This window comes from Motacilla alba, chromosome 22 (assembly GCF_015832195.1).
Source record: "Motacilla alba alba isolate MOTALB_02 chromosome 22, Motacilla_alba_V1.0_pri, whole genome shotgun sequence".
Classification (NCBI taxonomy): domain Eukaryota; kingdom Metazoa; phylum Chordata; class Aves; order Passeriformes; family Motacillidae; genus Motacilla; species Motacilla alba.
In genome coordinates this window covers 3,658,761-3,795,627 of record NC_052037.1, presented here as the reverse complement: position 1 = coordinate 3,795,627, position 136,867 = coordinate 3,658,761, and the positions used below count along the sequence as shown (strand labels likewise).

General features: G+C 52.0%; 8 protein-coding genes across 26 annotated transcripts in view; 6 read left to right on the top strand and 2 right to left on the bottom strand.

The window, feature by feature from the left end:
* Positions 1 to 1,949, top strand: part of TACC1 (transforming acidic coiled-coil containing protein 1) — a 34,445-nt gene extending 32,496 nt beyond the window's left edge. For all 10 annotated transcript variants that reach the window (XM_038160193.1, XM_038160195.1, XM_038160194.1 and 7 more), the window contains one exon: positions 1 to 1,949. This exon is cut by the window's left edge and continues 826 nt beyond it. The gene's annotated coding sequence lies outside the window, so the exon portion shown is untranslated.
* Positions 1,950 to 2,399: 450 nt separating this feature from the next.
* On the top strand, positions 2,400 to 20,830 carry PLEKHA2 (pleckstrin homology domain containing A2). 5 transcript variants are annotated; one of them, XM_038160197.1, is made up of 15 exons: positions 2,400 to 2,794; positions 4,617 to 4,730; positions 4,971 to 5,880; positions 9,989 to 10,152; positions 10,495 to 10,551; positions 11,969 to 12,017; positions 12,141 to 12,238; positions 12,335 to 12,370; positions 14,035 to 14,181; positions 16,290 to 16,424; positions 16,512 to 16,580; positions 16,712 to 16,782; positions 17,751 to 17,814; positions 18,058 to 18,135; positions 18,223 to 20,830. In XM_038160197.1, exons 4-15 carry the CDS (start codon positions 10,012 to 10,014, stop codon positions 18,550 to 18,552), a joined length of 1,275 nt encoding a protein of 424 aa, XP_038016125.1. In that variant the 5' UTR covers positions 2,400 to 2,794; positions 4,617 to 4,730; positions 4,971 to 5,880; positions 9,989 to 10,011; the 3' UTR covers positions 18,553 to 20,830. The 5 variants fall into 5 exon arrangements, with proteins under 5 accessions (XP_038016125.1, XP_038016129.1, XP_038016126.1 ...); XM_038160201.1 differs by lacking the exon at positions 12,335 to 12,370 and having other exon boundaries at positions 2,420 to 2,794; XM_038160198.1 differs by lacking the exons at positions 2,400 to 2,794; positions 4,617 to 4,730; positions 4,971 to 5,880 and adding an exon at positions 5,931 to 7,202.
* An 847-nt stretch (positions 20,831 to 21,677) lies between these two features.
* Positions 21,678 to 22,873, bottom strand: TM2D2 (TM2 domain containing 2). Its single transcript, XM_038160202.1, has 4 exons — positions 22,638 to 22,873; positions 22,479 to 22,566; positions 22,289 to 22,404; positions 21,678 to 22,177 (listed from the first exon to the last, which is right to left on the bottom strand). The coding sequence occupies exons 1-4, from the start codon at positions 22,823 to 22,825 to the stop codon at positions 21,964 to 21,966; spliced, it is 606 nt and encodes a 201-aa protein (XP_038016130.1). The 5' UTR covers positions 22,826 to 22,873; the 3' UTR covers positions 21,678 to 21,963.
* LOC119710787 (disintegrin and metalloproteinase domain-containing protein 9-like) lies at positions 22,479 to 51,801 on the top strand. 2 transcript variants are annotated; one of them, XM_038160186.1, is made up of 22 exons: positions 22,479 to 22,639; positions 32,545 to 32,642; positions 33,136 to 33,200; positions 34,249 to 34,327; positions 36,190 to 36,266; positions 36,960 to 37,149; positions 37,909 to 37,974; positions 38,397 to 38,468; positions 39,429 to 39,598; positions 40,457 to 40,538; positions 41,282 to 41,415; positions 41,624 to 41,795; positions 41,918 to 42,010; positions 42,775 to 42,970; positions 43,925 to 44,030; positions 44,462 to 44,645; positions 45,275 to 45,355; positions 45,851 to 45,956; positions 46,932 to 47,070; positions 47,831 to 47,933; positions 48,499 to 48,626; positions 49,759 to 51,801. In XM_038160186.1, exons 6-22 carry the CDS (start codon positions 37,003 to 37,005, stop codon positions 49,871 to 49,873), a joined length of 2,094 nt encoding a protein of 697 aa, XP_038016114.1. In that variant the 5' UTR covers positions 22,479 to 22,639; positions 32,545 to 32,642; positions 33,136 to 33,200; positions 34,249 to 34,327; positions 36,190 to 36,266; positions 36,960 to 37,002; the 3' UTR covers positions 49,874 to 51,801. The 2 variants fall into 2 exon arrangements, with proteins under 2 accessions (XP_038016114.1, XP_038016113.1); XM_038160185.1 differs by lacking the exon at positions 22,479 to 22,639 and adding an exon at positions 24,605 to 24,798.
* On the top strand, positions 51,671 to 61,057 carry LOC119710778 (disintegrin and metalloproteinase domain-containing protein 32-like). The gene is made up of 20 exons (XM_038160177.1): positions 51,671 to 51,760; positions 52,077 to 52,115; positions 52,371 to 52,432; positions 52,569 to 52,647; positions 52,777 to 52,853; positions 52,959 to 53,151; positions 53,335 to 53,400; positions 53,667 to 53,738; positions 54,366 to 54,532; positions 54,894 to 54,975; positions 55,127 to 55,263; positions 55,823 to 56,004; positions 56,891 to 57,003; positions 58,045 to 58,243; positions 58,641 to 58,749; positions 59,050 to 59,233; positions 59,558 to 59,638; positions 59,722 to 59,839; positions 60,378 to 60,418; positions 60,734 to 61,057. The coding sequence occupies exons 1-20, from the start codon at positions 51,671 to 51,673 to the stop codon at positions 61,055 to 61,057; spliced, it is 2,415 nt and encodes an 804-aa protein (XP_038016105.1).
* Positions 61,058 to 62,481: 1,424 nt separating this feature from the next.
* IDO2 (indoleamine 2,3-dioxygenase 2) lies at positions 62,482 to 69,211 on the top strand. Of its 4 annotated transcripts, none has more exons than XM_038160518.1 (10): positions 62,482 to 62,637; positions 63,137 to 63,232; positions 63,757 to 63,876; positions 64,081 to 64,199; positions 64,512 to 64,526; positions 64,926 to 65,025; positions 65,202 to 65,319; positions 65,411 to 65,462; positions 67,195 to 67,343; positions 68,468 to 69,211. In XM_038160518.1, exons 1-10 carry the CDS (start codon positions 62,539 to 62,541, stop codon positions 68,824 to 68,826), a joined length of 1,227 nt encoding a protein of 408 aa, XP_038016446.1. In that variant the 5' UTR covers positions 62,482 to 62,538; the 3' UTR covers positions 68,827 to 69,211. The 4 variants fall into 4 exon arrangements, with proteins under 4 accessions (XP_038016446.1, XP_038016448.1, XP_038016447.1 ...); XM_038160520.1 differs by having other exon boundaries at positions 62,537 to 62,698; positions 63,141 to 63,232; XM_038160519.1 differs by having other exon boundaries at positions 62,537 to 62,698.
* A 15,564-nt stretch (positions 69,212 to 84,775) lies between these two features.
* On the top strand, positions 84,776 to 85,574 carry TCIM (transcriptional and immune response regulator). Its single transcript, XM_038160514.1, has one exon. It carries the CDS (start codon positions 85,020 to 85,022, stop codon positions 85,338 to 85,340), a length of 321 nt encoding a protein of 106 aa, XP_038016442.1. The 5' UTR covers positions 84,776 to 85,019; the 3' UTR covers positions 85,341 to 85,574.
* A 40,672-nt stretch (positions 85,575 to 126,246) lies between these two features.
* ZMAT4 (zinc finger matrin-type 4) overlaps positions 126,247 to 136,867 on the bottom strand; it is a 55,005-nt gene continuing 44,384 nt past the window's right edge. For both annotated transcript variants that reach the window (XM_038160372.1, XM_038160371.1), the window contains 2 exons: positions 132,928 to 133,024; positions 126,247 to 126,829 (listed from right to left, as the gene is read on the bottom strand). In XM_038160372.1, the coding sequence (XP_038016300.1) occupies positions 126,814 to 126,829; positions 132,928 to 133,024 (113 nt within the window). In that variant the 3' untranslated portion in view covers positions 126,247 to 126,813. The remainder of the gene's footprint in view (positions 126,830 to 132,927; positions 133,025 to 136,867) is intronic.

Genomic DNA, 136,867 nt, shown 5'->3' with positions numbered 1-136,867 from the left:
GAAGCAGGGGAGATGGCTCTGGAGAGCTGGGACTGCCTGTCCATCCTCCCGTAGCCACCTCGCCTGTGGCCCTGGCCCCTGCAGGGCTGGGTCACCTGGTATTGGACACATGCAAAGCCAGGGCTGTGTCTGTGACTCCCTGTGCCATGGTGAGATCAGGGCTCCGTTTCAGAGGCTGCAGGAGGAAGGAAAGGAACCCTGATGTGCCTCGTGGGTACTGCAGTAGCTGCAGTGGTGGAGGATTCTCTGCCTTGAATGGATAGATGTGAAATAAGGGAAATATTTGCAGTTTGGACTGTTTCCTGCCCAGCCTGTTGAACACTTTCGCAAACCTTTTTGCTGCTACCTTTTTGTAACAAAATTGAGCTCTTTTCCTTGGATTTTCTAATTCCCTGTGTCGAGCATGCCGAGCAAACACCTGTTTAAGCCAGAGCCATACACTTGATTATATTTTATTAGTTATATAATATATAGAGAGTTTATTCTACACTTAATCAAAGGTGTCAGCAGCCTGCCCCAGCACACAGCTTCCCAGCCTGTTCTCCATGTCCCCAATTATCCCAGTGACAGACTGGGACACGGAAGCCAGTGGCTGACACCACTCAAAGCGGTACACCTGTTGCTTGTGCTGGATATTCACCCTTTGCACAGTTGGCAGAAGAGAAAAACCCTTTTTCCCCCTTTATTTTAACCCCCGTGACCTCCCCACATGTCCCCTCCTGGGCTGGTGAAAAAGCTTCAATGATACGATCAACAGTGCTATTTCTGTTCATCTTTGGGGGTCTGTTCAGGTAAAGCAAACCCCTGAGACCCTGCGATTTCTGGGGCACTTGGCTTTTTCTCTTGAGGAAGCAGAGTGCAGCATTGCATAACCCCTCAGAGCTGGTGACAGGCTGCTTCAGGGCTGCTTTCTGGTTGGGGCCCTGGGGCACTGCCCTGCCCTGCCCTGCCCGCAGCAGCACCCACGGTGCTGGTGTGAGGCTGCTGGAGCCCTCAGCCTTCTGCTTTGCTCAGGGCTGTGCTACTCATGTGCTGTCCTGGCTCAAGGTGAGGCAGCCCAAGGTCAGTCTCTCCTTGGGGCGTGCCTCTGGCCCTTGGAGCTGATGGATAAATGCAGAAGTTTCGATTTCACCACTTCCCCAGAGCCCTGACCTGCACACAGCAGCCACTGCTGCAGCTCTCCCCTGTGGGCTGTCTGCAAAGCAGGGCTGCACTGTGGTGCCCCACGGGACACAGTCCTGCATCTCTCCTGTCCCTGCTCCCTGGTGCCACCCGGTCCTGCCGTGCCACCTCCCCTCAGCCGGTGCTGCCACGCTCCTGTGCCTGTCTTTGTGCACCCAGCCTGGGCAAAGAAGATTCCTACGGAATGATTTATTAACTATAATATGGTTATAGTTCCATATATATATATAAATACATGCACAATGGGTATAAAACAGAGGGTGTGTTTGCCAGCGGGCAGCATGGCTGCACCTCGAGGTGGTGGTGTCCCCGTGAGTGGCACAGGGAACGGCAGGTCCCTGTGTGTGGTGTCACAGCTGGGTGCGTTTGTCATCTGTTCCTTGCAGTAGACTTTAAATGCCCTTCTGGCAGCAGCAGGCCCTGCCCCTGCTGCTGTGTTGCTGTTTGCAGTGTGTGTTTGCCAGCAGATCTGTCTGTAACCAAGTGCCAACCAGTAACCCCCAACTACTGATGTCCCCCCCCGTCCCTCCAGTGTGGCCTCCCCCAGGCAGGAACTTCCTCTGCATTGGCTCCTACCCCTCTGCTTCCAGCCATGTGTGTAACTGCCATCGCCATCGGTTTTCTAGGTATGATAATTTCCCTTTTATATGTCAGGTAAATATTTGTAAGAGTTATACCCACACAAATGAGATTATTATAATGATTACTAATATATTTTTTTCCATGTTTCATTGCCTGAGTAAAAACTGTGTTTATCACTCTTGAAAGCTTTCGTGGTGTTTGTGAGGTTGGTGAAGAGTTTTGGGAGGAGTTGGCTTTACCTTCCAGTGTGGGCTGTGTTCTGCCTTGTCTTTATTGATGTGATTTACCTGGTTATTATTTGGTTTCAAATAAGTACAGTTATCACCTGTTCCTGAAATCTGCATTTCTGAGCTCTGAAATTCGGACCTGGGGTGACTTTTCTAGCCCTGTGACTCCCAGCACGCTGGGATGGTGCTGAGCCATGGCAGTGAGCTCAGGCAGCAGGAAGAGCTGAGGCAGCAGCGGGATGCCAGGCAGGAGAATCCTTGGCCTAATCCCTGCCCTGACCCTGACAACCCTCTGTGGCCTTGGCTAAATCCTGCTGGAGGCTGGGGGGATGCAGGAATGGTTCCACCGGGCTCCCAGCCCTGGAGGGGTTTTCAGTTGTTCTCTTGCACTTCTCCTTTGGTGGGTTGGAAAACCTGGAGGGGTTTTCCCCAACTTGGCTGCTACTCGTGACAAGAAAGGAGCTGTTCTCTGCATGCAGCAGGTGGGCTTGATCAAGACCTTTGAAAGCCACCACAAAGTTCTGTGTCCAGAGATGTTTTCCAAAGCAGGATGTGGAGCAGAGCCCAGCCCATCCAGCAGCACCAGCGTGGTGCCATTGCCCACCCATGTCCTTGGGGAGCTGTGTCCTGTCCCCCCAGCTAAGATGGCATTAGCCCAGCCCCCGATGCACTCACCCAAGCAGATTAGCTGTAAGACCTTAAGACAAAACAGCAGCTACACACCCCACACTTCACACTGCTGAGGATGCCTGCCCTGAAGACCCTGCTGGCCCTGGCCCTCGTCACGTCCCTGGCTGGACAAAGTAAGTGTCCCTTGGCTCTGGGCAGCACAAGGTGAGGTAAATCACTGTAGCTGCTCCTGCGCTTGCTGCTGCCCTGTCCCTGTCCCCTGCCTCGGGCTGGCCTGTGCCCCTGCCCCGCGCTGCTCCCATCCCTGCAGGAAAATGATGTTTTGGGGGGGAGGGTGGCTTTTTCTGAGTGGCACCAAGAGAAGCCCCCTGTCCCTTGCCTCTCTGCCACTGGCACAGAGCCCAGGCAGGCTCCAGCTCTGATGGAGACTCCTGAGCCAAAACCCTACAGCTTCCCTGGGCCAGAGCTGTGTTTGCCTGCTAACACTTGGTTCCTCCGAGGCAGAATCAGAAAAAGCTGTTGTAAAAGGGGGGGTGGTTGCGCTGCTCAGAGGAATGCCACGGAGCTGGAGCAGCTCTGGACTGTTTCGGGGTCTTTGGACCAAGGCAAGATGAATGCTATTGTATTCAGGATGCCCCTGATGAAGGCGAGGAAGGAATGATGAATCTGACTCCGTGTTCTCAGAAGGCTGATTTATTATTTTATGATCTATATTATATTAAAGAATGCTACACTAAACTATACTAAAGAATACAGAAAGGATACAGACAGAAGGCTGAAAGATAATAATGCAAATTTGTGACTCTTTCCACACAGATTGACCCTGATTGGCCAATAAGTCAAAATAATTCACATGAAACCAATAAAACAAACACGTGTTGGATAAACAATCTCCAAACACATTCCACAGCAGCAAAACACAGGAGAAGCAAATCAGATAACATTGTTTTCTTTTTTTCTCTGAGGCTTCTCAGCTTCCCAGGAGCGAAATCCTGGCAAAGGGGATTTTTCAGAAAATATGAGTGTGACAGAACACGGCTGAACTTCCAGCTCAGGGCAGATGAAAGGCTGTGCTGTGCTGTGAGGAGCAGCAAAGGAGACACAACACAGCCCAGCAGCGGAAGCAGGGTCATTGCGGGCTACTGGAAGGCGCTAACTGGCCTCTGAGCCCGTGAATTCCCAATTTTGCCCTTTCACGGGTTTTGTCTCCCTGAGATGGAGGTGGAAGCTCCGCTGCCACGAGAGGGCTCTGCTCCGTCAGCAAGGCAGAGCCGAGTTTCACCTCCAGCCCCATCAAAATCCAGGATTCGTCATTTCAGGCAGGAGCAGGATCTTCAGGTCTGGGTTTTTCTGGCGTGTGTGTATGCTTTGAGGGGTCACACAGCTCTTGCACCACTATCGGCTCTGGCTGCTATCTGACCTGCCTGTGGACGATCCGGAGATGGCTCTCTCCTGCATCTGCCTGTCACTTTACTGCCTGTCACCCTACTTGTCCCCAGGCAGTCCCTCGGGCTGAGCTTCCTGAGCACAGGGTAGAATGTGGGAGCTGCTCCCACAGGTTGGAGGGATTCTTCCTTCTCCTCCCCAAAATACTTATTAAAATGAAATCTGGCACAAGAAGACAAAGATCTAGGATGGTTTTTAAATATTATGTCTACTTATTTTTACTGTAAAAGGAATTCCAGGACTCAGGGAGTCTCTGCAGGGCAAGGACTCGGCAGAGCTCACCTGCCAGGTTTAGCTCTCATCATTTTGAGTCACACATGGAAGAGTTTTGCGTTCATTTTGTGGACAGGTGAGGCCCCATCCTGCATCCTGCTGCATGCCGTGGCTCATGGCTTGACTCTGTCTGGTGCCAACCCTCACCTGTGACCCCCCCTGTCCCTGGGCTGGGGGTCACCAGTGTCTGTGGAGACCCGCAGACCGTCGAGGCACTGGAGGCTCTGGGACAGTGCCTTGCTGTCACTCTCACTCCTTCTCCTCATCTTCACCCAGGCAAAGCTCTGAAATGCCACAAATGTGTTGCGTCCAACGAGAACGATTGCAACCAGCAGGGATCGCACAGCTGCCCCCAGTACGCCGATGCCTGCTCCACCATCACTGCACCCAGTAAGTGCCTTGGCTGGGGAGCCTGGGGGCTTCAGGGGGAACGGGGGGAGGACCAGAGGGTCTTGGAGGGAACCAGAGGGTGAGAAGAAACAGGGGACCTAAGGCGGAGCAGGAGATGGCTTCTACTGGTGGGAGATGCTTTAATTCCACCCCCGTGCGCACTGAGCTGTTCTTTCTCCTGCGCCAGTGAAAGCCGCGGCTCCCGTGCCTGACCCCCTGTCTCCCCGCCTTTCCTTGCAGACAGCGTCATTAAATCCTGCTCCTACAAGTCCTTCTGTGACCAGGCGCGCCGCGGCGGCTCCGGCGGGGCCACCGTGCGCTGCTGCTTCAGCGACGACTGCAACGGGCCCGCGAGGGGCTCCCGGAGCGCCGCGGGGGCCACCCCGCCGCCCCCGGCCGGCCTGCTGGCCACGGCGCTGGCCGGGACGCTGCTGCTGGGCTGGCTCTGAGCCGCCGGCCCGGCTGCTCGCTGCTCTAGCCTAGGGACGCGGATGCTCCGTGCGAGGGGTCCCACCGCCGCCAGTCCAATAAACGCTGCCGCTCAGACCCGCGTCCGCAGCCTCTCCTTGACAGGGAAACCGAAACAGCGAGAGAACGCACAGAATCGAAGCGGTTCGGCTTCTGGTGCCACCCCCGAGGGCTTTGCTAGGCAGAGCTCGGGATCCCAGAGCAGATTCTCTCCCCGCTGGTCCGACAGAGACGCTTTGGGGCTGCTTTCTGCACCCTGAGGCTCGGCTGTGGAGAGAGGTTTTGGTGGTTGCTAAGACATGGGGGAGATGGGGGCTGCTCTGAGGTCCCACAGCTCAAAGCTCTGCTAGAAAGACCCCCAGGAGTGGTCGGTGAGGCTTGCTTTCGTGAGGGAGAATGGTAAAAGTGAGTGAACAGAGTGAGGAGAACAGAAAGGGGAATGATGAAGGGAGTGAAGGATGGCTGGGACCATGAGAATTTGACTGCAAGAGCACTAGTGCAGGGCAAGCAGCAAACAGCAGCTGTCTGCTGGAGTCTGCTCCAGTCAGCACACGAGGAAAAAGGGGAACAGGTACTGAAACTGAAAAGAGCAAGTTTGAATGGAAGGAAAGAAGTAATTCAGCACGTGCGGATCCAGCCGTGGAACTCACAGCTGGAGGATGCTGCTGGAGCAGAGACCTCGGTGAGTGCTGGAGGGTGAGGGGGTCAGAAGTCCTGCAGAACATGGGCATAGCCTTGTGAAGGTCAGCATATGCCTGGAGGGTCGCTGCCGCTGGAGGGGAGCATCTGGAAAGCAGATTATTCCCTGTCTGCTGTGGATCCTGCTCCTTCCCCGGGGCACACGAAGGGTGCTCTGCGCAGGGCTCTGGCTGCTGGTGGAATCTCCAAAGGTCCTGCGGCAGAGATGTACCCTACCCCGGGCTTCCCTCACGCCCCTTCATCTGCTGATGGGCTATCTCAGTGAGTGCCAGGGGCTGCTTGCACCCCCACACAGGTGACACAGAAAAACGCCATCGGAAAGTCCGGGAGAGCGGCCAGGCTCTGGGAGTGAAGGGAGAGCGGCGCTGGGAGTCGCTGCCGTGTGACCGTGCCGGGAACCCAGCGCTGCCCCCGGCTCCGGCGGGTCACAAGGGCTGCAAGAGGAGCCTCGGCATGAAAAGCCTCCGTGGAACAGTTTAGTCTTTGCAAAGGGAGGGAAGGGGAGAGGGGGAGGCAGCGGTGGCGGGGCAGGCTCGAGAGCCCCGGGATGCCGGGGAGCAGGCAGCAGCGGGAAGGAGCGGGCTGGCGTGGCACGGACAGGGGCTGCGGGTGCCCCTGAGCGACATCCCTGCGCGGGCGGCACCAGGATCGGTTTCACCCGCGCCGGGGGAAAGTGCACCGGGGCCAGACGGAGTTTCGGAGAGAAAGTGGGGCTTCCCCGGGGCGGCCCGGGTGAGGCAGCGGGTGTTTCCTGCTCCCAAATCCACCCTGAGCTCACTCCAGCAGCAGTTTCCCCAAGAGATGCTCTTGCAGGAATCGCGAACTGGGCGGCTCATCTCTATCAGCGCCAGCCCCGAGCACCGCCCGAGCGGTTTTGTGCCGGGTCTGGGGGGATTCACCGGGAAGGTCCCGAGCCCGGGGGGACGCAGAAAACCCGCAACAGGCTGGCACTGGGAGCGCACCGGGCTGCCCCTACCCCTCCCGCCGGCTTAGCCCCCGGGGCGGCGGCAGGTGCGCGGGAGGGACGCGGACAGACGGCGATGGGACGGAGAGACGGACACCGACCCCCCGCCCCGCGGAGCCGCCCCGCGCCCCGCACTCACATCCGGGGCCGGGTTTGCTAATGACAGACGTAATTAACCCGGAAAGAAGCGACGGCGGAGCCAGGGGCACACCCCCTCCGCCGCCCGCCCGTCCGTCCGTCCGTCCGTCCGTCCTCCTCGCAGCGCTGCCCGGCGTGCGCAGCCCCGGCCGGCCCCGCCGCCCCCCGCCCGCCCGGGGCGCGCAGCCCAGGGACGCCGCGGGGTAAGTGCCACCGCGGGGACACGCGTGGCCGCAGAGCCGCCCGCAGGCAGCGGCTGGCAGCCCTCGCTGTCCCGTGCCCGTCCTCCGCCCGCTCCCGAGCCCCCGCGCCTCCTCCCGGGCTGCGGCGCCGGAGCGGCTGGAGGCGTCCGGGGGCCGGGGGGGAGGCGGCCGCAGGGCCGGTCCCTCTGTCCCTGGCGGAGACTCCGGTTCCTGCAGCTGCATCATCCGTGCCGGGGCCGGAGCGGAGCCCTCCCGGTGCGAGCGGCTTCTGCTCGACGGCTCGGCGGGGGCAGGGGAGCGGGGGGCAGCGAGGGGGGCTCTGCCGGGAGCGGAGGGGTCCCCGTGGGAGCTCCGGAAATGCTGCGGGCAGCGTCCCCCCGAAAGTCTGCGGGGTTGGAGGCAAGCGTGCGGCGGGGTTTGTAGCTGCTCTGTGTATTCTCCGACTCTTTGTGGCAGACGAAGAGCTGTATGCAGCCTCCTCCCGACAGGCTGGTAGTTTCATTAAGGCAAAGATGTGCAATTAGTAGGAGCGAGTTGCTGGGCGCTGTCTGTCTCGTGGGTCGGGACAGACGTTGCAGCGTGGGCTCCCGGAGCTCCTCCGCAACCGCAGGTGAGAGGAAGCGGTGCCGCAGCCGCTGCGGGGCACCGGGCAGCGCAGGTCCCGGTGCTCCTGGAACGGAGGGAGGCTCACCCTGCACCCCAGGAGGCACCAGCACAGCTCGGGAGGACAGGTGTGAGAGAGGAGGAGGAGGAGGAGGAAGAGCAGAGCTGTGGCTGCCCATAGGTGCGATGGGAGATGCCGAGGAGATGCTCCCGGCAGCACAGCTGTGATGCTCTGAATGCCGGGTCTCCCATCGCCTCGCGTTTTTCTGCTGCAGCGCTCCTGGGTTGCTGCTGTGGGACAGAGCAGGGCACAGGCGGCCGGGATGGTGCAGGGGCATCCCGAGGTGCTTCCTGGAAAGTCTGACTGTGTGGCTGCACACGAGGCCTCTGAGCCACCCGTGGCTGCAGGACAGTGCCCTGCACCTCCTGCCTCCCCCTGGGGAGCACTTCCCTTTGGCTCAGGCATGCAAGGTAGGGGGGGTTGGCTGTAAATCTTCTTCTGTAGCCCAATTGCTTGCCATGTCATTCACTGAGTCAGGAAAGAGGTGTATTTTTTTGGTGGGATATTGTGATTGAAGAAGCTGGCAAGTCAGTTGCTTCAGAGGTAGGAAAGAGTCCTGGAAGTCTCTGATATGCTTCAGTAGGAAATTGAGCATTTTCTGGCCCTCCTGGATTTCCTGAGCAGGCTGCCCCACATCAGCACAGCTGGAGATGCCACTTTTATCATTTTCTTATGGAAAAGTGCAGTTCTTGGTGGCTCCAGAGAGACCATTTGTGTTCTGTGGGCAGTGGGATGTGAGGAGACAGGAACCTGGCTGACCTGGTGCAGAGCGTGGGACAACCCCAATCTCCTCTGCCCACAGGTTTGGGCATCTCCAAGTGCAGCCTGAGGTCAGTGTGGACAGAAGGGCTGAGCTGGTTTGTGCTCTCCCAGATGAACCCATTGTGATGAAGGATGGTGGTGGGGGGACATGGAGACTCCAAGAGGTGTCCCATGGGGCTGGGGGCTCATCTCTGAGCTGCCTGTTGCACATTCTGCTCCTTCCTCACCCGTCCCCTAAGCAGAAATCTCTAGACCTTTGTTGTCAGCAGAAGGAAGGGTTTATGAGGTTTAATCTGTTGGTATGGTTGAAGGTACCTAGGGATTGGCTTTCCATGTGCTTCCTCACCACAAAAATAACCCCACAAAAAAGCAGTGAGACTTGAAGTACCCACAGAAACCCTTGTCCCAGGGCACAGTCATTGGTCTAAAACGATCTCTCCCCCTGCAGCAGCATGGTCCCTGTGAGCCAAGATACCCATCTCTGAAATGTTGGTGGTAGACTGAGATCCTGACAGCAGGCTGACTTGTTTTCTGCCTCCTCTACCTTTGCAGCTGCACCCCAGCTCTTGCACAACCCTCACCTCCCCGGGCCCCACTCCACTGCAGCTCAAAAATAGTATTTCCTCCTTTTCTGCATGAGTTCTTTTATTTGTGTAGCTCTGCTTCTGGCACCTGCGCGATCACCGCTCTCCTGCCAGACAAACCACACTGGGTTCACTCACATCCTTTGGGTAACGGCTGCTCTCATCCCTGCCCTCCACCCTGTGCCATGGGGACAGGGCTCTGCCCGGGCACTGGGACATGTCCTGCCTCCCCTCGGTGCTGGTTCTGCTCCCCACACAGGGCTGGAGGTGATGATGGTGTTCCCACTGCAGCCCAGGAGCCTTGAAGGATTCCTCCTGGCTGGGGGGCAGTGCTGGGAAGGGTCCATGCCTGTGGCAGTCCTGGGGACACCGCGTGGCCCCGCTGGGATGGGTCATTGTTTTCCCTGCTGACTCGACATCCTGGCTGCACAGATTTTCTGCTGGAGCTGCAGATTGTTCCCCGTTTCCTGGGAGTGTGCTCATGCTCTCTCCAGCACGCTGCTTTGGGATTATTTTTCGCCACAGTTCTCATGGATCTGTCAGATCCTTTGTGGCTGCTCTGTCCTTGCTCGTGGGGTTTGGTGGCTCTGGGGGCTGGGAGTGGTGGCTTGGTTGTTGTCCCTCCCGTCTCCCTCTAGAGAGCTGGGCTGTGGCTCAGTGACTGTGCTGGCATCCTGGAACACCTGGCTGGGACAGGTCGGGTGCCACGGATGCAGGGGCAGCTCCCTGGGGAGCAGAGCACCCACCCTCCCCTGCCTGCCCCCATTCCATCACAGGGTGATGCCAGAAGGAGCCCGGCATGCCGTACCTGGACCGGCAGAACCGTATCTGCGGCTTCCTGGACATCGAAGAAAATGAGACCTGTGGCAAGTTCCTGCGGAGGTATTTCATCCTGGACACCCAGGCCAACCACCTCCTGTGGTACATGGACAACCCTCAGGTGGGCACGTCTGTAAAGCTGGCAGGGAGTCTGTGGGCACATCCCACCTCCCTGGAGCAGGCACCTCCTCTGGGTCTCCCCAGGCTGTGTCAGAGTGTCTCGTGGCTGAGTGTGACCAGGCTCCAGCCCTTCTGTGACCTCTGTGGTTCCCACCACCGTCCTAAGGAGCACAGCAGGGCTGGTCCCACTGCTGAGGGGTCTGGGCTGAACCAGGTGCAGGACGGGGAAGTGGCTGAGGATGGCAGCTGCTGCCTGACCCCAAGGGCACAAGCGACAGGCTGAATTGCCCCTGCCACCTTCTCCCTGTCATTTACCTCCCACTGCTCCTCCCGTGTGTTGCAGAACCTGGCCATCGGAGCAGGTGCTGTCGGATCTCTGCAGCTGACCTATATCTCCAAGGTAATGTTGGGGTGGGGCAGAGGGAAGGTGAGTGCTCCCTGTTTTCCCCTTATCTCCTGTGGCATTCCCAGGAGAGGTGATGGCTTGCCCTGGGAGCACCCAAGGCCAGCTCGTGGTCCTGCCTGGGCTCGTGACCATCTCCCTGGGATGGAGCCTGAGCAGGGCTGTGGGAAGCAGGGAGGGACCCCACAGTACAAAGATCCTGGTGCTGGGACCGTGCTCATCGTCACCCTGGAGTGGCACGGGACAGGCTGCACGAGGAAGAGGAACTGCTCTGCTGTGAGGAAGGACACAGGGTGGCCAGGACTGAGTGGGGACAGGAGCGTGGTGTTGGTGTGAGCTGGCAGTTGGCTGAGCAGTGCTGCAGGAGCTTTCTCCTGTGCTCAGAGGGCAGTGCCCTGAAGGATGAGACCTGGAAAGTCACTTGGGTGTCTCGAGGGTGTTTTCCAGTCTCCTCAGGAAGGCAGGAACAGTGCAATGAGCAACAGGGCCGGTGCCTGAGACTGCAGAGCTGTGGCTGTGTGTGGGGAGTGGAGCTGCCACCATCCTCCTCCTGCGAGTGGCCCCTCAGCTGCTGGGGGGGAGTGGGGGGCTGGTGGCTGCCACGCCAGGCGCAGCTCAGCTTTATCCTGGAGCTGGATATAGCCTTGGACAGATCTTCCTGTTCCTGCTGAATCATGATTTATAAATTAAGCGCAGATGAAGCAATGCTGGGAGGCTGAGCCTTCCCCATTTTGGAAAGAGCCTCACAAATTACATAGGTTTTAGTTTAAATGAAAATTGCTGCAGGACAGCATTTGGTCGCAAACTGCGGGGTTGGGTTCTGTCAGTGGCTGGGACTACCAACAGTAAATATACCAGAAAAATGGAGGTTTGCTTGAGAAAACATATTTAAAGCATTATGGACTGGCTTTGAAGGAGGAGGACTGTCAGAATAAATACTCCACGAATGTTGTTTGTGGAGCCTCAAGGAATATTATTCTTATATAAATGATTCCTACTCTTCAGGGAAAAACCACCACTGTTTTCCCTCAATTCTCTTAACTGCCGATGAGAGTGACTGTGTTAATCCAGGAGAATGGATGTTTTCAGGTCCTTTGAAAGCTTTCTGTCCTCTGCTGTGCAGCTCAGCCAGTGCCTGAGGGGATGAAAATCGTGGCTCTGTGCTGACCTTCCCCTGGGACCCAGCACCCTGTGCTGCATGTGCTGTGACACGGGCCAGTTCCCTTCAGCTGGCACAGCTGTGCTGCAGCTCCAGCTGCCCTCATACGTGTGGGGTCCTGCTCAGGGGTCCTGGCCGGGGTGGCAGAGCCCAGGCAGGGAGCAGGGTGGGTGGGTGGAAGCTTCCAGCTCTTCTGCCCACTATTGGCACGTGCTGTTATCTCTCATTTTTCTCCCCTGATTTGCTCTCTCACAGGTTAGCATTGCCACCCCAAAACAGAAGCCTAAAACTCCGTTCTGCTTTGGTGAGTGGGATCTTGGGGGGCTCAGTGGGGGGACACCCTCCCGCAGGAAGCTGCAGTGTGGCCGCCTGCCCCAGGAATCCTCCTGGCTGCTGCCAACTCTCCCTGTCCTTCCTCCTCTGGCAGTCATCAATGCGCTCTCCCAGCGCTATTTCTTGCAAGCCAGTGACCAAAAGGACCTGCAGGACTGGGTGGAGGCACTGAACAGGGCCAGTAAGATCACGGTAGGTTACTTAATGCTCTTCTCAGTTGTTCCCTCCACCATCCCCAGGGATCCTTATGGTTGAGGTTTACTTGTGTCTCTTCCTTCACCCTCCCAGCCCAGCTGTGGGGGACAGCGGCTGTGCTCCAGGAAGGTCCTGTGGGAGCCATCTACATCCCCTCCTGCTCCAGGCCCTCCTCCTCCTCCCGTTGCTCCTGCTGCCTGGGATCTGGCCCAGCCAGCTCCTCCCTGTGCCTGTCAAAGGCTGGCTTTATTGTGCTTCAGTAACTCATTTATTCAGTTTTTATTCTTCCCGCAATGCCGGCTCTTGTGACGAGGCAGTGAATGCCCTGCGCTGTGGGGCACAGCCAGGCGGGCTGTGCCTGCATCCAGAGGGTTCATCTGCCATCTCCTGTGCCGTGCTGCTGTGCTCACGGGGCCGTGAGCTGATGGGCACTGACCCGGTGCCGCGCTCCCGGCGGCGCGGGATGCGCCCTGCTCCCTCCTGGCAGCACCAGGGCCTGGGCTGGGAGCTCCAGGACAGCTTCTGCCTGCATGGGGGTCCCTGGGGAAGGGCTGGGGGCTTCTGCTGACCCGCAGTGAGCAGCAGGGCCAATGCATAATGTGAGCAGTTTTATTAGGTCACGTACTGATGCGTGTTGTTTATGGTATGTGAACTAAATGTAAGGAAAAGCCATGTAAACAGTTTGATTGGGGCCTATCCATGAGATTTTTCTTTAAAACCCCTGGAGTGCCATGGTGTAGTCTCTGTGGGAAACTCATCTGCAAGATCAGACTCAGCTTGTATTTTCTTTCTTTCTCTGCAAATGCATTAAGTGTGACAACCTTTGCACCTGCAGCTGCCACACTGCTCTGGCTCATGCCTTCTCCTTCTGGGTCCAGCTCATCTTGGCCACAGACCATCTCCAGAGCTGGCCAGAGCCTGCCTGGGCTCTGTGTCTGGGTGTACTGTCAGCAGTGTCCTCCAGGGTGGCTGCCCCTGGGGCAGGGGGATTCTGGCAGAGCTGGGAGCTGGGCTGACAGGAGAACGAGATGCATCTTCTGCTTCTGCAAGGAGCTGTGGTGGTTTCCATGGCCTGATTTCGGCCAGCCCTTCCCGACTCTGGCTGCGTCCCAGCTGGCCAACCGGCTCGTCCAGCCCTTCAGGGAGGAGCTGTCCTGGGCCGGCTGGGAAAGCCAGGGCTCCCGGGATGTGGAGATGCTGCCACTCTGCCCTGCTCCGGGGGAAGGCACTGGGGGGTGGCATTAGGGCAGCTGAAGTGCAGGGCTGGGAAGGGAAACTTGGAAAGTGCCCTTTCTGTGCAGAGGGAAGGAGCTGGGAAGGGAGAGGGGGGATGGCAGTGCTGGGAGTGCAGGGAGCCGTGTTGCTGCAGGCCAGCCTCTGCCCAGGGGTGTGGGGCCGCTCACGGGGGGCACAGCCGGCGCTGGGGTCACAGCAGTGCCTGGCTGTCCCTGCAGCTCAGCCTCGTTAGCCAGACCCAGCTCCTCATTAAGCCTGGCTGTAAGTGGAGCGGGGACAATTAAAGGAGCAAGTGTCCCACAAACTCACTGAGCTGCAGAGGCGAATCACAGGCGCCTGTGAAGGGAGGATGCTTAATCACTGAGCTCCTCTCATCTCTCCTCTGGGTGTCTCCTGCTGCCCAGGGGGTTCCACACCCTCCCTAACTGGGGTGCTTGGTCAGGAGTTGTTTTCTAAAGGGATGTGGCTGCGTTAGACAGAGATGGGCTGCCCAGTGCAGGCGTGGGGATGCCCAGCACGGTCACCCTGTGCCCCTCATCCCTTCCTTTCTCCTACAGGTGCCAAAGGGAGGCAGCGTCCCGCCGGCCACAGAGATCACGAAGCCTCCGGTGGTGCCCCAGGCCCAGGAGAGGAAGCCCCAGGTGGCCTACAAAACCGAGATTGTTGGGGGGGTAGTTGTCCACACGCCCATCTCCATCAACCAGGTGAGCTGGTTTGCACTTTCATTCCTGGAAACAGTGTGCCTTCAAACCCTTTCCCCTGCAGGTATGAATGGCTGCTCTGAGCACTCTGATCACCTCTGCTTTTTCTCACTCTGAACTGTGATGAGATGAGGGGGTGTTGTGAGGAGGAGGAGGTCATGAATCTGCTCGGCTTCCTGGCCATCACCATCCACCCACGTGTCTTGGGTGCAAATCCTCTTTAGGTACCCAGGGCAGAGGAGCCCTGTGTCTGTGCCCCCACCACAGCAGCCACAGGGACTGTCCCAGGGCTGGTGGCACCGCTTGCTGTGGCTCTGCACCCCCTTCCCTGGCACGCAGCTGGGTGTGCACGTGGCCATCAGCGCCTCCCGTGTTTGGGCACTTGTCCAGCTCTGGGTCTCACTTCAGCTCTTATCAGTGGCAGCACTAAAAATAGAGTAGAGAATTAGATCATTGCAGCAGTTTCTGCTGGCAGATGCTTTTAACACTTCCCTGGCCACAGGGCTCGGCAGGATGCAGAGGTGTACGGAGGGCTGTGGCGTGCAGAGGGGTTTTTTGGAGGTGGTGCATCAGCTGCCAGAAGATTTCCGTGCTCTTGCTGCTTCCCCCGTGTGAAATGGCCATTCCCCTGCTGCAGCTTCCTGGGCGTGTCCGTGGTTTCCTGGCTGTGCCCCAGCCGGTGCTGCTCCAGGTCTGCAGCGGGGAGTCCCACGCTCTGGCTGCACCCCGGGAGCATCACCCAGCCCCGGTGCGTGTGACACTCCCGGCTGCAGGAGTGGCCTCCCCTGTGCGCTGCCCGGCAGGGCTGGCACAGCCCCAGCCCGGGGTGTGGGTGGCATCCCCATCGTGGTGCTGCAGCTGCTCTCCCCAGGGGCTGGGCAGCATTTTGAGGCCAGGCAAAAAGCTGCTTGTGTGTCCTGGGGGCACGGAAGCAGCTGTGGAAGGTGCTGGGTGGGCAGGTTCACCCAAACCGCAGTCCCCTGCTGCAGGGCCATATAAGGCTGGCAGTGGCCAGGGCCACCCCGCTGCCATGGCAATGCTCAACCCTCAGCGCAGGGAGGAAGGGCTCCGAGGCATGGGGAACAAGCTGAGTGCAGAAGATGTTTCATCTCAACCATCCTCTGCGCGGCTGGGGGGAAGGGGTTGGCCCTTGGGGTGCACTGGGATGTGCTCAGGGGAGCCAGGGCTGGGTGCTGGGTCGTGACCACAGCCCCTTTGTGCTCACAGCACTGAGCACTGTACTTGGGAGGCACAGCTTGGGGCCAGAGGAGGCACAGCTTCCTTTCCTGAACTCCGAACACCCAAGTATCTTTGGGAGAACTTGGCTTTGAAAATGAGAATCAGAGACTCAATGGCTTTTCTGAGCAATTTCTTGCCGTGGTATTTTGCCTTCTCCCATTGGAAAGCATGTCTTGTGTTTGGCTGGTGGTTCTTGTTCTCCTCATACCTTCAGTGGTGCAGCTGAGTCACCTCTTCGTGCAGGACAAGCCAGGCAGGTGGGCTCTGTTAACTCCCCTGCTGCAGGGGATTATCTTCAGCCCTCAAATTGCTTCTCTGCAGCCCTTCTGATTTCTTGTTTTTAACACATGGTTGCAAAAGGGGGAATAGTACCAGGGCAGCAGCCCAGGGAGCTGCACACAATGAGAGAACATCAGCTCTGGGCTCTGGCTCATTCCCTGCCCCTGTTCAGCACTGCCATGAGCACACACTTCACTCGGGGCTTGTGTCAGGTGGCTTTTCCCTGCAGCTGGCTGTCCTGCCTTCCAGCAGGGATGCCTCTGTTACCTTGATTTTTTAAAATTCTTCTAAGCCTTCTGATATTTACATTCTCGTTACAAACTTTCTCGCACACTTTCTGTAAATAACTCATTGTTTTGCATTCTTCTATGGAGGAGGAGAGATTTGATGGGCTGTTGGTTTGTCCAGTGTCATTGCAGAGGTGGCACTGTCACCCTCCAACCCACTGTCACTTTTGGAAATCTATAAGAGTTGGAGTCAGAAATGAAAAGTGCCCTTTTTACCTTGGGAGCGCCGCGTGTCCACGTTGCGTTTCGTGCCCCGTAGCGGTGACACGGCTCCCTGCTGACGTGGCTGTGCTCTCTGTGCTGCAGGACGGGGAGGGCAGCGAGGTGGGCGCTCACCCTCTGCTGCGGCGCTCGCAGAGCTACATCCCCCCCTCGGCCAGCAAGCCTCCCGCCGGGCCAGCCCCGCTCAAGAGCGGCTTCTGCGTCAAGCAGGGCAACGTGGTGAGTGCCAGGGGCTGCTCCAGGGGTGCTCTGGCTGCAGGACCTCTGCAGAGAGGGCTGAGCACTGAATCTCCTGCTCTTTTCCAGAGGAAGAGCTGGAAGCGGCGCTACTTTGTTCTGGATGAGTTTTCCATCAGTTACTACAAGTGTGAGCAGGTCAGCAGCTCCCCCGGGACCCCAAGCAGGGCTCTGGCACCCTCTGGCACCTCCTCCTCCTCCTCTGGGGGGTGGCACATGCCAGCTCCAGGGCCAGCCAAGCCCAGCACTGTCTCCTCTCGCCTCTGCAGGACAAGGAGCCTTTGCGTTCGATTCTCTTGAAAGATGTTTGCAAGACCCACGAGTGCCTGGTCAAGTCTGGGTAATGATCCCACCCGTGTTTCCCTGCTGTGGCCCCAGGCTGGCTCAGGCCAGAGCAGCCAGAGGGAGCTTGGGATGCTCCAGCTGCTCGTGTGTGGTATTTTCAGGGTCCCCCGCTGGAGGAGGAATGATGAATCTGACTCCATGTTCTTAGAAGGCTGATTTATTATTTTATGATATTATATTATATTATATTAAAGAATGCTAAACTAAACTATACTAAAGAATAGAGAAAGGATACAGACAGAAGGCTAAAAGATAATAATGAAAAACTTGTGACTCCTTCCAGAGTGCGACACAGCCTGGCCCTGATTGGTCATTAAGTCAAAACAATTCCCATGTTGGATAAACAATCTCCAACCACATTCCAAAGCAGCAAAACACAGGAGAAGCAAATCAGATAATATTGTTTTCCTTTTTCTCTGAGGCTTCTCAGCTTCCCAGGAGCGAAATACTGGCAAAGGGGATTTCAGAAAATATGACAGTGAACTTGTGGGAAGTGGTGCTCCAGGTGTTTGCCTTAAACTAGCCCAGGTGGCTGCAGTGTCTTGGGAACAAGTTATTGCAGCAAACATTGATAAAATCAAAATAACGTAAAGGCTTGCAATGAAAAATAACTAAAGAAAACCATCCTCTTCAGCTAAAGTAAAAATATTGTGTGTTAATGTATCTCTGAATTGTTTATTCCTAATAAGTAATAGCAAGCTGATATTTACAATGAGTTGGGAATGCAGTGGATTGTGGTGAGGGGGGGCAGGGGTTTGTTGGCTGATGGTAGAGCTGGGGGTTTCTGGCTGAAGTTCTCTGGGGATCTGGACTCTTCTCAAAATCCCAATGAGATCCAAAGTTTGCCTTCAATATGTTCCTGCCTGGCACACTCCAGAGGTAAAGATAAATACAGGGTTTCACAGGTTTTTTTCTGTCCACGATGGCTGCTGGGGTGTGACTGTCTCTTTCTCACTGTTTTAGTGACCTCCTGATGCGAGACAACCTTTTTGAAATCATAACGAGCTCCAGGACCTTTTACATCCAGGTGAGCAGCTGAGGCCAGGATAACTTTTGGGGCAGAAAGTTCAGCTCTTGAGAAATGGGCTGTGAACCAGTGAACACGAGCAGATGGGGCTGTAACACACGAGTGTGAGGGAGAACTGTGGGGGATTCCCTTCTCCCTTGGGACTGTTTATAACAGGGGCTGTTTGTGGCAGCAGGAGAAGGCAGAGCTGTGCCTTGGCAATGCCAGGACAGCTGAGCCTCACTGGAGCTGCTGTGTTTGCAGGCAGACAGCCCCGAGGAGATGCACAGCTGGATCCGGGCAATCACAGGGGCAGTGCAGGCCTTGAAAACCCGCCCCAGGGTAGGTCACGGACTTTCTTTTTCACATTCAGTGTCAGATGGAGACACAAGATATTTATTTAGCTGATTCTCTGCCCTATCCCTGCAGGAGATGTCCTTTATGAGATCCACCTCCGTGGCCAGGCCCGGGGGCTCCTCGGGCCCCTCGCAGCCGCGGCCGTCGGCGGAGGAGCGGCGAGCCTCGTGCAAGGCGCCCTCCACGAGCTCCTGGCAGCCCTGGACGCCGGTGCCGCAGGCCGAGGGGCAGCGGCCGGCGCTGGGGGGGCTGCCGGCCCCGCTCAGGGACTCGGTGTTCGTGCCGGCGCTGACGGAGCGCTCGGGCGCGCGCCTGCGGCACCGCTCTGAGCCGCAGCACCTCAAGGAGAAGCCGTTCGCCTTCGACCTGGACGATGAAAGTATCCGGACCTCCGACGTCTGAGCGGGCACCGAGCCACCCCCGGCTCCACGCGCCGCCTCCCCGGGAGGTTTGGGGCACGCCAGGCGGTCCCTTCCCTCCAGCACAGCCCTTCCCCGCGGCGCAGGATCCGTCTGCACCCGCTCTGCAGGGCGCGGGGTCCCTGGCTGCTCCTGCCCAGGCCTGGCCCCAGTGGTTCCATGTCTTGGAAGGTACTGCCGGCGCTCACTGTGCAGGGCAGGAGATGCTGGGGACCTGGACGAGGGGACATCTTCTGCAATTGCATCGTTTCCCCCGCAAACCAGGTCTGGAGGAAGTGGCAGGAGGTCTTGAAGGCATGACGGGGAGTGTGGCCTTTCTTGTGTTTGTAAAATGTTTCTCTCCCCTTTTCTGCTGCTCAGATTCCCCAGGGCAGAGCTGGGAGCCAGCAGCTTGCAGCTGCCCGCACAGGGGACTCACTGCAGCTTCCCCTTAGAGTGACTTATTCCCTCAGAGACCGGATCTTCCCACTGCCCACACAAGGGTTTATCAGCAATCTGCTGGCTTTTAATTATGTCTTTTTATACCTGTGGCTCCTGTTGAACCCCAGCCTGGGCAGGTGCTCAGTCCTTCCAAAGGCTTTTGGTACTTCCTGAGCATGAGCCACAGCAGGCAGCCAGGGTGACAGTGGCTCCCAGGTGGGAGCACCCTCAGGTGTGATGGCGGTTTTGCACTATGCACACCTGGGCACACATAGCTGTGCCAGATGGTGAAGGGCTTTTACTAAAAAACAATGAAAACCAGCCCTGATGGAGCTGGGCAGACCTGCCCAGCCAACTCACCCACCGCCTGCCCGAGATGGAAAGCAGGAGTTTCTAGAGCAATGTGAATTGTCATCTCCATAATCAAATGAGCTCCTGTAGGTGTGATAAATAGCGTGTAGAAAATCCAGGTGTTCCCTCGGCAGAGATTGTCTGATACCTTCACCCTGCAAGCGTGTGCAATCCCCGTGTGCCGAGCGAGAGCTCAGCTCCCCTTTCACTTCCCTGGCTGTGGCACGTCCTCTGCTCTGCAAGCTCAGCCCAGTGTGTTCCCCAGGAGCAGAACATCTGGTTTGTCCCAGCCCTTTTGGCGCCTCCAGCTGTTTGACAGCTGTGCCTGAGCCTTGATTAGCCTGACCGACCTTAATGTGATGCCAGTTGTACCTTTCTGCCTCAGTCCCCATGGGGCTGCTGCGGGATGGGCACAGTTCAGGTACATCTGTGCTGCTGGGGGAGGCAGGAATGGGGTCCTCCAAGTTCAGGGGGAAGAGTCTCAAAGGGGATTGTGTGCTGAAGAACACAGACACCATGAAAATGAGTGGGAATCGATGCAAACGGTACAGGGCGAGTGTTAATATTATTTAATTGTAGCTACCCAGATCCTGCTGTTCCTTTTTCTGCTCCTTTTTGCTTTATTTGCACTAGAGTTTGAAACTTTCATTTTTTTAGGCTGACTTGCTGTTTGGCTCCTAACACTGTTTCAAGAATGTTTTAGTAGTTTGGCAAGCCCTTCCATCAGACAGTTGCAGCGTTCTGATCTCAGTTTTGGAGAGCAGGGAATGCAGAGGGCTGATGCTTCTTTTGTGCAAGGCCTTGGAACCACAGACTCCTGAGTATTCCTGGTGCTTGATAATTGCACAGTTTCCTCAGGCCTGGGAAGGTAAAGCAGAGGCTTGTTGCACAATTAAGGTAATTATCCAGGAGCAGAAACTACCAGTGGCTCCAGCACTATTGCAACATTCCTCGGGCTCGTTCCCACCCTCCCGCATCCCCAGGACAGCAGAGAGGCTGAAGGTGAGGTTCAAACAAGTGTGGAGCTCAGCTGGGCTCCAGAGCCGTCCGCAAGGCAGGTGGTGTTGGGAGGGAGGGATTTCCCTCTCGTTCCAGAGGGCTGGGTGGATGCAGCCAGACCTCGATGGAGCTTTGTGGTTATTTTAAAGCACTCTGGTTTCCCCTCAGCTCTGCGTTCACTCCTGGCTCAGGTGTGGATGGACGCATCCCCCCGGAGCTGCTCCCTCCTGGACCGTGTGCCGTGGGTGCTGCAGATTCGGGGTGCTTTGTGGGGGCAGAGCGGTGGGAGAGAGGGGTTTGCTATTCCCACGTGGTTCCAGATGCTTCTGGAAGTGCTGGCTGGGGATTCCAAGTGCTCTTAGGGCTGGGGGCCTGGTGCAGGCAGTGCTCTGTGACCCCTGGGGTAGGGGGCTCCCTGCCTCCCACCCCTCGCCTGTACATGCTGCGATGCCCTTTCTCCCCCGTGTTTTTAAATAAAGAAGGAAATCCCAGTTCCTGTCCCAAGCTGTGCACTTGCACTGTGTGTTTTGGCTGAGGGCTGCCGTGGGGGGTGAATGCTGTCCCCAGCAGGGTGGGGGGACAGGGTGCAGCAGCTGGGGAGAGCCCAGGAGCACTGCTGGCTGCTCCCCACGCTCACGCTGCTGCTGCCCTGCACAAGGGAGGGAACAGGGCATGGTGAGGGCAGGGACATCACAATTCCTTCTGGAGCAAGGTCCCAGATGTTTCTTGGGGAAGAGGGAAGCTGCTGGACAAAGGTCCTGCTGTGAGCTGGCAGCAGGGGGCTGGAGACACGGGAGCTGTTAATGATAGTGGGCTTTTGCACATGGCATTGTTTTTTGTTTTTCTTTCTGGGTCACTGCAGAACTTTTTCCCCTCCATGGACTTTCCAGCCCTGTTGTTCTGCTGAGGAATGGCATTTTCAGGACAAAGCTGCCCCCTGCTCCCCAGGTGAATCTGCCAAACTGGAAGTGTATGTTTGCTGTTTTATCTCAAATATGACTGGGCATTTGCATACACAGATTTTTGTGTCTGGGTCTGGCTCTGGCTGGGACTTGTTGCAGCTTCCTTTTCCCATTTTATTCAGCTTGGTAAGTTTTAAACCTGCAGCTGGTGGGGCTTCCTCTTTCGGGTGTGAGGTTCTTGCACCCTTTGGGTGCTGCAGGTGCCCTGTGCTGGGGCTGGAGCCAGAGGGGTGCCTGGCAGACACACAAGAGCTGCACCATGGCACCTCCGTCTCTTTCCCAGCTCCCTGACTGCTCCCAGATGTCAGGTGGCCCATGACCCCATGGCCTTCATGTCTGTGTAGCTGTGATCTACTATTCCCCAAAGTACGTGGAGTCAGCTTCTTCCAGATTTTATTATTTGTTTGACCCCCTGTATTTGCAAGCTCTGATTTCTGAAGCTGTCGCTATTTGCAGTGGGAAGCCAGATTATTTTAAACAAGCAAAATATATCCTGAACAACTTTGTGTCCGAGGCTGGTACAGAGTCATTATCAAGAGTAACTGCTGGGCACCCTGAGTTACAGTTCTGGAAGTCCACCTTGTGCCAGGCAGAGCCTGGGCTGGAGCTGGGAGCGAGCAGAGGCACCCAGGGGCTGCAGCTGGGGCCAGCCCTGCCCCTCCTCAGTACACGGTGCACCAGTTGCTGCCATCGCTGGGCATCAGCCCGCCGGTGATGAGCAGAATCAGATCCACAAACCACCAGATGCCCAGGCCCCCCAGCGTCAGCAGCTTCCCCACGGCGGTGCCGGTGTGGCCCAGGCAGAACCGATCTACTCCGAAGCAGCCCAGGAAGAAGGAGTAGAGCAGAGTGGTGATGAAGTAGTGTCCCGTGTACCTGCGAGAGAAGATGCGGTGGGGTCAGGGAGCGCCAGCGCTCCCCGCCGGACCGGCCCTGCTCCCGGGGGAGCTCGATCCGGTGGCTGCGGGGGGACAGGGACTCTCCTACTTGACGCAGGGCCGGCTGCCCCGCAGGAAGCTCCGCGGCTCGGCGCACTCGATGCCGTCCAGCGCCCGGCACTGCACCCGCGTGTGATCCACCTCGCCGTGGGCCTGGCCGCCGAACTGGGGCGGGGGGGGCAGCGCTCAGCGCTCGCCGGGGCCCGGGGGCACCGGGGCCGCCCCCGCCCCGCCCTCACCTTCACGCAGCCGTGGCCCAGCTCCTGCTGCGCCGTGGCGTTCCCGCCGTGGTCCACCGGCTCCTCGCACTCCACGAACTCATCGGGGCTGCGGGGAAGGAGCGGCCGGTGAGGGCGGCCGGGAGGCCGCGCTCCCCCGCGCCCCGGCCCGGCGCTCACAGGTAGGTGCAGAGGACGAGCGGCGCCCGCGGATCGCTGTAAGCCCAGGCGGCGGCGGGCGGCCCCGGCGGTAGCTCCCGGGGCTCGGTGTCGTTGCCCGGGAGGCCGCGGCCGTGCAGCAGCAGCAGGTTCCCGAGCAGGAGCGCGGCCTGCCCGCACAGCAGCGCGTACCCCACGGGCGGCGCCATGGCGGCACCGCCGCCCCGCTCGGCCTCGGGCCGCACCGCCCGCAGCCAATGGGCGCCCGTCGCCGCACCGCCCGGCCGCCCGCAGCCAATGGGCGCTCGTCGCCGCGCCGCCCGGCCGCCCGCAGCCAATGGGCGCTCGCCGCCGCGCCGCCCGCGGCCAATGGGCGCCCGCCGCTCGCAGCCGGTCAGAGCCGAGCGGAAAAAGCTGCGGAAGCGGCAGCGGAGGGAGTGCGCCCCAGACGAGGAGGTGATTGGCTGCCGAGGGGGGCTGGCGGCCAATGGGCGAAGGCGAGGGGCGGGGCGCTGGTGCGGCGCGTGTCGCCTGCCGCGCGCGCGGCGCTCGGGACCGAACCCCGGGGCCGAACCCCGGGACCGAACCGGCTCTAACGGGGCCCGGCCGGGGCCGAACCGCCTCAAACGGGGCCCGGCCGGGGCCGAACCGGCTCTAACGGGGCCCGGCCGGGGCCGAACCGCCTCAAACGGGGCCCGGCCGGGGCCGAACCGGCTCCAACGGGGCCCGGCCGGGACTCAGGGACCCCGCGACCCCTCCTTCGGGGGATGCCCGCCGCGCTCACCCCAAGAACGGACACCCTTAGCGCCGGAGAAGGGCTCTCTGGGGTCTGTGTTGCCGGTAACGGGCAGCACGGGGGCTCAGCGACTGATTCCGTCCGAGCTGGCCGTTGTGCTGCGCGGCTCTCCCCAGTGCCACCTCGCCCTGTGGGAATGGGTGGCAGCCCAGGTTCGGGTGCATTTGTGCTCTTTTCCCCAGTAAATTGACTCCCCTTTGCCATCACTTGCTCCTAATGCGATGGGTTTGTCAGGTGTTTGTTCCTGATTTTCCTGGAGGATGGTGCAGAGCTCCGAAGTTGCCTTGGCAGGTTGTCCACGGGTGATTGGTGGAGCAGGGCAGTATGCCTGGTGCTTGTAGAGGAGGGCAAAGCCTGTGATGCCTTCTCATTCTGGGGAGTTTCTCGTGCTCACCTGTACCTGTGGTATTGCCCAGGCAGCACCTGACATAGCGTGCTGTCATGTGCTTCCAACACATTATGAAAAGGTTCTTTCCCTAGAGGGTTGGTGGGGCACTGAACAGGCTCCCGAGGGAAGGGTCACAGCCCCGAGGCTGCCAGAGCTCCAGGAGGGTTTGGAAAACGCTCCCGAGGATGCACAGGGTGGGATTGCAGGGCCGGCAGTCGGATTGGACGATCCCTGGCCCTTTCCAGCTCAGGATATTCTACGGTTCTGTGCTTCCAGTGTGCAGTGCAGCTTTTTGGCAGGAAAGGCCGGCAGAGCCGTGGTGGCCGCAGTCTGCGCTGACACCAGCTCCCTTTGCGGGCGTTTCCTTCGGGACCCCGGCGCTTTGGGTTGAGGCTCTTCCCGCCCCCGTCCGGGCCGTGCCCGGGTGGTGTCGATGCCCGGGGACGTGCCCGGGTGGTGTTGATGCCCAGGCCCGTGCTGGGTCCCGGGGCCGTGCTGGGCCATGCCGGGCCGTGCCCGGGCGGTGCCGATGCCCAGGCCCGTGCTGGGTCCCGGGGCCGTGCCGGGCCGTGCCGATGCCCGGGTCCGTGCTGGGTCCCGGGGCCGTGCCCGGGTGGTGCCGATGCCCGGGCCCGTGCTGGGTCCCGGGGCCGTGCCGATGCCCAGGCCCGTGCTGGGTCCCTGGCCGTGCCCGGGCGGTGCCGATGCCCAGGCCCGTGCTGGGTCCCTGGCCGTGCCCGGGCGGTGCCGAGCCGTGGGGAGGGCGGTCGGTCGGGCCCGGGGCGGGCGGGCGGCACACGGCTCCGCCCGGGGGCGGCGCAGCGCAGGCCCCGGCCCGGCTCCATAAGGCCGCGGGGCCGCCGGCCGGACCCAGCGCCCCACGGGAGGGGCGATGTGGGCAGGGGGTGTCATGGCCCGGGCCTGGAGCTGCCTCTGTCGCCTCCTCCTCTTCCTCATCTTTCTCCTGCCGCCGCCTGCCGCGCCCGGGCAGCCCGCGGGTGAGTGCGCGGGGCCGGGCCGGGCCTGCCGCCCGCACCCCGCTCGGCCCCCATTCCCTTTCCCGCACAGCGCCGTTCCCCCTTCCCCGTCTCCTCCGGAGGGCCGAGCCCCCCCTTATCATCCCTCCCCGGGGCAGCCGCTTCCCCTCCCCTGCCCTCGAAGGGGTCCGGTGGGGCAGAGCCCCCCACAGCCTGGCCGGAGCGGGGGTCCCGCCCGCTGGCCCCGTGTGCTCCCGGGGGTTGCCGCTGCCCGCAGGCGGCTCTGTGGGTGCCAGCACCGCCAGTGCCAGCGTGCTCCCGCTCAGGGATGCTGCGGAGGGCCCGGCGGGACAGCGGGGCTCCGGTGAGGGGCCCATGGAGCTCCAGGCGGGGAGCTGATCCCGGGACAGCGGGGCTCCGGTGAGGGGCCCGTGGAGCTCCAGGCGGGGAGCTGATCCCGGGACAGCGGGGCTCCGGTGAGGGGCCCGTGGAGCTCCAGGCGGGGAGCTGATCCTGGGACAGCGGGGCTCCGGTGAGGGGCCCGTGGAGCTCCAGGCGGGGAGCTGATCCCGGGACAGCGGGGCTCCGGTGAGGGGCCCGTGGAGCTCCAGGCGGGGAGCTGATCCCGGGACAGCGGGGCTCTGGTGAGGGGCCCGTGGAGCTCCAGACGGGGAGCTGATCCCGGGACAGCGGGGCTCCGGTGAGGGGCCCGTGGAGCTCCAGGCGGGGAGCTGATCCCGGCAGTGGCCTCGGGTCCCGGCACACCTTCCCGAGCTCGCAGGTGTCCCCGGCTCTTTGCTCCTCCATCCTCCGGGAGCTCCGGCCGGCTCTTGCGGAGCAGGAGGGGAAGCACCCCGGCAAAGCCCCAGGGATGCGGGGCTGCCCGGGCAGCTCAGGTGGCCTTGGCCATACCGACAGTCCCTCGGGTATGGGGCAGAGCTGCGCAGGCTGCTGTCCCCAAGGAGGGAGGGCAGGACTCAGTGCCATCGTTCTGCGTGGTTCTTAAGGACTTGGTGCCGTGCTGTCCTTAGGGACTGTTTATGAATTGAGATGGTTCTGTTTATGGGCTCTTATGGTGCCGATTCAAGGCTGTACATACATGACAGGCAGAAATGTCTCTTCTGTCATTGTTTCTCCCTCCTGAAGGGACACATGCACAGTGTAAAACTTTTGTGTTTGTCATTAATGCATGTTTTTATAGTCAGGTCTTCCCAGCTGAGGAATATGCAACTTGATACTGGTGCTTTGTGCTGAGGACAGTGCTTATGTGGTGTGTGCCTCTCCCTGAGGGATTCTGTGCTGGAATCTCTTCCTCTCACTGGCTGCGTTGTTGCTGGAGGCTGTGTGAGCTGTGTGAGGTGAAAGTCAGCTTTGAGAGGTGGTGCAGCACGTTGGGAGCTGCCTGACTGGAGGCCGAGGAGTGATGTCTGGAATTATGCATCTCTGAGATGTCAGGTGCTTGGTGTTTTGAGGAATAAGATTTTAGTTCCTGCCTGTAGGAAAGAAACACCGGTGCCAGTTCCTGATGGTGGATGGTAGTGTTCCTCTTTGCCTTTAGAACTCTCTGTCCCAGCTATTAATGCCAAACCTTCCATGAAATAAAATGAACCTCTCTTGCCTGAGTATAAGCATGAAGGAGAGGGTAGAAACCTCCAACTCTTGCCTTATAATGTAAGTGCTTTTGACACACATAGGGGTGTAAGACAGAAGTGGAGTGTTACCAGAAACTCTTATCTGAAAATTCCTGAATGACCATAATCACATAGTGGTGTGCAGCCTTAAGGGATCTGTGTGTATGGCTTTCCCTCTCCTGTTTGTGTCCATAGGAGCCTTCAAGATTTGACTACATGGATTCAAAAAAATTCCCAGGCAGAGACTGCTGTGGGCTGCTCCATCTCTTTCTTGATACTTGGTGTCCTACACACACCAGGATGTTCCTGCCAGGCTTGACCACAATTCTTGAAGCGTCTAAACGCTTGGGTTTAAATTTCTGGGGAGATAGGGTGTTTGGTTAAGATAATTCTTTTGTTCAGATCACTGAAAATACAGCACTGCCTCACCCATATTGCTACAAATCTGGGTCAATCATTCAGCGAAGAGCGGGTTTGTGGTTATTTCCTCCATGTGAAAAGGAAAGAGAGGAAAGACATTCCAGTGTAGCTAACGTTGCCTCTTGTAATGCCTTGCTTTTGGAGAAGGGAAGTTAGGATCATGACTTTAGAGTTTCTGCATGTCTTGATCATTATTATTTCACAAGCTAAATATAAAAAAAAAAAAAAAAAAAAAAAGGTAAGAATGTGCATTTCACAGTTCCCTTTGGTGGCCAGATGTCAAGCCAGTGATGTCTCCAAAGAGAAGCTTCCCACAGAGTCAGCTGAGAAAGCAGAGCTGGCGTTCACAGCTGGTAAGATGGGGAGGAAGTCAGTGGGCTCAGCGTGCTCAGCCCTGTCCGTGGGCACGCTGTTGTGGGTGGAAGGGAGTGACTGAGGGCCAGTGACCCCCAGGAGGGTTCACCTTGCTGCAGACAGCACAGCTTTACCCTGCTTCTCCTTGGGAGAAGGCTCCGAGGTGCAGAGGATGTTGTGACAGTTCCAGTGGACACGTGTGACAGTCCTTTTTGTAGAACAAGGGGAGCTGTTGTCTTGCAGACAAGTTAGGCTTTAGGAAGGGCAGAAGGAATGGGGAGAGTCTAGACAGGAAACACTTACAGCATAGGTCTGGATTTCAGCAAGGGGTGTAAGAATTTTCTAGGAAATATTTCTGTGGAAGAGCTCCGTAACCTGATCAACATCCAACATCCCCAGTGAAATACCAAAAGAAACTTCTTGAACTGCTCTGGGCAGGTTTAATGTTATACAGATATTCCAGGTGAGCAATACATCCAGAGGAATTTGCTTCTCTTGCCACGATAATTGGTCATCTCTTCCTGCCTTCTAAGAAGCACCAGCACAGCAGGAGACCCAGCAGGGCTGAAGACTGAGAGCAGGGGAGGGAGAGGTGGAAAGAGAAGTCCCAAGGAGTGGTGCCTGTAGAAGAACAGCTGGCCAGATGTTCCCAGGTGTTTTGAAGATGAAGCACCACTGAGGTACTCTTTGGTGTTTGAGGTTTGGGAGGAGCTGGAACTGCTGGCTCTACAGAAAACATTCCTACATTTAGAAGAAGGCTTGTTATGTTTGTGCTTTGTATAAACCTCTAAACATTTTTAAGTGGACTTGGATAATATTTGCATAGTGAAAGTGAAGGAGGGTTTTGCTTGCAGTAGTCCAAAGAGTAAATCCTGCTTCAGCTGTGACCTTAGTTCAGAAGTCAAGTGCACCAAAAAATGCTTTTCCTGGTGTGTCATTGCCTGGAGAAATCCACCAGCAGTGGTTCTGTTGTTTTGAAGGACATATGTAAGTAAGCCAGGTCATGGAAGTTTCTCCTCAGACACTGCTTGGCAAACTCCTGTATGATTCTGAAAATAGGATATGGAGAATGCAGACTGAGCTGGCAGCTGGTACCTCCCAGTCAGATGGGATTCAGGCTCCATAAAGACTGGGATAGCAATCCCAGTGATCTGAGCACGGGAGAAGTATCTGTCAGAAATAAAGGGCTTTGAAAGGATGGTGCAAAGTGTTTTTGCTGATGTGGAAATAATTTCTGTACATGTATGAGAGGGTGAAAAATGGGGAGCGGGAGCATGTTGGCAGGAAAAGAAATGAGTGTCAGAGTATGTTAAATGACAAGTGAATCAGATGTGTGCCGTTCTGAAGGTGAGTTTAACCTGTGGAGATCCATAAACACACACAGCATGTGTGCCTTGGTATGTGTGAGGCCTCACTGAGCTGTTGTGTCCTGTTGTGGGCTTTTTGGGATAGGTTTATCTGACTGGAGAGTGGAGCCAGAGCAGCCTGATATAAACAGGCAGAGGTGTAAGGAAATCCTGCATGTTGATGCTCTTTAGTCGCAGGAAAGGAGAGGCAAGTATGACAGCAGGAAATCTAAAGATGTGGAGCTAGAGGGAAGGGGGTGAATGGCTGCCCTGCTCTGGGGCTCAGAGGTGCAGCTCGAAGCACAAGGAGCTGCTCAGGGGTCAGGAATGCTCGGTGGAGATGCTCCATGTGGAACTGTCCTGGTGGGTTGGATGGCTGGGTAATGCCTTTGGCACTTCTGGTGAGCAATCCCCTGCCAGAGTGTGGAATGACTCGTGCAGCTGACCTCAGCTATTAATTGTAATCAATCGATGGTAACCACAGTTACCTTAATGAGTTTGGCTGTTTTAGCAGCTGACCTGCTCACATGCTGATGAGTTGTTTTTATGAAATTAGCTTGTTTTGTGGTGTAACAGGCCACAGTATGAACTTTCCTCTTTTTAATTTTTTTTCTTCTGTTGAGTGTATCTTTGACCTTCCGCTGCGAGGCTTGGGAAGGAGTCACAGCTCAGGAAGGATGGTAATTGAGGGGAAGTGTGAGTTAGTAGGTGGGCGTAGCTGTGTGCTCTGATTCTGTAACTCAGCCAATGACCCACGGGCATGCCAAGGTCTGGCAAGGCAAGGGATGCAGTCTGAGCTGTTGCTGAATGCAGCTCTTACCTGTCAGGCACCCCCAGAACACCTGAACACCCCCAGAGGTTCCCTCAGTGGCTGGAGAGTCCTTATGGCTGTGATGTGTTCTGGTGCTTTTCAAGCTCCCACATGCCGTGGAGCATGCATGGAATTCCTATGGTGGATTTGGGGTGGGGAGGGGAAGATGAATCACGTCTTCCTAGTTGTCTCCAATGCTTAGTAATTAATGGCAGCCTTTAATGAGATGAGATAACTATGGTCATGGATGCAGTTGTGTTCTTCTGATCAGAAACAAAGTCTCAGTGCGGAAATGGGTCATCAGCATGTCCTGTCCTCAGCAGTGACAGCTCCAGCAGCTGCCAGAAAGCACCTGACGATTAGGAGTCCTGTAACTTGCTGAAAAATTGATTCCAAACTCTACCTGGCCTTTGCAGAAGGGAAATGTGGGAGCGGGGTTGGCTTTCTGCTCGGCTGCACTTGTCCCTTGGGTTGGATTTTTGATGAACTGCTCCGTGCCCTCTCTGAGGGTTGCTGGTGATGTGTGGAATGCTGCCCAGGGCACTCAACATGGAAACTGCTGCTTTGGGAAGTGAGGGGCAGTGCCAGGGACATCCCTGCTGGAGACTCCCACCCCTACCACCTCCCAAACTGGAGCGGTGAAGGATGGGAAGGAGGGCAGAAAGTGGGGAGAGAAGTGTCAGAGCATTCAGAGACTCAAAAGTTGGCCTCTTTTAGTGCTGTTGCTCTAAGAGGATCCTCTTGGAGTTGTACTCTTCCCAGAAATCCCTCCCAGTTCTGCTTCATGTGATGATTCACTTACTTGTTTTCTGCGTCCAAGCTGCTCTCGGGCAAACGTGTCTGTGTCAGGCACTGCCAAGGCTGGCTGTGCCCTGCTGTTTGTGTAACCTGTGCCTGGAGAGCCTGCAGAGCCTGGCCCGAGTGTCCCACCCCTCTGCTGCGGGCAGGAAGGGCCCTGGGGATGGGACAAGGGCAGAGCAGCGCCCTGCAGGAGCTCGGGGAGCGTGTGCTTGGGAATGACAGATGGGCAGAAGTGATTGCTGCAGTGTGTGCTTTTGGTGGTTCATTCCAGGGAAGGAAGCAGCCCTTCCCTCCCTTGTTTTCAGGCCAGGGAGGTGCTGACGCTGTATTCTGTAGCCAGTGAACGTCAGGGGCTGTTTTCAGGAATTTTATCTCTGCTTTTTTAATACCTTTTTGTCTACAAACACCATAGTAATGGAAGTCCTGCTGCAGTCTGTGCCCCGTGTGAGTTCCTGAGAAGCAGTGGGGCTGTGCCCGTGCTCGGGTGACAGAAATGCTGTGTGGCAGAGCAGGACAGCACGGTGGCCTGAGGCCTCCTGCCATGGCCACGTGTGCTGGGACAGGAGGGAAGCTGGCAGCGATGTGATGGCTTGTTCTTCGGGGGTAGTGGTGGGAAGAGTGTGCAAGGGACTTGCTTTTCCCTTGGGATGCCTTTTTGAGTGCTCCCTCAAGGAGATGATGTGTGTCAGCTTGCCAGGGAGGGGAAGGCATCTGAAGGAGCCTGAATGCCACTGCAGCCTGGTGCTTTTTGGGGAACCCCTGGCATTTAAAGCCCGCCTGTTTTCCAAAGGATGGAGCAGGCCTCTCATGGAGGCTTTGAGCTCACGGTGCTGTCCTGCAGCTTAGAGAAGCCAAAGGCCCTTTGGACACGGAGTGTGAGTGTTGGTGTGCTCAGAGGGGCTGGTTTGAGCTGGATGCAGCATCTCAGTCCCACTTGAGAGGTTTTGGAGGGTCTTGGACACCAAACACTCTCACACCCCAGACTTGGTGATGATTTCTGGAGACAGTGAGGATAGCTGTTCCCTTCCCCCTGCCTTTGTTGGGGAGCTCAGACTCCTCTGATGAGCTCATTGATTCCCTTGCCATGAGCCAGGAAAACTATTTCTCTGGATGCTGCCTGTGATCTGGCTTGGCCAACCTCCTGCTTCCTGGGAGAGCAGCTGCGAGCCAGGCACCAGCAGATGCCACCACTGGTGGGAGAAGTAATTTGCATGCACAATTTATTGTTGTTTACATAGTTAATATAAAACAGCTTGCAAAAAATGATAAAGGGAGCTTGGACTGTGGACTTGTTTGGTTCAGGGGATCTGTCTGATGCACATGCAAATAATATATAAAGGGATCTGTGACAGCTTCTTTGTTGCAGGGATTTGTCTCACCTCAGTTGTTTTGATGAGGCCCTTGGGAGCTCTCTAAAAGCATAATAAATAGTAGCACCAGCCTCAGGGCAGGAGTTTGTGCTGTGCAGGACCAGGGTGTGAGGCTGAGCTGTGCCGTGGCAAGAGCAGGAGCTGCTGGAGCTCCTTGAGAGGGGCTGCACGGGGCAGTTCTGCAGCTGTGCAGCACGGGACACTTGGTTTGACACTGGGTGTCCCTGAGCCAGTCCTCATACTTTCATGAATTATAGGGGAAAAGAGTTTGATGTATCAATAACATTCTTCTCCATAGACTTAAAAAAAGGATTTCAGCCCCAAGACCAAGGTATCTCCTCATCCCTTACATCTGGGACTTGACTTTTTCTTCACTGAGCTTGGGCTCTTCATGTTGTTCTTCTACGTGTTCTCACTCTGTCCTTTTCTCTCACCTGAGGGGGTATTGAAGGTCTGCAAGTCTATCTGTGCACTTAAAGAATTAATATCTCGCCCAGGCCTGCAGATGGTCATGTGATTTCTGCTGGGCAGTGGTGGAGCTGTTTGCAGTAGAAGATTTCTTTCCCAGCTCCTCAGGGCAGGAGTTTGTGCTGTGCAGGACCAGGGTGTGAGGCTGAGCTGTGCCGTGGCAAGAGCAGGAGCTGCTGGAGCTCCTTGAGAGGGGCTGCACGGGGCAGTTCTGCAGCTGTGCAGCACGGGACACTTGGTTTGACACTGGGTGTCCCTGAGCCAGTCCTTGCTGTGCTGAGCTGCCTTAAGTGCTGATTCTGCTGCTGAGGAGTGGTGGTCCTGGTACCATGAGATGGGTGCTGCTAAGAAAGTATTTGGAATGTGAAGATTTCAGTTTGAAACTTTCTGGAAAAATTGGTGTCTCCTCTGCTGTTTGTGTGCTGTTTTCTCTGGCCCCTTACCAAGTGTGCCTTGCTCTGTGCTCTTCTGTGTGTGGACTTTTCCTGAAGTAGTGTTTTCTTCCTTGTGCTTCATCCTCTTGGTTGCTTTGTTCCTTTAGCCAGTGCTTCTGCTCTGCTCTCCAGGTTTCCAGGAGATTTCCCTGCTCACTTCCTACGAAGTTGTAACTCCACGGAGATTGGGAAGAGAACGACGAGAGGCTTCCAACAGCTCCTCCATACAGGTACTGGGCAGTCTGAGACTCAGCTTCAGTTTAGTGTCTACTTCCAAATAAAGTTCACCCAAAACTGACCTGAAATGCCAGTGGGATGCTGCTGGATGCACCTGGCAGCAGGGAAATGTCTGTCCATCACCTCTGGCACTGCTGAGGGACAGGAGTATCTCCCTTCTGCAGAGGTCACAAGTTGCTGCAGTGGATTTTAGGTCTGGGTGTAAAACTTGCATCATGTTCAGTAAAAAAAAACCTGTGTTGTCCTTTTCTGGCTCTGACTTGGAACTTTTCTGTGGAAGTTTTAGAAGGACAGGATAAGAAAACCACATTTCTATTTTGAAACCATTTCCTTCATGGGATTTTTCCCCAGTCACACAGGAAGAGATGCTAAATTCTCAAGGCTGGGACAATTATAAAAATAAATTTCAGGCTCATCCAACTTTGTTGGTTTCAAAGACTGTTTCATTCATTAACATGAGTAAAATGCACATTTCTTTATATTCAGGACAAGGTGTCATATGCTGTTGAGATTGAGGGAAAAGAATACACCATTCATCTTGAAAAGAACAAGTAAGTGATGAATTTCTTTAAATTATTGAACTACTCAAAGTGTTGTGTGCAGATGAAAAGCTGGCAGGTACCACATGAGTTTTGAACCCCGGGGTTCTGTGTGGGAAGTGCAGGTACATCCCAGCTCTGCACAAGGGGAAGAGATTGAGTCCTAGTGTCCTGGCCATCAGCCAGAGATGGTTTTTGATTCCTGTAGCCCTGGGGAACCCCCTTCAGAGCAGGAAGCTGCAGATTACTCCGAGGAGACCCAGGGAATCTACAACTCTTTCTATTCGCAGCTAAAAATAAACGAGCTGAACTGTATTCCAAGTAAATATTTTCACTTTTGTCTGGATCTTGTTTATTGTTTTAGTTTTGTGTTTTTTCCTGTCTCAGCAGCACAAGGACACTAATAAGTGAGGAAACTGACTCTCTCTCCAAGGTCTGAATACTGAGACCTCACAGCTCACACAGACTCTGTCTGTCTGGGGTTTAAGGGCCACTTGCAGCACCAGCACATGGTCATTTACCAGGCCACTGCTGGCCAAACTGCCCTTGTGATAGAGACACAACTGTGCAAGCCCTTGGGGAACTCCAGCTGCCACTTGCCAAGGCCCTGACCCTCAGAAACGTGGGAATTTAGCTGCACCACATCAAGGGAATTACCAGGATGGTGCAGCAGTCGTAGTCGTGGGAGACTTTCCAATGCACTTCCTCCTCAGACTGGGGAGGAAAAGGCATATGCAGCAGACTGAGGGCTAGATTTTTTTTTTTTCTGCTTGGAAACAGGCTTTTAGCACAATTTATTGGGTTTTGCTGCTTGTTCTACTCTCTGAGGTGAGATGGTTTGTTGGATTTCATTAGCAGTTCTACCATTCTGGTCTCTTGAATTTTGCTGTGAAAATATACTATTTTTGTGTTAATTTTAGAGGATTTTCCTTTTAATGTTTCCTTATTTAATTTCAATTTACATATTTGTCACACTTTTGATTAGGGCCATCTTACTGCTCTGTTCCAATGTCACATTGCATGAAATTCCTCTTGTATTCCTTGTCCCCTGTCATTGCAGAGAACTGCTGCCCAAAGATTTCACAGTTTATACCTATGACAAGGAGGGAAAGTTGCAACTGGAATATCCAGATGTCCAGGTAGGACTTCCTTCTCTTCATACCCTCACTGTGGGTGACTGGAACAGAGCATCTGTGGGATGAGGGAGTTGGGATTACAAAAGGATAGTTGTATTTTCTGCTGGGCCCCCTTCAGTACCCACTGCCCTCTTCCTGGAGAGAACCCTTAATCTTGGATGAGGCTCTAACCTGCGAAAGACCTTTATTTTCTTCTGTGGAGGTGGTTGCTGTCTCATTAGAAGCTGAACAATGCTGCTCTCAGCTGTTGGTGTCTCATTATGGGGGTGCTGCTGTCCTTGTCCCAAAGCCCAGTGCAGGGCTGGTGGTACTTCTGGCCTCTGCCTGCCTCCCTCCAGGGCTTGGAGCCTGTACTGGCGACTCTGGGGGCTGAACAGGCAGCTTTGCTTTTGCTTTTGCACTCAGTGAGCTGCCAGATGGGTCCCTGAGGCAAAGTGAGCTGTGGGCCACTGGCCCATCTATTCAGCAGGGCTGCCTGTTGGGAACTAAAGCTCCTCAGGGTGGGCTGGTGTTGGATTTTCTGGTTCCCCAGACAGAGGAAGGAAGGCTGAATCTGACTATGTTCTTAGAAGGCTGATTTATTATTTTATGATGCTATATTATATTAAAGAATATGATATTAAACCATACTAAAGAATACAGAAAGGATACAGACAGAAGGCTGAAAGATAATAATGAAAACTCGTGACTCTTTCCAGACCCCTGACACAGCCTGACAGTGATTGGCCAATAAGTAAAATAATTCACATGAAACCAATGAAACAATCACCTGTGGGTAAGCAATGCCCAACCACATTCCAAAGGAGGAAAACACAGGAGAAGCGAATCAGATAATTATTGTTTTCATTTTTCTCTGAGGCTTCTCAGCTTCCCAGGAGCAAAGTCCTGGGCAAAGAGATTTTTCCAGAAAATAGGGCTGTGACAGGCTGGTCTGTGAGTCCTCACAGGTGGGAGCTGCTGGAAGGGATGGACCAACTCTGAAGGACCTTTGGGAGGGATGTAGTACTGGAGTTACTGCACAGAAAGCATTTGCAGCCCTCATTCTGTACAAGCAGGCTGCCTGATGTGTTGCCTTAGGAAATGTAGGACTGAAAGCAGGTTGTGTGATACAAAATGCTAGAGAGCTTTCCTGCTGGCTTCACTCTTAGGGATCAGTGTTGTTCCTTTGAAAGGGAAGTATTAGTCATACGTGATTCATAGGATCTTGTTCTTGAAAATAGAGCACCTGAGTCAAATGACTATTTGCTTCCTAGTTAAAAGGGATTGGTTGGAGGAAAAATGCTTTTTCAGCATTAGGTCACAGAAGTCATGCTGGCCCTGAACAGTTAGCACAAGCCCTCTGTGCTTTCTACATTCCTTGCAAGAGAAGCTGTATGATAGACCCCTATATCAATGTCTAAAGATGCCCTTGCCAGAGAAAATGGAGTGTATTTCCCCGTGCTACCCCTTGTATGGTTTCCAGCATTTGTATGTCCAGAGTGGGAGTGCCCCATGTGTCAGAGCTGCACTGTGCAGCACAGCTCTGGTTGGGAGAGCACCTCTGGCACACAGCAGGTGCTCTCCCTCCTCCTGCTACAGACAAGCAGACAAGACAAGCCAGAACTCTCTGCCAGAAGACTGAAGAGTAATTTGGCCCAAACTGGGAGGGAGGGGCTGGCCTCAAAATATTTGAGGCAGGGTGGAGGACAGAACAGGAGAGGGATAGCTTAGGTCAAGTCAAGAAATCCAGCTGCGGTAATTTGAGCTTAATACATTTTGTGTTCTTGAGCTGTAATCAGTGCTGGTCAGTGGCAGATCAGAGGCTGCCCTGGCTGTGCAGGCATGTCTGAAACACGTGTGTAATGCACCCTTGTTTTCCTGTCCAGGATCACTGCCATTATCAGGGCTTCGTGGAGGGGACCCTGGATTCCCTGGTGGCTGTCAGCACTTGCTCAGGGCTCAGGTAGCACAACTCCTCCTTTGTGTCCCTGCTGTCACATTGTGGCTGCTGAAGCCAAAAGCCAGTTCTGCTGCTTTTGAAGGGAGTCACTGGCTGCACTGAGCTGCCTTGGTGCTGTTGTCCTGTGGCATCTTTTATTCAAGGAGTTCACAGATATTTGAAGTACCATCAACGAAGTTATTAATGCAGATTGTTACCAGAATGCAGTGAGTTGGTTTTGATGCATATTTGGCTTATTTTTTAACTTGCACAGATAGTCATGTCAGCTGTACCTATTGCAGAAGTGGAATGTTGAGCACTAGTCTCCAAATTTCACAAAATTGGCCCTAAACCTCATGCACCTCAAGTTTGATGGAATTGTTTTCTACTTTGGGCTAATTGCCATATATTGTGTACCATTGATTTTTTGCAGGGCCATGTCAGGCACCAGAGTGGCAACAGTGTATTTGAACTAAAGCATTTCTGCTTAAGACCTGTGGTGTAATTCCTGGGGCATTGCAGAGCCTTACAGAGGTATTTAATGTCCTGCATTTGTAAGGCCCTGCTCAGTGAAAGGCTGCTGCCAGGCCTGAGGTGAAGTGTGCTGGTTCACAAGAGCTGAGGTATAGGCAGGCTTTGGTTATCCAGTAAAATAAAATTCTGGGTATCTGTCCTCTGTGCTCAGTGCCAGATTTCTTACACACTGCCTTCTTTTAGGGGTTTGGTGACAATAGGGAATGTCACCTATGGGATTGAGCCCATGGATCCCTCCTCTGGCTCTAAACACATTCTGTATCGACTGGATAATGTGAAGAAAGAGCCCACAGCGTGTGGAGTAACCACTGAAGGCCAGGAAGGGGAACATGCAGAGGGAGAGCTCCATCCCAGTATGACCCAGCTGCTGCGGGTAAGTCCTCCCCAGTCCCACATAAGGGGTTTTGTGAGTTCATTTAAGAGTGTGGAAGCAGCTTATCAGATTTCCTGGGACTTAGCACATACCTAAAGGTTTATGATTTGGAGGGTTTGCACTAAGGGACAACTCAGTTTCTTCCCCAAAGCAGCCACAGTCTCCTCCTGCTTTTGCACATGGCACTGAGGGTGGGGCAGCTGATTAGAATATTCCTGGGCTTTTTTGGGGGACTTCTAAATGCAGGAGCATGACCCTCATGGAGAGGCTTGTTAACAAAGTACTGCATCAGCAGCCAGGAGAATATTGTCATGTTTATTCCGTCCTCCTCACCATCACAGTAGCAGTTTGGTGTGAAGTCCCCCTTGTCCTTCAAGGACTGTCTGTACAGGAACAAGATTGAAATGAAAGCAAGAGAATGAAGAAAAGCTGTGTTTCACATCAAAGTCACTGGTATTTGCTGGTAGAATCTTTCTGCCCCTTTATCAAAGTGTGTGGTGACTCTCCAAAGCAACCTGTGCAGAGGCCCCTTGCTTTTGAAACAAGGGGAGTCTTTGTGCAGCTGAGGTTGAGTGTAAAACACAGAGACTCTCATTGCACTGGATTACACTGCTTGGGTTTGGCACCGTGTGCTTTGGGTGTGTCTCAAACCACTGGTGGTATCAAGTGAAAGATGACAATGTCATAAGGGTTTTTTTTTTGTTTACACTTGAATTAATAAATCTGAAGTTGTCTAAAACTTTTTTTTTTTTTCCCCAGAGAAAGAGGGCGGTCCTGCACCAGACAAGATATGTGGAGCTGTTCATAGTGGTGGATAAAGAAAAGGTGGGAGTTCTGTGTGGCTTTCCTTTTTCTTTCTCCTCAGGAGAGGCCCTGAAAGGCTGTCAGATTTCATTACTCCCAAATGGATTGTTGAAAAACACTTGACAATTTACCCAAGTTGTGCAAATATGCTCCCCTGGAAGTGGATAAACGTGTGCAGTGCAATCCTCGTCAGAAAAGGAGTCAGCCATCAGACAGGGAGAGGTTCTGTTAGCAAGGAATCTCCTAATGTAAGGAAAGCACATGGTAAAAACTGCTTTTGCTGTTGTCTTTGAAATACTGAGCTGCTGAGCAGTACCAGTGAAGATGTTGTCTTGGTTAGCATCTTCTTGGAGGTTTGGAGCCAGGCAAAAATGTTTTGTTCCTTTTTCTAACTGTTGTCTCTATCTCTTCTCTTCATGAAGCTAAGTTTCTTTGTCTTGCAGTTTGAAGATTTTGGGAAGAGTGAAACAGAAGTAAGAGAACATATGGTGCAGCTGGCAAACTTCCTTGACAGTGTGAGTAGGAGGGATGCTGTGTGCTGTGGAAATGTCCACCTTGGGGTCTGTTCTGGTACCACTTTGGGGAATGCATCCCCATGGAAGCTTTTCCACCTCTAAATTCATCTGCACTTATCCACCTTGAGAATTAGTTTAGGAAACTCTTCCAATCTGTGCTACATCCAGAGAGTGACAGGACAGATTGTTGTAATTATTGCAATTCTTGTGTTTGTGTAAAGGTTAGAGAAAAAGCATGTCTGGAACTCCACTATTTCACATGATATTTGTCAGAATTGAGACTTCTTTTTATTTCTGTTTGGTATTGTCTTACAGTGTAGCCAGTGTGGCATTTAAGCATTGATCCTGTAGCTAATAAAGGTCTAAATCACAGGGAAAATGCATTCTGGTGGTTCCAGCTGTGTACTAGCTGTGAAAAAAAAAATTCAAACCCACACAGAAAAGATGGATGCTTGTAATAAGATCTAGAACACCAGTTAGTCATCATCACATTTTCTGAAAAATCTCTTTGGCCAGGATTTTCTCCTGGAAAGATGAGAAGCCTCAGAGAAAGAGGAAAAGAGTATTATCTCATTTTGCTTCTCCTGTGTTTTGCTGCTTTAGAATGTAGTTTAGAAATTGTTTATCCAACAGGTGCTTGTTTCATTGGTTTCATGTGAATTTTTTTGACTGAATGGCCAATCACAGCCAAGCTGTGTTGAGGCTCTGGAAAGAGTCACGAGTTTTCATTGCTATCTTTTTAACCTTCTGTAAATATCCTTTCTGTATTCTTTAGTATAGTTTAGTATAGTATTCTTTAATATAATATAATATCATAAAATAGTAAATTAGCCTTCTGAGAGCATGGAGTCAGAGTCATCATTCCTTCCTGCTACGAGGGCACCCTGCAAATACAAGACACCAGGCCACTTGTTTTGTCTGAAGCTAGCAATGAATATTTCTCCTCCTTTTTCTCCCCAGATGTACGTTATGTTGAACATCCGCATTGTGCTGGTTGGTCTGGAGATCTGGAAGCACGAGAACATCATCAGCACAGACGGGGGGGCTGGGGATGTGCTGGCCAACTTCGTGCAGTGGCGAGAGAAGAACCTCGTTCTGCGGCGGAGGCACGACAGCGCCCAGTTTGTCCTGTGAGTACCAGCTCCTTCCCTCTGCTCCCAGGAAGGTCACTCTGTCCCTGCCTGCTCAGCCCAGCTGTGTAGCAGGCACAGGGCCTGCAATGCCTCCATGGTGTTCAGCAGCCTAAGGTAGGAAATGCCTGGTCATGATGACTGGACCTGAAGAAGCCCCTCTTCCACCTTGGTCCCCTTGCTTATCTCTCTGTAAGCCTATAGGTCATATTTGCCTTGACCCTCACCATTGGATACTTTCCAAAACTCCTGTACCCTATAAAAACCCCTACTTTTGGCCAGCTTGGCAGAAGAGCTGTCCCTGAGAACCTTCACAGAAGATACCAGTAATGACATCTCTGTGGAACCTTACACAGCCTTCTGCTCTCTCTCCCTGCATCTGCCAAAGGCACTTAGCAAGCTAAAGAGCTGAAATCACTAACGAGCTGAGAATCACTAAGAGCTGAACTGCTTGCTAAGACTGCCTGCAGCTCTGGAGCCTGCCTGAGAGGCCGTGCCAGGTCGTGCTTGATTGTACTTCTCTGTCTTGGGCACCCATGGCAGCCAGGGTCAGGGAGACCCCAAAAACACCAGAGTCACCTCACAGCTGTAGTGCCTGTGCTCCTTATATGCAGAGGGATGATGTGGAAGGGGCTGACTTTCTCTGCAAACACTTGTTTTAAATTAAATCTTAAGCAGACAGCAAAAGCTTAACCGCTGCCATTTGTGCTTGCAGTCAGTAGCTGTGCTCCTGTGTCAGCCTGGGAAAGCTGGAGCAGCAGGGTTTGTGCCCCCCAGGCAGGAATGGTGTGCTGCTATGGACTCCGTGTGTGTCTGTACAGACAGATGATGGCCTTTCCTTTCTCTTCATGACTGCAGGAAGAAGGGTTTTGGTGGCACAGCTGGAATGGCCTATGTGGGAACAGTGTGCTCCAAGAGCCATGCAGGAGGCATTAACGTGGTGAGATTTCTTCAGTGATCTCTGAATGTGGTTGGGGTCAGAGTTTGCACTCTGAAAGTCTTCCTGGAAGCACAGTGTCTTTCATAACAAAGCTGAAGTGGCTTAGTGAGGCTCTTATGTTGTCCCCAACAATTTCTGACACTTCCAGGGTATCTGGATCACAACTTCTCTGTAGTCTTCTGCTCAGCTCCTCCTCTGCTCAGTGTGCAGTACTCATGCAAAAGGTTTTCTCTGTGTTGTTTTAAGCATCTCTGCCTCGAAAGTATGTGGGAGCTATGGGTGTTCTCAAATCTGTCCTGTGCTGACCTGCAGCTGTGACCTCCCTGAGCAGTTCTGGTTCACTGCATGTTTTATATGGAACTGCAGAGCCTTAATGAACCAAGCTGCTGCTCTCAGATAACTCGCAATCCCAGAAATCTGGCTTCTTTGGACCAGTGACAGAAGTGCTTGAATTTGCACATTTAAGGAGAATTGGACTGGTGTGGAGAGTTCTAGTTTTTGTGTTAATGTTGCAGCTGCTCTGGAGAGTGGAGGTTGTTGGGTAGTGTCCCAGAGAGGTTTCTCTGAGGGCTCTTACTGCTAAGCAGATCCCATGTACTTGGTTGGAAATCCAGCACTGTTGGTCTGAGAATCCTGATAATGTAGAGCCAGGATGGCAAAAGGGTCTCCTTGGCACAGAAGCAAACATTGACTTTGTCAGTATAAGCTCTGTGCTGACTGCCTCCTGTGTCACTCCTGTGCAGTTTGGAAGGATCAGTATCCAGATGTTTGCCTCCATCATGGCTCACGAGCTCGGCCACAACCTGGGGATGAACCACGATGACGAACGAGTCTGTCACTGTGGGGCAAGCAGCTGCATTATGAGCTCTGGAGCATCGTAAGTAGCTGACCCAGGGAAGGCAAACAAAGCTCAAAATGCCTCATCCATGTGCTTTTTTTTAATGGATTACTTTCACCTTCAAATTCCCCTTGCAAAGAGTCCTGTTGTGCTTGTAGTGGGGGATGCAAATGTCCCCCTCGTTCCGCAAACACAGGAGGTGCTGGCTTGGCTCAGTGTAAAGCTCAGCTCATTTTCTCCATTGCAGGGGATCGAGGAACTTCAGCAGCTGCAGCGCAGAAGACTTTGAGAAGCTGACACTCAACAAAGGTGGGAGCTGCCTGCTCAATGTCCCAAAGCCTGATGAGACCTACAGCGTCCCCTACTGCGGGAACAAGCTGGTGGATGCTGGGGAGGAGTGTGACTGTGGCTCACCAAAGGTTCGTAGCTGTGTGTGTAACTTTTCCCAGCAGTGCCAGGGCAGTCTTGTGCCCCTGCTCAGAGGGGACTGTTTGTGACAGAGAGGGAGATCTTGTGACATTCACAGCCCTTGTGTCCTCAGGAGTGTGAAAGCGATTTGTGCTGCGAGCCAGGAACTTGCAGGCTCCGATCTGGTGCTGAATGTGCTTATGGTGACTGCTGCAAAAACTGCCAGGTAGGAGACTGTGGTGGTGGTAGGAAGCTGAGAAAAGGAGAGCATTGGCTTAGTGCATCCGTGAGAGGGAGTTGTCCTGCATGTGCACGGCCCCACGAGGATGCACAGATCAGAATTCAGATCAGTCCCTGCTTTGGGGTGAATCATGGGTCAGGTGCAGTGCCAGTCTCTGCTGTCATAGATGGATAATGAGATGATTGGCTCTCGCAATTTAAAGATAACTATTGTGTGAACATTAAGAAAAGCTTTAGTGATGTATAGTTATGTTATTGTAGTTTAGATGTCCTCTGTTCTCCCCATAATTCCCTTTCCCCCTGTATTGTGACCATCAGACAGCCGGGGCTGTCAAGGACAGGTAAAAGAAGGAGTGCACGTGTGTCCCTTGCGTGGGGCAGGTGGGAATGGAAAAGCTTGGTGCTCAGGGGGTGAGACATGGCAACACCTGCCCTCCAACCAAGTTACAGAGCAGTCTCCACCGAGAAATGGCAAAGCAGAGCTGACTGACAGACTTTGGGAGAGGCCGGGGCTGGCTGATGCAACCCCAGGGGTATAAAAGACTGAGCATCCCTCTTGAAGATGAACCAGCCACGCGGTATGCACGAGGGGCAGTTCTCAGTGCTGCAACTTTTTCCTTATGGAGTCCTTTGTTGTATTTTTGTTAGGGTTTAACAAACCTTTTTAAATTTTCAAAGTGAGCAGTTGTTTCTCACGCTGCTGTGAGCTTCCTCTTTCCTGACGCAGTTTTCCCTCCCCTCTCCGCTCAGCTCCTCCCTGGAGGCACGGAGTGTCGTGCCAGTACCAACGAGTGTGACCTCCCAGAGTACTGCAATGGCACCTCCCAGTTCTGCCAGCCAGACTTCACGGTGCAGAACGGGCACCCCTGCCACAACCAGGAGGCCTACTGCTACAATGGCGTGTGCCAGTACTACGATGCTCAGTGCCAGGACATCTTTGGCTCCAGTAAGGAAGGGCACAGTGTTACAGTCTTTCTAAGAGATGTAACTAAAGGATACATGAAATATGGGTCTCCTCAAGCCAGGTCTCAGCTCTTGGAGATCTGTTTCACACCCAGGATAGCTCAGCTACCTCAGAAGGCATCAAATCAGCAGGATGGCTGCTGTGGTAGTGCTGGAAACAAAAAGGTTTGAATAAAAGGCAAAATAACAAAACTTCACAGAGAAAAACTGAGCCAGGGGCAAGAGGTTCTTTCCCCTGGTAAAACACCTCACAAAAGCAATTAGCTTCTTTGTTCTCTTCCTTTTCTAGTGAATTGCTCAGGCAGGACTTTTTGGCTCCTGTCCAATTAGCCATCCTTAAGTTTGAGGTGAAGTCCCCCAGATCCTTTGAGATGTCTTTCCACCTTATTGAGGAGCAAAACTTCTGGGTTTATTTCCTTCTGAAGGGGACAAAGGAGAGTTTTGTCACTCTGTCAACAGGGGGCACATTCCCATAAATACACTAAGTTTATTTAAAATATGTTTATTTGCTTGTCACTAACAGAGACTGTCTGGCTTTGGCAGAGTATTTGGAGCAGTGGCAGTAATGGCTTAGCACCATGCTCACGCATCCTTCCTGTGTTACACTTAGTTCTGTGCTGGGGATACAAATCTTAATTTTGTTGCATTTATCATTTCTGGTACAGTGGGGTTTCTGCTCTCTAGGTCTGTAAAGAAATATCAAATGCTAGAATTGACTCAGGTTAAGTAACTGTTTTTTCTCCCTTTTTAAACTTGGAACCTTGTAAGTCTGACATTGTAACCTCTTTAGTATTTTGACCAAGCTCCTAGGCTCACTGCTGCATGGCAAATGCTTGGTGTAGTAGGGGAGTTGCTCTGGGTACAGGAGATCCTGTGTGAGATGTTTCTTGCCTGGGTAACGTGGCTCCTCTCTCTGGGGATGGGCTGTTGTTTGCAGAAGCCAAAGCAGCTCCCAACATTTGCTTTGCTGAAGTGAATTCCAAGGGGGACAGATTTGGCAACTGTGGTTTCCATGGCCATGACTACAAGAAATGTTCCAGCTGGTGAGTTGAGCCCAGTGGGTTGGGAAGTTCTGAAATGCACGGCTGGGAATCTGTATTTGGGTGCTGAGGTGTGAGTTTGGGATGTTGGAGGGGGTGCACATGGGAGGGATGCAGGGCTGTGCTGAGGAGAGCGTGTTCCACATCTCCTGTCAAGGATTGTGCTTTCCCTAAGTGCTCACATATGGGAAGATGAGAAGCAAATCATCATGTTTTCCTTAATGTAGAGATTCCAACAGCTTACAGAAAGAAGGGATAAACTACTCTTGCAGCACTGGAATGAAGCCCAGTTCAGTTTTATTTGTCGAGTTGCCTCAATTTTGTTTTCAAGTAGCATCTTCCAGTAGAAATGAAAGATCGTATCAAGCACGTGGTAGTCTGGTGCTCAGAATAAATTCAAGTGTCACTACAGTGTTCCTGTGTTGCTGTTGTAGGAATGCCATGTGTGGGAAGCTGCAGTGTGAAAATGTGAAAGCCATGCCTGTGTTTGGAATCAAGCCTGCTATTATCCAAACTCCCATCAGAGGCACCACGTGCTGGGGGGTGGACTTCCAGCTGGGCTCTGATGTCCCAGACCCAGGGATGGTGAATGAAGGCACCAAGTGTGGTAATGGAAAGGTAATAAAGAAAATTTAAAATTATATCCTAATGTAATAATTTGGGGTATTTACGGGAATAAAATTTTCAGCTGCACCGTTTCATGAATAGTTATAACCATTATTTTTGGATGCCTGTAGTTAATGTGGAGCCAAATGAGTGCACTGATTCACCCCGCTGCCCAGTACTGCACTGCATCAAACCTTTCATGAGCCTTCCATTTGTAGGTGAAGCGAAAGAAATTGAGTTCATTGAGAGCCAGAAACTTTGCCCTGTCAATGAGCAGGAAGAGCCAGGCCCACACAACTGCATGGAAGACAACTTTCAATTAAAATCCAACTAAACTAAAGAGTGCAGAAGCTTAGCCCTAGCAGAGGAATGTGCATTCCACATGTCCTTACTGGGCACAATTTAATTGCTGTTCCTTTACATTCAGACTGGAGACAAAAGGCTCCAGTGCCAGCTCAGCCCCATGCTGAGAGGCCTTTTGTGGAGCAGAGTTTCTGCAGAGTTTGGAATTATCAGTGAGAGTGTGTGAGGCTGTGTGGCAGCAAGCACAGCATGGCTGTGGGCTGGGAGCAGGGATCTGGGCGTGCAAGGGGGCACTGAAATGCTGTCATCCCTCATCTTTGTGCACCTCTGTTCCCCAGATCTGCAGGCACTTCCAGTGTGTGAGTGCCTCCGTCCTGAACTACGACTGTGACGTGGAGAAGCAGTGCCACGGGCATGGGGTAAGCAGGGAAGAGAGGCAGCAAGTTTTAAAATGGTGATTAGGAACTTTATTTTTCTGTTTTGTTGAACTGTAAAACTCTCTATAAAATGCCTCTAGGCAAGAGAACCTGTAGCAATGTCAAAAAAATCTTTGTCTCAACTCTCTGCCAGGCAAGAATTCCCAATTCCAGTATTGCTAATGAAATTTGACTCTGCATCTCACAAAGAAAAAAAACTAACAAGTAAAAGCCATGGTGTGTAAGCTGTTGGGATAGCTAATCCTTGGAAGCTCTTCCTGAACAGTGCTGTGTGTGCTCAGTCATGTGAAATCTTGGGATGCCTGGCCAAGGACTGTTTGGAATTGGCTGTGGAGTAACTGGGTAAAAGTCTCCAGGCTGAGCAGTACGAGGGACAGAGCAGCTCATGGCTGCTGCAAGCAGATTTAAATCCACAGAAATGGAGGTTACTGAGCATTTGTGTTTTGGAACACTGAGTATTTGTGTTTTGGCATACAGGTGTGCAACAACAACAGGAACTGCCACTGTGAAGCAGGCTGGGCCCCCCCTTTCTGTGACTCCAAAGGCTATGGGGGCAGCGTGGACAGTGGCCCTCCATACAATGGCAAGTGGCTGTGGGAGCTGGGGCTGGCTGCTCCAGGGCAGCCCCACGTGTGGGTGAACTTTGGTGCTTGGCTCTGCACTGAGTTTCACTGGCAAAGAATTCTGGCAGAGGTTTTCTGCTCAAGGTGTTGCATTTCTGTCCCAGGATGCTGGGGAAGGGGTATGTAAGGATCTGGACTGGTTTAGTTCAGGTAATTTCTGCCACCTCAGAACAAAGATCCTCTTGGATTTCTCTGTATCCAGGCTTGGAAGGGAAGCATGATCCCTGCACAAGAGAAATCAAACTGACAGAGTTGGGAAGCTTGCTTTGCTCACTGAGGGTTTGAAGGTGAAATAGGAAGCCAGAGCGAAGCTCTAATCTGGAGAAAACTTGCTGTGTCCATGTGGAGTACATAAAGATGGGATTGGTGTAACTTCTGTGGGTTGCAAGAATGGTCTTGAGGACTGTTTTTCATAAGCTGGTGTGGGTTTGGGAAAGCTAGGGACTCTGATGCAGTAACGATTGGAGCTCAGGCAGATCTCTCAAATCATCAGACAGAAAAAGGGAAAGGCTGTTTTAGCACAGCCTGCAGGGGAGAAATTGCTGCATATAAAAATGTCAGAATTAAGAACCCAAGTTCTTTGTCTACAGCAAACAGTGGCTGGAGAGGAGGTGTAGATTTAACATCAGACCAAAAGGCAGAAGCTCTGTTTTCCTCTTTCATAAAATCTTTAGTAATGAAACATTACAGTCATGAAAAATGAGGATTGATCTCCTAATTTAATGTGCTGCTGCAGCCCAGGGTGTCAGCTCTAAAAGATAAACAGAAGGGATCTGTTTGGGCATCTATCTTATTGGATTATTTTGGGTTTTTTTTTCTATGAAAAATGGAAAGCAGTTACAGAGCCATTCCTCCCTCGTATTCTCTGCTGCTCTGAGTCGGGTGGTGTAACACCACGTAAGGCTTATTTCTTCTCCATGGTTTTGTGCCCTCAGACAAAGACACCTCGCTGCGCAATGGGCTGCTGGTGTTCTTCTTCCTGGTGCTCCCCCTGCTCGTGGCTGCTGCTCTGGCCTTTGCCAGGAGGGACAGGCTGAAGAGGAGCTGCAGGAGGCTGATGTCCCGCTGCCACTCGTGAGTGCCTCCTCCTTTCTGCCTTCTCCTCTGCCCTAGAAGTCCATGTGGCCCCACATTTCCCTTCCCAGAGAAAAGCCAGGCACAATTCTCCCCAAGAATATTTCTGGGTTTCACATTCTCTGAACCTCAGAGAAAGGAAATACAATTCTTATAATTTGCCGTGCCTGTGTTTGTGCAAAAGTAGAATGCAATATAGAAATTGTGTACCCATAGTATTTTGTTTCCTTGGCCTATCAGGGCCAAGAGTGTGTGTGTGTTATCCATGGAAGCCACATCATTTCTCTCTCCCCTCATCAGGGTTGCCTGAAAATGCTGTAGTCCATGGATGTTTGTTTACACCAGCCAATGCCAAAGTGTGGAGGCATATCCCAGTCCCAGCATGTCAGGGGAAGGCCCCTCCATCCAATGGCACATGCAGCTTGCCTCTGGCAGTGACAGAAAAGATAAATCCATCCCAAATCAAGAGAGCAGAGAGTTTTCTCTTTACTGTTATGTTTGGTTTTGTGCCTTGGTGATAGGAGTTTGTATTTTTGGCTCCCATCTTTTTATAGAGGGGCAAAGGGAAGCTGCCAGAGTCATGAACAGAAAAAGGGTGGTTGTTGTTTATTAGATTTGTGGTAAATATTATCTTTCTCACACTTGATACGGGCTAAGAGAGTATAAATCCAGCTCAGGTTCACAGTGCCTGGGTTCCCAGCCTGCACAGTGATTGTGTCTGGGTTATGAGCTCACACAGTCCATATCCATTGGATTTCAGGTCGCTTCAGTCACCTCCTCCTCGGCCAGACACTGAGCCCAGGGACTGCCAGCAGAGAGGCTTCTCCCGTGGCATGCCTTATCCTCCGAGAGCTGTGCCCATGGTAGGAATCAGCTACCTTCCCTTACTCTGTTTGTTACTCTCAAGTAAAGAGATGAAGGCAGTTGCTCTAACTTTGTCCTAATAAAAGCTTTAAAATTACCACTTCAATTCTGAAAATTATGTTTCCCCTCAATAAAAAGCAGAGAGAATATTTGTTTCCTAAGGGTTGTGTGGAGGACTCCTCAGTTTCCCAGTTTAGGCGTTGTCCCGGGCTATGCTTAGTTTATTTACCTGCTTTGCTGCTCCCTTTTCCTCATGACAGATGCCCAGCCCAGTGAGAGCCCCTCTCCTTGTCAGAGCAGTTGTCCTCTGAAAGCAACAGCCAGCCAGAGCACGCTCCCAGAGCAAGCAAACCAAGTGCTGTTGTGATCAGCCTTTCTGTGTTTTTCAAAATCCAGCAGTTTCCAGACTGCTGCTGCTTCTTCCTACTGAGTTTCTCAGAGGAGAGAGCACCTCTGACACTGCCAGGTTTGCCAGTCTTCTTGAACGTTACTTATTTAGTGATTCAGGTACTTTGATTCCCCTTTGCGCAGTTGGCGAACATTCTCTTTGTGTTTTCTTTGCAGGATATGCATCCCAACACCTTTCCTGTCCCAGCTTACCCAGTTAACCAGCACCCTCAGCAGGCTTTCCACCAGCCCTACTACTCCCCACCTCAGTACCCGGTGCAGCAGGCGCCCAGGGTGCCCAGCAGGTCAGTGCAGTTACTGCAAGTGCCCACTGGCAAGGGCACTGCTGGCATTTCTTGTCCTCCCGGGAGCCCTGGGGTGTTCCATCGCGCGTTGTGTGTGAGTGAGGCTGGCTTTTCACTGGGAGAAGTTTCTCCTTCACTTCACCCTGGAAGGCAGCGCGTTCACCCTGCGCTGTCACGGCTGCGTGGTGATGAACGAGGCTCAGAGCGCTGCTGTGCGGGCAGGTTAGCCCAGCAGGTGGATGAAAGGCCTGTTAAAACAGTCAGTTTAAAAGCAAATTACTCACAAATCTGTCACTGTGCTGATTTGTGAATGCTATGGCCAAGTGCAAAACCATTTCTCTTAACTTTGAGCAGAAAGTTTTCCTGTATTTTTCATCTTACTTTTGAATTGTGCTTGTGAGATGCAGTGCTGTGCTGTGCCACACACAGACTGAGTGGAAGCATCCTAATGTACCTCATGTTGGTGGGGCTCTTGGGCCGGGGGGTCTTCAGAGAATTTTGGTGAATGTCACCACATTTCTCTTCCCAGAGAAAAGCAAGGCACAATTCTTCCTAAGAATATTTCTGGGTTTCACATTTTCTGAACCTCAGAGAAAGGAAAAACAATTCTTATTATTTGCTGTGCCTGTGTTTGTGCCAAAGTGGAATGGATTATGGAGATTGTTTACCCAAAGTGATGGGGTTTTGTTTCCTTGGCCTATCAGGGCCAAGTGTGTGTGTGTGTGTGTGGGGATGGTCGGGACAGCCACGAGATTCTGTGCAGAGTTGAGTGCTGGGCAGATTCAGTTCAGATGTAATGTAATACAGTGTAATATAATATAGAATACTATAGTATAATAAAGTAACTAATTAGCCTTCTGATAAGATGGAGTCAGATGCATCATTCTCTCCCCTCGTTGGAGGTTCTCACTAAAGGTGACTTGGTTCTCACTAAAGGTGAGTTTTAACAGATGGGGGCTCCCAGAGGATTTCAGGCATTGAAGGCACAGTCTGAGCATGGCGTGTTTGGAACGAGCCTTGGTGTGGAGGCCGGGCTGGGGCAGTGGTGGCCGTGGCACGGTGGGGTGTGGTGGCCGTGGCACGGTGGGGTGTGAGGGCTGTGACACTGACCATCCTCCTCTGTCCCCCGCAGGCCCCCGCCCCCGCAGCAGAAGGTTGTACCTCAGGGACCGCCGCCAGCACAGCAGAAATGTTTACCTCAGGGACAGTACTTCCCTTCCCGACCGGCACCTCTGCCTCCCAAGTAGCTTTGCCTTGGTGCCAGCTGACCCGTTGGCTGCGACGGCTGAAATTGCAGTTCCCCTTCTGGCATCCCGTGGCAGTGTCGGCAGCTTCCCTCTGCAGCCTGGGACAGGGCAAACGAGAGATCCCAAGCAGGAATGTAGAACTTTACACTCAATAAATACCTCGACCAAAGCTCCAGGGACTGAAACACCCGGCCTGTCCCTCGCTCTGTCCAAGCTTTGCCGCTGCAGCCAGGCTGGCAGCAGGAGTGCACCAGCCTGCAGGAAAATAGTCCTGAAATCCAGCACGTGGGTTTGGGTTTCCCCATTTCTGGCATGAGCCCTAGTAAGGAAATTGTCTGATTCGTTGTTGTCTCTCTGACTGTGCAGTGAGGAATCGGAGTAACCCGTTTGCAAAGCAAGGAGATCTGTCAGTTCATTTACAGTGACTCTGCATGGACTGAAAAGTGTTTCCCATGTACACCTTAATGGCATGAATGGAACGAGGTCTCGGAGGACTTTTTCAGGAAGAGAGATCAATTTTAAACATGTTTATGCATGTATATATGTTTATAGATGCATAATAATGCTCTTAAATTCTTTACTCCATGCTGACTGACACTAAGCTGTGCGATAGGAGCACTGAGTTTAATGCTTTTTAATTAGAGAGTGGCTAAACGAGACTCCTGTACTAATTCCCACTAATACCTGGATGGGCAGTGAAGATAAAGGTACGAGAAGACACGGCCATGTTCTGGTTTTAAAAAATGGGGTGCTGCTAGGTTTTAATTCAGGTCTAAAGACAGCAGCAGTCCCTGTAGAACACTGGGAAGTGGGAGGTGTCTCTGCCTGGACCACCAGAGCTTCTCTGAGCACTTTAAATGGGAGCCTGGTGACTGATGCACCCCGTCTTTCAACAGCCAAGCCCTTGTAGTGTCAGCCAGGATGCTTCTGGGCTGCTGTGTGTCAGACTAGGCTGCCCTCTGCTCCTGCACCAGGGGCTAGACTGGCTTTTGGAACTCCTCCTGAGCAGAGGTGCTCAGCATCCACTGTGCTAGGAGAGGGAGCTGTAGATCCTGATCCTGTGGTGCCGTGGGTAGAAGCTGGATGTCGTGGTCACAAACAGAAATCTATTGCACAACTTGCTAAAAGTGAGGTTCTATTGCACAAACTTGCTTAAAGTGAGAGAAGTGCTGAAGAGCGTGCTGGGCTGTTTCACTCTGTGCTCGCCACAAGCACAGCTCAATCTGTAAAATCCCCCTAATATTGCCAAAAAATAATCTTTTTCTCTGTATATACATACATAAATATATATATAGTGTGTGCAGTAATAAAATACTTGAACTCCTGTGGTTTCCCATAAACTTAGATTAAGATTTATAACACCATTAAAATCTGTAAAATGTTACCTAGAATTTCACCAGCTGTACTGGTGGGGGTCTCCTTTTTGTTCCAAGATAATCAATTACTTCCTAATTGTGTTGCTGTGTCCCGCTGTGCCTGAGCGGGCTGTCTGTCTGTCTGTCACAAGGAGCTCTGCAGCTGGATGCAGCCCATCTCCAGCCCTGGTCAGAGGGTGGGGAAAGAGGAGGGGATCCAGGGAATGAAGTAATTCAGAGAGATGTACTTAAGTGTGTGTGTGTGAACTAAACTATGCTGAACATGGTGCCTTCACTAGACAAAGAGTTTTTGTACTCCCGGCGTGCCCGATGGAATGGCCGCAGTGTGGTGTCAGGAGCGATCCCATGGACAGGAAATGGCTCCAGTTTTTGGTGGTGAATACTGAAGATGACTACTGACTTCCTTTTATAAAGTGTAGGGATGCCTGTCCCGGGCAGGTCGGGACCCATGTCCACCTCTGCAGCCAGCCCCACGCTGGCCTCTGGCCCAAGGGCTGTTCCCAACCCCTTTGTACAGCCCCAACAAGCAATAAAGATGCCAGTTTTGTACAAGTCTCTGCCTCAGCCTCTGCTTTAAGGGGGGTGGGGGCTGTTACTGGGGGGCTGTTACCTGTGGGGCAGTTACTGGTGGGCTCTGGGGCCGTTACTGGTGGAGTCGTTACTGGCTGGCCATGGGGCCACTGTGTGCAATGCCACCACTGCTGCTCCTGCTGCTCCTGGAGCTGCTGCATGAGGCTGGGCAGGGCCCCCCCGAGCCCCCCGCCCACCAGGACTGGGCTCAGCCACTGGGGTCTCTGTCCCCCGTGGGTGGGCGGGTTTGGTCCCAGATCACAGTCCCGCAGCAGCTGGGGGCCAGCACGAAAGGAGTGGAGGGGCTGAAGCAGGCACGGTGCTGGGGGGCCCTGGGGAGGCTGGGGGAAGGGAGGGTTCAGCTGAAGAAGAGGGCTGGGGGAGTACAGATGTCGTGGCAGCTGTAACAATGGCACCACAGCAGAGCTGCCAGCACCATGGCTGCACCCACGCTGTGCTCCCCCTTTGCTGTTCACAGCAGGCCTTGGATGGTGCTATTCCCAACTCCCTGTTCCCATTTCTCCCCTTCTCTGCTTTTCTGGATGCACAAGGAGGCAGTGTCCTACATCCTGAGGATTGAGGGGAGGCTGTACACCATCCACCTGCAGCAGCAGTGAGTTGGCCCTGGCACTGCCCTCGCTGACAGTGCCTGCCCTGCTCCCTGGTGGCTGCAGGACCTGCGAGAAGCTTGAGAAGCTCTGGGTGATGGATGCTGTGTAAGTACCTCACTTTGCACCTCTCTCTTGTAGCGCCTTTTTATCTGATGATTTCCAGACTTATGTGTCCAGCGAGCAGGGATCTTTTCACTCTGGTTCTGCCCACACTGAGGTAAGCTGGCCTTGCTTTGGGCTGTTTGTCTGTCTCTGCCCAAGGCAGCTGCTCCAGCTGTCTGGGTGGTGGGTAAGGGGATGGCCTGCCCAGGCATGGAAGGGCTCCCTGTCCTCTGCCATGTCACAGGGAGGCTGCCACTACTGGGGCTACATCGATGGCTTCCCCAGCTCAGCAGTGACCCTCAACACCTGCTTGGGGCTCAGGTAAAGCAGCAGCCCTGTCCCTGTGCAGCCTGGCCTGCAGAACAAGCAGCTGGGGCAGCTGTGCCAGTGCCCAGGAGCGAGTGGGCAGTGCTGGTGCCCTGGCAGGGGTTTGCTGCAGTTTGAGAACGTGAGCTACGGCATCCAGCCCCTGGGCCACTCTCCTGCGTTCCAGCACGTGCTGTTCCGAGTGGGTGAGGAGCAGATGGCACCGGCCCTCCCTGCCCACAGCCCCCTCCAGGCAGGGCAGGGCGGGCTGGCAGCCTGGGAGATGTTGGACAAGGCCCCTGGGGATGATAAGGTGAGCAGTGCCTGTTCTCACAGTGCTGCTGCTGGTGTCCCTGTCCTGTGAGGAGGGACCCGATTCTGCTGGAAGCTTTGGCCAGACACTTGGACACAAGCTTTGAAGAAGCACAGCCAACAGCAGCAGTAAGGCGACCAGAGAATGCAGAATCTGTACTTTGAAGCCCATTTTCTCTTTTAGCCCCTCTCGGCCGCTGCACAAGCTCCCAAATACCTCACAGTATACGTGGTTTTGGACAAGGCTTTGGTAAGTCCATGCCAGCCACTTTTTCCTTTTCTTTTCCCGGCTTCTGTGAGCATGGAAATGGTGACATTTCCCAGCTTTTACATGGATTTGTTTTCCATTTTGAAAAGTTACACGTGCTGTGGATTTTGTAGAAAAAAAGGAACAGGAATTTGTAGCTCATGTCTCCGTAGCTCGGTGTTAGGAATCATTTCAGTGTTCCAACACTGACATGCTTCACCCTGGTAAGCCCCTTGTCTGCTCTTGTGTCCTCTTGGGTTGTTTTTCAGTACAACTATATGGGATCAGACCCAAATGCTGCAACGCAGAACATAATCCAGGCCTTCAATTTAATCAACAATGTGAGTTCTTAAGTCTGGTTTGTACTGCAGTGAGATGGGGGATGAGGGTGATGTTGATGTTAGCAGTGGCCCCCTTTTTTCTAGCTGCTTTTAGGTTTAGGAGGATGTTGTGTAAAAAATTCCATGTTTCCTGAGAAGGGTTTTCCCCTGGACATGTCAGTCTGCCACTAAGGAACATCTGTGTGATGGCCATGTCTCGTGCAGATGTACACATAAACAGGCAGTTTGCCTCAGGGCAGCCAAACCCTACATTTTGAGGACTCCTGGGTTGCTTCTCTCTCTGTGCAGCAGATCCCTGATCTCACTGATCCAATTAACCTGCTTACTCTCAGGTGCTTGTAAGCAACTTCCAATCCTGTTCTTTACTCCACTGGTGGTCTTATGGTTCCCTTGTGTAATGAGAAGTTACTCCCAAAACCCCTAACACTTATGAAGTTATTGGGCTTTGGCTCAGGCTTCTTGCTGCATCTCTTCATTCTTTAGGTGTGTTCATTCTTTTTGGCTACAGATGTCATTGAGGCACTGACAGCAGCAATTTACTTTCCCCCTGTGTTCACTGTGTGCAGAGTGGTGACTCTGCATGAAGGGAAGGCGTGAGAGCAGATGTTTCCTCTCTTACACTTTCAGATGTTTAATCCCCTTAATGTCACCATTGTGCTGTCCTCCCTGGAGCTGTGGGCAGAGGGGGATAAAATATCGACAGCAGGGGACACAGATGACCTTCTACAGCGATTTTTACAGTGGAAGCAGTTGTCTCTGGAGCCACAGGCACACAACATTGCTTCTCTCTTAGGGTAAGATAAAGGTTCATTAGTGTTAAAGGTTACGTGGTAGCAGTCAGCCAAACCAATCTAAATTGAAACTTTGACAAATGCTTTTTTAACAATCCGTATTTCCTAAATCCTTAATATTCCTAAAGTATTTCTTCCAAGCCATTCCTCCTAGCGATGCAGCAGCTGCAATGGTGCCATCCATCCCTTGCCCCCCACCCAGGCTGAGGAGCTGGGAACGGTGGCAGCTCCCAGACCCTGCCCAGCTCCCCTGGGGACAGCAAACAGTCAGGGGCACCAAGGGGACTTGGGCTGCACCGAGCCAGCATCCCCCAGTGCCCACTGGGGGTCCCTGGCACCAGCAGTGACCCCAGCTCTGTTCCAGGTACAGGGACCACGGAGCACTCGTGGGTGCAGCGGCTCCAGGAGAGGCATGTCAGAGAGATGCTGCTGCCACGGTGGCCCTGGTATGGTCCCCCCTGTCCCTCACCAGCCATGAACTCAGTCATGGGCAGCAGGAGCAGGGGGGGATGGAGCCCGTGGGAGGATCTGTCTCCGGAGCAGGGATCTCTGCAAGGAAGGCTCAGCTCTGGCAGCTTCCCTCTCTCCTCCCTCCAGTACCACGGGAACGTGACGCTGGAGTCCTTCTCCGTCCTCCTGGCGCAGGTGCTGGGCCGCAGCCTGGGCATGAGCCCCGACAGCCCCCGGGGCTGCAGCTGCCCCGGGCGTGTCTGCACCATGAGCCCCGAGGCGCTGTGAGTTTGCCGAGGGGCTGCGGGGCTGGGGCACGAGGTGGAAACAGGATGACTCTGGTCATGGGAGAAATGTATTTGTACATGTATTTGTATTTGATGTATTTGATGTATTTGATGTATTTGATGTCTTTGTTTTGATTTTATCAGAACGCTAATTAATTACGTTATTATACTGTATCATTTTACATTATATTACACTAATTGCTTTATTATACTGTATCATTTTACATTATATTACACTATATTATATGACATCCAAACTGAATCTGCCCAGCACTCAGCTCTGCACTCCACTGCACAGAATCTTGTGACTGTCACCCTCTAAGAAGAAAAAAAGCATTCATGAAATAGCAGTTCAGTGCCTAATTTGACAAAAGAGACCTTTGCTCTCTGAAATGAAGGTCCTTCAGAATGTTTTTCAATCTCTGTTAATAATGAGCTGTAGATCAGGTGAATTAATAGACCCCGGGGACCGTCGCACCCTGTGCCAGCGTCTGGGCTTCGGAGAGAGAGGGGTGGTGAATGTGTCACACACGAGCCGATAATTGCTTTATTCTAGACATTTCAGCGGTGCCAAATCCTTCAGCAACTGCAGCATCAGGGACTTCGAGACCTTCCTGAAGCAGGGCAGAGGAGCGTGCCTCTTCGGCAGCCCCCGGCTGAGCCGCCTGTCCCGCAGGAGCGCCTCCGTCTGCGGCAACCGCGTGGTGGAGCCGGGCGAGCAGTGCGACTGCGGCACAGCCCAGGTGGGCACAGGCGCAGCCCTGCTGGGAAAAACGCGCCAGCCACTTGTCGTTGAGTTAAGATTTTCCACGTTTAATAGTAATAAAACGGTTATAAAAGTATCAATGTAATTAGAGGAATAGAAATTTGGACAATTGGGATTAGGACAATGCGAGACGATAAGGACAAAGAGTTGCTGACAGTCCGGGTACCTTTTCTGGGCAAAATAAGCTCGAAAAAGGACCCACGTTCACAGAGGATTAACCCTTAAAAGCAACAGCCTGTTGCATATTCATACACCTCACACATGATGCATAAATTCCGTTCCGACAAAGGATTCTGTCTGGGCAGTGTCAGCTTCTTCCTCTGAATCCTAAACGGCGTTTTCAAGGCTGAGTGAGGCAGGAAGAAGTTCGTTTCTTCTGATAATGGAGTAATAAATTCTCTTTCTCTGAAAGATTTCGGTGTCCTGTGGCTGCTATCTGGTGCGAGCACCTCATTCCTTTCTTTAAAACAGTATCCCACATACATGGCATAGTTTCTATTTTAACATTATGTTATAACCTAAAACTATATTTAACACACTACTTAAGAAAATTAATACAGCATCACTTCCTAACATAACACATATAATATTCATCCTCTTATTTGTGAAAAGCCAATCATAAATAGGCATTTTTCACACCTGCCTTTGTGCTCTGAGTGCCTGGGGAGTAACCAACCCTTGAGATCAGGAGCCCCAGTGCAGCAGGGAGCAGCCCAGGGAGGGCTGTGCTGGGTTGGAGATTGTTTCTGTGTGGCACCGGTCTGGTGGCAGCTTTGCCCAGTTGTTCTGCTGGATATTGCCCAAGTAATATGGGGAGAGGAGGAGGAGAAGCTCGGGGCTACAACAAAATAAAATAATGTGGGCTTGCCATGTGTCCACAGGAATGCCTGAAGGACAAGTGTTGCACTAGAACATGTAGACTGAAGCCAAGAGCAAGATGTGCCACCGGATTATGTTGTAGAAATTGTCAGGTAAGGCACATTTTTATAATTATGATAAAATCTATTGTATTTGCGGGGTGCCCTGATGAAGGAAGGAATGATGGATCTGACCCCATGTTCTCAGAAGGCTGATTTATTATTTTAATGATACTATATTCTATTAAAGAATGCTACACTAAACTATACTAAAGAATACAGAAAGGATACAGACAGAAGGTTAAAAAGATAATAATGAAAACTCGTGACTCTTTCCAGAGCCCTGACAGAGCCTGACAGTGATTGGCCAAAGAGTGAAAACAATTCACATGAAACCAATGAAACAAGCACCTGTTGGATAAACAATCTCCAACCACATTCCAAAGGAGCAAAACACAGGAGAAGCAAATCAGATAATATTGTTTCATTTTTGGCTCTGAGGCTTCTCAGCTTCCCAGGAGCAAAATCCTGGGCAAAGAGATTTTTCCAGAAAATATGACTGTGACAAAAATCATTATTTATTTTTGGACAAATGGTACGTTCCCATGCTGAGGGACAGAGCCAAACTTCCTTCTGTGCAATGGGAAAGGTTCCTGGACTTGGGCTTCCCTGCTCAGCTCTTGGGAACCCCTGGGGACAATATTACCTGGAGAGTGTCCCAGGCAGTGTCACACACGTGTCACACCTGAGCGCCTCAAGGGGCTGGGACCCTGAGACTGTGGTCAGAGGGGGCTGTGTGGGCTCAGGCTGGCAGGCCAGGGGGGCTGCAGAGCTGCTCCTGCTCGGGTAGGGAGGCTGCAGAGCTGCTGCTGCTCAGGCTGGCAGGCCAGGGAGGCTGCAGAGCTGCTCCTGCTCGTGTAGGGAGGCTGCAGAGCTGCTCCTGCTCAGGTAGGGAGGCTGCAGAGCTGCTCCTGCTCAGGTAGGGAGGCTGCAGAACTGCTCCTGCTCGGGTAGGGAAACTGCAGATCTGCTGCTGCTCAGGCTGGCAGGCCAGGGAGCCTGCAGAGCTGCTCCTGCTCGGGTAGGGAGGCTGCAGAGCTGCTCCCGCTCAGGCTGGCAGGCCAGGGAGGCTGCAGAGCTGCTCCTGCTCCCCAGTTCAAGTGGAGGAACTCGCTGTGCCGCCCGGCCGCCGATGCCCAGTGCGACCTGCCCGAGTTCTGCAGCGGCTCCTCGGCCTCCTGCCCGCCCGATGTGTACGTGCAGGACGGGCAAGAGTGCGGGCGTGGCACTGGCTACTGCTACCATGGACGCTGCCAGTCCTCAGACCTGCAGTGCAAGAGGCTCTACGGGAAAGGTAACGGGCTCTGCTGGTGGCACTGGCACTGCTCGGGGGCAGGGGTGGCCACAGTGTCATGGCCACACGTCTTGTAGCTGTACTCCTCGATGCACCAAGCTGGGGTGAGAGCGGGGCACCTGGGGAGAAGGCACGGCTCTAGGAAAGCATTTCAAGCTCTGGTTTGGCTCTGGTTAACAGAGTCCCCCACTGCTTCACCGATGACAATGGAAAGAACAAAAAGCAAATTATTTTCTGTGGGCAAACTCAATCAGAAAACTTCCCCATTTGCTGATTTCTGAGGTTCAGGACTGCTGAGGGTTTGGGCAGGGATAGGTATGTTTTCTCTAATTAGGTAACAGAGTATGTTCCTTTGGGTTTCTTTTAACGGTAACAGATATTGTTGCTAAACTTTCAGATTCCAAGAACGCTCCCATGGTGTGTTACGAGGAGATTAACGGCCAGCGGGACAGGTTTGGGCACTGCGGCTTCGAGACCAGCCACAAGTACCGGCGCTGTGTCTGGAGGTACAAACAGGGGCAGGGGGCACTGGCTCTGCTAAAATCCATGTTTCGTTGGGATTGGACAGCCAAGAGAAGTGTCAAGGCTCCAGTTTATGGTGAGGTTGGTGAGGCAATAAATACCTCTCGGTGTGTTTCCCTCAGTAAGGTGTCCCCTCCTTGTGTCACAGTCCCTCCCTCGGACCTCCCAGTCGTGCTGATGTTTTCTCAGCAGACGGTGCTGTTTAACGGTCCAGTGTTCATCAGGCAGTAGCTGTGTGTGTCTGTGTGTGTTTGACACACATCCTGTGCAAACTGGCTTTCCAGGGATCTCAGGTGTGGGAAGTTAGTCTGCACCTACCCGTCCTACAAGCCCTTCTCCTCACCTGGCACTGCCGTGATGTACGCCCGGGTGCGGCAACACCTGTGCGTGTCTCTGAACTACCTGAACGTGTCCATATGGCTGGATCCCCTTCTGGTGCCTCCAGGGACAAAGTGTGGCTCTGGAAGGGTAAGGAGATATTCTGTAATCATCTGGAATGACAGATAGAAACTGTTCATATTAACAAGATCATAGAAACGCTTGTTCTTTGTGGCAGTGTGCTTGCAAGGAACAAGTAAAAACTGTAAAAACTTGCAAATATTGCGTTAAAGGTTTGGTGGGGTGTGAGCACTAAAATGACCTGGCCTCAGGGCAGAACTGTGGCTTCTTTGTCTTCTTTTTTTTTTTTTTTTTAAATAGTGTGTTTTGATTTCCCTTTGGGCCACAGCCTGATGTGCTGAGCGCTGTATGGGTGAGGCAGTGCTGGGCTGGAGCTGCCGTGGTTTTTCCCAGGTGTGTATAAACAACACATGCCACCCACTCACGGTGCTGGGACAGAACTGTGACAGCAAAGCAAAGTGCCACGGCCACGGCGTGAGTCCCAGGGGTGCTGGGCTGGGGGGGGGCAGGCTGTGTGAGTCCCCTGCACACCTGTACCCCTCCCTCTGGCCCTGCAGGTGTGCAACAACAAGGGCAACTGCCACTGCTACTCGGGCTGGCAGCCCCCCGACTGCCGGAGGAGGGGGTCAGGCCGGGGGGGCAGCACGGACAGCGGGCTGCAGCTGACAGAGGGAGGTGAGCGGGGCACCCGTGGGGTGGCGTGGGCAGGGCTGGCAGGGCCTGTGCCCAGCTGGGCTGGACAGGCAGGGATGGCAGGGCCTGTGCAGGGCTGGGCTGGATAGGCAAGGCTGGCAGTGCCTGGCTGGGCTGGGCTGGCAGTGCCTGTGCTGGGTTGGCAGTGCCTGTGCAGGGCTGGCAGTGCCTGTGCTGGGCTGGCAGTGCCTGTGCAGGGCTGGCAGTGCCTGTGCTGGGCTGGCAGTGCCTGTGCAGGGCTGGCAGTGCCTGTGCCCATCAGGGCTGGCAGTGCCTGTGCCCGGCTGGGCTGGCAGTGGATGTGCAGGGTTGGCAGTGCCTGTGCCTGTGCAGGATTGGCAGTGCCAGTGCCTGTGCCTGGCTGGGCTGGCAGTGCCTGTGCAGGGCTGGCAGTGCCTGTGCAGGGCTGGCAGTGCCTGTGCCCATCAGGGCTGGCAGTGCCTGTGCCCAGCTGGGCTGGCAGTGCCTGTGCCCATCAGGGCTGGCAGTGCCTGTGCCCAGCTGGGCTGTCTCCTCCCAGGCCTGCAGCGAGCCCTGGCGGATGGCGAGATGGCCTGGCTGGTGCTGGGCTCCAGCCTCGTCCTGCTGCTCCTCACGGCAGCCCTGGGGCTCGGCCTGTGGCGGCAGCAGGTGCCAGGCCAGCGCTGCGGGGAGACGACGCCGGGCACCCAGGGGTGAGTGGGGCTCCACTGCTGGGGGGGCCTGGAGGAGGCAGGGGGTGCCACAGGGCTGAGGGCATCCCTGCAGAAGGGAGGGGATAAGGGGGTTCCCATGGGGACATGAGGACACTGCCCAGGGCTGAGGTGACCCTTGGGCGGAGGTGACCTCAGGCTGAGGCACCCCCTGAGCCCAGTCAGGGCCGAGGCCCCACTGTAGATCCCCCACAGCACCAGGCGGGACACGGACAGGGAGCTGGAGCCAGACCTGGAGCGAAATCAGCAGCCAAACCTGGAGCTGAATCGGGAGCCAGACCTGAAGGTAAATCTGGAGCCAAACCTGGAGCTAAATCGGGAGCCAGACCTGGAGGTAAATCTGGAGCCAAATGTGGAGGTAAATCTGGAGCCAGACCTGGAGCTGAATATGGAGCCAGACCCAGAGCAGGACCTGGAGCAGCAGACAGATGTAGAGCCAGAGCTGGAGATGAGGACAGACATGGACCCACCACCAGAGCCAGCACTGGGGCAGCACCACGGGCACTAATTAAAGGTCTTGGGCAAAGCTGGTGTCGTGGCCAGTGCCCCGTGGTTTTATGCTTACCTAGTTTTTATTTGTTGTCAGAGTTAACCCTGCTCTCGGGGCCCAGGGGCCACAGCTGCTGAGCTTGTCCCCTTTTCTCTGTGGGCACACAGAGAAATTTTGAAGTTTTTGGGATTTGCCCATCTGTGAGGGCTGTGAAGCTGCCTGATGCTGGGGGCTGTTCAGCAGGACTGGCTGTGACTGCCTCTGAAGTGGACCTCTCCTGTGTGACTGTGGATGCGTGTAGCTCATGGCCCTCCCCCTCAGGGCTGGGGACCTGGGAAGGCCACTGCCTCGTGTGGTGGCCCTGGTGCTGACTGTGAGGGTGTCACCTCTGTTTTGTATGTGAAGTGTATGTTTCCTGCAGTGCCCTGGCACCTGCAGCCCATGGGGGTGTCAGTCCTGCTGTTTGCACCCCTGGGCTTGGACCTGCACCCCACAGGGGTGTCAGTCCTGCTGTTTGCACCTCTGCCCTTGACCTGCAGCTCACAGGGGTGTCAGTCCTGCTGTTTGCACCCCTGGGCTTGGACCTGCACCCCACAGGGGTGTCAGTCCTGCTGTTTGCACCTCTGCCCTTGACCTGCAGCTCACAGGGATGTCAGTCCTGCTGTTTGCACCCCTGGGCTTGGACCTGCAGCTCACAGGGGTGTCAGTCCTGCTGTTTGCACCCCTGGGCTTGGACCTGCAGCTCACAGGGATGTCAGTCCTGCTGTTTGCACCTCTGCCCTTGACCTGCAGCTCACAGGGATGTCAGTCCTGCTGTTTGCACCTCTGCCCTTGACCTGCACCCCACAGGGATGTCAGTCCTGCTGTTGTACCCTGGTCCTTCCCTCCCCATGCACTCACAGTGCCTCCAGCCCCGGCCCCTGCCTGCACAGGCAGCACTCTCAGGGCTGATTTCCCCCCAGAAAGCTGCTGTTTGGGAAGGGCCTGCTCAGAGCATCCTGCTGACCCCCCCTCTGGTGCTGAGACCCCACCAGCAGCCCCAGTGACTCCAGCAGCACGGGGAAAGCAGCAGCCTCCACTGTGTTTGAGCATCCACCATCCCCCAGGCTGGCTCCAGCCTGCCACGACGAGGTCAGCAGCCCACTGCACACAGGTTTGGCATTGCCAGCACGGTGGGGACCCCCAGACACAGAAGCTGTGTCCCTGAGCTGCTGCCCCAGGCCGCCTCCCACCCCTCAGGGCAGTGCTGGGAGGAGTCCCTGCTTCCCCAGAGACAGGTGGCCCAAGGCTTTCCCATGGGTGGATGCCCACCCCATGGGAACAGAGTTTAATGTTTGCTGCAGACAAAGCCTTATCAGCCTTAACCTTTGGCCGTGTTTGTTCAGACCCTCTGGCCATTGGGCAGCCAGGCCTGACCTCTCAGGACAAGGTGCTGCCTCAGCACAATCTGCCAGCAGGGTGGCCAGGACAGAGCTCGTCCTGGCAGCCAGTATCCAGCCATGGAGGCCGGCGCTGACGTGGAGGAGCCCCCGCTGCCTCTGGCACTGAGCAGGTTTCAAGTCTCTGAGGAGTTTGGCTTCCTGCTTCCCGATCCTCTGGTAGGAGCTGGCTGTGCCTCCCCGTCTGCGTGCCACAGGAGGCAGACAGGAAAATAGAGGGGTTGGTGAGCAGCTTGCTGGGGGAGCTTTGATTTAGCATTTTGCTAAAAGAGCAATGAGGAAGGCAGGGGCTATTCTGGCCCAGGCAGTTTCATGGGACAAACCCCTACCCTTTAAAATGATGAAAGCAGCTGCAGCAAGCAGCACACAGGAGAGGTGAAGGAGCTCTCTCCGGCCTTGGCTCTACAGGATTTTGGGGAGCACAAGAAGGGCAGGTGTCCTGTGTCCAAAGTGGGGCTCTTTATCACGGGCCTGGCGCCACAGTGGGAATGGATGGGGACCGACAGATCGTGTTCACCATCCGTTAATTTGTGACCACACAGGCTCACCTTACAGGAGGGGGAAGCAGACACAAGCCGTCGGCAGTGGTGTGTGGGGCTGGGTCAGTGCTGGGAGCCTGGGCACATTCACAGCCCTCCCTCTGCCTCTCTCCACCAAGACAGAGCTGCCGGAGCCCTACGGCCCCTGGATGGACATTGCCCGTGAGCTGCCCCAGCTGATCACGAGCCATCAGCTCCGGCCACGCGTGCACCAGGTATGGTCCTCTCCTTCCTGCCTCCGGAGCTCTCCCAAACCTTGATCTGACACAGCAGTGCCTGTAAAACCTGCAAAAGCAGCCCAGATGTGTGCTGAGCCAGGGCTGACACCAGGTGACAGCAGAGTCTTAACTTTGGCACAGAAATGGCTCCTGCACAGCCAGCAAAGGCTGGAGCAGGGCCCCTCTAGGTGTCACAAGAGCCATGTCTCATCCCAGCCCTGCTCCCTGCCAAAGGAGCACTGGTGCTCCGTCAGCTTCCAGTCAGGCTCGACCCTTTTGGGGTCAATGGGCATCCCAGCAGCAGGAGGAGGGACTCCTTTTTGAGGAAAACCCCACGGTCCCTGCTCACAAACCACTAACAGTGCAGAAGGAGCAAATCCTGCAGAGTGGGTGGGAAGGGAGGCATAAAGGCAGAGGATAAGCACCAGGAGGGTTCCCCCCAGCTGGCAGGGCAGCCCCTCCACCACAGGGGCCTTGGCATTGCTGGCTCTGCTCCTTGCTCCCAAGGGTTTCCCTGGCAGATGCCGCAGCTGAGCACCCAGCACCTGCGAGGACGTGAGGAGCTGCACTTGGCACACCTGGCGCTCAGCTTCATCACCATGGGCTACGTCTGGCAGGAGGGCGAGGAGGGCACCGTGCAGGTAAAGGCAAGGCAAAGCAGGTTGGCCTGCTCCTTGGGGCCTGGCAGCTGATGCTGCTCCCTTAGAACTCACCCCATGGGAGCAAAGCCCCTTTCCTGTGCTGCAGCAGGAGCGTGCCCCCTCCTGCCTGGCTGCTGCCTGCAGACAGCCCCCTTTCCTCAGCCTGACCACATCCCCATCTTCCCTTTGCTTTGTGACACTCAGGTCCTGCCCCGAAACCTCGCTGTCCCCTACTGGGAGGTCTCACAAGCCCTGGGCCTCCCGCCCATCCTCAGCCACACAGACTTTGTGTTGGCCAACTGGAGGAGGAAGGATCCCAACGGGTAAACGGGCAAACGCCGGCGGGGCAAGCGCGGTTCTTCCTGCGGTTGGGCAGCAGTGATCAGCAGATGTCGGGGACAGACTGTTCCCAAACTGCTCCTGTTCTGCCAAAGCCCCTTGAATCCCACTTTTGCTGGGGTCAGCCTCATGGGTGTGGACACAGGAACTCTGGGGGGACATGGGTGTCTCTGGGAGCAGCCCCTGGAACAGCTCCTCTCTTCCCTGCAGAGCATGGACTGTTACTAGAACAATTTATAATCTCTCTCTCTCTCCTTTTCTTGTGCATTTGTTGGCCATAACTGCAATGCCTTCAGGCCTCTGGAAATTGAGTAAGTAGTTACTGCTCTTTTATTTTCTAACTGTGTTGGTTATTGGTTGGATTGGCTCAGCTCTGAGGCACTGCTTGGGCTGAACCTCTCTTGATGTGTGTTGTATTTGTCACACAAGTGCCACTGTGATGACAAAGGGACTGCGGCAGAGCTGCTGGCTGCTCTGGCTGCACAGACCCACTGGCCATGGGGAGGGCACAGGGAGGATGGCAGGGCCCCTAAACCAGAGCAGTCCTGCTCCCCTTTCACTCCGTGCCAGCTCCTCTCTGCACAGGGTGCAGATAAGAGGCTCTGGGGTCTGGGATGGTTTTGTTCCAAGGGCTCAGTGGGTCCCACAGTGTGTAAGGAAATCCTGAGCCACCACCCCCCCCAGTCCCTGTTCTTGGCCCCTTTGTGCAGGAACCTGGACACGATCATCACACTGCCTGGGGGAGAGAGCCTGCGGGGCTTCATCCTTGTCACCCTGCTGGTGGAGAAGGCAGCTGTGCCTGGCATTAAGGTGGGTTAATTAATTAATCAGGGCTCTTTGCTTACCTGCACTCCAAAGTGCACCCACAAGGTGTTCCTGCGTCCTGAACCCAGGCTGGGAAGGGGCAGAGTGCCATGGCTGGCAGAGCCACTGTACACAGACAGCCTCCCCTTTGTGACTTGGTGCTCTCCCTCCTCCTCCTGTAGGCAATCCCCCGGGCCCTTGGTGCCACCCTGCAGGGGGATGAGGAGACCCTGCACAGAGCCCTGGAGGAGCTGGCAGGGGCCATCGAGGCCATGAGGGAGGCGCTGAGGAGGATGCACGGTGAGAGCAGCTGGTGCCTGTGCATGCTGCAGCTCATGGCACACTCTGCTGCAACTGCCCATCACCTCTGACCTGACTGACTTCCTCCTAGACTATGTGGATCCAGAAGTGTTCTACTCTGTGATCCGGATCTTTCTCTCTGGGTGAGTGGATCTCTCTCTTTGTTTCCCTTCCGAGCCACTGTGCTGGCAGGAGCTGGGAATGTGCAGGGAAGGGGCAACCCGGGTGGGATATGGAGTTCCCCAGGGCAGGGTAGGGACCAGCGTTGTGTCTGGCAGTGGTGCTCCCTAGAGCATCATGATCCTGTCCCTCAGGAATTCCTAGGCACTGGATCAGTTGGGCATGGACTGTGGCCAAGGGCTGGGGTCTGCCTCCCTCCAGCTTCTCTCCATCCCAATCTCCAGCTCAGCCCTGGCAGCCCCAACAGCCAGAATTGTGCACAAATGAATCTCTCCCGCTCTTGGCCGAACAGTTTTGACAGGAGAAGAGGAATTTCTCTTTCCTTCCACACTGTGTACACAAAGCTGCAAAGCTGAGCAGAGGCTCTTCCTGCTGTGTGTCAAGGAAACATCTGTAACAATCCTCTTGCTGCTGCTCTGTTACAATTCTGTCAGCTCAAAAGAAAGAAAATCCCCCTCCAAATACTGAAAATGCTGTTTGGGCAAGGCAGAACCACGGCCCATGAGACCAGCACAGCTCCTTCACCAGCCCCCTGTGGGGCTGCAGCATCTGCAGACACTAGGTCCCAGGCTTCTCAGGGGGATTCTATTTTCATTTCTCTCCATCGTATCTCAGCATTCCCAAGTAAAAGGCTCCGTGCATCGTGATTAAGTTTCTTTCATTTTTTATCCAAGCTGACCTTGTCTCGATGGTCATCCGCTTGGGAAAACATGCCTTTTAAATTCCCTTCTGCTTATAAAAACTTCCCAATAGTAGAGGTTACTATAAATACAATCCTGGGAGAACTAAAAATATTCTGGTATTTGAGAATGAATCTATTTTCTCTGCTGTTTGTGTAAAATCTGTTCCTGAAACCCAACAGCCACTGCAGCCAGCAACGAAAGCTTCACGGAATGGTGCATTCTGCTAAAGGGCAACAGATATTTTTGTGCCAGGCTCTTTACCTCCCTGATATCATAACTCCTGTCTCCATTTGGGTGTGAGCACTTCTCCGTTTTGGCACAGGGGGGGCTGACGGGCTCTGAGTACAGGGTGTGTGTGTGGGAGGCACCAGCAGTGCTGGCTCCCCACCTGCCCAGGACTAGCAGCTTCAGAGGGAGGAAATCCCATCCTTGCCTTGTTATCTGCAGAGATAAATAGAGGCAGGCTGGCCTGGCCTCTATTTATCTTTTAAATGACTTTAAAAAAGACATCACCTTGAGTAACAAGAACAAAGGAAAATCCAGACTTCAGAGGCTCAGAGGAGTGTTTGGGTGACTACCTGCTTCTCCAAAGGGCCTCTGACATTCAAGAAATTGATGTGAAGTGCCACTGTTGCACAGAAAAGTGCCCCCTCCCCTCCTGCACATCTAAGGCAGCTCTGCTTGCAGAAACCCTCCTGAGCTGGAGCAGGAGGTGCAGCCAGGCAGGACAATGTGTCCCAGCACCATGCCACAGGGTGTGGAGATCCCAGAGAACACTCTTCTGGCAAAGGAAAATTAAGGATTGCTCCTTGTCCCCATGGCCTCACTGTGTGCTTTGGCACAGCATTTGATTTCCAAGTTTCTCTCCTGTTTGAGGAAGGCTGTGTTGGAGGAGGAGATCCATGGGCTGGGCCAGCAGAGTTTTGCTCAATCTTGCCAGCCCAAGGTCCCTTCTCACAGGCCCCTGTTCCCAGCCCCATGGCCGCTGCCTGACTGCCTGTCTCCTGCCCAGCTGGAAGGACAACTCTGCCATGGAGCACGGGCTCATCTACGAGGGGGTGTCCCCAGAGCCCCTGGCGTTCTCTGGGGGCAGCGCGGCACAGAGCACGGTCCTGCACGCCTTTGACGAGCTCCTGGGCATCCGCCACCACCAGGACAGCGGTGAGCCACCAGCTTTGCTGTCCAATTCGCAGACAGCCCCAATGGGGGGAGAGATGAGTGAACCTGACTCCATGTTCTTAGAAGGCTGATTTATTATTATATTATATTATATTATATTACATTATAGTACATTACATTACATTATATTATATTATAGAATGCTATACTAAGCTATACTAAAGAATAGAGAAAGGATACAGACAGAAGGCTACCAAGAATGATGATGAAAACTCATGACTCCTTCCAGAGTCCCGACACAGCCTGAGGGTGATTGGTCATTAAGTCAAAACCATTCACATGAAACCAATCAAACAACCACCTGTTGGATGAACAATCTCCAGACCACATTCCAAAGCAGGAAAACACCGGAGAAGCAATCAGATAATTATTGTTTTCATTTTTCTCTGAGGCTTCTCAGCTTCCCAGAAGAGAAATCCTGGCAAAGGGATTTTTCAAAAAAATATGATGGGGACACTTTTCCTTCTCCAAAGCAGATGAGGGGCTGGGAAAGAGATGAGCCAGAGCGAATCCCATGAGTGTGCCAGCTCTGGCAGGCAGGAGGACATGTGCCCATCTCATCCTGGCTGGCACCAGGCTCTGCCCAGTTCCAGGGAGGAAGGTTACAAACGTGGCTCTGGCCGGTGCTTCCTCACCGTGATAAATTCACAAAAGCATGCATTTGGCTTCTTTCATGTCAGCTTTTTGCTGAGGTTCTCTCTGGGCCCAGAGATGAGGGAGCAGATTGTGCAGGCATCCTGCCAAGTGAGAGGCCATTCATGAAGTTCCACTTTCGTCCAGCCCACAACAGAAACATTTACCAGAAATTAGAAAAAAGAAAAAAAAAAAAAAAAAGAAAAAGAAAAAGAAAAAAAAAAAAACCAAAAGGCTGGGAGCTGGGCTAAACCCTGCCTTTTAGGGTTAGCACCAGCCCTCACGGAGCACTGACCTAATATGGGTTTTCTTTCTCACTTAACTGGAGGCAGAGCAGAGGAGGCTGTGCAGGCTGTCAGGGGTCCCTCAAACTGCGCCAGCACCGCAGCTCAAGGCCAGCTTCTCTCCTAGAGGGTCGGGGCCTTTAATCCACTTACCCACCACTCATTCCTGCCTTTGCTGGTGTCTCGCAGCTGCCTTCCTGCGCAGGATGAGGGAGTACATGCCCCCGGCGCATCGAGCCTTCGTGGAGGCGATCGGCGGCGCCGCGTCCCCGCGGCTGCTGGTGCTCTCCTCGGGGGACGCGCGGCTCCGCGCCGCCTTCAACCGCTGCGTGTCGGCTCTGGCAGAGTTCCGCTCCTACCACATCGCCATCGTCACCAAGTACATCGCCGTAGCGGCGGCCAAAGCCAAGGCCAGGCGGGCAGAGCCGGGCCCCGCTGCGGGAAAGCCGCCCTCTGCCCTGGAGGCGAAAGGAACCGGCGGGTCCCACATCTTCAGCTTCCTGAAGAGCATCAGGGACAGCACCAGGGCGGGGATGATAAGTGCCTGATCTACCCCGAGGGTTGCCCAAAGTGGGCACAGGAGGCCAAGGGGCTCCGGTGTACTTGTCTGCAACAAGCCAAGGTGCAAAATCTCCCATCAGCAGCAGCCTTCCCACCTGGGCACGTCTGGGACACGAGGGACACGCTGGGGGCTGCTGAGAGACAGCGGTGCTGCTGCTGCGAGCTCAGCATCCTCCCCTGGACCCGCACAGGGTCCTCCTGTGGCACTGACGCCAGCACATCAGCCCCGGGCCCCAGGGAAGGGCTGTGTCCCCCAAGCCCCGCTTCTTCCCCGCTCCACCCCGGCGTGGGGGCCGCAGCTCAGGGGGACACGGGTGGGTGACACGGAAGAATAAAGCAGCGATTGCCGAGCCAGCCGTGAGGCCGGGCCCTGAGATGTCACAGCCCTTTATATCCATCACCAGGTGGCGGCAGAAAGCCGCGTTTGGCAGCAAGGGACCCGCGCGGGGCAGGGATGGCGAGGGGGACACGGGCGGGGATCGGGGGGTGCAGGGCGGAGGGGTTCGGGGGGCAGAGAAGATGCTCCCCGCTGTGACCCCCAGCCGCTGGAACCCGGACACGGCTCCTGTCCCCCCACACCTGCAAAGGGACCGCGATTACTCCTCAGGGGGTCTCCAACAAACACCAACTCTCCCGTCGTGGAAGTGATGCTGAAGCCGCTCAAACCCAGCATCGAGAGGAGCGTGGATGAGAGAAGGGAGCCAAGTGTGGGACAAATGCTGGGTGTCCTGGAGGCTGCTGTGCACGGGAAGAGGCTGCTCTCCATGCCAAATCCATCACCCCTCCTGGTTCATTAAGGGCTCAAGATGTCACAGGGGCAAAGCTGCAGCACTGGGGGCCACATGGGCTTCACTTAAGTCTCGCTGATAACACAATGCTGTTTTAGGGGACATGGGGACACACAGCTTCCCCAAGGGGCCAGCATGAGAAAAATACTTCTGACAAAGCCCTGATCCTCTCTAGGGACCGGCAGCAGAATAACACAGCCTGGTGCCAGGGTCAGCCCAACAGAGAGGCTCCTCTGACACCTCTGCAGGTGAAATGAGGCCCTGGAGCAGCCCCTGTGCTGGGTGTGGCTGCTCCCGAGTGTCACTGCCCTGCCCAGGGCTGCGGGAATGGGCTCACCTTGCATCACCCAACTGGGCTGCGTGGGCAGAGCCTGTGCCAAGCGCCGTGCTAAAGCTTTTTTTGTAATGCCAGGTGCCTATGTTGCCCTTTTCTAGCAAGTCAGCGTGCCCAGATTCCTTGGAATTTGCATCTTTAGGGAAATCGGGCCATATGGCTCTGTTTTGCCTCCCCAGGTTTTGCTGGCAGCAGCACCAGAGGCAGGATTCACACCCAATCAAGTGTCTCGGTGCAAAAATAGCCCTGGCAGTGCCCCCTCTGCACTGCCAGAAGGGAGTCAAGGTCCTTTGAAATGAGATGATGTTCCCGTAACGGCAAAAACAAGCTCAGCACACTGTAGCTTGAATTATTAAACTCTTGCTAAATTGTATATTCTGCTCTTTTTTTGAATCTAGCGCTAAAACTGGGGCTTCGGAGATGATTTCAGTAAACAACCCACGGGAACGTGTCAGCACCTTTAAATCTCTGCCTGGCAGCACTCCTTCCACTTGATCTTCATTTCTGAATAGCTGCTGCATATTTCATGAAGGAAATATTTCATCCCAATGATTGTCTTGGCCTATTACATTTCAGACCATTTCAGGAAAACAGCAAACTTGGACCAGGGGAAAAAATCACTCCAACTAAATGAGAAATGCAGCCAGGACTGGAGGGAGCTGGGGCAGCCCTGCTGGCCTCTGCAGGGGCTGGAAATGCCCAAACCCTGCTGGGAGCAGCAATGCTGGTGCCAGGCAAGGCCATGGGACCACCCAGCACCAAACACCATGGGATTTCTTTGCCCCAGGAAATCAGGATTTCTGCTGTCAGCTTCAGGCAGCAGCACGAGGGCTGGCACAGGATCTTCTGTCAGGAAAAGCCAGCCTTGGTTGGGTGCCCTGCATTTTTCTCCATGAAATACAAGGAGAAGCATTTTCATCCATGAAATCCAGGTGGGAATTAGGGATACACAACGGGTTCTTTTCCCCTCAAAAACTGAATTCCTCTCTGCACCAGTTGCACCCCAAAACCAGAGTCAGAGGGCTCTGGAGAGCACACTGCCCTTCTTTTGGTGTACAAGGAAGGTGCCCAAAAACCTGCAGAGACAGAGTCAGCCCACTGTGCTCCTAGGCCAGCAAACTGCACAGCACAGGCTCCATGGTCACCAAATGCTCCGTCACAGCCAGCTCACAAACAATCAGCTGCAGCTCCCTTGGAATGGAGTTCAGGAAGGATCCTGCCCCTCTGGAAGTAGCCAGTGAGCCACAGCAAGGCACAGGCCTCTCCTGTGTGCTCTCCTGGCAGGTTGGGACAGCTGCTCCAAGGGAGCTTTGATTCCTTTCTGTTTTCAAACCATTGCTGTCTAACATTGATCACAAGACACAGACATCTAAGCTCTCAGGTGCATTCTGACTGGAAGCACACGGCATTTCAATAATTTATGCCTGTGCCTCAAAATGGCACGACGTGTTTGAGGATAACCATGCGCCTGGCATCCATGCTGCATCCCACCAGTGGGAACTGTGCTGCCACAGGCTGCCAGCCTGAGGCCCTGCTCTGTCCTGAAGGGTTTGTTTTGGCAGGACTGCACACCCCAGAATGTGGGGGGTGAGTCCAGCCACAGGATCCATCCTGGGCAGCCATGTCCAGGCTCTGCTGCTCTCTGTCAGACCCCAGCTGGGACAACCTGAGCCCTGGAACAGGCAGGGTTCATCCCTTTTCTGCAGCTTGGTAATAGAATTAATGGCATTTCAGGAAGGGAAAAGCAGCAAAGGAGCTGCCCCCCTCCCTGCTTCAGAGGTGCTGCCCCCCAGACCTCAGCTCCCAGAGGTACATCTCTGCAGTCAGGCTGGGATGTGCAGGCTGCACATGACTGAGAGCAGGATTTGGCACCAACTCCCTGAGCCCAGCCATATCTGCTGGGTCAGCTGGGACTGACGCCTGCCAGGGAGTGGATGGAAAAACAGGAGAGATGTCACAGCCCTTGCCACATCCAGAGCAGCAGCTCCAGCCCCAAATCAGTGCCACCCACACAGAAATCTCCCTTATCTCTGGAGCCAGCCCTGTCATGTTTCCACATGTTTCCATTGTGGAGCTGCCCAGCAGCTCTTCCAGCCACAAATTGGAGTGTCCACTTGACTCCTGACTCCTTGCCTTTACTGAGCAGAGATTTTGCCCCATATCTGACGGTCAGGCATGTGTGATGGAGAAGGAAGCCTGGTGCATGCCCAAGGTGCCAGGAGGAGACCTCACCTGGGCACACCTTCAATGCACCAAACCTCAGAGAGCCTCACCAGCCCTGGGACCAACCCACAGGAGGTGGCCAGCCCTGCCTGCCAGGCTCCCTGTGCCATGCCCAGCCTGTCACCCCGCCCACACTGTTGGCTCAGGCTTTCCATCATTACCAATCCCTTCGGCCTCTGGGTCCCTCCTTGCCAAGCCCAGGTCTCACTCAGTTCACCACTGAGACAAACCTGTGCAAAAGTTCCTGAGCACCTTTCCTGATGCTGGGCTGCCAGCCCCCTGCACAGGAATTCCCACAGCCCCCAGGCAGCTTCAGCCAAGCTTTTGTCCTATGAATATTTAAATCCAACAGGAATACAAACATTTGGATTCTAGACACTTCCTGATTCTGGCCTTATTTATCATCCTTGGCTCTGCTCCTGGAGCTGGGGCCAGAAGAGCTCTGAATGGTTTAAGTGATTTAGCATGCTGTGCATAGATCAATCTCCCTCTCCCCTCCAGCCATAGGTTTCCCTTTGTGGTTTGCTGCACACTTATTACATCCATCAATATCCAAGTAATTAAAATCTCCCATTATCTGGGTCCTGGCTCCCTTACAAACCCCTCATAAGCCATAAACTTATTCATGATCAACCTCCCTAATTTTCAGGGTGTTTCAAGGGCTTTCTTACTACTAAATAGAGTTTTTAGGGTATTTTTTGGTGGTATTCTTGGGACTTATTTAGGACTGTTTAAAAAATTTTAGGGCTCTTCTAGAACTATTGAGGGTATGTGGAGGACTTTGTTAGGACTAGGGTGTTTCTAGGGTTTTGAGGGAATTTTTGAGGGATTTTGGGGTATTTTTATGATATTGGGGTTATTTTAGAGGTCTTTTAGGAATATTTAGGGATTTTTTTAAAGGTTGTTTGGGGATTTTTAGTGGTGTTTGAGGGTTTTTAAAAAAACATTTTTAAAAGGGTATTTTTTAATGTAAAAATTATATTGTTTTAAAATAGAAATTAATAATTTAAATAAAAATATAAAAATTCAGTATATTAAAATTAAATTAATTAACTAAATATTTATTAAATATACCAATAATAAAATTAAATATAAAATATTGAACATTGAAAAATTTTAGATAAAATTATTTTCAATAGAAATAATATTAAAATTTATTATGTATATTAAAATTAAAGGTATTAATTAATTTGATATTAATTGACTATATTAATATTGAAATTAAAATTAAAAATAATACTAAATATTGGAAAAATTAAATAATAATTTTTAATAAAATGTTAAAATAAGTTTAAATAATAGAATTAAATGTATTAATTAAATGTATTAATTAAATTTCTATATATATTAAAATTAGAAATAAAAAATAATGTTAAATATTGAAAAAATTAAATAACAACTATTTTTATTAAAAATAATTTTACTATCAGGTTTATATGTTAAAATTACATATAATGATTAAATTGATAATTAATATATATCTTAGTAATAAAATTAAAAATAAAAGTAATACTAAATATTGAATAAATTTTAATAGCATTTAATTATTTTTAAATAAAAGATAAATGCCCTTATTAAAAGGGTTTTTTAGTGATTTTAAGGGTGCTCTGAGGCTGTTTAGGTTTTTGTGGGGTTTTTAGGACGTTTTAAAGATTCTAGCTTTTCTAGGGACTTCAGAGGGCTTTTCAGTGTCCTTTCAGGGCATGACAGAGGCTGAGGGGCGGCTTGAGGGGCACTGTGGGGGCTCGAGGGTGACAGAGGAGCAGGGAGAGGGGACAGTGGGTGACACACGGAGATGCTGGGGGGTGACAGAGAGGAGCTGGGGGCTGAGGGGCAAAGGAGAGGGCGTGAGGGTCACACACAGGAGCTGGGGGTCGCTGAGGGGGGGCTGGAGGGGCACAGGAGAGGCATTCAGGTGACACACAGAGCCTGAGGGGGGGCTGGAGGGGCATTCAGGGTGACACACAGAGCCTGAGGGGGGCTCGAGGGGCACAGGAGAGGCATTCAGGTGACACACAGAGCCTGAGGACTGGGGGGCAGAGGGAGAGGGCTTGAGGGCCGGGCAGTCCAGTGGAGATCTGGGCTACAGGGGACAGCTTAGGAGGCAAGTTAGGGCACAGGTGCCCCACCTGTCCCCCCAGCCCTAAGCAGCCCCCCCAACAACAGCCTGTGCCCCCTACAGCAGCACAACACAGCAACCCCAACAGCGAGAGCGCAGCGGAACCCTCCCGGGGGGACAGGACAGTGACCCTGACACCGGGACAAGGACAGAACCCTCAGGGGACAACAGAGCCGCTGCACAAAGGCAGGGAAGATGTCTGAGGGTTAGAGAGCAACAGGTGGGGCTGGGAGGCTGAGCAGGTTTTTTTTCAGGGTTTTTCCAAAACTTCTAAGGATATATAAGGGATTCTAAAAGGTTTCTCATGAGTTTTATTTTGTATTTTAGAGATTTGTCAGGGGTTTCTCAGTGCTATTTCAGGATTTCTGGGAGGATTTTCAGGGTCAGGATCACAGGGGATGCACGATGAAAATGCACAGTTTTAGAACAGCAGTGGAGAGCATTTGAAAAGGGCCGGTGGTGAGAGAGTGGGATTGGTAAGACAAGGCCAGGACACAGGCTGTGAGTGCTGGGCACAGTAGAGTCATGGCGGCCAGGGTCAGATGCTGGCAGCTTTGCAGGGGAGAAATTTAGACAACAAACTCACCAGAGCAGCAGGTTCCAACAGGAAAATGGAGACCAGGGAGCTCGAGTGCTGAGTATAGTATCCAAAGGACAAGGCCAGCACAGTGGCCTGGGGCCACTAGGGGCCGGGGCAGCCGGCTGCCTACAGGAATTGGACATTGATCACGATGTCGCCAGGGAGAAGCTGCCACCATTGCCAATTCCAGCTGCTTTGAGAGTGCCCATGGAGCTCTGCAAACTGAGACCAGGTACGTGGGCTGGTGAGTTTTGTTTTCCGGGGCAGGAGCCTTTTTGTGTACCAGGTAGGCCCTCGGCCCTTAGGGGCCGGCTGTCTGCTGGTTTTCTGCAAATCTGTAGATGCCACCCAGGGACAAGCTGCCACCTGTACCAACTCGGGCTGCTTTGAGAGTGCCCATGGAGCTCTGCAAACGGAGACCAGGATCCCCTGTAGGCAGCCTCGCAGGCCATCTCCCTGGGAATCAAAATTCACCACCTCACGTTTTCTGTTCTCATCTTGCGGAACTCCATGGGCACTGTCATACCAGCCCGAGTTGGCACAGGTGGCAGCTTTTCCTTGCCTGGCATCTCGATCATTGCGGAATTGCAGCGGGCAGCCGAGCCCTGCGGGCCCCAGCTCCCCGGGCATCTCTGTAGGCCGTTGCATTCTGCAGTTTCTTCACCTTCTTCCTGTCCTGCCACTTGCCCATCCCTGAGGCTGTTCCTGGCCCACCGTCTCCCTAGCAGAGGCTTGTCTTCACTTGGGGAAGGGCTCACCTCTCTAGAGCTACTGTAGGCTAGTACTATTTCAGGCCTTGACTCAAGCTCTAGAGCTCCTGTAGGCTTAATATGATTTCAGGCCTTTACTCAAGCCAAAAGGGGCTACTTACAGCAAGGGGGGGGAGAGAGTAGCTGCTGAATTGCACCTAATTTGGAGAGGGAATGGGGAACAGATTGAGAAGCCACCACTGCTAGAAGGATGACACAGAGATGGGAGATAGTAAAGTCTTTATTATCAGATAAACGATGTCCAGAAAGACCTTTGGGATGGGGTTTTATTTCCCTAAAATCCTCAGTGTCTGGCCACTGTTTGTAAAACATTTCACTATTACAGCTGTTGGTAAATAAAGAAACTAGAGATCCAAACATTGGCTCCAGAATAAAAATAGCCTAATCTGGGGCAAAGTGTGGGAACGAGACACAGGCTGGTCCTGACCGTGGTCTCACCATTTCTCTGCTGCCCAGGGAGCCCTGTCAGGTTGGGAGCAGGGTTTGTCCAGTGCCTGCATGGTGACACGTCACTGGTGCTACACAGAGGATGTGCCACGGTCCCTGAACGCCTGTTTGCCAAGTTAGTCAGCACAGTCCACAGTGCCAGACATGGTAAACAAGGGCAAACACAGATACTGGTGTCCAGGAGGCACAGTGAACCCGTGAGGCAATCACTACCCGGCATCCTAGGAGCTCTAGTCAACCCCATTTCTTAGAAAAGAGAAAAAAAAAGGAAAAGAGACAAGGCACTGCTATTATTGCAGTAAGAAGCTGTGTCATGCTGGGCTCTGCAGTTAAATATATTTTGTGTTTACTGTAAGCAAGGACAGTGGGAAGCCTTCTGAAACAGCACGGGGGCTGCTCCCATTTTTTTTTTCAGCTATCAATCATGCTTGGCTTGAACCATTTTTATCCTGACTCAAATGGAAAATATTTTCCTGGTTTAATTTCTACTGATCAAAGATACTTCCTCAACAGAGAGGAGCCCCACAGCCCTAGGAGTGGGGGGGGGAAGAAGTCCCCGAGGAAACTATTTGCCTGAGGGGACATGGGCACAGCTCAGAGCAGATGGGGCACATCAGGACACCACCCCTGAGAGCTAGGACACCATCCCACAAGTCAGGACACCAGCCCAGGGGCACTTGGTCAGGCTGTTATTCCTTTCTCTTCCCCAATTAATTTGCAAAACAAGAAGATTGGTGTTTGCCATGTGCCTGCCAAACACAGTGCCAGGAGCACCTTGGCACTGCCCCGAGGGGTGCAGATCCCCTTTGCTGCCCCAGCATCCCCTTCCCCAGCTGCTGCCATGATCAGAGAGGCCTGCAGAGGGGCAGGGTTTTGGGGTCAGAGATCTGTTTACTTTCTCTGTAAGATTTCCCTAAACAGCATTGGAAAATGCTCCTTCCACAGAGCTCATGGCAGGAACTGACTCAGCTTTCTGCACAGAGGGTCCTGGACATGAGCTCATGGCCTCAGCGACCTGACGTCACACCCAGCACTGTTTACTGACTGTTTTATTTTATTCTCTTTTTTTTGTTCCCATCAGAGTGGTGAGAGCAGGGCTCCCCATGTGTCCCCTGACCCTACAACCTGCCTCGGTGTCACACAGACCCTTGTGATGAGCAGATTCTCTCCACAAGGCAAACACCAAGTCAAATTGGATTTACTTCTTCCAGGCAGATCCCAACAACTCCAGAGCACAAACTGCTGGCTGAGTTCTGGTTCGACCCTGAACCACTGAGGCCTCAGAGCCACAGTGGGAGCTGCAGAGCCTAGGCTCACCATCAGCACTTTTCTGCTCAGCCAGACCCTGCCAGAGGGACTACACTGCTTGCTGTATGCACAGCATCATCCCTCTCCCCTTCCCTCCCCTGCCTCACAGAACTAAAATCTACTGGTAGCTGTAAACTGGTTCTTTTTTTGTCTGAACTGCTGCATAAATAACCCAACAGACAGCCTGAAGCCCCTGCACGCTGACACTTGACAGTGAGTCAAGGGCAGATCTGGAGAACAAAGACAAGGCTCCCATGTAAACAAGGCATCAGTCACTGAGACTGAGACTGTGTCTGTGGGGAAACATCTAGAAGGCATTGCTGTGAAAGTTAAACACGTCTGAGAGCAGAGGCTGCTGCTCAGTGCCAGCACTGGGGCTGGTGGCTCTGGCTGGGGCCAGGACACAAGGGGAAGCACTGGGAGCTGTCCTGAGCAGGTCTGTGCCCCACAGATGATTCAGGGCTCATGGGAGCCTCCCTGCTCTGGTTCTGCCCAGCTCAGACCGGTGGCAGGCGGCTCTGCTCTGGTGCCTGGAGCTGCCAGCCTTGCCTGTCCCAGAGATAGGCTTTACAGCCCTGCTGCTGCTCTTAGAGCAGGGCTGACGTGTGCAGCTGAGGGCAGCTTTCTGAGGAAAACAACCACTGGCAAAAGTTCAATTACCTGCCCTAACAGCTGCAGTGGCCTTGGGGACAGCCAGAGCCCCGGCACAAACCTGAATGACACCCCTGGAGCAGCTCCCATCCTCCTGCAGCAGCAGGGGCCCCAGCTGAAGCTGGGGAGGATCTGCAGCAGGCCCTCAGCATGCCAAAAATGCCCCCAAATGCCCTGATACAACCAGCAGCTCCTGGGGAGGATCTGCAGCAGGCCCTCAGCATGCCAAAAATGCCCTCAAATACCCCGATACAGCCAGCAGCCCCTGTGGCTCAGGCACTGCCACAGGGATGGGAAGGAGATCACAGAAACTGCTTTTCCAGCAGCTACAAAGCAAAGTTGCTGGGCCACCAGAGATGGTGGTGGGAACCAAACACCATCTGTTCTCTCCCAGAAACTCTTTTGTTAGTGGAGAAATGAGCTATAAGGCTGATAACTCCGCAGTGCCAAGCTCATCTCCCAGATGATCAGCACAGTGTTGACTCCCTGATAAATCTCCACAGACGCAGCTTTGCTCTTTCCCTCCTTCCCTCCCTTCCTGGTATTCTTCTCCCAGCTACACAAACCCAAACCTCAGCTGTTCCTCTCCAAAGCACGGCCAGGTCAGGAGCTCCCTCTGCCCCATCCCACTTATGCTTTCACCCAGAATTAAGGAACTGAAAGCTAAATACTGCTCAACAAGCCTGTCCCTCTGACCTTGGACCTGGCTTAGCTCTTTCAACATGAAGCCAGTGTTTCCCTGCCCAGACTGCTTTTAGGATTTCAAACATGGCACAGGGGTCACCCAGGCTTTCCCTCAGGCCTGGCCCCGGACAGAGCCACGAGCCTGAGCCTTTGGTGTGCCCTGCCTAGCCCAGGATCTCTGCACAGCCACAGCCCTCCCCAGGGACCCCAGACCACACTTAATGTTATAGATGGATAATGAGATGATTGGCTCTCGCAATTTAAAGATAACTATTGTGTGAACATTAAGAAAAGCTTTAGTGATGCATAGTTATGTTATTGTAGTTTAGATGTCCTCTGTTCTCCCCATAGTTCCCTTTCCCCCCCTGTATTGTGACCATCAGACAGCCGGGGTTGTCAAGGACAGGTAAAAGAAGGAGTGCACGTGTGTCCCTTGCGTGGGGCAGGTGGGAATGGAAAAGCTTGGTGCTCAGGGGGTGAGACATGGCAACACCTGCCCTCCAACCAAGTTACAGAGCAGTCTCCACCGATAAATGGCAAAGAAGAGCTGACTGACAGACTTTGGGAGAGGCCGGGGCTGGCTGATGCAACCCCAGGGGTATAAAGATGGAATATCCATCTGGAAGATGAACCAGCCACGTGGTATGCACAAGGGGCAGTTCCCAGCGCTGCAACTTTTTCCTTATGGAGTCCTTTGTTGTATTTTTGTCAAGGTTTAATAAACCTTTTTTAAATTTTCAAAGTGAGCAGTTGTCTCTCACACTTACCATGCCCCCAGCCCCCCGGGCTGCCGCACCCTCGGCCCCCGCCCCGCTCCCTCCATCCGGCTCTGGAGGCAGCCAGGGGGGCTTTGGGGGGGCACCGCAGACCCCCAGAAGGCGGAGCAGCACGAAGGCACATCCTGTCTGCCACCTCTCCTGCAGCAGAGGAAGCGGCTCGGCAGAGATTAGAGCCCGAGGAGCGGGCACTGCGGCGCCGAGCGTGTGCGGGGTGCTGCGACAATGACCCGGGGCAGCCCCCGGCCCTGCCCGCGGCAGGATTTCCCGTGGGCCCGTCCCCTCAGCAGCAGACAATGCGATGTCTGACAGCTGGAGACGGCTCTGCCTGAGCCCCTCTCCAGCGACGGCTCCTCGGGACCTTCAGCAAGATCAAACAGGAAACCGGGCAGAGAAAGAAAAGGTTGTTCGTGCTCCAAAGTCCAAACTTTCATTCCTGAGCCGGGAGGAAGATGCTGAAGTCAGGATATTCAAATAACTTTTCCCTGGCTCTCAGGGGAATAGCAGGACATGAAGGGCTGGTGCCATCCCAGGGGGGTTGGTGCCATCCCAGCGTGTTGGTCCTGCTGGCACATACACCTGATGGAGTTTTCCCACTTGAATTCCCACCCTGCCACACCTGCATCCCCACAGACAAGGCTCTTCTTTTTGTGACAATGCTCTGGCTGGCAACCCACTACTATATTTCATGCCACTATACTTCACAGCCAGAATTTCTCTTTGGGAGATGGATTTCAGAAGTCTCAAGAACCAGGAGAATCACCTGTGGCTCCCTTACACAGCAAGCCCTTGCCTCCCCAGAGCCTGCAGTCCCCTGTGGGACTGCAGCATCCACACCAGCTGTGTCCTCAGCTCTGCTTTGCTATGTGCAAGGCTTCTTCCAAGGGGTCCTGCCTGGTAAAAGTGCCAAAAGTTTCTGTTTCTCTTCTGTTTCTGACCAGACATGATTTACTTACTGGAACTGGCTATCCGTTCTGCCCTGTGCTGCATTATTAACTTGGTGATTGCACATTTAGCAGAGAATTTATGAGAAATGAGGAGGCATTCATTATCAGTAACACCACAGACTTTACTCTTATATGGTCTCCCTGCAGGGAGCCATGCTTGGCTCAGCCAGAGCTCACCCAGCTCCAGCCATTCCCTGGGCCAGAGCAGGACAGGGCTGCTCTGCACACTTCTGGGGCTGCATTCCCCTCACTTAGGCCAGCCCTTATTTTTTTCCCCTATTAAAATATTTTCTGATGGAATTTAACAGGCTTAATTGTGCCATCATGCCTTCTGTTGTCTGAAAACCAGTATGTTTTTCCTGTTTTCAGGCAGGGAGCTGTGTGAGGATTGTCTGAGACATATCTGTGCTTCCCAGCAACTGAACTGTAACAGAAGTGCCCTTAAAATACCCTCCTTATCCTGAACCTCTGACCAGGGGACAAATATCCCCTCCTTCCTGTACCTCTGAACTGGGGACAAGTACCTGCCCTGTCCTCTGAAATGGGGACCACAGGAGGAGTCACGAGGAGCCCAGATGGCCAAGTTAAACTCTTGGGGTTTCTGTGAGCAAAGGGTACGGCGTCCTGCCGTGAGATTGGGACAAGTGTTCCCAGATGTTCTGGTAAAGAAACGACAACCACAGAAAAACCCAAGCAACAGCCAAACAAACAGAAATCTCAGGTGGAGTCCCAGAGGCACACAAGTCCCAGTGCATAGAGGCTGTAGGCAGGTTGGAGCCAGGGCAGGCAGTGCCATTTGTATGACCTGGATGTCTGACAACCTCCCAGGAATTTGGATATCAGGAGCAACACAATTAACCAGTTCCTCCTTGACCTTAGAGCCGTGCCACAGCTGTCTGCAGAGCACTCCATCTCGGCAACCTTTCCATCTCAGGAGCCTTTCCCAGCACACAGTGGCATTTCTGGCTCCTGAGAAGGGTGGGGCTTTCCTAGCTGCAGGCTGGTGGCAGCTGTGAGGAGCCAGAGCTCCAGACCACGTAAGCCAGGGAAGGGATGGGAAGAGCAGAGATGGCTGGAAGCTCCTGGACATTTCCCATTCTTAGCTTTTCACTGAATGGCCTGAAGACAAAGCAAATTTCTTCCTGTATCTATATCTATATCATCCATATGTATCTGTCACATCTCACAGGTATCACAGGACATTCTGAGTCTCAGCTTCTGAATGGCCCATGCCTGGCTGGGAAGGTCTGGGCAGCACTGATGCTCCATGGGGGCTGCTGCATCCTCTGACCCCAGATGGGTGCTCCAGACCGTGCAGGCTTTGGCAGCAGCCAGTGGAGGGAAAGCTATGCAAAACATGCCCCAGGGAGCTGCCAGGCATCCCGGATTACCTTCTTTGGAGTGGTTTTGGAGGTTACATGAAGGCAAAGCCAGTTCTCTGCAGGAGTTTGTGGCGCAGGCACTGGCTGCCCCAGCACCCCGGGGTGCAGCCCCAGTCTCCCTGCAGCTCCTGCCCTGGGGCTGCCAGCTCCCTGGGCAGTCCCGGGGCTTTCCTGGCAGCAGAACTGCCCCCACCCAGAGCACCCCGAGCCCGTCACGCCGGAGAAGCAGAACACAATTAGAGATGTGGCTGTGCCTCTCTGCAGACGGTGGGGATGGGAATTAATCCTCCCATTAACCATTAACGGGTGAAATGGAGCGTTTGCATCTCACAAAGCAATTACACAATAATAGCAGGAGAACGATGATAGAAATCACATCTTCTCTGAAGCTGCTCTCCAATCCAACACATGAATAATTCCTCCTAGGCATTACTGGGAAAGCAGTATTAAAACACCCATATAAACAAGAATTACTGGAAAGAAACAGACGAGGCATGCTTCATCGCTCTGTCAGAGCCAAGCACAACTAAATTTATACAAAGTGGGCAGAGAAGCTTGAAGGGGCAAAGACATTTGTTACTGCTCTGTGCGAGATGAGCTCACAAGGAACGCGTGCTTGATCTTGGCAGCTTTCTGATGTCTTACTCCTAAAGCATCAGCTTTAGTCTCGGTTTCCATGGCAGATACTTTTCTGAGCTTGTATCTTCCACAGATTTTGCTACTTTACGCTGTCAGCCACATCTCTGCAAATACCTGCAGAGTGATTCCGTGTGCAGTGGGAGTGGTGAAAACAAGGCGCACGTGAACCTGCCTCAGCTCTTGTTTTTGACCAGGGGACAAAAAGGGGTTTGTTTTCTTCAGCCCATGAGATCTTGGCTGATCTTCTGGCACTGAATTTTGCCCCAAGTACCCTGACACTGTGTTATCTGTCCTGTGAAGCAAAGCACTTTCAGCATTTCATGCGGGCACGTGTTTTGGGCAGATTTACCCCCAGTGCTCAGGCGGCTCTGAGCAGGAAGGGTTGGGCAGCACATGTGGCCCTGCTGCCTTCTGCTCCCCCATCACATTTCATGTTAGTAAAGTCTATAAACCATGAGATCTTTCCCAGGCAGAGATCCAGCCACACCAAAACTGTTCTATTTTCAGGGTGGATTTATCAGCCCTGCAAATGTTGAACAAGCAGCTGACGTATTGGTCTCACCAATTTGGCAAGACCATGGCAAGGTGAGAGGCTGCACGTCTGGCTGGCAGAAGAAGAATGCCAGGGATCTGCAAAGCTGTTGTTTATACACCAAGGCACGGAACATCCAGCACATACAAAAGAAATTGTGGAAAACTCGTAGAAAGTAAATCATACAATTACAGAACCACAGGAAGCGATGGCACGTGCAGAGAGAGCTCGTGCTGGAGCAAAGTCCTGGCAGCACTGGGGAAACCCATGTCCTGGCAGGATATGGGCACTGCAGGGTTCAGGGCTGTTTCAGGATGTGCCCAGCAGCACCAACGGGTGAGTCCTAAGTCCCAGGTAGGAAAGGGGCCAGACACTGAAATGAGGCCACTCCCTCTCCTAAGGATAGAAGCTTGGCAAGTCCTGGCCAGCTGGAAGTTGATCTGAGCCCGGATGGAGCTGGGCTTGCCAGTCATTCTGGGGCTCAGGCAGCCACCCGCCCTGCTCACAGTTCACCTGGTGACCAACAACTCACAGGTAGTCCCCTTCTCCATTCTGAGCCAGCACAAACATCTACACAGGGGCTTCAGGTGTGTTAACCTGTTCACTGCTCCTGCTGACTGCTAGAGAGGCGTGTGTGGCTCAGACATATCCCCTCCCACTACCCAAAGGAACTGAAGTTTTAAAGGGAATGTGGAATAAAAGGCATCTGGGTGATGTTTCCTTGGATCTGCTCTTCAGTGTGGTCAGAGGTAATTTCCACAGCTCTGTGGTAAGTAAGGGAAACCCCTGGTCTGAGTGGGATGGGGACAGAGGCTGTTCCTAGAGCCTTTCAGCAAGGATGAGTAACAGGGTCAGCAGCAACCATAAACAAGCTTCAGTTTTCCAAACAGAGCCTCTGCAACATCCGGCTGCTTTAAAACATTAACCAAAATACACTTATCTCTGGCTCCTGGCCTTAAGTGACTTTTGAACCCACAGCTATTCTGGGCCAGGCTGGATTGTGCTCAGTACAGTCCAGGTGTGTGAGGCCAGCAGGAGCACAGTGGTCAGAGCCAGCCCCTCACTGGCAGCTGTGCCCTGCCCAGAGTGCCTCTGAGTGAGAAGGGACCCAAAGGGCTGTCAAGTCCAGCTCCCTGCTCCTCACAGGAGCCAAAACTGACCTGCATGACTAAGAGAGAGTCCTCCCAGCCCAAGGGCTTGTCATTGACCAAGGGTGGTGTGGAAAGCACAGACTCTTGTGGAGCAGAGGTGAGTTTTCTTTCCAGCCCTAATGAGCATGAAATTTAAGCAAAAGGACACTGGAGGCAGGAGCAGGGCAGCAAACTGAGTTTTCTTGCTCCCCCTGAGACCATTGCCATGTGCAGCTGGGCAGCTGAGGGGTGTAACACCCAGGGAAGTTGTCTCAGAGGATGTTACGGATCACCTGCCTTTGGGACAACACTCGTCAGTTAGAAACTGCAGCTCTGTGTGCACTAAAGATGAGCTGCATCTGCTGGGAAGCAGCAGAAAGGAACCATGTCCAGACAGGAGCAGGTTTGCAGTGCTGGCAATGGGGACAGAGTCAAGTTCTTGGCTGTTTGCACAGACTGCAGCCTCCTGCTGGCAATGCAGCAGTTCTCACCTGGAGTTTTACTTGTTTATGATATGATGTTGTGCACGCAGTGCTTTTCACATGCAGCAAGGGCAGGAGTGGGGTTTGGGCTGTGCTGGCTCAGTCCCACAGCCATGGTTGAAGCCCATTCTGTGGTGGGTCCAAAACCCCCCAACATTTCCTTTGCAGAAGCAGAGAGGACTTTTCATCTCGTCCGCACGACAGGAAAGTTGGCAACTTAAATGTTAAACTCGCCTGGGACTGTGGGGTGTTGACATCATTGTGATCTCACCGCTGTAACCGGAGCCTTCCAGCTTTTCCTCCAGCCTGCCTTTAAATACCAGCCCTGGAGCCAGCACAGCACGCGTTCCTCCACTGGAGCCCAGGGCAGAGCCGGCAGAGCCCTCTGATGAAAGCAAAGACAAGCTCCAGCACCGCGGCCATGTCCACGTCCCTGCGGGTGAGCCCCTCGGTCCACGGCTACCGCTTCGACACGGCGCTGCGCAAGAAAGCCGCGGCCAACATCTTCGAAAGCATCAACGAGGCGTCCCTGCAGAAACTCTTCAGAAACTCCGGGGACAAGAAGGCGGAGGAGAGAGCCAAGATAATCCTCGCCACCGACCAGGACATGGAGGAAAAAACGAGAGCGCTAATGGCACTAAAGCAGAGGAGAAAAGACAAACTGCTGCAGTTCCTGACACTTCGGAAATACTCCATTAAAGTTCACTGAGCTGGCGGAGGGAGCAGACATGGAGAACGTTTTGTGACGGGACTGTTTGGGACCTCCTACACACTCAGCATGCTCCTCTGCCCTGTGGGCCTGGGGACCTGAGAGTCCCCAAGGGGCTTCAGCCCCACCGCAAGCCACGAGCCCACAGCGGCATGGCTGCGGGGCAGCAGCATCGGTGCCCATGGCAGCCCTGGTGTGGCCAGCAGGATCAGTGCCCATGGCACATCGGTGTGGCCAGCAGCATCAGTGCCCATGGCACATCGGTGTGGCCAGCAGCATCAGTGCCCACGGCACATCGGTGTGGCCAGCAGGATCCGTGCCCATGGCACATCGGTGTGGCCAGCAGGATCAGTGCCCACGGCACATCGGTGTGGCCAGCAGCACTGGTGTGGCCAGCAGGATCCGTGCCCACGGCACATCGGTGTGGCCAGCAGCACTGGTGTGGCCAGCAGCATCAGTGCCCACGGCACATCGGTGTGGCCAGCAGAATCAGTGCCCATGGCACATCGGTGCCCATGGCAGCACTGGTGTGGCCAGCAGGATCAGTGCCCACGGCACATCGGTGTGGCCAGCAGGATCAGTGCCCACGGCACATCGGTGTGGCCAGCAGCCTGGTGGCCAGAGGCTCGCAAAGAGAGCAGCTCCCAGCTGGAGGCAGACGAGCTCCTCTGGGCAGCCATGGGACCGAGCTGGGGGGAACCCACCCGGGCCCTCCTGATGGACTTGGTGCTCACAGACTTGACCTGGGTGCTTTGCCTCTTCAGCCTCGTTTCCCTAAAGGCTGAGCCCGTGCAGAGCCCTGGTGCTGTGCCTGGTGGGGGGCTCTGCAGACCGGCCAGCTGCTGGTCAGGGTCACTTTGCAGCTGTGAAATGCACCCAAAGGCAGCGTGTGGTGCAGCGAGTTCAGCCGTCCAGGAACGCATTTGCTCCAGAGACACTCTGCACAGCTGTGCCTTTCCTTGCCAAGCTGTGTGTGTGCAGGAAAAGTCGTTTGCACAGAAGCAATAATAATGACAGATTTCCCTGAATTTACTGTGAAGTTCCCTAATATTATGTTCACTTACCATTAATACTAAAAATCTAAATATAATAACTACAGTTCTTCTCTGTGTAGGTTACAGTCATTATTAGATGAGTACTTACTTCATGGCAATATTTTATGACAATGTTAATATTCTATTGGCTATAATTTATTGCATACAGTGATGTGAAAACTAATAAATTATGAAGTAAATCTAAATGATCTTGTCTGAAATGCTCAGTTCTCCTGGAGTGGTGGGGTTAGACTTTTTTTTGTCGTTTCATAGAGACCTGGTTTAGGAGCAGACTACCTGCACCTCTCCCTCATTCCCCAGACATGGCTTTGGCAGCCCTTTCTCGGGATGTGGAGCAGCCCCTGGCTCCCCCATCCCACCTGGCAGCACCAGGTTGGCCCACGGTTGCTATGGCAGCCCTGTCATTCCCCAGAAAGGCCCCACCAAATTTCTTGCTAATCAACTCTAGTGTCAGTTTCCCCTCTGTAATAAAGCAGAGTAACATCTGCATTGAGGAAAGAAAGGTATAGAAAATGATGGTTCAGGACCAGGGTGGGCAGCATGGCTCGTCAGCCTTTGGCATTTCTGCAGAGCAGAGAAGGAACCTGGCCTTGGCTCCTCATCACCCAAAGAAACAGCAGTAAGTTACAAAGCTTTGGCAGCAGAACTGGACTGTTTTCTGCAGGCTGTGCTGTTCTATCATGATGGACGGTCCTGAAAGTACTTAAAAATAGCAAAGATTGGTTATTTATAAGTCTGTCCTCTAATAACCTGATGTTTAGATAAAAACATTCCCATGGCTCTGCTTAGAGCAACAAAGATAAAGCAGCTTGGAAGAGTGATAGCCCAGCTACAGTTTTTTTCTTGCCTACAGTAAGAACTCCAAATTGCCAATAAGTCAGGGAGACTGGAAATAATCTTTTAAGTCCCCTAATAGAATGGGCAATTATATATATTTATAACTGGAGCGGGATGCATGGTGATTTCCCCTCCCAGGAAGACAGGAGAGTAAACTGTTTTGGGATGAACCTGTTTGAAAGAGCTTCCAAAGGCTTTTCAGAACTGTCCTTGCTCAGAAAAATCTGTCTCGGAGCAGGCTTGCTGCAGAGGAGTTGCCAGTTTTCCAGCATTCAGCCAGAGCTGTGTCCCACACTCGCTGCAGCTGCTGCACCATCGGTGACACATCCCCACAAAACTCCACAGCCACAACAACTGCCTCAAAAGGACTGTTCCCAAAAAAGGCCAAACAGGGCCATTCAGTGCCTGCTCACAGCCCAGCCCTGCTCCACCCAGCCACTCTGGGCCCTGGGGATGCCACAGCTCCTCCCCGAGCAGCATCGTGTGACAAACCTCACAACAGAACCCCTCAGGGCAGGGAGCCCCCAAGCCCACCTGCCTCTGGGGTGCATTACCTGCCAGGACCTGACCAGCCTGCTGCTGAGGATGCTCTGAGGACACCCTGCAAGGACCAGATCAGCTCTTCACCATGCTGCTCTTCCCTGGCCCTGCTGCTGGGGTGTAGCCACATTTCTCTTCACCGAGGAAAGCAAGGCACAATTCTTCCCAAGAATATTTCTGAGTTTCACGTTCTCTGAACCTCAGAGAAAGGAAAAACAATTCTTATCATTTGCTGTGCCTGTGTTGTGCCAAAGTAGAATGCAAAATGGAGATGGTTCACCCAGAGTGATGGGGTTTTGCTTGTGTGTGTGTCAGGACTGTCAGCTGACAGCTAGGAGATTCTGTGCAGAGTGTACAGAGTTAAATACTTAACAAATTCAATTTAAATGCGATATAATATAATATAATATAATATAATATAATATAATAATTAACCTTCTAATAAAATAGAGTCAGATGCATCATTCTCTCTCCCCTTCTCAGAGTTCCCTGGAAATTCAGTGCTACTAATGACCTGGGCAGCATTTGCCAACAGCCTTTCCTTGAAAGAAGGAAGCAAATCTGGCAGGAGCCATGCTTGTGGCAGACTGAAATCAACACCCTCTGAAGTGGTTGCTGCTGGCACGTCCTAAGATTGCCCAGGCAGTCCTGTTCACAAGATTTGCATAACATGATTCATAACATCCATTGGCTTGGGGATTTTATAGTCCCTCTTGTCTCATTACATTGAAATCATCAGCCCGAGTGGTATCCATGATAAATAAAGGCCACTTACTAGGAAGTTGTGTGATTATTGGATATTTACAGTGAAAAAGGGCACTTTTCCTTGGGTGTAGCCTGCCTACTGCTTTGGCAGGTTTGTGCTCCAGGAACATGCCAGACTCAAAAGGCTCAACAAAACCTGCAATGAATTCTCAGGGAGCAATGGGCCAAAGAGAGTCTGAGGTACAAATGTCCAACCATCCCAGGGCCCTTGCACACATTGTGCTGCTGCTCTGCTCATCTCCAGGGCTGCCCCTGGATGGCTCAGAGCAGCTGGACCCATCCCTGGGGTTTGGTTACAGATACAGCCAAGGCCTGAATACTAATGGAAAAGATAATGATTTTTTTAAAAGAATGTAAATTCATTGCCTTACAGCCCCAGCACTGACGAGTACTCACTGCAGCTCTTTTCCAACAAGAGCCACTCTTGCTTGCACTGCAGCTTCACAGGGAAGCACGAGGCACATCTCCCTGCTTGTGTGTCTGTTCTGACCAGCTGCACAGGGCTGGTCATCAATACCCCAAACCAATACTGCAATGCAAACATGAAGCAGTCTGAATGCCAGTCTCAGCACTGGCATCTCTCTAAACATGCTGTCAAAGTTGAACTGTGACCGTGTTCGAGGGGTCCCAGGACGAGGGAAGAGATGAGAATCCCGACTCCATGTTTCTGAAGGCTGATTTATTATATTATGATGTATATTATATTAAAATGCTATATTAAAACTATACTAAAAGGATAGAGAAAAAGTATTCATCAGAAGGCTGGACAAGAATAGCAAGGAATGATAACAAAAGCTCGTGACTCTCAGAGAATCGATGCAGCTGGATTTTTGATTGGTTATTAGGTAGAAACACCTCACATGGACCAATCAAAGATGCACCTGCTGCATTCCACAGCAGCAGACAGTTATTTACATTTCTTTCCTGAAGCTCCTCAGCTTCTCAGGAGAAAAAAATCCTAGCAAAGGATTTTCATAAAAACGTCACGGTGATCTGTTTAATAAAAAATTAATACCGCCATTTTTATTGCAAGATTTCTGTAATTTCTTAACCTACTGCAGCAAAAGGCGCTTTTTGGGTGAAGGAACCTGTGGGTTGGGGGCTGTAAATCCTACACGGATCCTACATGGACGAAGCAAAGGACGAGAAGCGCTCTTTCTCCACGTGGCTCTGATGTCCTGTTTATCAGCTGGAAGGGGACATCTGCTGCGTAGGGTTTCCAGGTGAAAAAAGAGGAGGGGCTCCAAACCCAAGGGACATTTATACCCGCGGAATGGGAGGTGGGGACGGAGGGCCACAGCCAAGGGGACACCAGTGAGGAGGAGCGAAGGGAGGGGTTGCAAGGGACAGACCACCTTACCAAGGGATACCATGGGAACAGTTCACCCAGTGCAGAACATCTAAACACCTATATAGTGCAGCACAACATTTGGGGAAGACGCTGAACCCAACAGCATCTAACTGCTGCAAAGGCAAGCCTGAAATCCAGTCCTGATGGCACCAAACCTACGAACAGCACAGAATAGGGGGGTCCCCCAGGAGGGCACTGCCAGTCAGGGTGCTCAAGCTCCTGCCACGGTCTGCCGGTGCAGAGAGGTGTGGGAGGGCAGGTCCCCGGGCGGTGCTGTCCCCGTCACCCGGCCCTTCCTGAGCGCCCGGTGCCGCAGACGCGGCGCCTGCAGCACTGCTCGCTGCGCTCCGGGCCAGCCCCGCCGAGCTCCGGCCCGGCACCGGGCCCATTGTCAGCCTCCCGCACAACAAACAGAGGAAAAGGCTGTTCAAGGAATTTCCTCCCCCCAGGAGCCGGGCGTTTCCATTAATTCTTCTCCATGAGTCAAGCTGGCTGTACTGGGTGTCCCCTGCCGCAGCATCCTGAGGAACGTGCATCTGAACAGCTAATTTTATCCAGCTTGTCTAACGCCCTGCTTAGCTGGGAGGGTGCTGGTGGCTCCCCACTGCCACTGCTGGCTGGGGAGAAGCCACAGAAAGGCAGGACACAAACTAAGGAGAAGACTTTAGGCAGAAGCTCTGGCTTAACAGACTGGGGAAGGTGAGGAGCAACTTAAGGTGCTGGAAAGAGAAAAGGAGCAAAGGGGGTGTCAGTGACAGCAGACTGCATACATGTCCCACCCTCTGTCCCTTCGTCAAACACCCATCCCCATCTCTCCAAAGAAAGTCCATGAAAAGATGGGCTTGGAACACGTCAGCAGCCCGGCTCAGCCTGAGCAGAGCGTTCAGGAGGAGATGAGGACGTTCCCAGAGTCTGAACACCCAGTACCGTGACCTTCAGTGTCTGCTGAAATCCAGCACACAGGGCAGGAGCAGAGTCCAAAGCTGAGCTGGGCCAGCCCTCACCCAGCCGTGTTTGTGCGTGGGGGGACAGGGTGCTCCAGTCAACAGCAACACCTCCCTGGCAGCTTCGCTTACACCATGGAGCAAGAGGTGAGTTAAAAATTAACTGCTGAGCTGAGCTTCTGCCCTGCTGCACCCAGAGGGACAGACTGTGCTTGGCAAACCAGGAGAGACCAGCCTGGGTGCCCCTGGCAGCCCCGGCTAGGCACTGGCACAGGGGGGCCTCATGCTTGTGAAAACAGTCACACATGAAGCATACTTCATCTGCAGCTGCCGAGGGAAACCTCTGCTCTAAAGCAGGTTAAATGTGAGTGACAAGCTGTAAAGTGTGAGATTTGTGGATGTGTTAGTGTGGTTTTCACAGAAAAGAGCTGGGCTGGGGTTTCAAAGCTCAAATGCCTCACATGCAGCAAAATGATGCTCCAGTGTCAAGACAAGGCTATTTATGAGAAGAAAAGCCTCTAAAATACTGCAGGCAACAGGAGATGGCACAGTTGCCATTTATCTTTGCTAAAACCCAAAAGCTGGCCCATGACCAGAATCTTAATACACAGCCCTGAAAAAGCCCCTTATTCCCGGTGAGCTGCACCCTGAGCTGCTGCCCGTGGCACGGCCCGAGCGTGCTCTGCCGTGGGAAGCTGTGACATTTTCTGGTTCCCGGCTCGCAGCTGGGGGCCCGGGCAGTGAATCAGAGCTCAGGCAGCGGCACCTCCCGGCCTGCGGCTCCTCTGTGCGCCCACGCGAAGGGAGCATCACCGGAGCATCACCGGAGCATCACCGGAGCATCACCGGCACAATCACCGCGCAGTCATCGCGACCATCAGCCAGCCAGCAGCCTCCTCCGCGGAAAACTCGCTCCTGCAGCCTCCTCCGCGGAAAACCCGCTCCTTCCAGCGCTCAGCACTGCCCCAGGCCTGGGACGGGTCACTGATTCATCCTGCAGGATGAGTTTTCCCAAACGCGCCTGGGAACGGGCAGTAGAGGAGCCCTGACTGCTCCTCGCCATCCTCCCCGAATCCTCCTGGAACTGGCCCTGGGGGCTGGGACCCATCACTGCGGGGTGGGAATTCCCTGGGGTAGCTGTGTGAAAGCTGCTGCTCTCCCACATGTGGGGGTACCAGTTGTGGGTTTCTCTAGGTCTGGATTGAAGGCACTTGAGATGGTAGTTCATGTTCGGACTCAAGTGTTTATTATTTCTTATCAGTGAAACAGTCTCACTACTGTGAGTTCAGCAGCTTTTCATTAGAAGGCACAAAATGGCCAACAACCTCTTGCTACAAGGTCTTTTAAGACTAAACTATCCAATCAAGAGCTGACACCTGGATTATTTTCCCTTTTAACCCAATAACTGATCCCAGAGAGCCCCAGTGCAGACTTTTCTGCCCAATTACAAAATGCCACCCACACCCATGAAGAAGAAGGAGAAGCAGCATGAAGAAGAAACCCAGGATGTCACCCTGTGCCCTTCATCCACAACACGCTAAAAATCCTAAAACCTCAATTTCCCACCTAAGTGACACACCCACACTGCTCTCTATAATCTATTCCACACTTTTGTGGATTCTGGTCAGTCTTGAAGTCTGGGAAACTTTCTCCATGAGTGAGGGTGAAAGTCAGTGCTCCCCTGGGGGTCAGGGTGCCCCAGAGCAGACAGAGAAATATTCCTGGTGCCCTGGGTTTCCACATCCACACAATCAGAAATTTCAGTTTTTAAAACACTCATGCACATGGAAAAGCGGTTTCCCATTGTCTTTGCAACGTAGAGACGCTTTAATGCCTCAAGGAATTAGAGAAAATCTGACTAAAAGTACTTTCTCCACCTGCTGTTGTTTCTGCCTGGACCATAATGGAAAGGGAAGAGAAAACTGCCACACTGTGCTTCCCAGACTGGCCATATTCCAGCTGGGCTCTGTTTAAAATTCACCTGCCTTCTCAAATGCTGAAAATATTCCAATCCAGCCACGGTTTTTTCTCCCCTCTTCCTGAACAGTAAAGTACAAGACACAATTTTTCATTTAGAAATCTCCTTGGGAGACATCAGAGCCTTTCTTCCACCAGAGTTTCTGGGAGACTCTGATTTGCACCCTCACCCTGGTACCATTTTCTGAGCCAGTTTGCAGGAAGGCAGCACAGGCTGCCAGAGAGGACAAGGACAAATGTACAACTCTAAGGCAAATTGAAACCTTGAGCAGAGTGCAGTCCATGGAAAAAAATTCCAGGTGGCTTGAAGGATTTTATACAGAAGTAAAAAACCTTTAATATGTTATGCAGAACATGCTGGTTTTATCCTGATTCAAACAACTTCCTAAACACTGAATGTTTTAGCCACAATAAAAGTATGCAAAAACACATTATGAGGTTGGAGAGGCGTTTACCAAAGTCGGGGAGCAGGCACAGCCCAGCCCAGGGGCTGTCCCAGGGTCTCTGTGCCTGGGACACCCCAGATTTACAGGGGTCAGTCCCTGCCTGTCCCTGTGCTCAGCAAACCCCCCCAGATGCACTGCCAGGCACGTCCCCTGACTCCCAGGAGAGCTCGTGACATAAAGCCTAACACACTTGATTGCAGAGCTTACAGTTTGCCATAAGCAAATAAATTAGGCATAATTTAATATTTGATTGTAAGATTTACTGTTCTACCCTTTACAGCTTCACAGGTGGATACCCAGTAATTGAGTGAGAGGAAGAGCCCCATTAATTCTCAGCAGTGTGGACAGGCTGGGGAAACTTTCCACCACCTCCAGCCCGAGCCAAGTTCCTGCTGGGGAAGATGAGGAAGCTCCTCCTGGCTTTAGGGGGACAATTATTGTGGAAATCCAGGGCACCAGGAATATTTCTCTGTCTGCTCTGGGGTGCCCTGACCCCCATGGGAGCACTGACTTTCACCCTCACCCATGGAGAAAGTTTCCCGGACTTCAAGACTGACCAGAATCCACAAAATTGTGGAATAGATTATAGAGAGCAGTGTGGGTGTGTCACTTAGGTGGGAAATTGAGCTTTTGGGATTTTTAGCGTGTTGTGGATGAAGGGCACAGGGTGACATCCTGGGTTTCTTCTTCATGCTGTTTCTCCTTCTTCTTCATGGGTGTGGGTGGCATTTTGTAATTGGGCAGAAAAGTCTGCACTGGGGCTCTTTGGGATCAGTTATTGGGTTAAAAGGGAAAATAATCTAGGTGTCAGCTCTTAATTGGATAGTTTAGCTTTAAAAGACCTTGTAGCAAGAGGTTGTTGGCCATTTTGTGCCTTCTCATGAAAAGCTGCCCAACTCACAGTGGTGAGACTGTTTCACTGATAAGAAATAATAAACACCTGAGTCTGAACATGAACTACCATCTCAAGTGCCTTCAATCCAGACTTAGAGAAAAATTGATGACTGGAACCCCCACAAATTATTGCTCTTTGCCTGTAGCTGATGCCCAGAGCCACACACCCATCACAGGGCAGAGCAGAGTTCAGAGTCTCCTCACAGAACCCGGCTTGCTTTGGCACAGAGCTCAGCAATGACCTGAGGCTGCTGTTTACAGAGGGAAATTCAGCTTTGCTGTGACTTTGAAACCCTTGCATTTTTAATATCTTATAAAAATTAGGTTACATTATTTAAGCTCAGTCAGAACCTGAACTTGAAGCAGTGCCCCAATGTATTTTAGCACTTCCCAGTGCTAGATTGCATCCCACCCTTGCAGAAGCTGGGGGCTGGGCCTCACCTCCCTTCTTCCTTCCAGCTGTGTAGAGAAGGTTTTTCCTTCTATAACATTAAAAAAAATCATCCTTTTGTGGAGTGTTTTAGATCAAGTACTCCTCAAAGTTCTCTAATCGTGCTGTCTGGTGCAAAGCCACTCTCTGCAATCTGTTGGGTCCTTCTCCAGGATGGGTTCCAACACAGTCTGATTTCTCAAAGTCCCATCCCAGGGGAATTGGGTTTGCAGTGGGAGCTCTTCCCACACAGCTGCAGATAAAAGTCTGCAGTTGCCAGTGCCAGGGAAAAGCTAATAAAGGAATTCCATTTTGGACTCTTTTTTTCAGGATTTGGCTGGTTCATTTATTCCCAAGTGCTGTCCCTTGTCACTGTGTACCAATTCTTAGTTTAACCTGGAGTGGTTGCAGGGACCTTTCTCAGAAACATCTCACCTCACCCAAACAAACAAACCTCTTTGGAAGGCAATGCCCTTGCCTTGCTGCAGGCTGAGCTCTGGCCAAGAAATTATCTTCATCTGCAGAAAACATCAGCGAGGCTGGCCTGGCCTGGCCTTAGCCTCACACACCCCTCAGACAGGCAAATCCCATCACCTGAGCGGGGTTTCAGGTTAAACATCAGCCCAGCTTACAGAGCATGGCCAGCAATTCTGCGTTTCAACATCATTTATATAACTTTTCCCTTATTTAGTGAAGCAGGAGATTGAGCAGGAGCTTTAAACTCACCCCTGGGGGCTTCTCTGTGGCTCCAGGCACCCTTGAGCCTCCTGACCCCACAAAAGCTGTACCCAGAGAGATCCACTGCTCAGACATGGGAACCTCAGACCCTGGGACCTCAGCACCCACTCTCCACTCATTTTCCCTCTTAATTATTTTCCAAGCCACTGTAAACACAATCAAAACAGCCACCAGATTAAATCTTTACCCTTTTAAAAGAGATATTTGAAATGGTAAATGATTTGTGAATGAATAGTGCATTAGGTCACTGTCCAAGTCTGCTGCAAGCACATTTAGACCATGGAAAGTCTAGCTGGCTTTCTAGCCCACCCAGCTCTTAGAGGAAACAGGGTGCTTCTGCTAGATCACTCCATGGGGGCTTAACCTTCTTTTGATACTTAAAAAATGATTTAGAGATAAATCTAGCTTTGAAAAGTAAACACTCCTGGATTTGCACAAGGGCTCAGCGTGGCTGGGTGATGCCTGAGGGTTCCCTCCTTCCTTCCTGTTAAAGTTTTATCTTTTATTTCGTAATATACGCAATAATATATGCTATTTTGGTTTCTGATTTTGTTTTATTTTCCTAGCAAAGGCGGGCTGTCACCAGCACTTCGGCAGTTTGTGCTGGTGCCGCCCTCCTGTGGCTGGAGAGCCACTCAAGCTGGAACAAAACCAGCTTAAAATTCTGATCAAATGTCAAGGAGTCACCAAACAGGTAACACCACAGCAAGGTGGGCTCGAGCAGCCTGGGCACACTAACTGGTCCCAGTCACTCCCACCAAGGGCTGTTGGCTCTGGAAAGTTCATCCATGCCAAAAGGCATGGAGGTTTGGGATAAATGCTTTCCAAGGCAGGAGGTTTGGGATAAATGCTTCACCCCAGTGACTCACCAGCTCCCACCCCGTGTTTACTCTGTGTGCTGTGGCAACAGCAAAGGCAACACCACATTTTGTGGGGTGTTTGATGTGCTGATCCTCCTGTGCTGGGGCAGCAGCACTCAGGAGAGCAGGCACAGCATGGAACAGCATGGAAGAGCCTCAGCCCTGGTGCCAGCTACGGGCAGAGCCCACCCAGAGCTGCACAGCCCCAGCAGACGTGGCAGGGACACCAGCCAGGTGCCAGCGCTGCTGCCACACCCGGGCAGGGCACCAAGGCCACGGGGCACAATGGGAAATGCTGGTGGAGGCCGTGGGAAGAACCAGGGACAGCAGGGCCAGGGCAGGAGGAGGCTGAGGAGCGCTGCTGGCAGCCCACCTACTCCTGCCCCTCACCGTGCCAGGGCCCTGCCATCACTGCACCAGCACCTGTGGAGCAAAACCCGTGTGCCACTGAACCTGTGTGCCACAGAGCTCCTGTGCCACAGAGCCCCTGAGCCACAGAGCCCATGTGTGCCACAGAACCTGTGTGTGCCACTGAACCTGTGTGAAAAAGAATCCATGTGTGCCACAGGGCTCCTGTGCCACAGAACCCATGTGAGACAGAACCTGTGTGTGCCACTGAACCTACGAGCCACAGAACTTGTGTGCCACAGAGCTCCTGTGCCACACAACTAATGTGAGACAGAACCCCTGTGCCACAGAACCCATGAGTGCCACAGAACCCCTGTGTCACAAAACCCCTGTGCCACGGAACCCCTGTGCCATGGAACCCCTGTTCTATGGAGCCTCTGTGTCACAAAACCCCTGTGCCATGGAACCCCTGTGCCATGGAGCCCCCCTGTGCCACAGAGACCCCCTGTGCCATGGAACCCCTGTGCCATGGAACCCCTGTGTCACAAAACCCCTGTGCCACGGAGCCCCCCTGTGCCATGGAACCCCCCTGTGCCATGGAACCCCTGTGCCACGGAACCCCTGTGCCACGGAACCCCCCTGTGCCACGGAACCCCCCTGTGCCATGGAACCCCCCTGTGCCATGGAACCCCCCTGTGCCATGGAACCCCTGTGCCACGGGTTCAGCTCCTCTGTGTCTCGTGGAACAGCCAAAAATGGCCCGGCAGGAAAGCGGGGACTGACGAGGGCAGTGACGCAGATTTTCATTGTGACTGAAAATCCTGAGCACATAGGAAACTGATCAGTCAATCAGCAACCCAGCACAAGAGTCCCCTCTCTGCATTCCTGAGGAATGCTCAGGGCCAACGTTCTGACAATGAGCCACCCCTTGTCAATGTGCTGCACCAACCTTGGCAGCCCTCACTGCCAGGAGCAGCAAAATCACACCAACAACTGTCCAAAAATGTGCATGCTTCTGATGTTCTGAACTGCAGGGCACTCCCACTGCACCAACAAGGCCCTGGGCGAATTCAGAATTAGAGCACCCTTAATTCACTCAAAGGGATATGTCAAAACCTCCCTTAATTGTGATAAATCCCACTCCTTCATCTGAGAAGGTGACATTTCACAGCAAATAGTCCCAGGAAATTGAGTGGAACAAGGAAGAGTTTCCTGTTTTGTAAGTGATTTCCTGTGATGACAAAGCCCAGCATGGGAGCAGTTGGCTGCATGGCTGGTGCTCAGGTTTTTTAGGTCTTTTCGTTGTTCCCAGGCAGACAGATGGAATTTGTCACAAGAAACTAATCAGGGACACTGAGACCTAGTTGCATTTACCGGGATAAAATCTCAGTTTGAGGAGTCATTAGAAAGCTGCCTCTCACAAGCCTGCTAAGTCACAGACCATTTCCCAGGCAGAACATTTCTGTAGGGGCTGGCAGAGGGGCCGGGGGGAGCCATGCACAGCCCCCCCAAGCCAAGCATGTCCCTGCTCCCAGAGCCAAGAGAGCCCATGGCCCCAGCAGCCAGAGGGCTCTGCCACTTGGGAGAGGGCCAGAAGGAGTCACTTCACCTTCAAAGCATGCCCTGGTGGCCCTCTGGGGCAGACACATCCCCCAGCTCCTCCACTTGGGAGGTCAGGTTGAAAATCCCCTTCTTCCCTGGAGAGGGGACAAAGCCTCCAGGACCCCACAACACCCAGCAGCCAAAATGAACTTCCAAGCCAGCACAGCCTTCTGGTGCCTCTGTTGCAGTGCTGCTCCTTTGGGATACACCTGGAGCCCTTCCCAAGGGACAGGAAGATGCCCCTGCCCTGCTGCAGCTGCTGGGCACAGGGAGATGCCAGCCCAGCACCCTGGGTTGCCTTCAGGGAGCATTTTTTGAGCTCGGAGAGGTGGAATTGCAAACAGGAAAGTGCTGAGCCAGCTGGGAACAAGCTGTTCGCCTGCCCCTGAGTGTCTCTCTCCCAGCAGTGTTTTAATTCCAGCTCCCAGTGCCAAGAAAAGGAGCTCCTTATTCAGCAGAGCCGTGAGGAAGGGCAGCTCCCGTGCAGGGTGTCTCTGTGGCTGCACTGCCTCTGGCCACCACCCTTCCTTCCCCTGCAGCCGTCCTGCTTGTGGCCCTGCTTGTGCCAGCTGTGCAAAAATCCCTTCCCACATCCTCTCAAAGGCCAGCACACACCCAATCTGCCAGGTCCTGCTGCAGCTCTCGGTCTCCCCAGAAAGAGGAGCTGCTTTGGTGGACCAGTGAGTGTCCCACAAGAGGTGCAAATTTCCCTGACTTCTGCTCTTCCAGAAAACTTGGCCTTCATGCATTCCAGTGCATTCCAGAGGGTTGATCTCCCCCAGTTGGCTTTGCCATTTCTCTGATGTTTTCATTATTCCCGCTGCGGCGCCCAGCAAATTCTGCCTTGTACCAAAAGCCATTTCTGTCAAATTGAGTTAAAAGGAAGTAGTGAAAAACTAAAAACCCTGCATCAAATCCTGCCACCTGGAAAATCAGCAGAGAAATATAATTTTGTGGTCTTTCGAATGAAATCAGATTCTGGGCACTCTGCTGTTGGGTTTATCCCGTGCTGAGTGGTATTGCTCTGCTCAGCCATGCCTGGTTTAGGCATGTTCAGTGCATGGCAAAGCAGTTCCAGTTCAGAGATGCTGCTTTTAATTGCATCCTCACACCATTGTTTAAAATTTTGTGATTTGCTTCAGCCATTCCCCATTAATGAGGCCTCAGCAGGAGGTGGCCTTTAGTGGCAGAGTGTCGCTATAGGACACAAAATAACACCACGTGGACACGCGGCTCTCTTAAGGTAAAAAAGAGACTTTTTAATTTCTAACGCCAGCATTTATAGATTTCTAAAAGTTACAGTGGATTGGAGGGTGACAGTGCCACCTCTGCAATGACACTGGACGAATCAACAGTCCATCAAATTTCTCCTCCTCCATAAAAGATGCAAAACAATGAGTTATTTACATAAAATGTGTGAGAAGGTTTGTTACAAGAATGTAAACATCAGAAGGCTCAGAAAAACTTAAAAAAACAGGGTGACAGCAGAGCAGCTCGTGCTACCACAGATAGTGGAGGTCAGGGACCTGCACGTGGTTTTGTGCCTCCCTGTTTTCCTTTCAGCATACCAAGTACAACCACGAGTCCCTCTGCACTTTGCCTGTGAAAAGCAATCAGGGAAGAAAAAAATAAGAATAATCCAGAACATCATATCTGATCTCTCATTTTCCTGCAGGTTTTCTGGGGAAGCTTAGAGCAGTTGCAATAGAAGTAGCAAGGCTGATTGAAAGTGTGATGGTGCTGAGCCATCACCCAGGGCTCCTTCTCCTTCAGTCCTTGAAGTCAGAGCTTTTTTGGGAGCACTGGGCTCCTACAGCCAGGGACAGAACTGTGTCACCACACCTGTGCTGGCTGCACCTCCCAGGCTTGGCCTTTTCAGGCCTGCTTTGCATATTCCCCTGTAACAGTTCCAAAAGGGCAAACACCTGAAATTCTCTCCTTTCAGTGTGAGCCTGAGTGCTCTCCAGTGAGCTGCTGCTGTTTCCTGAAGGAATTAGAGGCTGGAACTCAGTAATTATGGGCTGTAGTCATACCTCCTCAACTAGCAGAGAAATAACAAGGCTGGCTGAAGGAAACGTACCTGGGGCTGCTGAGATCTCAGGGTGAGACTTTTCAGGTTTTACATTTAACAAGTTAAAGGATCAGGAAATGTTTCTCTTCTTTTCCTGGCCTTGGAAGGGGCAGGGCTGCTCGTATTCCACCAGGGCTCTGGCTCTGCTGACCTCTGCAGGCAGTGAGGCAAGGCTACAAAGGTGACATCGCTGACAGCAGCGATTTTGACAGAAAACCAGAAATGACATCTTTTTCATTCCTTCAAATGAAAAACCCCAGACAAACACGAGTAAACATGACCGAGGTGGTTCATTCTGAGAAGCTTTTCTGGTATCAAGAGATATGATCTTACACAATATGGTGTTTTGGTTTGCTTTCTCTCTTGTTTTCCTAATTTACGATGTGTTTTAGCATCTCTGAAAAATATCCCTCAGGCTGCCAATGGCAACAGGACCTAGAGTGGTGATTTAACATGAGAGAATATGTTCTCTTACCCCATTTTCTCACACCCTTCCCTTTGTGCTGTGATGCCATTAAACCACTTAAAGCCAGGCGCAGAGGCTGGATCTCCATCCTCTGTTCTGGTGGTGGCCGTGGGGCTGTCCTGTCACAGGGCAGTGCTGTCATCCAGCAGCATCTGCCTCTTCTGGCACCTCCCAGAGATCCAGCCCCTCCTGGGCACCAGCTGGGAGTGGTCCTGGGAGCTGGCCCGGCCAAGAGGAGGAGGAGGATGAGGAGGTCTCCTGTCACCATGATATTTTATGAAAATCCCTTTGCCGGTATTTTGTCTCCTGAGAAGCTGAGAAGCCTCAGAGGAAAAGAAAAACAATGTGGAATGCAACAGGTGCATCTTTGATTGGTCCATGTGAGTTGTTTCTACGTGATGACCAAACATCACTCCCTTTGTGCTGAAGCTCTGAGAGCCTCCATTTTTTATTATCATTCCATTCCATTCTTGTCTAGCCTTTTGTCTGTATCATTTCTCTATTCTTTAGTATAGCCTTTATAATATAATATAACATAACATAATATAATATAATATAATATAATATAATATAATATAATATAATATAATATAATATAATATAATATACTAAATATAATATACTAAATATAATATAATATACTAAATATAATATAATATAATATAATATAATATAATATAATATAATATAATATAATATAATATAATATAATATATACTAAATATAATATACTAAATATAATATGATATAATATGATATAATATAATATAATATAATATAATATAATATAATATAATATAATATAATATAATATAATATAATATAATATAATATTATATTATATTATATTATATTATATTATATTATATTATATTATATTATATTATATTATATTATATTATATTATATTATATTATATAATAAATCAGCCCTCTGAAACATGGAGTCAAGATTCTCATCTCTTCCCTTGTCGGGGTTGCCTGCAAATCCCACAGTCTCCCTGGAAGGGTTGCCCTGGACAGAGCACAAGGCTGTGCTTACCTGAAGGCATTTTGCATTTGGGGACAGTGACACTCACAGAGTCAGGCTGTGACATCGCCCGAGTGGACGCTCCCTGCGCTCCAGAGATTTAACAACCATCCTCCTCAAGAGCCTAAAGCAAAGGCTGTGAAAAAGGCAGCAGCAATTCCTGCCAGCCAGCACAGCTGCCCAGGCACAGGGGAGCAGAGCTGCTGGGAGAGCAGCTGGGCTCACATGGGTCACGTTAGGCAGGGAAGGAGAAGCTGAAAGCTGCTCCTTTGTCCCAAATCTGGCTCTTTTCCATGTGCAGGGAAGGCAGTTTGCACTGCTGTTCCAGAAGAAGATTAATCTATTGCTCCTCTCTGAGCAGCTGTTGATGGATTGTTTGTGGAACTGCAGAATCTCCCCAGACCTGAGATGAAATCGAATCTCCAGGAAATGTTTCACTCCTCATATTCAGGGCTATCTAGAAAAGGCAGGTCCTCGGGAGTCTGGCTCTGCCTGCAATCATCTGCAGCAGTTCTGTGTCCTTTAAGGACACCCAGGAGTGCAGTGAGAGGCCATTTCAGGGGTGCAAAGGAGAGGGCAGGGTCTGAACTCTCTCCATGGCCTTGTGTGCAAGTACTGGCAGGAGGGAAGGAGGCAATACAGGTACAAAGGCTCAGAGAGGTTTCCAGAAGTTATACAAAGCCAGCAGACAAACCCATCTCTAAATCAAAGGCACAGGTGTCTTTAACTCCATGCCAAAGTCTCTGAGCCCCCTGCCAGGGTCTGGAGCCATCCAGGGCAGCCAGAGGGATGTCTTGGGTTCCTGACACCAGAGCTGCAGCAGAGCAGAGCAGGGCAGGGCAAGCTCACACACCCTGCAGGTGCAGAGCTCCAGAGCTGAACTGTCACACACCTCTGCTCATCTGGGTACACCTTGGGGTAAACCTGCAACACTGACCCCAGCCATTTCTCCTCTGGAAAGTTCCAATGGGCTCTTTGCTCATTTGTGTCTGGTCCACCACAGGAGCCCAGACCCAGCTCTGTCAAAGCCCAGAGAAATCACTGCACAACCCTGCCCTGAGATGGAGCATCCAAAACTCCACAGCCAATATATTCAGGGCTGCAGCAAACAGCCTGACAGCTGGGTGCAGCAGCCGTTTAGCAGATAACCACATTTTATTCTGACCCTTATTTCATCCTGCAGCAATTAGCCAGGAAAAAAAAAAGGGCTGCACCACACTGGCATTCCAGCCTCATGTTCCAGCATGTTTAGTGAGGCAGAACACAGACATACCTTCTGGATCCTGAGTAAAACCACCATTGATGTCTGCTAGTTCACAGCAGTTTTCACAACTACAGCATGAGGGAGAAGCTGCTGCTGGGTTTAGCCACCTTAGAGGATGATTTTGAAGAAATCTGAGGCAATCCAGTGAGCCCTGTGAGGAGGCAGCTGCACTGCTGGTGGGGCAGTGCAGCCACCCTGGCCTGGGGATGAGCCCCCCACCAGCACTCAAATCATTTGTTGCATGTTAGGTCCTTCCCTTAGCTCCACCTTAAAATAAAAACATACGTTTGATGTCCATATTCGAGTTTTCTGAAATGATATCTTCCCCATAAATATCTTCTCAGTAGTCCCAACCCCAAGCCCAGCTCTAATAAAAGTGCTCTTTATGGTTATTAGACAAGTGACATGTCCCTGGACTGAACAATTACCTTCAAATTTCTGTCCAGAACAGGCTGGGAGTGGAAATCAGCCTCTTCCTCCCCAGGTACAAATCCATAATGAGGATTTATTTCTGAGGCAGTGGAAATGAGGTAATCCCTCTCCTTCTTGAGGTGAGATAAGGAGAAAGAAAAAAAAAAAAAGGCAAGAAATAGTACAAGTTAATAGTGAAGCATCTGGAAAAGCAAATGATTTGCAGGAGGTAGGGGCAGGAGGTCAATGGCATGGAACAGCTTTGAGTAATAAGGGGAAAATGATGGATTTGCCTAATGCTGAGCTGTGTGGGGCAGGGGCAGGAGGCTGGCATGGGCACGGGGCCCTTCCTGTGCTCAGCCTGCCCAGGGCTCCTGCAGCCCTGGGAGCACACCCCAGCGTCACTGTCATATTTTCTGAAAAATCCCTTTGTTTAGGATTTTTCTCTTGAAAAGCTGAGAAGCCTCCGAAAAGAAATGTCAACAGTATTTATCTGCTGCTGTGGAACGTGGCAGGTGCATCTTTGATTAGTCTCATGGGAATTGTTTTCACTTCGTGCCCAGTCCCAGTCCAGCTGTGTTGGACTCTCTGGTCTGTCACAGGTTTTTATTATTCATTCTTTTCCAGCTTGCCCATGTATCCTTTCTCTCTATTTCTTTAGTATAGTTTTAGTACAGCATTTTTAAAATATACAATATCATGAAATAATAAATCAACCTTCTGAAACATGGAGTCAGATTCCTCACCTCTTCCCTCGTCCTGGGACCCACAAACACTGCCACACACCAGCCAGGCACTGTCAATCTCTCAGTTATCCTTTATTGCTCTGACACCCACCAAAACCAAACCAAATACTGAAATCAATCAAATAGTGAGGTCCTGGGGAAGCCTTGAGGAGCCCATGTGCTGTTCCTGGCAGCTGACAGACAATGCTCAGGACAGACAGACACCAGCGGGCCTGGAATGAGCTGGGGTTACTCTGGCACAGGATTAATCTGCATTTCTGGGGATGGCCCTTTTCTGTCTGTTTTGTTTCAGCAAATTCTTTACTATAATAACCCTAATTCTGCAAATAGCAGGAAATTGCCGTGAAATGAAGCAGATGAGGAGAAATTGTGTCATCGTGGAACCCAAACTGATGGCCAGCCTCTGCCTCAGCAAAGCCACAGCAGATCTGTATTGCCCTGTGCAAATGTAGAAACTGTGCAAATTATGATAAAGATGTGTATTTATGGGAGAAATTGAGGAAAAGCACCTTGGCTCTCTCCTGGGATTCATCCTCCAGGTTTGCTATTGGCTTTGCTCTCTGCCAAGCCCCAGCAGCTCAGAGGCAGAATCTGTTGATGCTACAGAAAGCAAATTCATGCAGAGCAGTCAATGGGAAATAATGGATATCAATTACACAGCTTGAACTGCCGACTGGATCAGGTTTTATAACTCCTTACTCTTGTGGTCTTCTTAATAAATCCATAGGGAGAGATGTCATATCCTTTACAGCAATGTTTCAGTGGTTTATTTCCTGTGGAGGAGCAAGTGGCCACTTCACAAAATGCTCCTTGGAGTCTGCCACAGCCTCATGAAGGAATCAAAACTGGTGTGAGAAGAGCATGAGCTATTTGTTCTCTAATACAGGGACCAGTTTGCCATGAGGTTCAGATATTGCTTCTGGAAATCAGGTGCATTCCTTCCCTTCTGCTTCAATCCTGTTTATAGCACAGGGGCAGCTTCTGGAGAATGCGGGAGCCTTACAGTGAGGTGCTCAAAGCTCAGGTCACCTAAAAGAAAATCCCACATTGAAGGGAACGTACATTTTTGTGGCAGGCAGAAAACAGCATCAGTCTGCGGGGGTGTGAGATTTTCCAGCCCTGCAAGTGCAGGGAAAGAGCAGACACATCACTCAAATGAAGGCAAAAAATTAAATTGAACAGGGGTACAACCCCCCCTCATCTTTATCTATCACTTGCAGTCTTTGATCTGCATTGTTATTGAAACCAGCAGAAGCAGACTAGAAGCAGAAACTAGAAGCAGAATTGCAGCCTTCTTCCATGGCACCTTCCCTATGGTAAATCTAATTAAACAGCCATTAAAATGTGTCTTAGCTCAATTGTATCAAGGTGACCTGGAGCTCCTGCTAAATGTTAGCAGCAGCATTCCCCAAAACTGGCATCTGAGAGGGAACAGGCAGTACTGTTTCTCCTGATGTGGCCTTTAGATGAATGTGGTTATTAAAGTGCTTTGTGTACAACAGATTTCCAAATAAATGAGTCTAATTTTCTGGCAGCTGAAGTGCTCTGTGTGCCCCTCCAGTGCTCCCAGCCAAGGCTGGCATCCCAGTGAGCATCCCAGCTGGACTCTGGCTCTGCAGCACTCCAGCAGGATGCCAGCAGCCATGGGGGCTGGCACACGTGGGCAAAAAGGCACAGGCAGAGCAAAAGTGCTAAAATGTCACAAAGGACAGGAGAGAGGGCAGAGTCTTACCTGCAACAGCCAGAGCAGCTTCCAGCTCCGTGGAAGGACCCTCCACCCGCAGACAACAAGGCTGATTGTTTCTTAGCCCAAGCAAACACCTGGCTAGGAGTTTAAATATCTTTAAATCCCTAGGTCTCAATTCAGATTAAAGTCTAGAAACATTTCCTTGATTTACACTGGCCTGACCTGCGGTGTCAGAACCACACACAGTTCATGTTCATGATGCAAAACTCTGTAAAACCAAATTCCACATCTCTCCTCACAACTAGACCTGGCCAACAAAGAAATATCTGTTTTATAAGCAATTTATCATGCTCAGGTTAATGAGAGCAAAACGCTAATGATGAGACTGAAAACTGAGAACAGTGTCTGTTGATTACTGCAGGTTTTTATCATGCACCCTAAGAAGTATCATTATGCTAAAGAAAATGTTCACCAGGTACTGAATCAGAGAGATCTGCAGCTAAAAAAACTTCTTCCTTTGGTTGTTACCTTATGTTTGACTTCACAAATTTATTCCTTTAACTGCAGCTACAGTTAAAAATAGGAAATATCCCACCAAGCTGCAAACTAGCTGAACAGGTGGAAAATGTCTCACTTCCCCCTTGCACATGTCAGCAGCCACAGTTTGGGCACTGGGGCTCCTTGAGTGTAGAAATCTCCCCCCACGCTGCGTGCAGGGGGCTGGAGGCACAGGAATGATGAATTCCCAGGTGCAGGGATAAAGGAATGAGCTGTGTTTAAAAACAAAATGAGAGATGGAGCCAGGCAGTGGCACAGAGCTCTGATTCCCTGGGTTTTGGAAGCTCTGGGAAGCCTTGGAAACACAAACACCTTTTCTGGGCAGCCCACACAGCTCTGCTCAGGGCACCTTGAGATGAGAGTGGGCACAGCTTAAACTCTGGCTCAGCCCAAGGTGTGACAAACATGCTTCAGTATAGGAGTGTTGAGTGGCAAAACTCTCCTTTGTCCCCTTTAAAAGGAAAAGAGCCCAGAAGTTTCTCTCCTCAATTAGCAAAAAAAGACACCTCATAGGACCTGGGGGACTTCACCTCAAACTTTAGGACAGACAATTGGACAGGAGCCAAAAAGTCTCACCTGAGCAATTCACTGGAAAAAGAACAAAGAAACCAATGGCTTTGTGAGGAGTTTTACCAGGGGCAAGAACCTCTTGCTCCTGGCTCAGTTTTTCGTCTGTCAAGAGTTTTGTTATTTTGCCTTTTATTCAAACCTTTTTGTTTCCAGCACTGCCACAGAAGCCATCCTGCTGATTTGATGCCTTCTGAGGTGGCTGAGCTATCCTGGGTGTGAAACAGATCTCCAAGAGCTGAGACCTGCCTCGAGGAGACCCATATTTCTCTACAGCAAATGACAATGTGCACCAAGTCCACCCTGGCGTGGGACCAGCTTCACACAGTCACTGAGAGCCTTTGGAGAAGCCTGGCCAGTGCCTTCCCAGCATCTCCTGAGGGTTCTGTGCCATTCAGCATTAGCTGGGGCTTCTGGCTGATGAGAACAGCTCCCTGGCTGGCTGCTACCAGCAGCACCCTGTGCTTGTGGCACTGAGTCTCATCAGGGCAAGTTTGAAAATTTCTGGTTTTGTTTTCAGATCTTTGTTGTTCTGTCTTGGTTCCCATTTGAATTTCTGATTAAAACACGGTTTTTATGGATCCTTCAGCTATTATGACACATCTCAGCCGAGTAGGGAAGGCGCAGGAAAACTAATGAAATGCCACCCAAGAACTTCACTCTGCCATTTACAGAAACACATTGAACTACGAGGAACAGCTCTTTCAGGATCACTGCAAGGGCTGCACAACCAGCTGGATTTTCCCCTGATGGACAGCCAGGCAGGAGGGAGCAGGCTCATGGGCAAAGACCAGCACAGCATGGCACCCTGCTTGGCAGGTGGGAGAGGACACGGGTCTGAAAGTGCTGGTTTTGAGCAAGATTCAGTGAGGGAAGGGGGTGAGGTACAGAGGGAAGGGGGTGAGGTACACAGCAGGGAAAGGGGTGATGTACACAGCAGGGAAAGGGGTGATGAACACAAGGGAAGGGGTGATGAACACAAGGGAAGGGGATGATGTACACAAGGGCAGGGGGTGATGTACACAATCCAGGATCACTGTCTGCTCATCTCCAGCGCAGGGCACGCACAGTTTGGGGTTCAGAGCCTGTCCCAGCATGGTGAGAACCAGAAGCTGAGCTGGGCACAGCACTGCTCCCACCCACCCCCCTCTGCCCCTGGGGCACAGCATGTCCCAGGCTGCTCCCACCCAACCCCTTTGTCACCCCCACCAGGAACACTGAGAGGAAGAAGAGCAAGCCAAGGGCCAGCGTGGAGGATCATGCTTGAAAGGGACATGGGGCATAAAAGAGCAGTTCTGTGCAGAAATCTACTGTCACAGGGGGTAATGAATTAAATGAAGTGGAAAGTATGGCATGAACGGGAGATTTGCTGTAGTGACTAACGTAATTAACCTCTATTGAAATAATTAAGCCTCCTAACTTGTGCTGCATGAGCAGCACAACTGCAAGGGCAGGTGTGGGCAGCCCCTCACGGGCTGTGGGCAGCACCCACCACACCGAGGGCCTTGGGATCTCCTCTGCTCTGTGGAGCTGCTTGGCTTCTCCTGCAAATAAACCCCACAGGTTTAGGAAGAAAAAGTCATGATCACAAATATCCCACAAAATGCTGTGGCTCATTCCTTTTGGATTTGACCTGCCTCCTCATAAACGGTGGCATTTTTTCTTCCTTCAGCACAGGATTGCTTTATGCCAGTCAGAGAAGCAGGGTTTGTTGTCTCTAGTTATTAATTTACTTTTATTGACTGCAGTGCCTTTCCTGGTTTTATTACCCAATAGCTCACACCAGCAGAACAGCTTTTCTTTTAGGTTACACATAAACATTTGACTTTCCCAAGCAGGCACCAAGGAGAGGCAAAACCACTGCAGCTCCTGCTGGGTGCTGGCTCCTGCTGACCCCAGGGACATCTTCCACCAGACCATGTCTCTCACAGCCCCATCCAACCAGCAAAAATGCTGATTCCTTTCCCCCCTTTTTCACTGCTCAAGGCATATGATGAAAAAGCATAAGATTTAGATTGATTTTTTTTGTGTGTGTGTCCTAAAAATATGCTCTGAAACACTTCCATTGTCCATGTGCTGCTCCCTGAGATAAGGCACATTTTCCCTCCATAGCAATTATTTTGAACACCACTATTAGGCTGACTGTGAGAACCCAAGAGCACCACAGAAGGTTCTGGGGTTGTTAAACCATCAGGTTCCCTGCTGCTGCTGCTGGACACGTCCTGCTGTGGCTGGGACAGCAGGGAGCTGCAGAGATTCTTTCCTTCTTTTTTGAGAAAACAGACAGCTGAAATGAGTCCTCCACTTAAACAACTATTTGTGCTAAAGCTAAAAAAAAAAAATAAAAATAAAAGCAGCTCAAGTGCTTGGCTGACTTTGAAGCCCAACAGAGGAAATTCCCTGGAGCTGTCAGGAATGGACAATGCCAGGTGGTGGCTGAGAAGGGCATGGCAGCCCAGCAGGGACACGAGCCTGGGAGCTCTGTCCCATTTCCCAGCACATTTAGGGATGTGCAGGAGCAGAGGATTAGCAGTGGGCCAGTGCCAGGGTGAGGGGCAGAGCAGGCTAGTGGTGCCCAGTGCTGCTGGTGGTGTGTGGAGCTGTGCCAAGGCTGGGTGAGCACATCCCCACTGGGGCCGTGGGGCTGCTGCTGGATTTAAGGAGAGGCAGCATCAATTCTAACTCACTGCATCCCTGGCAGCAGTGCTGAGCCACACAGCTGCTCTCTAAATTTGATTATAGCTATTTCACCGCTGAAGATAATTGGGGGACGTGTCATCAGTCTTACATCAAGTACAGCATGTATTTGGCCTTTCAGTCATATTTACTTTACCTTCACAAAGGGATTAAATGAAGTTTACAGTGATATGCAACAACTGTTGTGAGAAGGTGAGAATTCAACTGAGAAAGAGGAAAAAAACCCCCACAAATAGGAAAAAAAATAGCTCAGCAGTGTCTTATCCTCCCTTTCTCACTCTGCTGTAGATGATTTTCCCAATCCTACTCATGAGCACAGAGGAATTCTGAGAAGTTTAGGAGAAACACCTCCAGAAGTGCCCTGGTGCACGTGCAGGAAGCAGAAGATGCCCTGCAGCCCTGGGCACACGTAGCATGGAGACAGGGGGCACAGGGCACTGTGCTGCTCCCAGGAGCTGGCAGAAACCCCCCCTGACCACCCCAGGTGGGCTCCTCCACGTCCCAGTGCCATTTGCACATTCCTGGCTTCCAGCGCTTACTGGTGGTGAGGTGCAGCTTTGTAGGAGGTGTCCTCTGCAGCTTTTCCAAAGTTCAGGTGCTTTTAATCTCCAGAATATGGTTTCATCTGCCTGCAGCAGCTGCCTTTTGCACAAACCTCTCCTGTGGGGGGGATGCTCACCTTTGAGACAGCCACCCCTCACTCAGTTGTGCACGCAGCATCTTCCCCCTCCACTTTTTAGTTCTTTTTTTCTCAGATTCTGAAGCTGGGACAAGCATCCTCCATCAGGCAGTCTGTGTTTGGAGAGGTGAAGGGGCAGAGCAGAGATCCAGGTCCAGCAAAGCCAGCAGCTCCTGTACCTCCAGCAGCTGAAGGACAGGGCAGGGCCAGGAGGAATTGCTGGTGGGTGTAGCTGAGTGCCAAGCCCAGCATCTCCATCTGCTGGCATCCCAACCCATGTTCTGATCAGTAGATTTGGGGTGGGTACAGCACAAGGTGTGAGGAGTTATCCCTCAGCCCTCCAGACACAGCATCTCTCCTGGAAATATGCCCTTGGGTCCTCCTCCAGAGCCCCCAGTGCTGCTCTTGAAAGAGGCACAGCTGAAGATATTAAAGGTTTGCTCATTTGTTTGGGGGTTCACTTCCCTGGAAGATTGACAGGCTCCCACAGAGTGTTTATATGAACCCATTGAGTCTCTACATTTAATTACATTTGACTGAGTGCATTAACACAACCATGAAATTTTAAAAGAGATCAGTTTTATTCTGTTTGACTCCAAACCTGACAGTGAGTTGCTTTCCAGCATATCCTTTCCTCCAAGCCCTCTCCTCAGGTGTCTGCAGCTGAGCTCTGGCAGCTTCTGAACCTGAGGGGACGACCCCCAGCACGCCCCTCCAGCAGGAAAACCCCAATTCCAGCCCACAGGGGGAATAATGCATGCCCTAAGTCATGGCAGGAAAGGCTAATTACGAGGAAGAAATACATTAACAAGACTGAACTGGCTGAAAGATTAGCCCCATGCACTGGGTCAGCAGCTAGAAATTAGAAATGGCTGCATTAGAAATGGCCTTCATTGAGGAATAGATGAATTTAATTCCCAGCTGCTCACATATAGGACAACACACAGCTCCCCCCAGAGACCCCAGATCTGGCTCACACACACACACACCTGTCACTGTCACATTTTCTGGAAAAATCCTCTTGCCCAGGATTTCTCTCCTGGGAAGCTGAGAAGCCTCGGAGAAAAAGGAAAACAATATTATCTGATTTGCTTCTCCTGTGTTTTGCTGCTGTGGAATGTGGCTGGGGATTGTTCACCCACAGGTGATTGTTCCATTGGTTTCTGGGAGTTGTTTTCACTCTTTGGCCAATCAGGGCCAGGCTGTGTCGGGGCTCTGGAAAGAGTCACGAGTTTTCATTATTATCTTTCAGCCTTCTGTCTGTATCCTTTCTGTATTCTTTAGTACAGTTTAGTGTAGCATTCTTTAATATATTCTAGTATCATAAAATAATAAATCAGCCTTCTAAGAACATGGAGTCAGATTCATCATTTCTTCCTTCATCTGGGAACCCCACAAATCCAACACACGCTTTCCATTTTCCCACAGTTTGTTCCCAATAAGAATTCACATATTTCATTTCTGTAAGGGCAAAGCAGAGTGTTACTGATGTTTTGTTTCCCTTCACAAACAGATCAGGGTAAACATTGGCTGAATACAAACCTGAATAAGCAGGTGCCATCAAAAGCTGCAAAGCAGCATTGCACAGGGAGCAAGGTGGAGGTGCTGCCCCATCTGAGCATTAAACACCATCAATGGCACAGAAATAATGAAGCAGAGGGACAGCAGTGCACAGCTGGAGGTGTGGCACATCTGCCTGCACTGGCCATCCTCACACAATGCCTGACAGCTTCTGATAAAACTTCCCCTGACCCTGCAGGGTCTGGGCTATTAACTCGAGCCACAGGACATCACCACACTCCTCCACCAAGCCTTTCTGCTGTAAGAAATAACAGGATGGAACTGGAATTATTCCACTGCCTTTAAGCTTTTTTGTGTTTAAGATTTTTTTTTTTTAAATACCCTCCTCTAAACACACACACACAACCTTGGCTGTAGAGCTGCCTGCTCTGCACGTATCACAAGGAGGTTGTAGGGCACAGTGCTGGGAGCATTCATTTTTAACTGCTCCTCCTGTGTATCCAGGAGGGCACACAGGAAATGCCAGGGATAAATACAAATTTTTCTGATGGCAAACAACAGACTGGCAGCCCACAATGAGAAGTCTGCAGGAGAAACTGATATAGTCTGTATTTTTTATTCCTCCTTGTGGGGTAAGTGTGGGTCCCTTAAGGTTTTAATTTAGGTCTTAAAGACACCCCACGCCCCCCCAGAAGGCAGCAGGCTTCCAACTTGAATGTATCTATTTTGAGATAATTTTGTTTGCTGCACAAAAATATAAACTATCCCAGAAAGCTGCTCTGGATGACTTTTAAGGATTTTTCACCTGTAAAGCAGGTTTCTTGGAAGGATTTCACTATGTGGATGGAAGACATCTTTCATCCACCTATTATTTGGAATTTATCCCTGTGCTTGCCCCGTGGAGAACCAACAGATTTCCAAAAAGTGAACAGCTTAAATGCTACTGACAACACACACAAACACAACCATTTAATTTCAATAAGCTGCCAATTTAAAAAATGAAGTGGCATGAAGTACAGCAGGAGGGGAGTCCGGCATCAGCAGGATGGACAGGGAGATTTTCCTGTTGGCTGGAGTCTTTCCCACAGCCTGGAGAGAAGTGGCATCTTGTGCTATTTTTAATCTGCTCAAACACATTATTTAAATGCTGTGAACTTTAAGTAAAACAGGAACGTCTTATAAACATTAGAAAAACATGCAAAAGGCAGCTGCTGCAGACAGATGAAACCATTTTCTGGAGATTAACAGCACCTGAACTTTGGAAAAGCTGCAGTTGTAGTGGCCATTGAGCAGTTGTTCCAGGCTGTACCGCCTTGTACCTTGTTTTCTGCTGCCTGAGTGGCCAAGTCAGCCTTTAAATAGGTGTTTAATCGCTTGGTAAATGGGGCAGTTTATTACCTTCCTGCAATTCTGCCTTCCACCTGCACTGCAGCAGAGCAGCACGACTGCTGCAGCACAGACCCTCTGCACCTGCAGACACCTCCAGGAGCAGATCCAGCAGAACAGGGAGGGTGAGGACCCTGCACAGCTGCACTGGATGGTGGCGTGAATGGCTCAAGGTCCTACAGCTATAAAAGTATTTATGACTATAAAAGCTCTCAGCATCTGCCCTTGAAGATTTTCACAGCTTAATGGCATTAGAAGGTGGCTGAGTTAATCAGAGAATCCCAAATCAGCTTGGTTGGAAGGGACCTTAAAGCTCTTCTGATTCCACGGGCAGGGCTATAGTGGGTATTTTTGCCCCTGACGAAGCAGAGGAATGATGAGGAGGACTCCATCTTATCAGAAGGCTAATTAATGGCTTTATTATACTGTATTATTCTATATTATATTACATTACATCTAAACTGAATCTGCCCAGCACACAACTGCACAGAATCTCATGACTGTCACCTGACAGTCCCGACACACACACAAACAAAACCCCATCACTTTGGGTAAACAATCTCCACTTTGCATTCTACTTTGGCACAAACAGGCACAGCAAATGAGATAAGAATTGTTTTTCCTTTCTCTGAGGTTCAGAGAATGTGAAACCCAGGAATATTCTCGGGAGGAACTGTGCCTGGCTTTTCTCTGTGAAGAGAAATGTGGCTGCAGGTGAGTGCTAACAGCGGCAGGGCATCGATTCCAGCGTGAGGAGCAAATGGAGAAGGATGGCACCTTTCACCTCATTGATCCTGTCTGTTAGCCATAATGGCAGCTCACTCCATCCTCCCCAGCTGCCTCCTTGCCCGTGGCACGGGGTGGGCACAGGAGGGGATCAGCAGGCTCAGCATGTGACAGCCACACGCCTTTGGCCACAAGGGACATTTCACGTGGTGAAAACACATTTGGCTTTAAAACCCTCGGGGTCAGGTGCAAGGGGAGCAGCTCCACACTCACACACAGCTGGGCTCCCCCTCAAAACACCCCATGACACCAGGGGTGATCCTGGGTGCTGCCTTGTCATCCAGCTCCAGCCCTGGGATAACTGGATCTCCTTCTTTAACACACTCACCTTTCACTCCCAATCCTCTGTGATCCTGTCTCCCCTGGTCTGATCACAAGAACTGAAACCTGGACTTGGAGGCCAGATTAGAAAGCCAGTCCTCTGCGAGTGACAAGGTGATGTCTGGGGTTTTGTTTCTTTTTTTTTTTTAAATCTATTTCAAGTTACAGTTCATGCACTGTGGTTTAATTGCATTTGCCCTCCAGCCTTTCCATTAAAAATAGAACAGAAACCAGCACTTCCAGGATGGAAATGAGAAGGAGAAAAAGGCCTTTTAAAGAGGAAAATGCTATGTTTGGAGAGGAAGAATAATTATTGCCACAGGTATAATAAAGAGGGAAGTAGTTGGATTCTGTGTCATATCCAGGGGCCAAATGAAAGTTACTCAGACCTTTCAAAATGAGGTCACCCTGTCACTGGAGGCAGAATGAGAACTGCAGGTTATGGCAGAGCTCACAGATTGATCTGTTTTACCTGAAATTCTGAGATGCAATGCTAAAACCCCTGAGCTGGAAAGAATTCAATTCATGATTTTAGGGAACTTCCCGAAATTCTGCTGCTGACACTGAACAAGGGCAGTCATCAGGAGCCCTCAGGGAAAGCTGGGCTCCAAGGCATGAGCCACAGGGGGACTTCAGGAGGAAAACTTCCACCCCAACACCCTCCCAGGTTTCAGAAGGAGGAGGAACAAGGGAGCCTCTGCTGAGCACATGAGAGGGAGCTGCAGTGCTGAGCAGGTTCAGAGCTGCCCAGAGATTCTGCAGCTCAGATGGTCGAGCCCCACCACCTCCATCAGGAGGCTCAGGGCAGGAGGACACTTCCAAGCCCAGCTGGGGTGCCTCGAGGCAGCCAGGAGCTGTGCCTGCCACTCTTCACTCAGGGCTACTTCTCTTGCCTCATACACTAAGAAAAGGTGGTGACTCAAAGCCTTGGAGGCTTGTGGCCCTGAATATTAACCACCAAAGTCCCAGCTGACTACAGCTCTGGAATATTAAAAAAAAAAACAACTTCTGATTGTACCTTCAGATAAATCATATCACACTTTCTGCAGTGCTATGAATAGAAGATATTTTCATAAGAAAACCAGGAGGGAAGACACCCATTCCTGCTATATGAATAATATATTTCATCCCAAACCAGACCTTGGAGAGAAGTAAGTCACCCTGCACAGACTCAGAACAGCCTCATAAAATGCCCTTCTCATCACTCTCAGTCTCTTGCTCCATATTCAGCTGTTCTCTCTTTGGCTTGGGCCTTCCCCACCTTGCTGCAGCAATCCCCCAGAGGGATGGGATGTCCTGTCCCACACTCAGAGTGGGGTTTTGTCCACACTCAGTTTGGCTGATCCACACAGGACCCCCCAGCTCCTCTGGGAGAAGCTCTCCAAAGCAAAGGGAAACCAAACTGTTCTGGTTTAGGGCAAATCTGGGAGAAAACCTCTAAAGGGGGCCCCTCCAGAAAGCAAATCCACATGGCCCCTCTTCCTAGATGGTTCAGGAAGGATTTTTTAGAGAGAAGTGGAAAGAACCTGTTTATTTAACAGGCACAGCAGCTCCCAGCACACAAAATGAACAATACTGGATGACAACACTCTCACTGCTCTGAAAAAGATGGCAAATTTAGAAAGTATTTTCTGGGAGTGGTCGCTCTGTTGTTGGTTTTTCTGGTGCTGGGAATGGCTGGTCCAACCACAAGGTGCAAACTCCTGGTGTTTCCCAGGTCCCAGCCTGGAGCAGGCTCGAGTGGTTCCAAGAAAGGGAAAGAAAAACAGTCCAGGGAAAATATGGAGTGCCTAGTTAAACTAACTAATGAGCAGGAGCAAAAGCAAGAGCAAAGACAAAGCAAGAGCAAAGAGCAAAAGCTGCTCTATGGACTGCCCCGTCTGTGTGTCCCACCAGCTGTGGGGGAGTGAGCAGACTGACAACAAAACAAAACAAATTTTCACTCTTCAGAGCCAGTCTTGAAGGCACAGAACATAATATCCAGCATAAATAGAATACACAGCTGGGGATACAAGCATCATAACGTCATCCCAGGACACAAACCTTCAAACCAAACCTCCAGGTCCCACAGCCACGTCCTCCTACCCAGGCCTGCTGGTGATGGGCATTGGCAGTGCCTGGAGAACAGGCAGCCGCTCTCCAAACTGGATTCTCATCAGGAAAATGTGGTTAATTAACACAGGAGATTTAATTAGCTGATAATTCTAAGGAGCTCTGAGAGCCTGGGGTGAAAGGCTCCAGAAAACTGCAGAAAGTTCCCGTGCTTGGCCAGCAGAGGTTCATCACCTTTGGCTCTGGTCACTGCTCACGGTGCCTGGTGCTGGCACAGCCCCAGAGCCAGCAGGGCACAGGGCTGGGGCTGCTGGGGAGCACCAGGCTGAGCTCAGGGATGTGGCAGCTCCCGGGGTGCTGGGGGCTCAGCAGGGACACCCTGACACGTGCCAGCAGCTCCTGCGTTCTGGTGCAAACACATCTCCAGGCTTGGTTTTGGGTTGGATTTCTGTGCTGCCATTAATGTGTGCTGAAGCCACGGGGAGCTTTTGAGGCAAACCCACCAAGTTCATCTCATGATGGGAAGCATTTGTTCCTCCCACACTTCCCCTCACTCCCAGCTCCCACCCAGATGGGCTTTGCCTCAGCCCACTCGTCTGTAAAGGAGGCACTGGGCTTGGCAAGAGGAAAACAAAACTCAGCAGCTTTCCACCCAGCAGGGCAGAGGCACTGGGGGAGCTGGGAGTGTGAGTTTTAATGGATTGAAGGGGCACAGAGCAAACCAGGCTGCAGAAAATCATTCTGCTGTGTGGACAAGTTTTACACTGTAGATTTACAAACTTGGATGCCTAAAAACTACTGAGCATTAATGTTGTTTTCTCACAGCCCAGCTCACCTCAGTGAAAATGCAGCAGCTACTTTTTTTTTAGTAGAAGCTTTCCTACCTCTACTCAAGCCCTATCCCCAAGTCCACACACAGCAGAGCCATGATCTGGGCAGGGAATATTGCTGGGAATCCACTTGAGTGAAAACCCAAACATCAGTGAAATAAACATGCCAATAGCAGGACCCCCGTGTTGGCAAACAGCTGCTGACAGAGGGAAAACAAAGGAGATAATTCACTAAACACTAAAGACATCTCGGCAAAGCACTTTCAGCAGAAAGAGACAGAGAGAACTGGCTGCAAGGACAGTCTGAAGCCTGCAGGTTTGCCATTTCAGATACTTCTCCTGCCAAATGCATGGGCAGACATGCACAGACCTTTTCAGCTCATCAGGTCACCTGCCTGTCAGCCCAGGGAGCACAGCAGCACCTGTGAACTGGCAGCTACTGCCACTGCAACCCTGTGAACGTGCTGCAGCACTCACCTGGCTTCTCACACAGAGCCCAGCAGCTCCATTTACTGTGAGAGATGAACAATGGGGAACTGGGCTGCAGGGGTTTGGCCACAGCTCGCCAGTGCCCCTCTCACAGCCCAGACACAGGCACTGCCCCTGGCCAGAGCAGGAGCCCAGCCTGCTCCTCATGTCAGAGTCACCCACAGAGCAGCCCAGCCTGCTCCTCATGTCACAGAGTCACCCACAGAGCAGCCCAGCCTGCTCCTCATGTCACAGAGTCACCCACAGAGCAGCCCAGCCTGCTCCTCATGTCACAGAGTCACCCACAGAACAGCCCAGCCTGCTCCTCATGTCAGAGTCACCCACAGAACAGCCCAGCCTGCTCCTCATGTCACAGAGTCACCCACAGAACAGCCCAGCCTGCTCCTCATGTCACAGAGTCACCCACAGAACAGCCCAGCCTGCTCCTCATGTCACAGAGTCACCCACAGAACAGCCCAGCCTGCTCCTCATGTCAGAGTCACCCACAGAACAGCCCAGCCTGCTCCTCATGTCACAGAGTCACCCACAGAACAGCCCAGCCTGCTCCTCATGTCACAGAGTCACCCACAGAACAGCCCAGCCTGCTCCTCATGTCACAGAGTCACCCACAGAACAGCCCAGCCTGCTCCTCATGTCACAGCATCACCCACAGAACAGCCCAGCCTGCTCCTCATGTCACAGCGTCACCCACAGAACAGCCCAGCCTGCTCCTCATGTCACAGAGTCACCCACAGAACAGCCCAGCCTGCTCCTCATGTCACAGAGTCACCCACAGAACAGCCCAGCCTGCTCCTCATGTCAGAGTCACCCACAGAACAGCCCAGCCTGCTCCTCATGTCACAGAGTCACCCTCAGAACAGCCCAGCCTGCTCCTCAGGTCACAGAGTCACCCACAGAACAGCCCAGCCTGCTCCTCATGTCAGAGTCACCCACAGAACAGCCCAGCCTGCTCCTCAGGTTAGAGTCACCCACAGAACAGCCCAGCCTGCTCCTCATGTCACAGAGTCACCCACAGAACAGCCCAGCCTGCTCCTCATGTCACAGCGTCACCCTCAGAACAGCCCAGCCTGCTCCTCAGGTTAGAGTCACCCACAGAACAGCCCAGCCTGCTCCTCATGTCACAGAGTCACCCACAGAGCAGCCCGGCCTGCTCCTCAGGTTAGAGTCACCCACAGAACAGCCCAGCCTGCTCCTCATGTCACAGAGTCACCCACAGAGCAGCCCAGCCTGCTCCTCATGTCACAGAGTCACCCACAGAACAGCCCAGCCTGCTCCTCATGTCACAGAGTCACCCTCAGAACAGCCCAGCCTGCTCCTCAGGTTACCCACAGAACAGCCCAGCCTGCTCCTCATGTCACAGCATCACCCACAGAACAGCCCAGCCTGCTCCTCATGTCACAGAGTCACCCACAGAACTGACCAGCCTGCTCCTCATGTCACAGAGTCACCCACAGAACTGACCAGCCTGCTCCTCAGGTCACAGAGTCACCCTCAGAACAGCCCAGCCTGCTCCTCAGGTTACCCACAGAACAGCCCAGCCTGCAGGAGCTGGGCTAGACCAGAGGGGACCTGCTCTTCTGCTGCAGCAGGATTTCTCCAGCCACTCCCTAATTAACTCCAGGAGCTCCAGCACTCTCCTGCCTGAGCCAGTCCCCCTCTGCGGAAGTGACTTCTGCTAAGGACAAACAAGAAATCCTCCATACAGGAGCAGATTCCCTGTCTTTCTAGCACAAGCCCAGCAGAATTGTGGCTCCTGTGCCAAGTGGAGCCTGCAAGTGCCTGGCAGGCACTCTGAGCTACCCTTTCAGAGGGGTAAGGCAGTTAATGAGCATTTCTTTGTCCATCCATGACCAAAGTGGCAACTCCTGGGAGAGCTGTGTTCTCACTCCTGAGCAAAAGCAGAGAGTGACTTCACAAGGCCACCACACACACCAGCTCTGGCAGGGATTTTGGCTGATTGGAATTGTAAATGCCATCACAGCTATTACAGCAGTGTCAAACACACAAAATAATTTTCGCAGTTTGAGAGCAGAAGCTGCCGGGGTGGCTCCTACGAGTGGTTTGTGCACGGAGGCTGCACCCTGAGCCCTCTGTGCTTTGCCATGCCCCTGGCCCAGTCTGGGCACTGGTGGGGCCACTCACACAGTTGGGGCACCCTCAGCCAGCTGTGCAGGGCAAGGAAAGCCCCCAAGAGCAGGGAGAGCACCCCTGTCACTAGAGGACATAAATAACATGATGCTCACACGCTGCTTTTTTTCAAGGGAAAAAGGGATTATTTAATTTCTGATTCTAACATTTATAGATTTTTAAAAGTGACAAGTGGATTGGAGGGTGACAGTGCCACCTCTTCAACGACACTGGACAAACCAACAGCCCATCAAATTGTTCTTCTTCTATAAAAGAATGCAAAACAAGAAGTTATTTACATAAAGTGTGTGAGAAAGTTCGTTAGAAGAATGTAAACATCAGAAGGCTTAGAAAATCTTAAAAAATCAAAGCAACACACCCCTGCTCTGCCCATGCATCTATTGCAGCTGGCAGGAACTGCTCTGCAGCCCAGACAGCCTCTGCCAGACAACAGCAACAGGAATGGAATGAGCTGATGAGCAGGAGACTACCGAGTTCCCCAAAGGCTGCTATTTTTGGCTGAGGCATGGTTAAACACTAGCACAGACAGCACATAAAACTCAGCACATTTTGCACTCTGGATTCATCCTCTGGCTAATGTTTTTTCTACACAAGTCACTCAAGCTAGTGTGCAGGAGGCCAAGAAAAATGAGGAAAAGTTTGTGGGGAGAAGACCCAGGAGATATTTAATGACCCAGACTGACAGTCTGATCAGCACCAGAGACAAGAGCACCTCCAGCCCTCAGGGCTGCCCTGCTGGGAGGCTCAGCCCTGGCACAGGCACAGCCACCCGTGCTCTGTCACAGGAATAAATCTCCCCAAGGGGCCAGATGACTCAATAAGCCTTGGGTCCGTCTCAGCAGGAAAAGGGAGGGACTTGCTCTGGGGACCAGCATTGTCCCCAAGGGCACTGCTGAAGCTGCTGGCAGCTTCTTGCTCAGCAAGGAGGAGACAGCAGTGCCCTGGTGACACACTGAGGGGCAGGGGAGCCACAGAGCATCCCTCTGCAAGCTGCATATATTCTTTAAGTGCGTGTTTAATTAAATAGAATGCTCGTGTTTTATATTAAACTCGCACAGCAGCTGACTATTTAAAACATGCATACTGAAACCCACCAGCAGGAAACGGCTCCAGAGCTGTTCTCTAGATTGACTTCCAAGAGAAAATTCTGTTAAATGTCTCTGAGGCCTTTCTAAATGCCCCTCCTGGGACAGGAGCCTGGTGTTGCTATGCAGAGAAATGGGTCTGAACCATTGGGACTGGATTTAAAATATTACTTTATTACTCATCACCGTGAATATAGTGAGGCAAGTGGCACAGAGGGGAGGCAGGGCTGGGTGGGCTGTCAGCACGTTTGCATGGTGCTGAGAGGGTGATGGATGATTTCCTGAGCTCCATTTGCTGTTCCCAGCACTGCTGTCCCTGTCCCCTGGCAGTGGCACGCTGCCCTGGGCGGGTCCTGCCGCTGGCACCGCTCCCTCTCCCCAGAGTGGCAGAGATGCAGAGGATCTGTTCTGAGAGGAAACCTCAGAGAGGAGCAGATGGGACAGGGAGAGACTGGTGTGACCCAAACAAGCCTCCTGCTGTGCCAAAGCCTCTCTGAGATGAACTGGGGAAAGAGAGACGCAACTGAAATAAATCCTCAAAAACCCAAATCTAATCCAACCATACAGCTCGGTTTAAAAGAATTCATTTTTAACATTCCTTTTGCAATGCACCTCTACGTTTGTGCTTGCTGGAGAACTGGCACAGACACAAATAACCTGTTCTCTGAACAGAAATCACCACCTTGGGCATTTTCACACACAAGTGCACGATGCTGAATGGCAACAGAGGGTTGGGCATGCCCCCAAACACAGCCCTCAACATGTGCAATCACAGCTGGCAACTGGCACTTCCAACTTTCTGTCCAATGCAAAACAACACATTCATTTCAACCCCTGTGAAATCAGGTGATGATTGTAACACTATTTAAGCCTCCCAAATCTGGAATAATAAATTAGGTTTATACTACTTAATTTTACAGGGACTTACTACCTTTTGCCCCACACTGTCTAATTTGTTGCCATAATTACATTAAATTGAAGCTGATTTTTTTCCTAGTCTAGATCTAGCTGGAAGCTTGTTGTTCCTACTCCTGATCCAAAGAATTGGTTGTTGCCCTAAAGCCTGAATCTACTGGATACTCTAATTTCACTACAAACCTTATTACCCTATAGCCTTAGATCCTCACTGCTACAGCACTGATAGTAAATTACATAGAGCTAATTATAAGGGTGAAATAAGCTCCTGAGCTGTGCCAGGGAGAAGCTGCAGATGGGGTACTTGGAGAGGAAAACAACCTTGGGGCACAAGAGCAGAGACTGATTTTGCCTTCCTGTTTCCAGAGCCTGTGGGCACTCACTGGTCAGTGGCCAGAGATGCTCAGGACAAGAGGGGGGGTGGGGAATTGTTTGGGTCTTGTGTAATTAGCTTTGCCTTTTTACTGAGATCCATTTTAATGCCTTGCTGCACTACTGAACTAAATATCTGCATTGGAAAGTGAGTCATGGTGGGAGCAGTCGAGACAGCACCCCCTGCTTTGGAGGTGCATGCTGTGAGCTGGACTCTGGCCAGACCTTTCCAAATTTAAGCTGCAGGAACAGCCAAAGGCATTGCCTGAGCAGCCTGTGCCTCGTGCCACTTCTGAGGGCAGGCCGAGGGAACAGTGGCTCCTGCTCCAACCACAGCCCTGCTCCAAGTGGCACAAACCTCCCATTCTGTGCTCCCCAAGGCAGGGGACCCATCCAAGGGTCCCACTCACCCCTGACATTGCACCACCACATTTCTGGCACTAGCAAAGCTGCTTTTCTGTTATTTCATCCTGTGCACCTGCTGGGTTCCACATTCCCTAGCACAGATAACAATTTGCTCCTTAGGAGAAGCTGTGGAATTGGTAGCAGTGGGTGAACTGAGGTGCTCTGTCTGTTCAGAGCAGCACTGTTCTCAATAAATGTGTGTGTGCAGCACTGGCCCTGCTGCAGCAGGGCTTGCTCTCCCTCCAGCTCATTTCCTGGAGCTGGGCTGGAGGGCAGTGCTTTTTCCTCAGGGCTTTTTCTTTGCATTTTCTACTTCCGTAGTTCTCCTTTATCATGGTTTGCTCTGAGCCATGCCAGGAGCTCTCCCTCATCCCTCTCCTGCTGTGCATCCTCTGTGGAGCAGCAGCCGTGCTCCTTCTGCCTCCTGGGCCATCAGTCTGCCTCTGGGATGGGTGGGGAAGCCAACACCTGTGGAGCTGTGGAAGGCTGGAACCTGGAGAGCAGTGCAATAATGTCAATTATTCTTCTGGGTCAGCTGCAAAAAGTGGCTCCCAGAGCAGGGCCACCTTTTGCCATTTTACAAAAGTCAAAAGCACTGAACAAGACTGTTGTATTTAGCTTGGAGCTGTCACAACAGGCACAAAATCCTGTCCCGGGCTCTTGTTAAATGATCCTTGTTCTAAGGGGAAAAAAGAAGCTTAATGAATGCATCTATATGAGCCATTAAGAGCAAAATAAAGGCAGAGATAAAGGAAGATGGAGACAAAGAATGGACAACCCTCAGACAAGTTTTCTGCCAAAGTCATTCTTTACATAATAGATGCAGTTCCTTTCTTTCCTCAGATGGGAAGATGGGCTTGACACCATCTCATCAGCAGCAGCTGTAATAACAGCTCCTCGCTATTAATATGCAAATTGAAATGCACACACTGATTAAAAACGTGTTAGACAAAGGCTTTTGTCAGAGACCTGCGAGTGGGTGACAGGGTTCAATTAGGGAGCAGTGGCCAACTACAGAACTCCTCTGGCAGTCTCACCCTTGAGCCCAGTGCAGGAACTTCAGCAGGAGCACACCGCAGGGTTAATGGACATCTGCTCTCTCTCTGGAGCTCTCAGTTAACCCCAAAGTGGGTCCTGCTTGTCTCCAGCCCCACTCCAGCCCTGGGGACTCCCCACAGCCTCTTGCTGGGGGAGCAGGCTGGCAGATCTCAGGTCCATGACCTCAGGCAGGGGCAGCCCAGAGGAAGAATCAGACTTCCACATACTTAATTTGAAGATTATGGAAGGTGGTTTTAAAGGTCAAGACTTGCTAATTAAGTTGATGCAACAGGAAGTTAACGAAGGAAGCACCACTTAGGTAGCAGTAGCATTCTTCTCCCATGATTAATCCCTGCATGGAGCTGCTGTCTCAGGGCTGCCTCGGGTTACACCCTGTTGCCATAGAGCTCCATTGCCACCACACAAGGAGCCAGATAAAACCACATATTGTTTGTGTTGAGCCGTGACTGAGCATAAAACTCCACTGGAAAGTCAGTGTCCTGGCCCTGAAACACAACCTGAGTCACCCACAGCAGACTCTGGAGAGCTGCCCCAGTCTGGCTACATTAATGAAACACTTCTAAACCGTTTCATTTTCAATGCTGGCAGCCACATTTGCAGCTGTCTCCCAGTGCCACCTGTATTCCAGTTAGCACTGACTGTAAAGGGAGTCTGGGGAGAGACCCAACCAGACTGAAGATATGTTATTGAGATTTACTTTCTCTACAGACTATCTTGCACAGAATTTTAAACCAGTAAAACATTTGGCCAGAACAGACAAAATCCAATTGTTATGTATAGATGTTCTGCAGGAAAATGCTGAGTGTGTTTATGGGGGGTTTTTTAATGAAGAAAATATATCCAAATGTTTTCACCCTTCAGTTTGAAGTAACCTAGGGGGATGGAGTGGTTGCACTGAACCATTTTCAAAGCTCTCTAATACATCCTCTCACACATTTCAGCCTGGGGCCATTGGACCAGGCTTGACATCAGAGATCTGGCGTCACTTCTACAAGGATCACTGACTTACCACGAGGAGATTTGTCTTTTTATGTCTTGCTTTGAAAGCCTAATGAACTTAGGAAAAGCAGAAGATTAAAAGGATTTAAGGACCAAAGCCTGATTGACTGGACCTGGACAATATTGGCAACAAATGGAAATATTGTGCTGCTCTGTCACTCCAGGCAGAAGTTGGAGACAGGGGTGTGATGGGGCAGCTCAGCTGCCTCCCACTCACCTGGGCCAGGTGCTGTGGGGTGGGAATCCCATCAGCAGTGCTGAGCCTCCTGCTCTGCAGTGCCACAGCAGAGTGACACCAGCTCCAGGCCAGCCTGGACACCCCAGGGAGAGCAGCCAGCCCAGCACAGGCTGGGAGCAGAGGCTGGGTCCAGCTCACTGCAGAGCTGTCTCCACACCTGCCTGGGGAAAGCAATTGTGTTTGTGCTGTAATTAATTTGCTGCAATTAGCTTGTAGTGATTACTAGAGCACACAGATTTTTGGGCTTGTCTCCTGACAAAAACGCCTCTGCAGCACCCTGGATGCTGCTGGGGAAGGGCTCCTTTGGGGAAAGAAGGCTTGGAAAAGCTAGGCTTGAACCCACATGACTGATGTGCCCTATTTCTGTAAATCATTCTCTCTGTAAAGAGGCAGTTTAGCTTCAGGAACACTGGCAGCTCATGTTATTACCCAAAACACAATAAATGAAACCACCCCACAGCTATGAAACCCAAGGAGATGTTTACTCATCTGTGAAAAACCCATTCTCCTCCACACATGAAAGGCATCGATGCAAGAGCACAAATTAATCACACAGAGCTCCTGCAGTGCCTCTGAGTGTCCCCACAGAGGGAAGGAGGGGATGCTGCAGTGCACCCGAGCTGTCCCTCCACAGCTCTGGAGGCCCAGGGAGAGCCCAGGGCTCAGGGACAGCCCCGGGGGAGGGGGGGGTTTAAGGTCAGCCCCGGGGGGCTCAGGGACAGCCCAGGAGAGACTCAGGGACAGCCCAGGGGGGGCTCAGGTAGAGCTCAGGGGCTCAGGGACAGCCCAGGAGGGACCCAGGCACTGCCCAGGAGGTACCCAGGGGCAGCCCACGGCTGGGGTTCTGCCCAGGGGCTCAGGGAGAGCCCAGGGGGGGCTCAGGGACAGCCATGGGGCTCAGATACAGCCCAGGGGCTCAGGCACAGCTCAGACACAGCCCAGGGGCTCAGACACAGCCCAGGGGCTCAGATACAGCCCAGGGCTGAGGCTCCTGGCCAGCAGAGCTCTGGCAGCCCCGGGATGCAGAGCACTGCAGGGCTCTCCTCCCGCTCGGCTCCTTCTCTGCTCAGGTGCCCAAAGCAGGCAGGGGAATGAGCTGCTGCTGGCTGTGCAGGGCTGGGTCAGGGCAGGGCTCACCCTGCACCCCCTGCAGGTGCACAGGGCACCAGCCTTACCTGGGAGGGCCTGGCCAGCTCAGCCTGTGCCAGGCTCTGGTGCCAGCGGGCTCCTGCAGCTCTGCGGTGGGCACGGCAGCGTCCGGCCTCGAGCAAAGTCAATAAAGCAAACAGCTTCTGTTGAGCCTGCAGGAATCCTACCAGCAGGAAAAAGAATTCACACTTTCTTTTCAGTGCTCTTTACTCATGGAACCATTTGTTTCTTTAGAGACAAAGGGGGAAGGAAGAAACTCATCCATTACACCATCGCCACGACTCACTGCTGCTGCTCTGTATGTGCTGACACAAACCATGCTGGAGAAGGTGAAGAAAGTGTGTTTATTTCTGATTGAAGACTGATTACATCACTATCATGGGTAATGTAGTAGAATAATCTTATACTCTTGGGAGAAATCTAGGAATAAATATGAAAAAGTAAAATAGTTTGTTTCCACTGTCCCTGAAGATGACTGATGAGTAAGTGATGTATTTACAGGATAGTTATCATACTCTAGACTCTGTGCTGAATAAATATTGTCTTGAAAGGGTAAAAAAATCCATCGAAATATTTTAACTCACCACAAAATTAAAAAAAAAAAATATCCATGTACTTGTCCAAAGCAAAGGTTAGTTACATGTTAATTATTGAATCCACATAGGATCACTGTCCAAGAAAGCTTCCTCTCCTGCTGACCTGCTCCCCTCCACAGAAGCAGCATTAGTGCTTGTCCTCTTCTCCACTGAGGAGCCACTATTGGTTCTTCAGGCTGCAAGACAGAAACGAAGCCCAAGTCACGCTCCATCCTGGTGTGTTTTACGAAAGAAAACCACCACAGCAAATTGGGAAAAGTCTCCTTTCTTTAGGTGTTAAATTTGAATTTAAAAGCCTCACAAATCCTGCCCAACTGGCCTCCTCCATGGCCCAGCCCAGCTCAGCTGATGAGGAATTCCTCACTGGAATTGGAATTGGCAAGCTCAGGTTTGTGCTTTGAGCAATTAACCCAGTGTTTAGGTTTTACATTAAAATGATTAATCTGTACACCCAACACCACAACACAGAGCTGGATGGGCTGTTCTGGGGCTTTCAAATTATGATCAAAACAGAAGATATCAGAGATATCTTCATTTTCACTTACATTAAAAGGGAAGGGAGACAAGTCAGATCTATAATGAGGGGAAGTATTACATTCTCTTTCTTCACAGGCAGTGTAATTATTCAGCTGCTCCCGCGAACTGAAACTATGACAAATTAAAATGCCTATCAATTCCATCTACCTTTTGTAACTATTCATCTTCTGGAGTTGTTACTGCTCTAAAGGCTCCTTTACCATGAGCCACTATAATCTGCAAAAAGCACATAGAAATGCTACTATTTCCAAGTGTTACTGTCAGCGTAGCCACCAAAGTAAGAACAAAATCACTTGGCTTGGGTGTGAAGTGCACAATCCAACTCATTTACTCTAATTTCCAGAAATTTACAGGAAATCTTCTGTCAGAGAACACCTTCTACCTGAGGGAGGATGTCTCAGGTTCCTGTGCCTGTGATGACCCCAAGGTGTTAGAAAGTCTTTTTTTCTCCCAGCCCCGAGACTGAAGAAGAAGCCAAGACTCTTCTGTCCTGCTCCTCAAGGTTGTTTCTTTTCTCTTACCCAATCCATTCTGTCTCTGGCCTGCTGAGCTCTGGCTGGCAGCTCAGCCCGTGGCACACTGACCGCCCTTGGGGCCGTGTTAGTTTTTTATACCAACAACTACGTGTGCTCTCTTTACAATGATTTTCCAATACCTGTCACCTATGTTGGACAGTCTGTCTCTACTCTAAACCAATCCAAAAGTGCCACCATCACAGCAGAAGGTGGAGGAAAAGAAGAAGGAGAAGAAGAAGAAGAAGGAGAAGAAGAAGGAGAAGAAGAAGGAGAAGAAGAAGGAGAAGAAGAAGGAGAAGAAGGAGAAGAAGAAGAAGAAGAAGAAGAAGAAGAAGAAGAAGAAGAAGAAAAAGAAGAAGAAGAAGAAAAAGAAGAAGAAAAAGAAGAAGAAAAAGAAGAAGAAAAAGAAGAAGGAGAGGACAGGCCCAGATTCCTCCATCTTGCCTCTTGAACCCCCATTCTAAAACCCCAAAATTCTACTTTTTCACCCTGTGACAAATTCACTATCACTCCACTCAAACTCTTGTGGCTTGTAAATCCTCACACAAAGCTGGTAATTGTTTCCATGGGTTAAAATCAAAGGCACAGGTGGTTTTGACTCCGTGCCAAGGTCTCTGAGCCCCCTGCCAGGGTCTGGAATCATCCAGGGCAGCCGGAGGAATGTCCTGGGTTCTGACAAGGATGTGCAGAAGGAGCCCAACCTGCTGGCATCAGGGACAGGGCTGGAAACACCCAGGAGAAACAGAAACAGCATTTGGCACTAAATGTGACCCAGGTGGAGCCGGGCCAGGCAGCCCCAGAGCTCCCCACGTGCTGGCTGTGCCAGACACACAGACCCTGGGACACGCTTCAGCCACAACAGGCTGTCAGTGTTTGTTCACACCTTCTTAAATAGATGGGAAAAGTGATGTAAATGCAACCATGGGAAAGGGTGACATTTCTGCAGGCATGATATTAACAATATTTTGATTAGCTCATGCCTGAATAGCCAAGCAGCTTATGTTGATAAATACCCTGTTCCAATTAGACATCTGTGTTCTCAGCCTGAAAATAAAAAAGGAAAGAAAAGAGAAAGAGCCTGCCCAGGCCCAAGCCTGCTGCCTCTGCTCCTCAGCAGGACATCAACCATCTGGGCTTGCCCAGGGTGCAGCCCAAAGTCAAGGCTGAGAGTTGTGCAGGAAAGCTGCAGAGCCACCTCCCCTTCTCACTCTTAACCCCTCAGAATAAATTCTGACCATTGAATTGGTTTTACCCCAATGATGGCTGCAGGACTGGGTCCTCCCTCTGAAAAAATCCTGAAATTAACCAGGAAGCCTGAGTCTGAGAGGGAAACCCTGGCATGTATTAGCATCTATGGAAGTGTAAATGAGTGATTATAAAACCCCGGGATACATTTGTGAGCTCTAGATGTGGCAGAGAGGTCTGGCTGATCAAAGAGACAAAATGAAGGCGAGAAGACAAAGTTCTTCTTTATGGAAGTGGCAATGGTTATCCCCACACAGTCAGACTGTTAATTACCAGGGCTGGATCTCAGCCCTCCGTGGCTGACAGCCCAAGCAGAGGAGCTCAGCTCTCACTCTCTGGCACGTGTGACAGACCCACAGCTGGCCCAGGGCTGACACCCACCCCAAAGCTGACTCTGGGCTCTCTGCTCTGCCAAAAGCACCTCTGCTCCCTGCACCCACATGCCCACAGGAGGTACCTCACACCAATCCAGGCTCCCTGCAGCCTCCTCCCTGAAGGCAGCTGTTTTCTCCAGGCCAAGGGGATAACCCAGCCTGTTCCCAGCCCCTCTCCAGGACGGGCTTTTTGCCAAGCCCCAGGGGTAACATTCTGCACAAGCATTGTTTTGACCCCAGACACTGAATATCCTCTGTGTCCTTTCACAACTATCTGGACTTTAATCCCTGCTGTTTGTTGCCAATCACTTTGAGCGGTGATTTTTCATCTTCACAGCTTGCATAAAGCAGAAAAGAGGGAGGTTTTGTTTCTGCCAGCCCATGGGGAGCAGTGAGGAGCGAGGCTGGCATGTGCCTCCCTCCAGCCTCTCAGAAGAAACATTCACAGCTGGGATTCTGGCTGCTGCTGTGCCCCCAGGAAGGAGCTGCTGGTGCCCACCATGGCTCAGCAAAGTGGGCACTGGCCCCTGCCTGGCCCCCTGCCCAGTGCTGCATGGAGGGGAGGAGGGAAGGAGAGAGGAGAGTTAAAAAAACCCATCTATTTTTGGAGAGCAAGTCAAACAATGCCTCAATCATCTCTACACAGTTCAGAAATCCCTAATTAAAGGTTTAATGCTCCACCCCACTGCAGATGTTCCAGAGTCCTTCCACATCCCAACACTTGCTCCCTGCCAGCACGTGCCCACAGCCAGCAGCATCACCCACCAGAGCCTGAGCTGAGCCCTGCACTCCCCACACATCCAGTATGGCATTTCACCTTCATTTTCAAATTAAGCTCAAGTACCTGCTCCCTGGAGAAAAAGCAGGAGCTGGCAGATATATCTGCTTTGTGCCTGCACAGCTGGAGGGATAAGGACCAGCTCAGTATTAGCTCCCTCTTCCTGCATCTTTTATTCAACACCAAAATACCAGCCAAAAAATCTCCAGCTTCCTTCCTAAGCCCTATTCCCCCCCTCTTTTGGTCAAACAAATGCAGCCAGAAGCACTTGGGGCAGCACCTGAAGTTCCTGTGGATGGTTCATTTCTCCTGGCCAGAGCACTGAAGGAAGAGCAGCTCAGCTGCTGGGCACAAGCCTCAAACTGTGCTACCCATGGAGCCCCAGGACCCCCAGCCCTCCACAGGGCAGTGCCAGGCTCCTGGTTAGCACAGCTGCCAAGCTCATGGTGTGTCTGGGGGGTTATTTAAGGCAGCTCTAACTGGGGCTCTCAGCATGCAGAGCTCTCAGCAGCAGTAATAAATAACCACAATGCAGCTCATGCCTCATCAAAGTCCTGAGCTCCTGAAGCAGCTTTCCAGGAAAAACTCATCTGCCTGGCATTTTTTGGGTGGTGTCAGCTTCCATCCTGCAATCACTGTTCCCTGTTTTGCCCTCTGTCCCAGGACAAAATCCCTGCATCCCTTCACTAACTGCCCCTTCCTTCAGCTTTGTTTAGTCTTTAACTATATGAAGCATGGCAGCCACATAAAATGTTTTGTTGCCTTGGCAACTGCAGTCCAGTGGCTTCAGCCTGAGTTAGGAGGCAGAGGACAGCCCTGACATTAACCAGCAATAATGAGAACAGCAGAAACCAGGGGGGAACCCTGGCTGAGGAGCAAGCAGGGGATGATCCTCGCCTGCCCCAGCACGGAGCACACCTGGGAGCCACGGTGCTGCCACGACCCCGTGGGACACCACAGCTCTGGGAACTCAGCAAAGGACAGCTCTGCATTTCCAAAGTCCCTTTCTTTGTACGGAAGAGGCAATTTCTTGGAAAAGCTAGTGAGACACAGATGCAGCCCTGCCAGGATCTGCTGTTTGTGCTCAGCACATTCCTCTGCACTGAGAATGGGCTGAGCCCAGGGCACACGTGTCATCTGTCACTCCTACCACAGTCAAAGCACAAATAACTTCCCAAGGTGCTCATTCACAGCACTAGAAATTAAGATTTCTTAATCTCTGCTAATTGCAGGAGGCTGCACAACAGAGCAGAAGGTGTGGGGATAACCCAGGGGACCAGGCACCTTTCTGGTGCGGGGAATTGGTGACACATCTTCCTGCACATCTCTGTCTCCCATCCACGAGGCTGCTCTGCTTTGAGATAAACTTCTTTATCCTTCTCAATAATACCAACAGCAACCACAGCCATGATCATACGGACTTGGAAGGACTGGAAAGGAAAGGATAACTACATTACACTTGTATTGTATTCAGATCTTATGGAGAGGAGCAAAAGAAGAGTCCTTGGCTGGTGTACTGGGTTATTCAGATCATTAGTTTCTCTCAAGGAATGTGCTAAAGCCCCCTTGTATATTATAATATTTTAATATTTAAAGCACCCGTTAATATTTTTTCCTTAATATTAAAAATAATACAAACATGTCACAGCAGCTGGCTTTGACTTTGCACTTCTAGTAGTGACAAGGTATGGCTTCCCATTTTTAGGAATTCCTTCTGTTGTCCATAAGAGGACAAGAGGCTGGCACGTGTCTAACAGGAATGCATTTAGGATTTTATTGAACAGACAAGGGAAACATTACAGCTCTGGGCCAGGGCAGCATGGCACAGATGCTGTCATTCCAGGTTTCCCAGAGGAAGAGCTCTCAGCAGTGGGAATTTGTTGCACTGGGTGTGGATCCTGACCCTGTCCCAGCTGTTCCCACACGACCTGGCTGGGCAGGGATGCCCCACCAGGGAGGTGTGCTGAAGAGCAGGAGCTGGAGGCAGCCAAGGCCACAGACTGCTCGTGGCACAGCCCCAAAACACAGCTGGCTCACTCACCTGGCCCAGCCCCCTGCTCCACAACACACCTGCACTGGCAGGTGCTGCATCACTGCACTTGGAAGGCATTCAAATGCCCCCTGAATAAACAGAATAAAGCTAAGGTGAATAATACCAGGAACCTGAGAAGGTCTGACATCAGCTGGGGAAGGGCTGGCTTTATCTTTTGCTGGCTTAAGCAAAATGAGCCATTAGCAGTCATTGCTAGTTCTGCTCATCCTGCTCACTTTTCAGACTACCCTCAAAGCTACCTGAAGCACTTGAGGTAGATCCCTTTATATTCCTCTCCTAATCTGGGCAGTTCCAAGTGATTCAGCCTGGAATGGCTCCCAAAGCTCACATATAAGTGCATTAAGAGCAATTAGTTCATTAATCTAGTCCCTGGTATCATGTTTCTCCATCACTTCATTTTAATAATTTGTAGTAATTGACAGAGCAGACTCCCCCCAGTTCTCATAGCTGGGTAATGCATAATTAGTCTAAATCACAGCAAAAACTGTTCCACTGGCAAACACCTAATCCCTTTAGGCTCAGGGTGTCTCTTCTGAGGTTTCACACATGAAAGAAGCTGCAAACTCAGTGTCACTCTCCACAGTTCAGTGGGACTCCAGCCAGCCCATGTGGCTTCAGCCCACCTGGAGGTGCCTCTGGCACCCGTGTTGGCACAGCAACCAGAGCACAGCCCCCAGTTCCCCTCTGCTGGGGGGCAAAGCGCTGTCCCAGAGCACCCCATCCTGGCAGACAGACTGACTGCAGCCCGTGGGACAGGCACAGGGTCACTCACTTGGTCTGGTGTTTGGAGCCCTTCAGGTGTGCGTGGTACTGCTCTATGGAGTTCAGGGTGACGTTGCAGATGTTGCAGGTGTAGCTGCGCTTCAGGCCTGTGGAGAAAAGCAGGGGTTGATTAATTAACCCTTAACAGGCTCCACCCGTGCCACGAGGTGAGGTCCAGGGGAGCACGGGCTGCACCAGAGGGAAACACCAGAGGGAAACACTCAAAATGGCAGCTAGGAAGTACAAGTAAGTGAAAATGACTGAAGAAAGGGGGAGAAATAGAAAAAAAAAGCAGTAACCTATGCTCCAAGCAAAGTTCTAGTTAATTAGAAGGTACTTGGACCCCACATTTCATTTCCATTTTCACAGACACTTCTCTTTACAGTGACCCATCTACTGACTTTTCCAGGCCAGGGTATCCAAGCATTAGAGAAACCTAAAGGAGTATTTGTAGAACTGAGCAGAGGGAAGCCAGGTTCAAAGGCTCATCCCTCCTGAGAGTGTGGTGAATCTCTCCTGTGCCCTCCTCAGGCCATCATAGCTGTGCTCACACTAACAAGCACTCCAGGCACCATTTATCCCTCTGGTTTTTGGTGGTGATCATCACTCTGAGCAATTCCCTGTTAGTGCATTCAGCAGCCAGATCACTTAGGAGCTCTCTTTTCCCCAGAGGGATCCACTCTGATTTATCCACCACAGTGAACCAGCCAAGCTCAGATGCTGGTCTCCCACAGCCCACACTCGCAGCCTCTGGCTGAAGGTCAAGGCTGGCAGGCTGCAGGGGCACCCCCAGAGCCAAAGCAGGAGCTCTCTCACCTGCTGGGTTCTCTCTTGGCTGCAGTACAGACTGCCCCCAGCACAACCAAGGGCTCTGCTTGAAAACACTGGAGCCACGGGATTCCCAGCAGGGATTGCTGTGCTCCTCAGGAACAGCTCTAATGTTCCTTGTAATAGTCTCTTCTGGCTTGCTACAGTATTATTTCTTTGCCAAAATTGTTAGAATAACTCATTTAGAGCAAATAACGTGTGGCATTCTCAAATTTGATCAGTCCACGCTCACCATAATTAACTGCACGGGTAATAAACACACTGACTCCTCCCCAGCTGGACCTGCCTTTTTGGCTCTCAAAAAATCCCTTGTCTTGTTCTGCACTCCAGGCACCAGCTCCACCAACAGCCCCTCTTTCCTCAAACACTTCGTAATATCTCTCACCCAGGAATTTGGCACAACATGAAAATCATCTTTAAATAATATTCCAAAATCATTCAGAGGAGTGCTTGAAAACAACGAGCCAGCAACTGCAGAGGTATTTAAGTAGTTTCTGTACTTCTGTGTCACGATGTGGCACAGAACAAAAATCAATTTGCAAATGTGCATATGGATTTTCTCCTTCCAGAATTTATTCTTGATGAAGCAGCGATGATTTTACAGTCACGCCCTTTGTCCATTGCTGGCAGCTCCTGTTCCCTTTATTCAACCTACAGGCACCAGAAGCCACATGAAATCTCCCAGAATGCAGGGGAAGGAATGGGAAGGGCAGTGTGTGGTGTGTCAGCACATTGCAGCAGCCTGACACCCCACTTGGACCCCACCAGGATCTCCTCATGGCAGAGTGGGACCGGGGAACTAAGAAACAGGTAATTCTTTAATTTAAGGTAATAAGGTTCTGCTGCTCAGCCAATTTAGCAGCACGTTAAGAGCAGCCTCAGTGAATCTTAATTACTGGTGTAGGTGGAAACGCCTTCAGCAAAGCAGCTCCTAAGTGGGGATGATGATTTTCTCCCTCAGCATGTCAAGGCTACTCACGGTGATGAAGCAGGGGGAACCCTGCTCCCCCTGCTGTGTTCTGTGCAGGGAATCAGTGCTGCTCCCAGCTCTTCCCACAGGCTGGAACTGGGCAGATTCCATGAACTGGGTTGGAGATGGAGAAGGAAACTAGCCTCAAATGAACAGCAGGATGAGACCACAGGCAATAATCGCTTCCAGGATATAAAAATTACCACAATTTGAACTCATCAAAGCTGCTACTTGGCTGAAACTGGTTTCATGAAACTCCCCAACCAGTGCTCTGGGGCTGAGCTCAGCCCTCCAGGCCATAAGGTGGTCCCACCCTGAGCAGGCCATTCTGGCAGCTGCTGGGCTCTGGCTGTATTCACATCCCCTTCTGCATCCTCAAGACACATCAGCATTGCCTCCCCTGCAGCGTGACACGCATTCATGTAAAATTGAATGTCCTCCTATCCCCATTAAATAAAATATTAACAAGTCAAGTTATTAATGTCATCCTGCATAAAATGAATTAAAACCCATTCCAGGGGAGTTCTTGTTAAACTGTTCCTTACTAACCACAAGTGACAGCACAGAATGAGAAGTATTTATAAGGCATACAAAGAAATTATGAGCTGAGATGAAAAAGGAAACACAGCTCGTTGCCTGATACTGGTGCATCTGCAGCACCAGCAATTTACCTGAGAACACAGAGGCTCCAAGTGACATCAGCTCTGTGCCCTTGTCCCTCTCTACTGCAGAGGCTGCTGTGCTTTATTTTAGGGATTCAGAGCACCTGTTGCAGGGTTTGGCTGGCCCCAGCACCTTACAAACCAGCTGCCCACCTGCCTGGGAGGGGGAACAGGAGAGCTGGGCCACGGGGGACACCAGACATGAACCACAGCTGGTGAGATGTGACCTGATGGAGGAAACCTGACAGTCCTCCTGCCTGTGCCTGGGACAGGCTGGGGAGGGTGAGAGCTGTCAGATGGAGCTCAGCTGCCTCCAGCTGAGCCGTGGCCACTCTGTGCTGCTGAACACAAGCTGTCAGAGCAGAGCCTGGAATCTGGGGATGGGTACCCACCAGGTTTTCTTCCTATGATCTGTGCCAGGGTGCAGGGGCAGCCAGGGGAGGCAGCTCTGCAGGAAGAAAACTCCCAATTCCTTCCTCTCTCAGGGTGTGTTCCCATGCTGCCCTGCCCAGCAGGAGCAGCAGGGATTCCAGGCCAGCCCCACGGCGGGGTGGGTCCCAAAGCAGCTCTGTGCCGTGGCTGGAAAGCCTCACAGAACTGCTCTGAGGGTGGGCTGAGCCCTGCACTCCATCCAGCCAAGGAAAAGGGATCTGTGTGCCCTGTGCTGCAGCTTTAACTCAACACAGACTGCAGAAACAATGCTCATTTCTCCTTTTTTTCCCCCCTCTCCTCATTCTTATTTCTGAGAAGAAAATAAGACTTCAAAATTGCAGGATGAGCACTTGGTGAGAAGAATCAATGTTTTTGTTTTCTATAAATATCAATTGCCCAAAAATATACCTCTATTCTTATTTCTCCAAATATACATTCATATTTATCAATAAATATTTTATTACAGCCATTATCAAAACATCAAAGGCTGCTGAAATGTTGTACTTCAACTGACACTGCCTGTTTCAGGCTCACACAATGCATCAAATGTTCATCTCCCACACTAGTCAAAATAGAATTAATATTTAAGCTGTGATGGGAGAAGCCACCGGGGATGCAGAGGAAGGAGATGACTTTGCAATCCAGGGAAAACTGAGGCAGCAAAGACCGTGTGGAGCAGGGGTAATATGGGGATGTTGTCCCCAGCACATGTCCTGCTGCCACTGTTACCCTGTGGGCACACGTGGTGTCACCTGGCAAGGTGAGGCTGGATATCAGTGTGTGGTGGCCACTGCAGAGACTGCTTTCCACACCTGTCAAGATCTGCTCCAATCCTGCAGCTAAATGCATCCAGGAGAGCATCTCCAGATGGACACAGACAGATGCTCATGACCTGGTTAGATAAAACTGAAAGATTTCCCAGCTGGGCAGGCTCAGGGACACCCCCTTGGCTCCCTGTGCTCCTCGCTGGTGCTGTGGAGCACGGGGCACTGCAGAACAGCACCCTGAAGTGCCCAAGCAGAGGGCCACCCCTGTTCCCCTGTACCAGGCACACAGAG

What these genes read in the sequence shown, in the direction of transcription:
- TCIM (XM_038160514.1), top strand. Translation starts at nt 85,020, where the DNA reads ATGAAAGCAAAGACAAGCTCCAGCACCGCGGCCATGTCCACGTCCCTG.
- TM2D2 (XM_038160202.1), bottom strand. Translation starts at nt 22,825, where the DNA reads ATGGCGCCGCCCGTGGGGTACGCGCTGCTGTGCGGGCAGGCCGCGCTC. An exon ending in CTCGTCCTCTGCACCTACCT is followed by an intron (nt 22,567 to 22,637) that starts GTGAGCGCCGGG and finishes CCTTCCCCGCAG; the next exon opens with CCCCGATGAGTTCGTGGAGT. An exon ending in TGGGCCACGGCTGCGTGAAG is followed by an intron (nt 22,405 to 22,478) that starts GTGAGGGCGGGG and finishes CCCCCGCCCCAG; the next exon opens with TTCGGCGGCCAGGCCCACGG.
- LOC119710787 (XM_038160185.1), top strand. Translation starts at nt 24,693, where the DNA reads ATGTGGGCAGGGGGTGTCATGGCCCGGGCCTGGAGCTGCCTCTGTCGC. An exon ending in GTATGACCCAGCTGCTGCGG is followed by an intron (nt 37,150 to 37,908) that starts GTAAGTCCTCCC and finishes TTTTTTCCCCAG; the next exon opens with AGAAAGAGGGCGGTCCTGCA. An exon ending in CTGATGTCCCGCTGCCACTC is followed by an intron (nt 47,071 to 47,830) that starts GTGAGTGCCTCC and finishes ATTGGATTTCAG; the next exon opens with GTCGCTTCAGTCACCTCCTC.
- LOC119710778 (XM_038160177.1), top strand. Translation starts at nt 51,671, where the DNA reads ATGCCTGTCCCGGGCAGGTCGGGACCCATGTCCACCTCTGCAGCCAGC. An exon ending in CTGGTTCTGCCCACACTGAG is followed by an intron (nt 52,648 to 52,776) that starts GTAAGCTGGCCT and finishes GCCATGTCACAG; the next exon opens with GGAGGCTGCCACTACTGGGG. An exon ending in AACATTGCTTCTCTCTTAGG is followed by an intron (nt 54,533 to 54,893) that starts GTAAGATAAAGG and finishes GCTCTGTTCCAG; the next exon opens with GTACAGGGACCACGGAGCAC.
- PLEKHA2 (XM_038160197.1), top strand. Translation starts at nt 10,012, where the DNA reads ATGCCGTACCTGGACCGGCAGAACCGTATCTGCGGCTTCCTGGACATC. An exon ending in GCGTCAAGCAGGGCAACGTG is followed by an intron (nt 16,425 to 16,511) that starts GTGAGTGCCAGG and finishes GCTCTTTTCCAG; the next exon opens with AGGAAGAGCTGGAAGCGGCG. An exon ending in CCTTGAAAACCCGCCCCAGG is followed by an intron (nt 18,136 to 18,222) that starts GTAGGTCACGGA and finishes CTATCCCTGCAG; the next exon opens with GAGATGTCCTTTATGAGATC.
- IDO2 (XM_038160518.1), top strand. Translation starts at nt 62,539, where the DNA reads ATGGAGGCCGGCGCTGACGTGGAGGAGCCCCCGCTGCCTCTGGCACTG. An exon ending in TCCTGCTTCCCGATCCTCTG is followed by an intron (nt 62,638 to 63,136) that starts GTAGGAGCTGGC and finishes CTCTCCACCAAG; the next exon opens with ACAGAGCTGCCGGAGCCCTA. An exon ending in TCCGGCCACGCGTGCACCAG is followed by an intron (nt 63,233 to 63,756) that starts GTATGGTCCTCT and finishes TTTCCCTGGCAG; the next exon opens with ATGCCGCAGCTGAGCACCCA.